Raw genomic sequence first — 114,072 nt, forward strand, 5'->3', positions numbered from 1 at the left:
TGCTTTTTATTGCTCATAAATTCAACTTTTCATTTGTAAGAGGGAAAATGTGTAATTTCTTCTCTCAAAAGTTGAGTAGTCTCACTTTAAAAGTTGCTTTTTACACTATTAGGCTACTACTGCAACAGAAACAATTGCTGGACGTCCCATCCAGCTGTAGTGATGTAATATTTTTTTATAACATGATTTAACCTCTTACTTACTAGACTATGATGCACAAACACACTCGCACACACCCATCTCCTGCCCTACTTAATCCAGCTCTCATCTCACAGCATCTGGTGAAGCTTTAATTCCTCCCAAGTGAAGACGGCTCTGCATTGATGGGAAGCAGCCACAGAGTGGCGCCTCTGACCTTTCAATACTTCACAACGGCTTCACATGCTGGATGGTTTCAAGTTGCAAACTTGGAGGCTTGGAAACACAGAAAATGTGTTTTCTGAGCTTCATGAGTTGAATAGTTTGCTTTTTTTAGTAGGCTACAAGTAGCTGTGAGATTACTGAAAATGCTGTCACAAAGTGTTGAGTCAGAAGGTGTGATACTTTGAAGAATAATGAGATTTATTCCCTTTATTCCTTACAAAAAATCATCCCTCCCCTCTAATGCCATTAGTGCTGACTGGATTCAACAGAGATGCTGCTGTGACAGATGGTTTTAAAGGCTTCCCTTTGCAGAAGACAAAGTCATCACTTGTAGCCAGTTGTCATGGTGACCAGGTGCAAACTCCCAAGGAAAAAAAATGCCTTCAGTCCAAATCCAACCCCACATTTTACGTTAGGTCAGGTGTGTGCGGCCTTCTTGTGTGTTACAGCCATCATAATACAAGAAACTGAACCAGAATGCAACCCTTGTTTCGTAAGTCAATGAGAAATAATTTGAGTTTATAAGTCAGATGTTTCTCACATGGAAAGTGGGAAAACGACAAGCAATTTTTAACTGAACATGTAATCATCATGTTGTTTTAGGTTTATTTGTCCTCTACTGTCAGTGACGTTTTGATGAAGTAGTTTACTTTACTTCTTTAATGCATAATCAGGATACTGTTCCATGAGGTTTTTGCCTATTTCCCTTTTTCAACTTCCTCTCCCTCAGAGGAGAATCTGTCAGAATTTGGATACAGTAAGCTCTTCATAGTGAGGGTATGAATGCATTTCATTCTTAGTTGCCAAATATGTTACTTTTACTTAACACAAGTCTTACCAAAGTTCACAACCTGTTAAGCAGGCTTGAAGGTAAATAAAATACACCCAGTCGAGTCAGACAGTTGTGGGCGGATATTTCATGTCACTGTTGGTGGGGACAATAAAAGACAATAAAAGACAGGTCTTAAAAAAGGTAGGCAGCGGACCACACCACTATGAGGCATATGAGGGCAGAGGTAACTGTCTGTGTACCAAAGACTAGACACTCACTAACAACAGTGGTTACATTTAATTGTTTTGATCAAAAATTATAGGGACAATTCAGAAGTCGCAGGATATTGGTAGGGACATGCCTTTGAATTAAAAAAAAAAGTACTGTAGTTCTTTGTTTTTTTTTATAATTCCCCACTCACTCTATCTCTTCTGAAATGAGATTCAGAAGGAATATCCTATTGATTGATTTGGTATAATATTGATTAATTACTTAATTTTGATATGGCTATTTAATATAGATAGCCTGCATCATGACAGGGCATGTAGCCTATACAATATCATACTTCACATATTCATTGAATCTACACCAAAAAAAACAACTAAGGCTGGATGAAAACACATGGTCTGTTGTTCACCTTTTGGACAGGTATGATGTAGGAGGATGTGGAGTACATCAGAGTAGGCCTACTGAGTGTATTTTGCCCTTTGAAGTGATTTTAGGGGTATTTGCTAAACTCTGAAATAATGTATTAGCCCATTAGAAATTACTATTAATACAAAGATGCTGATTTGGAAACCCCTCCATCTGCTGTTGTGCTCCTCTACAGAAGAGAGAGTAAGAAAGACCTGCATCCACCTGAACCCGTTTCTGTAGCCTGTATACTTTATATTAGGACTGCATGATTATCATATTATTAAATATATCATAGCCCAATTCTTGATATTATAATTGTGATTGTAATTTTGATTTATTAAAGCTGCTTTTGTGCTAAATTTTCAGTAGGCCCGTTCTTTTATTGGATGTGGACACAAATCACCCACTGGCAGCACAGATTATTGAAATAATTTAGTTTCAAGTCCTTATTTGTTACTGACAAAGCATAAAATATCAGTGACACATATTACTGATAACAATCCCCTGGTGAGTCATAAGATGATTTATGACCTCCTGTTCGCTATGTTCATCTAAATATAGGAGATTATTCACTAAAACCCAAGAGAGAAAAGGGGACCTGATTAAATGTGAGATATCCGTAAGCTTCCCGCTTGCAACTGCATGGAGAGAGAGAGGATGGAGAAGGGGAAAGGGAGGGGGCAATTTAACACCAAGGGAAAAGTTGATTGGACAACAAAAACCACAGTGTTATGACAGTAAGGGAGAGATGGGAAGAGAGGAAGAGAGAGCAGTGTGTAGATATATAGAGTAGCCTAAAGGTTAATTGGGCAGGTGAACAGGTGAGGAACACGAGAAGTAAGCGACTGGCTGCGAGAAAATTTGATCCGCGGACAGCTTGGAAACTCAAGCATCAGTCGGCGCATCCCCTCCGGTGTATATAAGACCGAGCCAGCTGTCACATAGCACCACAAAGCCTTATCTGCTGCTGATTTGGACTTGGACGGAGAGGAAACCGAGCCAACAGCGGTGAGTCCTACAGCTTCACGGGGAGAATACAGGTGTTCGCCAGGTGTGCTTTACCTGCCTGCTCTGTGAAGCTTGGAGGGAAGCGGAGCAAGCAGTGCCAACATATCCTCTTTTATGAAGTTTTTCTTTGTTGTTGTTGAGGTTTTTGACATGCTTTGCTTTGAATTCTTTATGAGTCTACAGAAGTATTTTTTCCGAAGGGTTAAGCCATTAATGACTTGGTAAAAGATGTTCTAGGCCAATAATAGGATTTGTTTTCAGCTCACCAGAAACGCAAACCAGTGCTGTAAGCTATTCTTTTAAGATGATTAATAACGTAAAATATAAAAACACGACTGCGATGGACTGGCCACCTTTCCAGGGTGTACCCCGCCTCTCGCCCAATGTAAACCGGGATTGGCTCCAGCCCCCCCGCCACCCTGTACGCAGGATAAGCGGTTGACGATGCATGGATGGATAAAAACACTATAAAAATATGACATAGGCTAATATTTGAACTCCTCAGGCTTTAAGGGACTTTACTAAAATGATTAGGGGGGTGCAGGGGGTGCAGAAAAGTTAGGTAGGATTTCTAATTTTCGCTCAAGGGAAGAGAGTCTTTATTTATTTGTTTGGATGCTTTAACTTTTACTGATAACAGATTTATCATGTTTTCATACATTCTGGAAATGGTGCTTCAGCAGGTTCACTCATTCAGTGGCTGAAATTGGCTCTGACATTTAGTTATTCCTTTTCCAAAATGGAGTGGATGTATTTTCACTACTTATTTTATATTTAATATAAAAATATATTAATAAAACTGTGGAGGGTTTTGCTTTTTTATAAAATAAAATATAAGCTTCACCCCCCTCCCCCTTCCCAACCCAGTACCTTTTGTACAGTCCCTAAGTGCCAATCAACAAGAGTAATTGAGAGGCTGCCAAAAGAGGTTGTAAAAGGCACATCAGGCATTGATATCATAGATTAATTCTTATGAATTAATGAAACAGAATACATGAAAACACTTATGCAACAAGCAGTATAGTTTCTGAAATTTTTCAAAATTACAATGCAATATTAAATTGTTTTTCCCTGACAACTAAAATTTGCCAAATAAATCACAACTGGAGTTTTGATGGGGTCATAATCCACAAAAAATTAATCCAGCATGACACAAAAATGGACCAGGAGTAAATCACAAGGCCTGAAGTAGTTGAAGGAAGTGTGTGACTGAGAGAGAGAGACAGACAGAGAGAGAGAGAGAGAGAGAGAGAGAGAGAGAATAATTTACAGAGCTTTTCTTTGACCCTACAGGACCAACATGTCACTCACCTCCATCCTTTCAGCTGAGGCCATTGAAAATGCTGTCAAGGACTGCCAAGGTAGCATCTCCGCAGACACACACACACACACACACACACACACACACACACACACACACAAACAAGCCCCTATTCATTTAAATGCCAGCAGAATATGCTGAATACATGACTCATTTAACCATGGATTCAGTATTGTGATAATACCTTCACAGGACCAATAGCTGTATCTTTAACTAACTAAATTCACACACCTAATTATGTTCAAATTCACAATAATCCGGATTTTCAGTTGAGGCATGTGTCTACTGAACTTAAAAGATAAAAACAGGGGTGGAAAATCTCCCAACTGCGCAGAAGCTTCATGCTGTTTTAATCTCTTCTCTTCTTCTTTTTAAAAATCTGTGTTGGTTACTGTATGTGTGTGTTATGTGTTTCCAGCTCCGGACTCATTCTGCTACAAAAAGTTCTTCCAGCTGTGTGGCCTGTCCTCAAAGACGCCCAAGGAAATCCAAGATGTCTTCCAGATCCTCGATGAGGACAATAGCGGCTTCATCGAGGAGTCTGAGCTCAAGTGTGTGAAACAGTGATAGATAGTTAGAATGTATGATCTGGAGTCTTAACAGTTGATGATGAACCTTAACACCTCCCTGGATATTGATCAGTATCTTATGTGTTCAGGTTCTTCACCCATAACCTTTGATATCTTCTCCCTCGTGTGCACCATTATCCTAACAGATTATTCTTATGTACTTTGATTTACTGTGAATACAGTAATGCACTTGAAACAATCGCATTTCTTCCTTCTTGCAAAAACACAAATAACATAATATATATAACATCATTTTCATATCAAATATTTGTAGTGAGTTTCAGAGCTATGTATACAGTTTGTGTGTATGTGTGTGTGTCTGACAGGGAGAGATTTAGTACAGTGGTATTATTGGGATGGCACCATTAAGTCCTCTCCGAATAATCCACTATGGGCAAAGTGTTATTATTGCGTTTGTGTTATATAATTCACCTTTGTGTTATTGTGTGGCAACAGCTGAGGGTCAACTCCAACCGTGCAATTTAGGAATTGGTGTGTTTTTAAATGTGTGACTGCATGCATCAGTCACCTAACCATAACAGCAAATGTTTGTGTGTGTGTGTGTGTGTGTGTGTGTGTGTGTGTGCGTGCATGTATAGGTACTTCCTGCAGCGGTTTGTCCCCGGGGCGCGGACATTGACTGAGGCAGAAACCAAGAGCTTCATCTCAGCAGCTGATGATGACAGTGATGGCAGAATTGGAGTAGAGGGTATCTGATTACTCAGATTGTATTTTTACAAACTCACGATGCATGCAGAAATTGTCTCATTGGCTGGACTAAATGTCAGTAGCCAGCCAGCTAACTTTATGCAGCTTAGGGCACTTTCAGTTCACTGAAAAAAATGCATTCTAGCTGTTTTAAGTTATTAGCCAGACCATTGGGTTGGTATTTGTGCTTTTGTATCTGCTCATCAAGGTTTCTACCTTGATTTCTACCTGCAGAGCAAAAGTAAAACCCAGTTTGTAGCCGTACTGTAGCAAAGTTGTGAGTTCTGTAGAAAAGCAAGCATGTTTGCTCAGTTAAAATCATGTTGCTATGAAGCTTTTCTCTTCAGACACTTGTACTTTGTTTTGGCCATTGAGTTTTAACGCACCCAACATTCTTTACACAGCTAGTCTTTTGTTAAACAAAAATGGATTCTTTACTTACAGAAAACAGAGGACTGACTATAGCAATAACAGGAAAACTTAAACATGTCTAACCATAAAATCTCAAACAGGCATCAGTTGACAAATTATTTGCATTAGTATTGCTCTTTATGTTGAGTTCAAGTACGTGTACATCCATGAGGGCAGATGAAGTTTTGTGCTAATGTCTGTGAACTGATTTAATCATCTTTTAGATTCATGCAGACACCTGGACAGTTGATCCCAGTTTGACCATTATCCAGTTACAAGCAATATCGGCCATCTTACATAGAAGGACAAAGGATTGTGTTTCTTTTTTATTTTCTCGTGGTCGGTCAATTAAAGGTTTAGAGTTGATCCCAGTGTCAATCATGCAAGTATCACTTCTGCATAAGGCTGAAAGGAGCTTGATTCTAGGATGTGGACTGGAAGGCAAAGGCAGCGGTGTGTGTTTACAATCACATTCAGTGTTATTTCTTGCAGATGATTCATGGCCATTTCAACATGATTTCCCCCCCTAGAATTCCAGATGATGGTCCTGTCCTGAGGTTTACAGATGAAAAGATCTCAAGTCTTCAGGTCTTCAGACCTCTCCTGACCTCTGGAGGCTCCTGATCCCATCTTCCATTCCCAGTGATTTCTTTTGTTTTCTACTAAATTCTCTGTGTGCTAAGTGTTTTTAAATGACAATTTGTCCATTTAAAGACTTAACAGACCTTTACTTTGTCTTTTCCATTGTGTTGGTCCTTGTTTTTCTTTTCTATGCACACCTCACCTCTGACAATCAATGAGATGAATAAAAATGTAAAAACATAGATCGCCTCCTTGTGCATATATTTCCTTAACAAATAAACAAATGCTATAAAAATGAATCCCCATATTTTATATTACAGCAAAAAAAATTATTTGTGTATGACAATAAAGCACAAGTGTACTGTATAAATACTAGCTGATTCCTCAAGAGTATAAACCACATGAATGAGAGCAGGTAATAAAAGTACCACAGGGTTATTTAACAGTGTTTCCTGAATATGACATAGCCAATGAAATGTTTTATTGCAAAATGTTGTATATTGTTTTTTTCCCCACTTGGAATTCATCATGCAATATTTGATTTTACCTGAAAGTAAAACAATTTTATAAATAATGATGTCTATCATATTTTAATATAATAATTCTTATTATTAATAATAATACAAACTAAATCCTCACTTCACTGGACACATACAAAAAAAGATCATATTTAGAGACAAACATCGGTGCAGACAATGTTAATGACAATGTAGCTCATGACCATACAGTAGTGTAGTAGTATTCAGAGATCATCGACTAAAATGTTTACCAGCAATTTGAATTTAGAATTTAGAAGTTTATATTTGTTTAGAAAGATATAAGATATAAAACATAAAGGGGATTGATGTGAAGGTAAATGGGTGGTATTATTCATACAAAAGACTAAATGTGGAGATTATAATAACAAATGACCAGGGCTTTCCAAAAATATATATAGTAGCAAATACATTTGACTTCCTATTGTCAGTGTTACTGTTTAACAAATACATCCAAACAGCAGTGTGCCATCGTTTGCAGATGGTCATCAAACGCCAGACCAAAGAAGTGTTAAGATGAAGTATGTGGGGGATTTGTTGAAATGTCTTTCTTAATCATAATCTCTTGTGTATAATGAGGACTAAACCTCTTTGCAAACAAGTGTATCTTAAAAAAAAAACAGACTGACACCCAATAAAGCTTAAACCAAATATTGTTGTGTGAACCCACAGGTTATTCATCAGTCCATGCTCCCTGAATGGACTGGGAACCTTTATGAGGCTGGAAATCGACTCTACCCGAACAGTCGAACTTGTAGCACCGCGCTGTCAAAAGCAGGAAGTTAAGAATGTGAAGTATAATGCTGCATCTCCTCTCATTGATCTCATTTCTTCATTCTTTATTTTTATTCACGCAATCTATCACCACAAGCAGCTCAAAGTGAAGGATTTATGCTCTGTAAGGTGAGTGTTTCCGTCGTGTTACTGTCACGGTTCACTGAGTTTTTCCCCCGCCTGATCTCTGCAAACAGAAACTCCACTGCTGCTAGCAGAGCCAGCTAGCTGCTCAGACTGGCTTAACGTTAGCTGAGCGCTGGTTTGGGAACCGTTCATGTGAGGTAGTTGTACTTGTTAACTTAGAAACACACAGGCACACAGTGTTTAATAAATTAAGTCATAATTTGAAAAAGCAGCTAGCTAGTGTGTGTCCGGGTTTTAGCTCAGCTCTCAGAGGCTTCACCGGTTGAACGACAGCAGCTACGTTGCTAAATTTACAGTAACTTAGCATATGTGAAACGTTAAACAATGGCAGTGACAGCATGCAATACATGTAGCAAACAAACCTACCTCCTAGATGTAGAGCTGACAATGACCGTTATTCAGTTAACTGAAGTAAAAACAAACATACTGAACTTTTTTTGCTTAACTTGAAAGTTAAAATGCTAACGTTAACTTACAGTTAAAACCTCGGTAACCTCCATAAAATGTGATTGTTATGGTTACCTGACACTGTAGTAAGTTGTTGAATTGCTCATATATCAATGCATTCAGAAATCCTGAAGAGTGTATTTTGCTTTTGGTACCATGGTACATTTTACTGCTAACAGTTTCCAGTTATGTACACCTAAGTTAGCTAAAACTACTGCTGTCTAACACAACAGCCTGCAATAAGAACTGCTGCCTTCATGAAGCTTATAATGTCCAGTTGTTGTTGAAACTCGCCATAGTTTGTAATGCAGGTGAGTTGTACCAGCACTCTTCCACTAACGTTACATTTATATGAATTAATGTAGTATTAGAAACATTTGTCAGTATCTGCAGTAGTTGTATATGGGTGCTCTAAATAAACTGGTAAATGTGTCTACAATCACTGACCACTTTATTAGGTACACCTGTTCAATTGCTTGTTAACACAAATAGCTCATCAGCCAATCACATGACAGCAACTCAAGAAATGTGATTTAAGTGAGAAAATATTCAGTGAGCGGCAGTTCGTGTGGACCAATATGCCTTATTGATGTCAGAGTGCCGAGGAGAATGGACAGACAGGTTCAAGATGACAGAAAAGCAACAGTAACTCAAATAACCACTCGTTACAACCAAGGTATGCAGAATACTATCTCCATACGCACAACACGTGGAACCTTGAAGCAGATGGGCAACAGCAGCAGAACAGTACACTGAGGCTACAATTTTCAGAGGCTCACCAAAATTGGACAATATAAGATTAGAAAAACGTTGCCTGGTTTGATGAGTCTCGATTTCAGCTGCAACATTCAGATGGTAGGATCAGAAATTGGCGTAAACAACATGAAAGCATGGATCAGGTTCAGGCTGCGGGTGGTGGTGTAATGGTGTGAGGGATATTTTCTGGCACCATAGTACCAACTGAGCATGTCCATCCCTTTATGACCACAGTGTACCCAGCTTCTGATGGCTACTTCCAGCTGGATAATGCACCCTGTCACAAAGCTCAAATCATCTCAAACTAGTTTCTTGAAGATGACAGTCACCAGATCTCAATCCAATAAAGCACCTTTGGGATGTGGTGGAACGGGAGCGTCGCATCATGGATGCGCAGTCGAGAAATCTGCAGCAATTGCGTGATGCTATCATGTCAATATGGACTAAAGTCTCTGTGGAGTGTTTCCAACACCTTGTTGAAAGTATGCCATGATGAATTAAGGCAGTTCTGAAGGCAACCCAGTACTAGCAAGGTGTACCTTTTTTATAAAGTGGCCAGTGCTCTGCTCGTGGTATTTGCCCATACCAGTAATGTGAGGTCTGTATAGCTTGCTGCAGCTGCATGGAATTATTTTTATGTTATATAACATGAGGCCAGGGGTTCATGTGGCACTAAAAGGCCCAACATGACTGAATGAATGCAACTACATTTCGACATTAACAAGGAAACTGGATTGGTCACATCACTGGCAGAACTTGATCTACCTAATAAGGTCAGTCTTGGGGAACATACTGATCTGGCAATTCAGACTGGTGCCTCCCTAATATAAATGCTGTACTTCCAACTTTTTCCCGACGCACATCAACTGTACTCGGTGTGTTTGAACGCTCCAGTTAGAAGAATAGAAGAATATCTAGATTTGTCATACTACAGTATTTGATGTGCTTGTCTTCATTCTGCAGGCACACGGCATGCTAACCAAACTGCCTTTGGAGCAAAGGCTATCCAGACACAGGTCACACTAATGCTGATGATTAGGTAAAGCATACTTGTTTGTGACGATGCAAAGCTGACATTGATGTAACGTGGGGGAAATCTAGAGGTCTTTCAGCTTTTATCTGTGAGCTTTCTCTTTGTGTTTGTTTCAGTCCCAGAATGGCATCAGGAATGCAAGAGAAACAGTACACACCATCTCTCCTCAATTTTTTCATTTACAACCCTACATTTGGACCACGGGAAGGAGAGGTGAGGTTGATTCCCAGATGAAGAAATGCTAAGCTTTTTGTTTAACAAGATTTTAATAGTGTGATTGCATTACTTATTCAATGTTTGGTTTTTTTTCCAGGAAGAGAAGAAGATTTTGTTTTACCACCCAAGTGATGTGGAGAAGAATGAGAAGATCCGAAACGTGGGCCTTTGTGAAGCCATTGTACAGTTCACCAGGTAAAGAGTTCAGTACTGTAATTAAAACAGAAGCAGAGTATAACTACAGCAGTATTTGTCCCATAAAATTTTGTTTTAGTGTATTTTGCCTTTTGGCATCTTTCTAAGGCATGAAGACAGTAAATTCATGGCTTAGTTTGATTAGCTGTGTTAAAGCAAACCAACAGAAAAGTTCCCTAAACCTGAAGCATAACAGAATAGGGAAATGTTGCAATAAGTCGCAAAATACACACTGATTCATATCTAATGGGGCTGATCATCTTGTTTGGCTGTGTCTCCTTTCTTTCTTCTGTCTTCCAGGACGTTCTGTCCAACAAAACCAGCAAAATCCCTGCACACACAGAAGAACCGGCAGTTTTTCTTTGAGCCTGAGGACAATTTCTGGATAGTCATGGTATCTTAAAGGCTTACATGCACATTACCTGTTCATTATTTTGCTTTGTTTGTCTAGCTTTGTTGACATTCTTTGGAATATAATTTTAGTTTCACCGCTGTGATCCGGGATTTTTACCCGCTGTTTGTATTTCTAATTCTCAGGTGGTTCGAAATCCAATGATCGAGAAACCAAACAAAGATGGTAAACCTCCCACAATAGAATATCAGGAAGAGGAAATGCTTGTGAGTACTGAGATATACTCATCAACATCTGTATTTCTTTCATTGAATATTCAGTCAGTTTAAAGTTTTACATACCATGCTTTCTTGCCTCTATAGGACACTGTGTATAGTGCAGTGGTAAGGCAATGCTACAGTATGTACAAGGTATGTTTTAGAATATATCATGCTTTTATCAACTTTCTTATGCATGTGTAAAGTGAACATATTTTACTGCATTAGGGGCTTATTCCGCTTCTTCTAAGAGACATAACATTTCATTCCTACAGTACCTCAAACTGCCAATAAAAGGAACAGTGTAATAGTGATTATTTTCCTTGTACTGTAGCTATTCAATGGCACGTTTGGCAGAGCGATGGAAGCCGGCGGAGTGGAGCTGCTAATTCAGAAGCTTGAAAAGTTCTTCTACAGGGTAAAAAGCTTTCCACATCGGTGCAGAAAATCTTTGGTTGCTAGGTCCGCAGTCATATCATACTTTTTTTTTTTTTTTTTTTTTTTTCCCTATCTAGATGTCTATCTTGTATTGACTTTGCGTTGACAGCAGGATTCATACTAATTCAATAATAGTGTAGTATAGAAATTCAGTCGAGCCTGAAGGTCAATGTTTGCACTGCATTTGTTTCTGTGTAAATACTCATGTTGCTATTGGGAACGCAGTTGGAAAGAAAGTCTGCGGTAATGCCTGACTTCTTAATAATGACCTGCTTACATAAACTGTCTTTGCCTCATGTTGCAGTCACCTTGCTGGAACGACAAACACTTATGCAAAAGTATAAAAAATTAATTTCTAATTAGGGAACACCCTTCTTCAGTTAACACGGGCTTCCCTCTCCAGCATGTAACCCAAAGACAAACAGAAAGAGAGAGCTTGTGGTGTGCGTATCAGAGGTTGAATGTCAGTGATGTAAGCGTCTCTATAGCTTTGAAGAGTTTCTTATTCCTCTGTCTTTATTGCGCTGTAAGCAAGCACTTGTATGCGGGTAAACTAACCCCTTTCTCCTTTTCCTTCTCCTGTGTCTCTGGGCTTTCTCCTGTTATTTTCACCGTGTGTGTTCATCCTGGGTGTCTCCAGTATCTGCAGACGCTCCACTTGCAGTCCTGCGACCTGCTGGATGTATTTGGAGGCATCAGCTTCTTCCCACTGGACAAGATGACCTACCTAAAGATCCAGTCCTTTGTCAACAGAGTGGAGGAGAGCCTGAGTCTGATCAAATACACAGCCTTCCTGTATAACGACCAGCTTATCTGGTACAGACTGCACACTTGTTGAAACTTTGCTGCCCCTAAAATCCACTTGTGGGTCTCTAATTTTATGTGTTAATGTACAGCCTCTAGTGGGCATAAAATATTACAAGCCTACACATCAAGGCATGCTGGGTAAACAGACGTGGCTTTAACACCGAGCCTGTAATCCTCTTTAAGGTTGATGTGCTCCCTGACATGTCGGTGTGTAAGCACAGGGGATTACATGATTGCCAATGACTTGAGAGCAGTTTGATCTCTCATTGTGAACTGTCAATGGACCAACAGAGAAGAGCTGTTTAATTATTGTCCAAATTAAGTAGTAATACTCTGGAGTACTCGTTGTAGTGCATTCACAAACACTGCTGAACAGTAATTACCACCAGGAGACACATTGTTTTCACATTCAGTCCATAATGCAAAGCGCATTGACAGCACACTGAAAAGTGCCGTGCACAGCCGTTCATTTTGGTTTTGCATTTGGCAGCGTTTATTGACTGTTGCATGGTGTGAAGGTATAATTTTGTCCCTGTGGTTGTGTCTGCAGGAGCGGACTGGAGCAAGATGACATGAGGATCCTTTACAAGTACCTGACCACCTCGCTGTTCCCCAGACACTCTGAACCGGAGGTCAGGAAGTGGGAGCTCACAAGGGGCCAATAAAATGAATAGTAATAATTAAGGAAGTCTAGTCAAGTCTGGGATCAAAAATATGGAGGATGTAATGAAAGAAACAAAGGAGTGTGTGCTCTCACTACTGTGCTCCTCCCTTATGACATACAGAATAAGAATGCAATGTGATATAAACAGTTTAAAGCATAAATGACTACTTGCCTGAATATGACTTGTGAATATTACTTTCAAAGCCATGTCTCTCTCACTTTCCCTCTCTTCTCCCCTTAGTTGGCTGGCAGGGACTCTCCTCTGAGGCCTGAGGTTGCAGGGAACCTGTTGCACTATGGGAGGTAAGTCCCTGATACCTTGTAACTATGTACCTGTGTATCCAGGTACGGAAACAAAACAATAGTTGACTGACAATGATGAGCTTTGCAGTCAAGCAAATTATAGAAGGAAGTAACTCCCTCGGCTAACGCTTTGTGCAGGGGTAGAGTATTGCTGCAGCCTCGGGAATAAAAGCCACTTTCCATTCACTTTAGATGTACATATGTAACTACAGAACGTTTGCTCAAGTGACAACTTGTGTCTGCATGTTGCTTGAAGTGACTAGTTTCTGAAGGGGAAGCGGAGCCGCTGCAGTAGTGCCAGTCTGATTCCTGGGGACCTGTCAAGGCACAGGAAACACAGCTTTACAACTCTAACTGGATGACACACTATAATATAAAGAATGTTTAATGAAGGCTAGAAAAAGAATTACAAATAGGTTCAATTTAAAATAAAAATGATTACAGATGCACTTGGAGATCCGCGCAGGCAGAGCGGCACAACGTAGACTCATGTGACACAAAGACATGCCTTCCAGTGCAAATGGTTCCACTTATTATTAAGTGGCATCCTTGGAATCCAGTGCATCAACAAACAGCACAATGAGTCCTTTGTTCAGTTTGTGGTGTTACCACAAATCGGTCACAAATGAGCGGTGAGCAGCTTCTGATCTGTTTTGGAACTGAGGGAATTAATTAATTAATCTATATTAGTTATTTTATGATTAAAGTGCAAATTCCCTGATTTGGTTTGGTTCAGTCCTTCCAACACTGCGGACCTGTTTTGGTAACCACCTGACCTTTCCTCTAGTGCCACCATCAGGCCAAACCTTCCCACTTGTGCAACACTTCGATCTATTGCATGGTTTCATAAAAAATGATAAAGAGCCTCCCCTGAGGATAAAATAAAGTTATTTTTTACTCAAAACTTAAATGATAATAAATTGAATATCTTTGGATTGTTGTTCAAACTAAATAAGACATTTGAACACAGCAGCTTTTTTCTTTTTTTTTTTTAAAGATCAAACAATCAAGTAATTGAGAAAATAATTGGCAGATGATTGAAAGTAATGGTTATTTGCAGCCCCAGATGAATTTGATGACCGCTCTCACAGCCATGCTCTCCCCTGGTCTCTCCAGGTATTTGACAGGACCCATCAATCTTAAAGATCCAGAGGCCAAAATCCGATTTCCAAAAATATTTGTTAGTGCAGAGGATGGCTATGAGGAACTGCATCTTATTGTTTATAAGGTAAGTTGGAGTAAATATTTTCTGCTATTTCGTGTCGGTCTACCGATTTCCTCACTCATTCATTCACATAAAGGGGGTTTTGTAATTTTCAGATGATTTTTATAATCGGACTGGGGGATTTGTTATGAACAGTAGATTTAGGATGAAATATTCCACTGCTCTATCAAACGATATGGTTTTTTTGGGATTAGACAGCTGAGTATTAAAATGATGAAGTACATCGCCACGGGGCTTATCATCACATTAATGTAATTTCTAACCTGTCTGACCTTGATTCTGCATTTAACCTGCACTGATCTGCTCCCCTCCAGGCGATGAGCGCTGCAGCTTGTTTTATGATCAGTGGTGAGTGTGCACCCAGTCACTCAAATAATGCTGTTAACTATAATTTCCCTTTTCCTGTTTCCTCAATATAAAGTTCTATTTTCTTATTTTCTATTATTTTGCTCATATAAAGCTAAAATATTCAAGTTCATGTCCCGTATCGGCTGACTTTCTTCTCTTTTCAGCCTCTGTGGAGCTGACGAGGGACTTCTGTGAACAGTTGGATGGCCTGGTGGGCCCTCAGCTCACTTTGCTGGCGTCTGACATATGTGAACAGTTCACCATTAACCGCAGGATATCAGGGTCAGTTGAGAATCCTCCGCTCTCCTAATTAAAAACTCACGACCACGTGTAGATGACTTGTTTTTGTTTTCGGCCATGCTAACTGGTGATGATCAGATTTTGCCAAAATATTTCTATCTTAAAGATGCTGTCTTTCAGTTCTCAGTGCTTTAAAATTGGTGTGTGTCATTCACCTGATAACACAAGACAAGATTTTAAGGCTTGAATATGATGAATTGAAGGATCCCACTGATGACCTTGCAGTGTAAGGCGTACTGCATACTGTGCTACAGTGTCAACAGGGCACTTGACGTAAAATGAGGCGTGACTACTTTACAGCTAGCATACTGTAATTGCGTGACAAAGAAGACATGTGATTGGACAAAATTTCAGCCTCATTTCACACTGCCAATTTTTAGCTCTGTGTTTAGTTAATCTTCAGGGGATAACCCCTTAAACTCAGAGCTAGGCCAGCAAGCCTTAGGCTAAAGTCTGAGTTAGCACACTTGGAATGTGCCATCTTTGTGAAAGCTTTCTTATCCCTGGGGCTAAATGGAGTGTGAAAAAACCTAATAGACTGACCAAAAGATCAAACCTTTAATTGATTTAATTTTTTTTAAATCAACACATTCATTGACTTTATAAAATAATTGTTAGTTGCAGCCCTACTGTGGATTACTCGATCTTTCACTCATCCATTCCAGAACAATATATTATCATGAGTTAGAGAGAGTGTAACATAAGAGCAAGAGAAGATATCAATGATATTCATCATTTGAACTCTGTGTCATCTTATCAGATAAACATTTATTTCCATAATGGTTTAGCGCAATAAGTCCTTGGTGATTACAGCAGCCGTGTCGTTATCAGTTTGCAGTCAATCCTTTGTATTAACTCTTCCTCTCCGACAGCGACACATGAGACTGTTAATACCACTGGATATCATCAGGGCACTACTTATGGGTAACTCGAGCAGCGTAATTTTAAAGACTAGCATCCTGACCCGCTGTCCTTTAACCCTAGCACTTAGCTTTAGATACGTCCTTGCCTGTAATCCAAGACTGTACTCCCTGGCCTGGACAATTTGATGGGCTCCTCTTTTAATCACCCTAGTGAAGAATCCACTGAATAAATAATGCCGTACCAAACTCGTCAGCTGGCATTCAGCATTCTGTGACACGATTTGTCCTGTTGGAACTGTAAATAATTAGATGCAGCATAGATAAAGATCAGCTGTATGACCTGTTTGAATACATACACACACTCTTCCAGAGATGCAATTACAGTACAATGGAGTAGGTTTAATTAATATGTACGGCTTGTTTTTAGGTGATTGTGATCATTCAAACTGATTTGGCCTACTGTATCTTTTATTCATGATGTGTGTTTACAGTACGGCCAGCCCCACAGAGACCCGAACTCTAACTTGACATTGTTGGTCTCTTATTGATTTATATAGGGGCCATAGCTCCAGCTTCAGTGATAAAACACAGAAGCAGCTTGTGTCTTTCCTTCAGATCTGGACAAAATTATGCTTGTAACTTCTTCTCTTTGTTCACAAGTAATGTAAAACAACTTTAAAGGATTAGCGGTCCCCAAAGTAACTGAAGATGTTTGTTACTTTCTGTTTAATCATCTTCGGCTGTGTCTGTTCTTCAATTCTGTGTCCATTCAGGCCAGACAAGGAGCCACAGTTTAAGTTCATCTACTTCAACCACATGAACCTGGCGGAGAAGAGCACCATCCACATGAGGAAGACCGCCAGTGTTTGCCTCACCTCTGTCCACCCTGACCTCATGAAGATCCTGGGAGACATCAACTGTGACTTTGCCAGGTACAGCAGAGAACGCTGGCTTTGTAAAAGTAAAGCTGTATTCATCTTTCCCAAATGCCTCCAGACTTTTGTTTAGGAATTTATATAGTTAAGGAAGCTTCAGCTTTCATGTCAACGTCAGTGAAGGGGCAATGCCATGAAGAGATTAAAACTACGTTCAGCTGTTGCTCATTTATATACATAGCTTTCACTATCTTTCAAAGCTGCCATGAGGGTGAAGTCATGTGAAAGTTCCATTTTCAGTCTGTGGCATATACAGTGGCATCGATATTCATAGCGTTTATTCCAGGATCAATATCAGTTCCTCTTTTTGTGCAGATGTTATTTTACCTTGTCTGCACACTCAAATTTACCCACATTGTTTAATTAAATGTCTTTTATGAAATTTCATGTGGGTGTTGTGGTCTATGTAAGTAAATACATAATCTTAGAAGTACAGTTGCCATCAAATACAAAGACCCTGCTGTAAATGTGATAGTTGCCCATAATGTCTTCCTATCCGTCTCGCAGGGTTGACGAAGATGAAGAAATCATCGTAAAGGCTATGACAGATTATTGGGTAGTCGGCAAGAAGTCAGACCAGAGAGAACTGTATGTGATCCTGAATCAGAAGAACGCCAATCTGATCGAAGTAAACGGTATGTAAATCTGTGTCATTACAGCCACAATAGACAATCTGCCTTAACGCTTAATCTCTACTTTGTCCTTAATGCCCTTTTTGTCTTTTCACCGCTACAGAGGAGGTTAAGAGGCTTTGTGCGACGCAGTTCAACAATATTTTCTTCTTAGACTGATGCAGCGGACAGACAGACTGTTTCACCACACTAAAAGCTGTCAGTGTTGCAGGGTATCATGACAGCAAGCAGCGTAATGCAATAATTGCATTGTAAAATAAGGAAAAAAATAATAAAAAGCTCTCTCACCAAGTTTTTTTTATTTAACCTATAAAAATTTTAATTTAATTAAGTGTAAATCCAGATTTTTACTGTACATGTACTTTATTTCCCTTCATGTTCTTTGTATATACTTTGGATTTTATTGACTGTTCATTTTTGATTTCTTTCACATTACAATTTGTTCATGCATTTTAGGTTATGAACACATCATGACAAATTCTCTGATTAATTTAAACTGACGTGCACAGAAAAGATTAAACCAGGTCCCTTTGATGATCCGTGATAGTTGTAAAATAAGATCATCATGTCAAAAGTATCATGGTTTGTAAACAACTGCGCTAATTAAATAAATAGAGTAATAATTTTACTTAGTGTACGAATGTCTTTTGTTGTGGTTGTTGAAGCTTTGGAGAAGTTTAATATGTTGTCACGAGGTGCGTCTCTCTCTGTGGCAGTTGTTAGTAGAGAGCATTTATGAAATAGTAGGAAAGCCTCTATTTACATGTAGCATTACTTGTTGACTAATTTTACGCCTTCTCCTGTTATGGGCTTTTTTTGAGGCAATTATGCATTTTTTAAGTGCTTCATTGGAATAATTTCGGCATCCAAAATAGGTCTTTTGGTGACTGAAAAAGGACAGTATATAATGTGTGGGACGCTGTGTGGCCTCAGCCAAAAGAAGTAATTAAGGATTAACCTTAAATGTTTTGAACTGGGGGCCCTGGAACAAATTGGTTTATAGATATTTACTGTTTTGATTGAATAATTTTGTGGGGGCCCAGAATTCTAACAGCACCACTCTGCTTCTTCTGTGTTTTTATGATGGATGATCTTTCAATAATAGTAATTCAGTAACATTACAGAGCAAATTGAACAGGCCAAATAATTTACATTTGTACAGTATGCCTTCCCCTTTTACAGAGTAAATTATAGACAGAAAGAACTGACTATGTATAGTGGCGGGGAAAAGTATGTGAAGCTTTTGGAATTACCTGGATTTCTGCATAAATTGATTTTGTTCTTTTTTTTTTTTTCTTGAATTTTACTGAACACACTGTAAACATCCACATGACTATGTACAATGCAGGCTGGGAAAAGTATGTGAACCCTTAATAACTGGTATTTTGGACTATTCCTTTTTACTCAACTGTTTCAGTTCAGCAAAATTCTTGTCTGGTGTGTATCGCTCCATTGAGGTCATACCACAGCATCACAGTCAGTTTGAGGTCAGGACTCTGACTGGGCCACTCCAGAAGGCGTATTCATGTACATGTTAAATTTATGCAAAAATCCAGGTAATTCCAAAGGGTTCACATACTTTTTCCTGTCACACTATATACAGGTGCATCTCAGAATATTGTGAAAAGGGTATTTTATTTCTGTAATTTAAGTAAAAAAGTGAAACTTTCTTATATTCTAGATTCATTACACATATGTGAAATATTTCCTTTTTTTTCAAATCTAATTGCAGCTCACAGCTCATGGAAGTCAAAAATCCATATCTCATAATATTAGAATATTAAAATAAAGGATGTATAATAAAGAAGTTTCAACCTTCTGAAAAGTTGAACAGTTCTGTAAAAGGTTAATTTATGCCGTCAGTGCTTGGTCAGGGCTCCTTTTGCACAAATTACTGCATCAGTGTGGCGTGGCATGGAGACAATCAGCCTGTGGCACTGCTGAGGTGTTATGGAGGCCCAGGTTGCTTTGATAGAGGCCTTCAGCTCGTGGACTGGAGAAACACATCTCAGACTGTGGAAACTTCACACTTCAAGCTACGTGGATTCTGTGCCTCTCCACTTGTCCTCCAGACTGTGACCTGGATTTCCAAGTAAATTAAATTCATAATTTCATCTAAAAAAAATATTTATATATATCATTTTATGTGAGGAATAGAAATCATGGCAAAAACAGTAACAAGTAGTAGTAGTAGTTATGAGCTTTTACAATTGCACTTCACACACCGACCAATGGGTGGAATAAAACTTTACAGTTGTTACCACAGAACAAAAAGCTGAAGAAGAAGGAAAATAACCAATCAGCGCTCACCGTTTCTGTGTGATCTGCAGCCAATCAGCGTTAGCTTAGATGATTTTCGAAAAAGTCACCCGCCATGATTGTTGTGTTTTTTTTAGGTTGGATCTAGTCCGTCCGTTGTGCACGCAGTAAGTTTATTTACTGGAAGAAGAGGAAGTTTTTTTTTCGGGAAACAACAAGGTAAGATGGATGTGTAATTATATGTAGTTACTAACACTTATCGTGTTGCTTCATGATCTGTCGGTGTGGTGGTGAGCTAACTAGCTTTAGCTAGTTTAAAGTTAGTTGAATCCCTTTAGTTAACTGTTAGCTTGTTTTGGTGTCCAACGTGTTTTTACATTTTGCAATTCAATTTATTGCAGTTTTAACGACAGCTAGTTAACGGTCAGTAGTAGAAGTCAAATTATGTTGGGCTTTGATAAACATAAATTAACGTATGCTGAACTTAAAAGTAGATATTGGACCACAGCTTTAAGCTCGGAAACGTTAAGTTTACGTTAAGTTATTGTGTAACGTTACATTGTACAGGTAACGTTTAAGTGTTCCTTCACACACATAAAATGTTTCAGAGCCCGGCCTCTTTTCATTCCTTCATTTTACTAAGGTTTGATAGATGTAACATTAGTGGCTTTCGATTCACTTAATTCACTTTAATTCACCAACGGAGACAAACATCCCAGGACTCAATCGACGAGGAAACAATCAAGTAGCGTTTAGACAGTTAACTAAACTTTTGTTATGTTTCATTTTATTTTCGAGAGGGTTCTGCTTGTTTCATATAGATATAAGTAGTAATTTATTTCCCATCAACGTAATAACGTTTGTGGAAAATTAATGAGGAAATGATATATAATGGCAATAATTAGTCTGATGCAGCCGGTTTTGTTTTAATGTTAGCTGACCACAGTACAAAACATGTGAATATATGTTTCCCATTACACCTTCAGTTTATGATTCCTCTCATTTTAACACAGTGTAATTTTTTGTGCCAATTGGCATGACTAATAGCACATCCAATTTGATGAACCTCTGATAACTATTCTTTTCCTATTCCCAACTACTTCAGATACCTGAACATGGAGTCTCGGTTTGCTCACCTGCGCCAGCGGGACACTAGTGCGTCAATGCTGAGGGTAAAAATGTCCCGTAGAAGGTCTCAGTCCCAGAAAGAGAACAGAGAACGGACTGTGAACACACGCAGGCAGCTGGATAAGCTCCCGGAGCTGGATATCTCTTCCCTGGATGCCTCCATCGCAATGGCTAACATGTCAACCATTCAGGAGAAGACGCAGAACAATGCAAAATTTGATAAAAGTAGGGCTTTATTTTCCATCACAGCTCAAACCTATTCGTCTGTTCACAAATCCAATGAGGCACCTGCAGCAATAACCCTCTATCTGAATGTCTTACATCTTTTTAAATGCATTTTAGAGGCTCGCACCCATTTCTACGTTCAGTGATCACCAGGCTACTCTGCCTTTTTATGACCATCATTCTTGCTAATTCATGCTTTATCTCACACCTGTTTCCACAGACAAGGCTGGAGAAGAGAGGTTAAAACAGCTTGCACGCTGGAAAGAGCGCAAGGCTCTTGAGAAGGAAAAGGAAAAGAGAGAAAGGGAGCGTAAAGGGGTATTTAAGACTGGCGTGTATCATCCAAGGGACACCCTTACCATTGTCTCCCTGCCTGCAGTCCCAGCTGCCTCAACCAGAGCTACGGAGGTGAGGGAGGACTCCACGGTAGACTCATTTACACTATTTACTGTACAGATATACCCCAGTGTTTTCATATGTTCTTATTGGATATGATAACACAAATCTTAACAGAGGTGTAGCTCTTTGTGGCTGGGTGCGGTTATAATGATGTATGACTCCAATAATCAGCATGTAATATTTGCTTGTCTTTTAGACACAAGTGAACACAGCTCCATCCCAGAGTACCAGAGTCACTCGTTCAATGAAACAGCAGCATCAAGTGCAGAGGGTACTACTTTCTCTAAGAAAACGTTCTTATATGTTCTCGCATTAACTTCCATAAAACTAAGCACTAAAATTCTCTGTTGCATTGCTTTTCTTTTGCCTAAATTTCTACAGCCTCTGAAGATGCAGGATCCAAATACTGTGGCAAAGAAAGGTAAATTAACTAAATGTCCCTTTTATTTGAAATGTATCTCGCTGTCTTCTGCAACCTGGTTTATTTTAGATCTGACTTCTCCTTTAGCTCAACCTGCTGTGGAAAGACCAACCAGGAGCCGTGTTGCTCCCGTCAAGCCTGCACCAGCTAAGAGCAAGACTAAAATGCCTGCAGGTAACTTAATAAAAGGAAGAACAATCCTCGCACATAGCTGGACCTTGAGACAGCTATCGTGTTGACTTTACCCCTATTGTATTTCCTTATTTGCATCTCAATCTGTGTCTTGTCATGCCATCCTGCCCTAGTGGAGCCTGTCGTACAAGCTTTGTCGACCAGAACAGCCAACAGGCCTCCTGTTACAGCAGCTCCTGTGGTGAAAGACAAACCTAAGGACAAGTCTGCAGGTACACATTGAGCCATGACCATTGTTTCAGCAATTTTGTAAAAAAAATAATAATAATAATTTATTCATAGATGCGTAAATACTGTAAAAGTAGTGGAGATGCTGACCGTCAAAGCTATCAGACAGGTACACTATTAGATTAACCCCACTCTTAATATTCTTAAATGCCTCACCTCACTCTCAGGTGTAAGAACCACAAGGAGCAGAGCATTAGTCCAAGCTGTGGCCCCGCTTTCTGAGACAGGAAGGAACTGTAAAGGTAATAAATGTTGACAAAGAGCTGTCCAGTTTTCCCACGTAAGAGACACTTGTTTTAATTTCTTACACTATTTCTTTTGTGTATCTTCCCCTGTAATATGCAGCACCTGTTAACACTGTCCAGCCTGCTGTGCCCAAGGTGAGCATTTCTGTCAGTTTTACAACAATGACTATTTTATTTTTTTAAACTTGCTGATCAGTTAGTTTGCCATTTCGATCCTGTGTAGGAGGCTGAGCCAAAGGAGTCTGAGTTGCATTATCCAGAGGAAAAACCTCATCCCCCCAGCTGTTCTGAAGAGGATGACATGGTGGTGGAACAAGCTCCAGCTGACTCTATCCCTGCTGTGGATCCCATTGAAGCGCCATCCTCTATCTCTTCTTTTGCTCCAGAGGGTTTTGTCTTTCAGGCTCCAACTGGCTTGTCGTCCTTCAAGTTCGAACCTCTCACTCCTCGCTCGGCAGACGTCTTCCTTACACCAAGGTCTGTTTGGTTTCACTCTTGTTTGTTTATAGTTTTTACTGAAGATATTTACGACAATATAACAATATTAAAGGTTTTGGGTGGTTTAAATAAGCCCACAATGGAATTTAAAGCAATAGGGAACCGGAGATTTTTGCCTTTAGAGCCTATTAGAAATTCTGTATAATTTTAAAACTTAAGTTGTTTCCTATCTCAATGCCACGTTGTCACTCTTCCTACCTAGCCCCAGCTTCATTCTTCCAGAGGCCCCCACGTTCAACCTTGAGCCTCAGGCTGAGCAAAGCAAACCCCTTCACTCTAAATCCCCTCGTACATCTCCCACAGTGGCCCCTCCGAATCCGGGCAGCCCCCTGGAATCGAAACATGATGTAACATACTTCAGGTGCCTTTTTTTTGGTCTGTTAACATTTTTCAGTTATTACAATTATTTCTTAGTTAATAAATGTTTTTTCTTGGTATATTATTTAAGATTGGAAATTGCCAATGAGACAGACAGACTGATAACTCTGTGTGGGCACTGGGAGCCTAAAGTGGAGGATGAATCCATTCCAGAAGAGAGTGAGTGTATTGTCTTTAATGTGACATCCTGAATATGTCACTAAATTTCATTTAGTGCTAGTGCAAGATGGGTGGTGTTCCTAATTGAGGGGAAATTACATTATTGTTAAACTGAACTATTATGATTCAGTATCTTTCTTGCTGTTGTGTGTTTAGTGAGAGACCGTATGCGTACAGCAGTCGGCCAAGCGAGGCTGTTGATGAAAGAGCGCTTTAAACAGTTCAGCGGTCTTGTGGACGACTGCGAGCTGTGCAGAGGAGAGAAGATCACCACCTGCACTGACCTGCAGGGGTTCTGGGACATGGTTTATTACCAGGTGCGTACCTCATATGAGAGGGACAATATATTGTTTCAGGCACCAAACACATGAGAAGGCTATATATTCTGTACTTTGCCATCTTTCAGGTGGAGGATGTCAACAAGAAGTTTGACGCTCTCAAAGAAGCAGAGAGCCGTGGCTGGGTGGAGGAGCACAAGCCACCACCGCGACAGAGGAAAGCAGTGAAGGTGAAGATTCTCTACAGTAGGGCTCGGGCGATACAGCGACATCAGGGATTACGGAAATATGTTCACTTATATAACGTGCATGGGGATGTCGCAAATGAAGTGCTGCAACTGGGCTAAGCAGGGATTCCCTGGGGAGTCAACCTGCAGCAAAAAACAAACAAACTTCCACCCATCTAAGGTTTGGGAGTATTTTTGACAGAGCACCAACAATTGGGAGCTATGTAAATAGGAAATGGCGTACACAGCAGTAATGTTGCTATGCACGAACACCTGAAGCGACCGAAACACTTAAAGCAAAATCTTCCCGCAGTGGTTTGTCAAGACAGCTGCAAGATGGCACTTCACATCCTGTTTACTTTTCATGCCACAAGCACGATATGTTAGGATTATCAACACAAGGAGTGAGTTTCTGTTAGTAGTGACTTTAAAATAGGTTTTCCATAAATCCATGTCATAACCATTTAAGTCATGTACTGAATCTCCAGTTCATGGAAATGGTTGACAAACAGTGATTAAATTCATCTTTGTCACAGTAATCCTGTTGAATTTGCCATCCAGTATTTTTCTAATCTGGCATCTGATAAATAGGATCTGTTATCATTAAAAGTAATGACATGGAAATTAGACTCAGTTTAAAATATGCCACTCTTATAATTCTAATGTGCTTTGCATATTATTGAAATAAGAATGAGATGAGCTGTTAATATTTATTTTGGATATATTCATTGTTATATTAATCTTTAAAATTATCCATAAATTAGTTTTTAGATTAATTAATACATAATAGTTAAGTGCTGCCTCACTTTGTAGTGCATTTTGAAACGGACTATATGATCACATGGCCTACCATTTTGCTTTTGTAATTTGGATAATAAGCACTTTTATATGCATTGTTCTTGTTTCTGATTCTGATACACAGACATTGTGCCTGTCCTTTCCATTTGACAGAAACCTTCCGCTGCACCTGCCAAACCAACAGGAGCCACAACAGCAGCCAAGTCTCGTCTGGCTGCTGTGAAGGCAGCCATGAAAGCCAGACAGCAGGCAGCAGAGAAAGCTGCAAAAGATGCAGGTAACATTGAGGACAACCCCAGCCCGAACTCTCGGGAACCACAACCCCAAACAGAAGTCCAACCGAATGACACGGTTGTCTTTGATGGAGGCTTCTTCCATGTGGAAAGCCCAGCCAAACCACCAGGTGAGAGGAAATAACTGCTTGCCAAAGAGTCATGCATCACTGATCACTTGTGTGTACTTGAACTAGGGATTGACCGATATGTTTTTTTTTTTTTTTTTCGGGCCAATACTGATTATTAGTAACTAGACCGATATTTGGAGTCGATACACATTTGCTGTAAAAATTTTAATCTTGGTGTCAGAATTTAGAATAACACAAACTCCAACACAAAACTTTGTTGAAAATAAGATTAAACTTAATTGTCATGTTTAATCTTTATAAATAGTAAATTAAATGAATTAGAGATCCATCACAAAGATGGACTTGTTAACTGAGTGACTGAGCCAGGGCAGGGCTTGATAATGGTGGCCCGATGGCCTGGGGCCAGTAAAACGTAATGTTGGGACAGTTGAACTAGCAACTTGCTGTGCAAAAACATTAGTATTTAAAATAAATAAAAAATTTAAACTCAACAACCTGCAGTTGTTTTGCAGCTCTTGGCGTGCACCGATGTCCAATGCAGAGTTGTTGTTACATGAGGAGAGGTTGTTATTTCTCTGATCTCAATCATGCGGCAACCTCTGGGTCGAAAGTGAAACTATGCAGACGGAAATTAAAGCTGCATTCTCTCTAACAGCCGGCAGGGGGCGAGTTCCATTAGAAATAATGATAAAATGTTGCTACTTCTCAGCTGATTTATTCCCTCAGTAAACACTTTTAAATGAGTTTATAGTCTCAGTCGCTAGTTTCAAGTCTTCTTCAACACAGCATGATGTTCATTTAGTATATTATGGTCCTATTTAGGGGAAAATGGACGATAATGCAGTGTATGCTTTTGGACGGGACTACCTTGTGATTGACAGGTCGCTGCCATGGCAACCTGTTCACCAGGATAGAGGACACTCGTGTCCGCTGCTGTACATTTTTCATAAATGGCTGTCAGTAGGAGAGTCTGTTAGTATGTTTTTGTTTTAAAAGTAAATTGTTTTGTTAACCTTATTTTTTTTTTATCATTTTAACTGTGATTTCATTTTTGTTTTTTATATCCAGAATGTATTTAATAAACGATTAAACACTTTCGTGAGAAGGTACAGTAAAAATTGGCTTCGGGCCAGTAGTTTCAAACCCGCTGGCCAAAAAAGTTTAATGTTTAGCCCTGCCTGCTGCCATTTATATTTATTTTATATCTTAGAATTTTATTGATACTATTTGGTTCTGTACTTTATCTATACTGTCGTTGTTTTTTTATTACTAAATAATTGCCTTTAAAAAAGAACACATTCAGAAAAGTTATCTAATTTTATATTTTATTATAACTAACTGTCAGAGCAGCAACAAAAGTAACAATATGAAATCAGTTTCACACTGGAAACAAATGGAACACAATAACAAGGTACGTAGCATCTCAGCTATACAGGCTACAGACAGATTTAGTTTGTTTCTAACTAGCTTTTAGCCGAGCTAGCACATGTACTTGTGTAAAACCAAAACACAGCTGCGGTGGAGCTTATTTAAAATATCACTTGGTGCACGTTCCTGCTCGTTGTACTGATGCAGTATCAGCCTTTTACTAGTACTGCTGTTTTTGCTGCACTTACTTCCAGTAACTGCGTAGTTATGGTGAACTTGTGTAAGCTACACTGCTAGCTCCGCTCGTGTCTGTGCCTGCGAAAACCTGGTGAGAGGGGAGAAGAGGGGCTGTAGCATGATGGCTCGCTCGTTCTATTGGCTACTGCTGCACAATAGTCTGTGTTGATAGGCTATTACTCGAGACTTGTAACCAATCAGCTAGTACTGTGGGTGGGACATTGTATCACCACTCTGTGGGCTCCAGCAGACAGAGAGAGGCGGCTGCATCAGAGCCAAAGGAGCACTTTTTTTTATTAATTAATTATAACCATGTCATACATATTGTTGTGTTGTGTCTGTAGGTTCAGTGCGGAGATCCATCCGTCTGAGTGCTGCTGTGCTGCACGAGGCCTCTCCCAGCTCAAACTATCTCTCACCTAGAAGGATCACTCGGCGATCTCTTGCAATGGCACAGACCCCCGTCCACACTCCTGCCCATCTTCGTCTTACCCTCATCCAAACCCCTGCACAAGCACCAAAGTCTCAGAATGGCACTCCTCATTCATCCCAGAACAGAAAGGACAATGTAAACGAGTCTCTTTGTTTTTCACCTGTAAAGGAAGTGCTTTCAGACAACACTCAGCCCGAGGGAAGCCCTGCACAGCAGTCAGAAACAGTCTCCCCACAGGGAAACGCTGTTCCTGAATGGAGCACACCCACACCTGGAAATTCACTTCCATCCATTTCTATAGTCGAGGAGCAAGATGAACCAGCTGAAGCCGTCGATGTTGACCTCCCTGTCTCGCCAAGACTTTCCCTTTCTCCACACAAAACCCCTATTCAAGCCTCCCCAGCCCCAGAGCCCTCATCTCGTCTGAGTTTCATGTTGTCACCATGTGTAACTCCCAGCCAGGCTGCCATCTCATTCCCTCTTGCTGTGCAGGGCCCAGTGGATGCCCAAGGGTCTGTGTGCCATACACCAGACAGCTCGGCTGTTGAGGTAAACACATTTTCAGGCGTCATGAGAGTCCTGTTTTTCAGCCTCATAGGATGTCATTAATTAAAAGCTGTGATCCAAACAGTTTTCTCTTGCCCACACAACAAACATGTTTTGTTGTAATTTCAGGAAATTCCTGGGTTGGACAAGCGTTACTTCCAGCCTTTACAGAGATGCAGCATGTCACCAAATGAAAAGGTTGCCATAGACACGCTCTCTCCTATGGCAGTGGATGTAGAAATGGAGAGTCCCAGAGGTCAATCTGAGGACCTGCTTGCTCAGGAAGAACCGGGTATGATTGATGCCTATAGGTACTGTGCATGCACACAATGAACACCTGTGCCCTGTTTCAGAAAGCAAGCTTAACAAACTCTGAGCTTATCCCTCAGCTCACAGTTGACTGAGCCTGAGGTGGGGAAACTCCTGAGTTTTCAGTTCCAGTAGGTTGGTTCGGTAGGTTCACAGCATCAGTTGCCAGAGTTACCGATCTAGGGTTTATCTGATCTCGCTCTCTGAAACAGAAAACCCAGAGTTTCCCTCATCTCAGGCTTAACATACTCACTAATTCTTCTGAAACAGGGCCTTGGGTTTTCTATCTTAGCAACGTTAGTGGATCTTAAAGCTGCAGTAAGCAAGGTTTCTAGATTAAAAATGAGCAAAACATAATTTTTATTGAAGGAATTTGAGTAATCGTTTTTGTTTTCTTGCATGCTGCAACTTTTAGAGACAGCTTTCTTCTGCCAGGTTTATTTTAAACTGATGTTACAAATTGCACTTTTTACTGTCTTTATTCACTGTTGCACTCACTTTTCACTCTCACCACAGCACTGCCAGCGGTGTCTTCGGTGTTAACTCTAAAGTCACCACAGGTCAAGGTTTTTCTCTTTTTTATTTGAAAAAACTTACAATTTTTTTCCCCAAATATTAAGTTTTAAATCCACATTGAACGATTAACTAGGTTCTTAACAGTTGCTTTCTTTTCTTTATCACAGCCTTATCATTACTGAATGGTCTATTTTTCTTTTGCATCGTTAGGCCCAGACAGCAGAGTCTGCCTTGCTTCTCTTCACTCCAGATCTGAAGGACCGGATCCGCCAGTCTGTCTGTCCAAGTGACCTTATGGTCTTCACCCCTCCCCTCTAATGTGTAGCAAAGAGATTTCCTTTTAAATTTTGTATTTTTATGTGTATTTTCTACTTTTATTACTCTCTTTGGGGGAAGAGGTATCTGACTGATTGTGATCATTTTTAGTTTAAATGGGAAAAAAAGTTTTGTCTAATTAAAGTTTTAGTTACTACAAGGTATTGACCTGCCCAGTACTCATTCATTCATTTATTTACATCAGATTACAAATTTGCAATGCACACAGTGCCTTTTGTTACTCACTGTATTTGAAAGCTCTAGGCATGTATATTTATTCATTTTTGACTGTATGGAAAGTTCAGGTACAGTTAGCTTCATCCTGTGTTCATCCGGTGGCTCTGCCGCCCACGTTACTGCATCTTTATCATTCACCAGCTTCCTGATGCCCCTTCAACCTGTAACACAATACAACACAACACTGAGCACTACACATGTCTATGGCACAATGAGTCGAGCTGCAATAAAGGTGGAGGGAAAGTAGTGGGCACCATCTGGTGGTTGTGTTTATGCTTAAGAAATGTGACGTGAATTCTGAATACAAACATTATAATCTTAATTGGTATTGGTTATGTTTATGCAATCAGGAAAAGCTTGAGATTTTTACGAAGAAGATACAAAGCAACTCATGTTCAGCTCCCACAAGAGTCAAATGTAGATTGTCAACCCATAATTGCATCTCAGATTTATTTTTTCCTCCCTATTTTTTTCGGTGAAAGTTGGTGCATAAAGATTTGAAGATTGTCTATAGGTGGAAACAAAATGAGTGTTGTACCTGATTAATTCTCACGAGTAATGATACAGTACATATAAACTACTACAATGAGCCAGTCATTGACTATGTAATACTGAAATCTTAGTTAGGATTTGCTAGAAGTGTACTACCTGGTCCTGCAGTGATGGTCTCTGAGCCTCCTGGTGGAGCTTTTCTTCCTTTATGTTTTTGGACACTAACTGGTTGTATTCAAAGGCCGGGAAGAAAAAGTGGGTGAAGAAGTGATGGATCGTCTGGATCCAAAGCTCCGATTTGTGCTCTTTGGCCTCCTTTCCTCCGGTTTGTGTGCCCTTTCCTTCACATCTGTGCTCTTGAGTGTGCCCTGGAAGAAGACTCGAAACTAAAAATGATTATTATTATTTTTAAGGGATTATGATTCTACTTAACAAACATCAGAAAGATGTGCATTTGCAATCCAAAATTTATATGCATGTGTGTAGACATCCTCTACATGGCTAGAAGCTTCTATATAGTCAGTGCAACTAATTGAATGTTCTTTCACTTCCTGGACATTTACAAGACTGCTAAAGTCCTTTTCCATGATTTATATACACATACACACGCTGTACAAGAACAGTACATACATATAATACATTATTTGAAAGAACCAGATAATTTAAACAAACCTGCAGACTGAGGTTTCACATTCTTTACATCTCGTTGACTATCCACATCCTGAGTAGTAGATGATTCTGCTGTGTCAAGGGATTTCCCTGTCTGTTATAAGATGTAAAAAAACAATTATATGTTACTAAAGATTTCAGCAACGTCACTTTGCCATGCTCACAGCATATTTCATTAATATCAACAGCAGGGGCTTGACAGTACGGATGTCAATACTGGACATTTGGATGTCTTTTAACTTTCTTAACAGATACTTATAACTCATGTTGGCTGTGAGATAATTGCAAAGGTCTGGTTGTTTTTTTTTGCAGAATTTCCAAGCTTTTCCTTATAGTATAAGTTTAGTAGTAACAGTATGCTGGAACAACTACACTCATCACATAGTGTGTCTGTAAGTTTCTCTCTGGCCTCCACCTCAGGTAGGTCCCTCCTGGCCTCAGCGTCAGGGCTGGACAGCAACTGGCCCTCCTCCTTGTGGCCTTCAGAAATTGGCTGACACTTCACCTCAGCAGACCCCACAAGTACCTCTAAAAACTCCAGGAACGTTATCTGCAGCAAAAAGAGTGGGATAACAACAAATAAGGGTAAGTCGATGAATGCTAATTTTTCAGTGGGCACTGAAAAATAATGACTGAGTCAACTGGTGTAAAGACTATACAAGACAGACCTCCAGATCCACACAGGAGGACAGACAGCTAGGGTCGCGGCTCTCTGCTGTGATGATCTTCAGTAATCTCGCTGCAGTCAGTTTATTATCCAGCAGATGGAGATCCTGGCAGGGATTACATAAACTAATCAACATATTGTTTTATCTCAAGCTGACAATGATATATTTACATGTACAGTATATGTTTGACATTAGTTTTAAATTGGTAGACTGTTTTTGCGATATGTTTCCTGGTGAGAGAGACCTGTGTAGATGAGAAGGACGCGAGTCATTTTTAAATGTATCAGATGGAATATTAAAAGGGTGTCATATGTACACTTCCAATTTAATGTTAATCTTGAACATCAGCCAAAAAAACAGTTAACCCCTTTGATGCAAGCTGAATGTGTGATAGTGTGATATTTCCAACTATTTAATGTATGATTGAATCGTTTCATCAAGTCATTTAAAATTGGGCACCCCTCTGATTATTTTGTAGCAACAAGCAACAGAAACGGCATCCATTTCTTATGTTAAGTGGGGAAAATAATAAAGAAGCGTGTAATGTGCACGTTCATGTTACAGTCTGTTGCACCTTGAACATCCACAGCAGCTGTCTGCAGGTCATGGTCTGGTCATCTCTTGGGGATGCCCTGACTTTGCAGAAAGCCTGATAGACTTCCCAGCACTTCTGTAAGTAGTTCACAACCACCACTGAACAGTCTGGCTGCCTAAACAGGAAGCCTGGATCAACACAGCTATAGTTAATGAGCACAGCTATTACTGGATTAATAAAGAGCAAAGAGTTTCTATAGGTGTCGTCTTATGCAAAAACAACAGACAAGCGAGAAACCTACAATGCACTCAATCTTAATAAATAAGTGGTTTTGCTATCCTAATTTCCCTGTTTGAGTCTTCTTATGCTTTAATAAATCAGTTTGAAGATTGCTTTGTCATCCAAAACATTTGTGTGCACATGAGCCTATAATATTTTACTGTTAGCACCTTTTACATTCTTAGAATTGGGAAGGATGTCGTCTGTCATCAGTTTGGAAAAGCAGGTAGCCAGAAGGTTCGTTTGTGACCTGTGAAAAGAGTCAACAAGTGATGTTTCTTAATTCAATTCAGGTATTCCCTTAAAAATGCTATTTTGATCTTAATATATAATTTCCTCCATAGCACAGAGAATAGCAGTTGACCAGGTATAATGTTTAACAACTTACCATAGCATTTTAGCATGCATTTAACATTTGCTAATCAGCACAGACTACAGCTGAGGCTCATTGGAATATCATTGTTAAAATTTGGGTCAGCCAACCCAATAGTTAAAAAAGAAAAATAGGGGCAGTACAATTCAACATTTGTAGTGTATATTATTTCACTCAAAACCACAAGAAACAACCTCATGGTGGTGCTAGAGAAAAAGTTTAATAAGAGCTACAAGCGTTTCATCTACTGGTGAATATCTGTTAGGAGTCATTCCTTACACCATGTCATTATGGTAGATGTGGTAGGCCAAAACCACTAGACAGCTGAGGAACCTACGAAGAAGCAGTGTAGTGAAAGGAGAGTGGATCTCTGCTGTAGTGGCGTCCTCTGAGACACACAGAGTAAAAACATTAAGCACAGTGTCCAAGCCTCCAAATGTACTGTAATTATGAGGCTTACGATGTCCTTTCCAGTATATGTGAGGTGGATTAATGTATGTAGGAGAGATTGTGAGGGCTAGTCCTTATCACCTCTGATAAAATGGTCTATCTGTGTCAGAGTGATGTGGTGATGGTGGATGTTACAGTCTTTGAGGAGGCGCCACAGCTGCAGGCGGGACAGCAGGAAGATGTTATCTGGGGAGGGGGCATTTCCAAGCCTGCTGTAGAAACTATAGACAGACCTCAGCTCTGAATATTGCCCCAGTACTGCAAAATCCACCTGTTACACATAAGCCACAGCATCAGGGCAGAAACAGGGCTGAAAATAAGGATGTGGGCAAAAGGTCACATGTTGACAATTTTACAGTGTGAAGTGAGACCTGACCTGTTTACGCTCAGTCTCACGATTTCTATCAGGGATTTTATCCAGAAGATGTTCAATGTTCAGAGTCACGTCTGGTGCTGAGATAGAGGATTCCCGACCTGACAGAGGAAATGCACCTGTAACAAGACACAAAATTCTACGCCACTGTACCTGATGATTTCCGAGTGTAACACTGTCACTTATCACCTTGATATGAAGCCAATATACTGTAGGTGTTTACCACACAGAGGAGTAGGAGCTCTACGTCCACTCAGGTTGTTTGTCATCATCTGATCATCCACAAACTGTCCTTCGAAAACATGCCCATCCTTGAAAGTGAATTTTCCCTGTGAACCATACAGCCACTCTTCCTTACATATGTGTGTATTGCAAGTGGGTTACTGAATCTGAGTCAAAAAAGTGTTAAAAGGTGTTTCCAAAGTTCCCCACAGAAAAATCCAAAGGGAAAAACACTACAAGCTCTTCAAGCATTTGCTACATCCAAGCAAGGAGTCTTCAATCTTTTTCCCTCTGGAGATTTGGGGTCAATTGTGTGAGGCAATATTGCATAATTTATTAACCTCCCCATGTTTTCTGTTGTTCCTCCATTCTCCTTCATAGATCGCACCACCAGCGTAGTAAAATGCTCCCTGTCCGTGCCTCTGACCCTGAACAAAATCCCCTATGTAGTGATTGCTCTGGAAATACTGGGACATATCCGCTCGCCTCAGGAGCCAGACGTGTGTGCCTTGTCCATGCTGCCAGAGAAGAGAACTCATGTGATTCACAACAAAAACATAAATCTGGTTTACCTTTTAAAGGAGGGTAAAAAGCTGTCCTGGAATTAGCACTATGTCTGACATAATAAAGGAACTGTGACATTTGGGCTCTGCTGCACAGGCTCTCTGGAAAAATGTGATGGATGTTTTATGTGTCAGTAATCTGGGAGAGGGCTAAGATGATACTACAGGATAACTTACTCTGTGTGTGCATGGTGTGCGGTCATACCTGGAGTCCATTCTGCCACATCCCATCATACTTCTGTCCCAGTTTTAGCCACCTCATCGTACCCTCTCCATGTCTAAGGTTGTTCTTCCACTCACCAGAGTAAATGTTACCAGACGGGTAGCTGTTAAGAAACTGATGTCACCTTTGAACGGTTCACATGTAACAGATTAGATCATATAGTCTCTACATACCGTCTCACTCCCCATCCCTCTCTGTTGTTCTTCACCCAATCGCCTTTGTACCAAGAGGTCTTTTCCTGGTTATAATACACTGTACCCTAACACAAAGACAACTAATTAAAAAAAAAAAAATGTAAAAAAAGAAGACTATACCTGATGTGAATTGGTGGATCATACCTTTCCGTGCCTCTTGCCCTGATCCCATTGGCCTCTGTATGAAACACCATTTGCACATTTGTAGGTTCCAGTCCCATGTCGTATACCATTGCACACTTCCCCCTGATAGGAGCTACCATCCGGCCAGGTGTAGGTGCCCTGGCCCATGGGAATGTTGCGCACAAATTGTCCCTGTTGGATTAAAAATTCAACTCAACTTTTTGGTGACAGCAGAACTCCTTATTTCATCATATTCTATTTTATTTCATCTCACTTAGTTTTGTATACAGGATGAATGTTTAGAAATGTTATGCACAGATTATTATTGTTATTGTTTATTATTTTTATTATTGGTAGTAGTATTGCATATTATTATTGTTGTCCTGGTGATGAACTATTTCCTGGGGTTTAATTATTTGCTTCAATGTCAAAATTAGATTAATCCATTTTCAGTAAGCTTATCAGTCGCTTTTACTGGACCCCCTCCAGGCTGTTTAGGCTTAAGCTTACGGACAAAGCTCTAAAGGGACTCTTTTTCACCTACTCTGGAAATGTTTCATGATTCAGTACTATGGCAAATGGTTCATAAACGTATAAAAATCACTACCCAGACCAATTTTGAGACTATGTTCTCAGTGATCCACAAATTACATCTCACTTTGGAGCCATGTACTTTATTCAGACCAGTATAATTATGGGAAAGCAAATTATAATGAGACCGGAGGAACCCAGCTGAGCCTCCTTTTCAGGAATGGTTCACAGAGTTGGCAAAAGTGGCATTATAGGAAAGAATTTCTTTCAGCTCTAAGGAGAGGACTGAGAAATATGTAGCGAAGTGGCGAGACTACTATGAATACCTTGTTTATGTGGACAGATCTTGAAGTAAAGCACTGCTCTACTATGTACATAATAGTCACATTCACATCCTTTTTGAGGATTAATCTGTTGTTTGTGGATTAGATTATGGTGCATATTAATATAGTAATATGACGTATGTCTTTTTTTGAAAATATATATCATTATTGTACCCTACCTCATATTTCAATCCGCCTGCCCTTGTAAAGACACCATGTCCATTCATAAGTCCCTTGGAAAACATGCCCTTCAGAAAAACAAAGCAGTAACTTTATTCTTACAAAACTGGAGCAAAGGACATTTACATACATTTCTGGTGTATTCTGGCAATTTTAGAACATATTTGTTGATGCATTTTAGAGTTATATCAAAATGTTTTTCTGTCTTTTTATTAAATAAGACTGATTGTGTTTAAAGAAATACATTAGAAACACAACTGTGTTTTCATTTAGTAAATAGACTAGTAATGTTAAATATCAGAAAGTAGCCTATGCATGTAAAATAAAATATATTGTCTTTCCCTATGGTTTGAAGATGTGGCGTTATATTTCCAACTCTACCTTGTACATATGTCCTCCTTCAAAACAAGCAGCTCCTTCCACAAGAAACCGGCCCTCACAGGTTTCCCCTTCATGTCTGTCAATGAGACACCAACTTTTACACTTCAGCTACAGCAAGTCACTGTGACGGCTCCGTGGAAATACATTCTCTAAAAATATTTAAAGTTATGAATGATTTACCTCTGTACAACTAAGCTAAGAAGTGTGGGGAGTTCATAAGAGCCATCATTGTCGGGCTGCTCAAGTCGGCCTTGGAGGTCCTCATCCGATAAAGTCTCCTTAAAACCGGCGGAGCAGCTCACTAACTTTCTTTTTTCGCTTACTTCCGCTGTATGCGGCAGCTCTGCGTTTCCGCACGTTTCCTCGTTTTCTATCATAGTTTTGTCCTTTTCTTTCCACCGGGTCAATTTGCACTGTTCACGAATCTAGTGCAAGTTAGGATCGGCTCCATGGTAACGGCAAAGGACGCTTACAACTACGGCAACCTTTATCAGTCAAAAAGGGCAAATCCGTGAACACACCATACAGTCTATGGTACACACCAGTGATTCAACAGATAACAGAAAGTGGCTAGACATGTTTCAATATATCGTGTTTATTTCCTCCAATAATGAGGTGTAAAAATACAAAAAAGATTATTTAGAGATGCAAAATACAAATAAAATCAGAACACAGCTAAACAGATTTAGAACATTTGAATCAGCATCTATAGTTTTGATTTAGTATTCTGTGTAGCAGCAAGGGTGATTTAACAAAAATAATGATAATGAGTGTTACGTAAGATTTTCCTTGACATGGTCAGTCCTGTGAGATGATGTCCAGGTTGGCAAGGTGTCTCATGGTGGGTCTGCCATGAGGACAGTTCCACGGATGCTCAATCTCCCCCATGTGAACCAGGAGCTTCTTCATCTCACTGACACTCAGAGCAGTGCCGACCATCACCTGACGATGGACAGGAGCAAAAAAACAGATAATGTGTCAGGATCATAGACTGTACATAAAAAGGTCAGGATAATTAACTCATGTTATTCAATTACTCTGACAAAACTGAAAAACCAAGTCCTATTTTGGCTCATCACAGTACATCAGATTATTACAAATCAAAAACACCTTCCATTAATACCAAAACAGGAAGTTTTAGATTTGTGGGTTTTTATTATTGGATCTCCCATGCAGCGTTTTTCTTCCATTAATTGTTGTACAGTATTACAATGAACTGGCAGAGGTTCAAAAGTTTCACAAATGTACATGTACTTATGATCTGTTTATTTTTAGTATTATCAGTATAAACTCACAGATTTTCTACAGGCTCGAGAGGCAAACATCTGCCTGACGCGGGATGGTCGACACATGACCCCTGGGCTGTCACTCAACATGAAGATCAGCTCTTCGATGTCGGATGGGCCAAATGTCCAGTTCTTACTGGTGGGCAGAGACACCAGCCTAACCCTCTCCATCACCTGAGCTGCAGTCACAATTAAAATAGTTGGTTTAGTATTTGTAATCCTAAAAGCAGGAAATAATTGATTTTGAACTTGAGATAAATTCAACAATCAACTCTATTTGACAGGTAAAATGTTCTTACCGTCCTCATCGACGAGAAATTCAAAGCCATTCTTTCTGAAAATCTCAATGTTCTCTATGAGTACATTTTCACTGACAGCAGTGAGGTGGAGCTTTTGAGGGCTGCAAACAGCAAACAAAAAACAACACAAAAATAGATCACTGACTAGTAAAAAAGGTAATTTTTTAAAAACACAAAGAAATATGTATGATCTGATTTAGATTCTTACACTATGAGTTTCTGTCCTTTGAGCACAGTGTGCTGCTGCAGCATCTCAAAGTTGTATTTCTCATCTGTGGCATGCTGGTCAATCATGAAAATGTCCGAGTTGAGTTTGGTGATAATGAAGCCCAGGTTAAACTGGCCGATGATCTCCATCTGTTTGAACATGTCTTTACTGTAGGGAAGACCATTTACCGTTACTGGAAAAAATTACACTCAAATATTGGCCAGTTAAGGAAGTTAAAGGAGGAAAATCATACTTGATCTCTTTCCTGAGCTCTTCCTCAGCACTTTGGTTTTCTCCAGGGTTAATCTTGGCCCTGAAACGTCGATAACGCAGATCCTCACTGGCCCCCTGTTTCCGCTGGTCCTGCAACCTCTTCACCTTCCCTGCCAGCTCTTGTAGAGAAAACTGGAGAGGCACCGTCCTCCTCTGCAGGCAGACTGCAGCGTCCACCGTCAAGGAGGATTTCTCAAAACAGTTTGAAAAAGTGTTGGATTTGTGTTCTGTAGGGAAACGTAGTTTCTCTGTCCTGGCCCTCTTGGCATCTGGGCTCAGAGTACAGTCCTGATTGGAAGAGCATGGCTCAGTCTGTAACTCTGGGTCCTCTGGAACAATGTGACTATTGTCTGATGTTTCTTCAAGTGTTTCATTTTTTACACTGGAGCTGTCAACAACCGGTTCAGCAGAACACTGAATATCTGGGGTTGCCAAGTCAGAAGTGGACACAGCACTGTCTTTTTCAGAGTCTGTTTCACTGCATAACGTCTTTCCGTACCTGAACCCATCAAGCACAGACTTTCCCACAGGGGAGCATTGAGCTAGATCTCTTGTGAGTTTCATAGGAGATTTTGCACTTGGGCTGCAGGTAGGAGTTTTGACAGTGCCCTTAAAAAAAGACTGCAGTGTTTTCTGTGTTGGGCCACGGTTTTCAGCTTTTGCCGTACTTGACTTGTTCCCAGAATTGGAGCTGTGATGACTTGAAAAAGCCACCTTTAGGTCGGCCAGGTTTACGGACGACTTTGGGCTCTGAGTCAGTGGTTCCATGTCCTCTCCAGGTTCTGGCATGTTCTCATTAGACGGGACAACCTGAAATATTTCTGATGCAGACGTTGTTTCTGTTTTTAGAGACAAGTGTCAGAAAAACAGTCAAAATGATTCTCTCAGTGATATTACTCTGCTATAATATCAATAAATACATCTTATGATCTGTTCTTACTGGTGCCGGGTATGGACATGTAGTTCAGGCTGATCTTATTGACTTCAACCTCATACATGTTGATGAGAGAGGTCTTTAGAATAGCCAGCAAGAGTTTCTCCTCCTGAAGGAAAATCTGACGTTTGTCTGGCGTTACGTTCACATCCACACACTCTGAAACACCACAAAAACGCTCATGTAGTACAGAAAGTCAGCAAGCAGTGTGGGTTTCACAAAGGAAATTTTCTTACCAGAGGCAACAGCTATATTCAAGGCAACAAATGGATATTGATGTCTGTTGTACATATGATACACTTCATTCACAAGTTTGGCCACCTGCAAATTAGGAATAACCAGAGATTAGGCTAGAAATCCTCACTGGTAATAACCTTTAATTAATCCCCCTATTTAGCATTAATTATTAGCATATAAACATTTAAAAAATGGTTTAGGACACACTATAATGTTGGTGAAAGAAGATATAAGTGTTTATTAATATATCTATCAACAACTATAACTCCTCCTGTGGGCTACCAAGTGGAGGCTGGTGTTTAAATGCATAATGAAGGACAATTACAGCAAAACATGGTTATAATAATATGGGATATAATATTCATGGGAGAAGTTTGGCCAATACTGTAGATCAATAAATCATATATCTGCTTACAACTAGATTAGAGTGTGTTATAAGCAATTATTAAATGTTTGTATATTTTTATAAATGCTAAATAGGGAGACTTAAACTTTAATGAATTACCTTAAGGGGATCACATGGCCGGTTGTTAATGAAAAAGAACTGCCTGTCTGTGGCACTTCTCCCAACACCGTGGTCTCCTCGTGACACAAACCCTGTGATGCTGCCAAGACAGATATTTACATTTCTTCTTTTCTTTTTTAAATACCTGCTGAGTTTGCAGTGAAGGCATACACAGTACTTCTATGTAGTGGTGTCACTCACGTAAAAAGCTGTTTGGGTAGATCTGCATCTTTGAGGCCATATTCTTCAATAACATTTTCTGTGGGGGACACTTGCTGAAAAGGCAGAAGACTCTGTAGCTGCAGAACACACAACAGACATTGAAATGTAATATTTAGCAAACCAAATAATAATAATTTGACAGAACAATTGGCATATTTAACTTCAACTGAGGAATTACAGTTCCTCTAGGGTTGGGGAAATTCTTCCACTGTTGGATTTCGACTTAAATACGAATTAAACTTATTAAATAAACTCAACAATGAAGATCAAGGAGGAAGACATGTTTCCTTCAGTTACAGATAACATCTTGGAGAATTGAGATCCACAGCAGTGATATGGTCACCTTCTGTAGACAACACAAAACAGTATAGTCAAGTAAAATGTGTAACAATGTTCCAACCTGTTTTGGTCCATATATGGCCCCTATGTTGTCTCTCATACACTGGCTGCCACTGGTGCTGAGTACTGTGCTGCGCTTTCCCTGCCCATTTTGGTTGGAGCAGGTAATACGCACTCCTGTAGAGATGATACAGTAGGACTGCAGGACATGTATCATTTTGGCATACTCCTGAAAATACAGAAAGATTAAATATTTGAGATTGAAGGACAATGACAGGTCCTTTAATTAGACTCTGATTGGCTCTAAACTAATCAATTCAAAAGATATGCATTACAAATTATATTATGTTCTGAGAAATAGGTTTTACATAAGATTTAGTAATTATTTATGTTAGGTTAAATATGTTACACATTTCTGTACGAGCATTCACAGTGGTGGATTTGTATGTTCTTGTCCCTTTGTACTGTGTTGCATTTCTGCTGACCATTTCCCACTGATTACTGAGTTTTTCCTATTGTCCTGGTATTCACAGGGTTCCAAGTGAATGATCGTTCATACTGAACATTTGTATTGAGACATAATACTGTTATAATACATTTGAAAGCATAGCTTGCTATCAAAGTCTTCAAGGTGGTGTGTTCATGAGCAGATGGGAAGCTTGATGCTGTCCTACATTTACATTCACCAAGGACATTTACAACCTATACTGTCAGAAAATCTAACTTTTAGAGCTCAAGTGATATAGGATTTTTAAGACCGATTCCCATTTTGATAGCTGAGGATTATAAAATCTGATATTTTTTCCCCCTTCTTTTCAGAAACACATAACATAAACTATGATTATTCCTAACAGTTATGAGACCTCATCAAAATAACATGCAGTTTAAAAATAAATTTTTTATTGTTATAAATAGTACTTTGAACAAATTAATGTGCAGTTTTGTGGTGATTTGGTTCCAGTGTGTTGCCAACAGGTATAGAGTGCCCTCTGGTGGACAAACTATGCAACGACAACACTCGTTACATGACTGAAGGAAACATACATAATACTGATCCTTCGATGACTGACCTTCTTAATATTGCGCTGGAACTCCTTGTGTCGAACAGGCAGCGTGTAGAAGAGCTGCTGCAGGCTGACTGTGGAGCCCTGCTGCCGGGGATGGGGTGACTGCTGCACTAGGTGACCTTTGTGGTCAAACACCAGCTTGGTCCCCACCTGGCAGGACTCATGGCATGTCACCACGCTCAGGTTACTGGCGAAGGGGGATGGAGGGAACTTTGGCTCATAGAAGTGACAGTAATATAAATGTATGTGCTGAATACATGTGGCTGTTGAAGTGTTTTACCTCAGAGCACATAATGAGCTGAGGGCTTCACCTCTGAAGCCAAATGTTTCCACATGGATGAGATCGGCGAAATCCCTTAGCTTTGACGTGTGATGTTTCAATGCTGTGAAACAGATGGAAGATGTTTCACTTAACCAAAAAGATTAGGTAGACTTTGACTAACAGGGTGGAGATTAAAAAAAGCTGACACGTACTCAGTCCTTCAAAGTTGGCCTCTTCTACCCCTTTGCCATTGTCTGACACTTCCACTAGTTCAGCTCCACACTCCTTCAGTCGGACATCTGGAACATGCAACAATGTGGTACTGAACTTAACAATGACAACCATTTATAGCAATCTTGTTTTCTTCAAATCATACTACGCAGTTGAATCCTTCACAGTACAGTGAGACCTTTGCTACAGTGGGCTTCTGTTCAAGTTTCAATTGTCATTTGGATTTTAAGCTAAACCAATATATCTCCTAATATACTGGACTGTAAAACTTGACATTGTGTCATTTGTCAACAAATACAGTACGATTATTTTGTCAGCATTCACAACTGTAGCTCTCATGTGTGACAGGGGGGCTATCAAAACCTCATCTGTAAACAGTAAAAAAAATGTGAGATACTGTGAGATACTCAACGCCTACCAATGTTGGTGGCCCCTGCATCAATGCTGTTTTCCACCAGCTCTTTGACAGCAGTGGCCAATGTCAGCACCACCTGTCCTGAGCAGATCTGATGCACTGAGTGCTTGTCAATGGCCTTGATGGCTCCGGCAGGTTCACAGCTGCAGAGAAGAAAAGCAGTACTCAGTGACCGTATAACTTCACCTTCTGCTAAAGATATATTGCAGTGACACATGTATATATGCACAGCTAGCTTGGGGGGGGGGAATCAAAGGTGTTATAGGCTCTTTAAACACAGTCTCAAACACAGGAGCACTTTCAGTGCAAGACTCATTCCCCCAAAATGCACCACAGAGCGCCACAGGAAGTCATTCCTGCCTGTGGCCATCAAACTTTATAACTCCTCCCTTTAAGTGTCTGACACTTAGTCAGTTATTAAACTAGACCTCATCACCTATTTTCTGTCCAATGTTACCTGTTTAATAATTAATGTGCAATATTCTCTGCTGCTATTTATTCACTTGTCCTTTTCGGTTCACCATAATAATTCTTAATAATTTAAATATTGTACATAGCCACACACCTTTATATTTGTCTTTATTTTTTATATTTATACTATTATATTTATATACTCTTTATCTATTTACCTTTGACAAGTGCAACTGTGACAAAAGAATTTCCCCTCGGGGATCAATAAAGTATTTCTGATTTCTGATTAAACCCTGGGTTCTCTCATCCATGAAGAATACATGAGGATTATGAGGTGACTTACTTATAAAGTTTGTAATAAATGTTGAACATTGTAGATTTGGATGATGTAAATACAATTTCTGTACGAGCATTCACAGTGGTGGATTTGTATGTTCTTGTCCCTTTGTACTGTGTTGCATTTCTGCTGACCATTTCCCACTGATTACTGAGTTTTTCCTATTGTCCTGGTATTCACAGGGTTCCAAGTGAATGATCGTTCATACTGAACATTTGTATTGAGACATAATACTGTTATAATACATTTGAAAGCATGGCTTGCTATCAAAGTCTTCAAGGTGGTGTGTTCATGAGCAGACGGGAAGCTTGATGCTGTCCTACATTTACATTCACCAAGGACATTTACAACCTATACTGTCAGAAAATCTAACTTTTAGAGCTCAAGTGATATAGGATTTTTAAGACCGATTCTCATTTTGATAGCTGAGGATTATAAAATCTGATATTTTTTCCCCCTTCTTTTCAGAAACACATAATATAAACTATGATTATTCCTAACAGTTATGAGACCTCATCAAAATAACATGACATAATGCAGTTTAAAAATAAAATTTAAAATTTAGACCTCATCACCTATTTTCTGTCCAATATTACCTGTTTAATAATTAATGTGCAATATTCTCTGCTGCTATTTATTCACTTTTCGGTTCACCATAATAATTCTTAATAATGTAAATATTGTACATAGCCACACACCTTTATATTATATAATGTGACTTACTTATAAAGTTTGTAATAAATGCTGAACATTGTAGATTTGGATGATGTAAAAACAAAACCAAATACAGGCAAGTAAAATAAAGATATAGTCTATGGATATAACGTTAACATTACTCTGATAACTTAGCTAACGTTACTTACCAAGCATCAGACATCTTGAAAGAGTGACAAGCTTCACGAGGAAGTCACTTGTGTCCTGACATTTTGATATGTGACTGGGAAGAGACACCTGCTAATTACTCGCCATTGTCAAATGCAGGTAGTTTGCTTTAACTAACTGTTAGCGATAACATATCATTGAAACCGTTTCACGACAGCATGTTGTAAACACAAAAGTGAAACGGACCGCGCGGACTGCGCACATTGTTCGCGAGCGTCACCTGTGCGCATAACTGCGCAGTTTGAGTAATACATTTAAAATGTTGAGTATGTAAAACAGCAACCTCACATAACAAACACAAACCACAACAGTGATAACAATGTCAAACAAATTACACCACGGTAAATAACTACGCATTATCGAAACTTTGCCTCAAACTTTTAGGCATTTCATCATCAAAACGGAATCCTTGACGTATTGGGATGTTAGGGCGCGTGTGCAATTAACCTCGTATTGTAAAAAACGAATAAATTGATTTTTGTTATAGAGTTCAATGTTATGAAGCTGTACTATTGTATTTATACTACCTATACTCATCTGAATTTTAAAGTGTAATTTTGAGTAAAACCTTTTTATATCAGTTAATCCTGTTGTAAGTCATTGTCACGTTAATTTTCAGACGGTCCCTACACGAGTTACTACTGCCTTGAATCATGGCCGTCGACTGACTGTACCCCGACCATATGGGACTCGCTAGAGAAAGCTCTCACTCTGCTGATACATATACGATGTAAACGTTTGGGAAGCTAGAATTTAACGAGTAGTTTGGGTGCGCCTTGATGCAGATATGAGGTAGCTGTTGTGAATTGGGCAGCGTTTTAAAGTAAGTTACTTAGTTTTGTCAAGTCATAATTTTTTTTACATACAAAAATGTACGGTTTAACATCCAACAGCGGACTCTTGCGGTCGGAGGAAAGTTCTGGAAGCAGCAGAGCCCTCTTGGTCCACCGCAACATTAAACCCATCAGGACACATGAGGTTGAGAGTAACTTTAGCCTGTTAAGTTTGGCAAGTGAAGAGGACGATGAAGTCCAGTTTGACAGTAAGCAGCTTTTCTTCTTGTGCTACACATGCTGGCTAGTGTTCCGTTAATTTACTGTGTGCTCAGCCGTATTAAGTAAACATTAGTGGCGGTTATCCCACATTACTTAACACACTGACCCCAGAATGAGAAGTCTAATCTGTTGAGTTGCTTTATTGCTTTTTTTTTTTTTTAAAGTGGCAGGGGCGTAGTTAAGTATTTATAGGCCATGTGAATACAACGTGACTGAGCCGTCCTTCCCCCTCCTCCTCAAGCTGTAGGGTTGTGATGCAGTCCATTTGACATGGAAAGTCGGCATTTACAAGTTCAAAGTCGGAAATTTCAAAGGGAACGCCCCTTTAAGTCTGAGAACCTAATGCTGCATTCCATTTACCTCGGAAGTCGGAGGTTGTAACTGGGAATGACCTCACACCCGAGTTGATGGCGTTCCAGTTAACACATCGGAAAACCTCGCTCGGCCAGCCATTGTTTAGAATAGCCAGGTTAGCTACTGATTCGCCGTTTGATTAAAAAAAATCATTGTAAGGTATTTACTCATACTAAACACTGTAGCGAAACGTCCGCAGACAGCAGTTGGACAGCACTTTTTGTACGAACATTTCTATGAGTCACAAGTATACAGAAGTGCTAATAAACAGTAACAACAGCTTTCACTAACTGTTGATAGCCATCTTGGATCACGAAGTCGGGGCAGTGCGGTTCTCCTGAGGGGGGAGTATTCTCTTTGAAATTTTGATTTCGTGAAATTCCGACTTCCCATGTCAAATGGAACGCACCATCACTGCCCCGATTTCGTCATCCAAGATGGCTGCTCTGAGTATAAACTCGATAACTGGAACGGCGTCAACTCGGAGGTGACGTCCGACTTCTGAGATAAATGGAACGCACCATTGAGTCCACCCTGCCATAGAGCTCAACAGTAACTGCCCACTTTTTTCACGGGTCTGGTTCCAGGAGTAAATTCACTTGACCCATTGGCTTTTCCAAAAATCCTTATTTAAGGAGTTTTAAGCCATGAACCAATCCAACCAACCACTATATAAATCATGATCATAAAATATTTGAATCAGAGCAATTAACAAAAAAAAAAACGAAAAATGGGGGAAAAGGCAAAGGGACAAGACTGTACATAATTTTTTCATAAACCATTGCGATGTATACTTTTTCCAAGGACTTTCAACTTAACGATAGTTTAGCACGCTTCTTCTTGAATTGAATCCTTCTCATAGTGTTTATATTGTTGATATTTTGTAGTTTGTGTTGTCATTGAAATGGTACAGTGCTTTATTCCGGACTCCAATCACCACTCAGGTGTCAAGGAGCGTATCACAGTCTCATAGCTGGTGGTGAGTCATCGGATGGTCGTGAAATTATGGCTCATAATCAAAATCCCGATGCAGAATATGAATGGGATTTTTACTTCCGGAACCTCACTGTTGAGCTCTACTAGAGGGTGACAGCTTCTGTCTTCCAATTCTTCTTATGCTATGGAGTTTAATGGCGGTTAGCATGTTGCAAGAAGGTGCCAACCCATTTCTTAAAATCAATCTTAAAGCAGACAGGAAGCCAGTGGACTAAGGCTAAAACTGGGGTTACGCTTTTTACTTCCAGTTTTTTTGTTATCTTGACCAACCGCACATCTCGCAGTTTTTATCCCACATACTTAGCGACCTCGTGTTGATCTTTGAAAATCCCATCTGTTTGTGTCACCCCGACTCGATACGCCTCGTCTGGCCTTTTCATCTGGCTGTCATCACTTGAAACACTGCCCTTCTTCCTTTTCTCATTCATAAATCCTCTCTTATCTGCTTCTGTCTCTCATACTGTCTGACACTTCCTGTCCTATTCCCTTTCCCACAAAAATACTCCTGTCCTGTCAAAACCCCATGATAAAGTAAAAAAAGGATTCCTGTCTCGTCCCAATCCCAGAAGAATGACCAGTGCCATTCAAATCAGGAAGGGGATGGACCAAAGCGTCCATTAATGAAGCATTGCATATCATTCCACAGAGAAGAGCTATGTGAACAGCTATAGAATAAATGGTCCAACGTTTCTATTTCCAGAGAGCAGAAGGAGCATTTTTCGTCTACAGAAGGGATAAATTTCTAAATAATCTCGTTACAGGGGTAACAATGGTGAAGAATTTTAAATGATATTTCTTTAACTTTATTTGTAATTAAAGATTGATGTGGGTTACTCCATGCTCTATTCCAATTAATATTTTCATACCGGGGGGTCCATTTGTACCTGCATGCAGGGATAGATTTTGCACATAAAAGGTTCTTAATTACTTTGTTGTTGACTTTTCTGTCTAGAAAAGATAGACCATTTATTGAAACACTACATGAGAAAAATACATTCATTTGATCCAAATCTTTCTCATCTCTAAGTAGGGTGATGATCCCATGGGGTATATCTCTGGTTACAACGTCAAATTCTTTTCTTGGATGATGGAAGTTAAATTTATGAGTGAAGTCTTCATTTGTTGAAATTTGAGTTATTTAACAGTTGGGCTACGAGTACAATGCCATGTTTAAACCAGTTTTGTATAAAGAGAGTCTTGTTTCTATGTCTGATGTTCCTGTTGTTCCAGATAAAAAATTTGTAAGGGGAGAAATTGTGTTTGTATAAAAGTGACCAACAAGTTAGAGCCTGTTTATGGAAGTTTGACAGTTTGATTGGCAGTCTGTTGATGGAGTATGGGCACTGAAGCAAGAATGTGATTTTACCAAGTTTTTCAAAGATAAAAGTTTGTGACAATGTTCCACAAACTGTTTGGATTTTTCAAAAATCTTTTAAACCAGTTGATTTTCAATATCTCATTTAAAAGTGAGAAGTCAATTACCGATAAAACCCCTTCCTCAATTTTATTGGTCAAGATGTTTTTTCTGATTTTATGGGGCTTCTCCCTCCATATAAAGTTATATAATAGTTTGTCTAGATTGGCACATTGTAATTTAGTTATTTTTATAGATGTAAATAAATATGCTGCTCGTGAGAGACCTTCTGCTTTAGAAAGAAGAACCCTGCCATATGTAGATATATCTCTTGTAAGCCAAGAATCAAACTTTTTATTAATAGAGTCGTACAGTCATTAACTTGTGATTATGACTGATTTTTACTCCAAGATAGGTTACTAAATTCTTTATATTTATCCCACATATTTGACCCGAGTGCTTATTTTTAAGAGAAAACAGCTCACATTTTGATAGATTTAGATTCAAACCTGAGCTTTCAGAGAATTTGTTCACAACCTTTAGTGCACTTCCTATTTGGGATTCATTTTTTAGAAACAGGGTTGTGTCGTCAGCCAGCTGTGATATTTTTATTTCTCTTTCGTTTAATGTAATTCCTTTGAATGAACTCTTGTGAATTAGGTCACAAAGAATTTGGGCTACAATCAAAAATAGAAGAGGAGATGTGGGGCAGCCTTGGCGGTTACCTTTCTTTATGTAAAATCTAGGTGAGGTTCCATTCGCCAATTTAATACAACTGTTTCCTCCCATGTACAGAGTTTTCACAGCATTAATAAAATTCTGATCAAAATTAAAAAACTTTAAGGTGTCAATAATAAATTTGTGGCTTACCGTGTCAAAAGCTTTTTGAAAGTCTAAGAATAAGATAAGGTGTTCATCATCTAGAAAGTCTTTGTATTCTATCAGATCCAGAACTAAGCGAATGTTATTGGCTATGTGACGGTCTTTCATGAAACCAGATTGGCATTCATCAATTAAAGTGTGTAATTTAGATTTGAGATGTTTTGCTAAGATAGATGCTAGAATCTTATAGTCATTATTTAGCAATGTAATGGGTCGCCAATTTTCAATTAATAGAGAGTCTTTGTGAGGTTTTGGAATAAGTGTTATGACGCCTTGCCTCAGAGAGGGAGGAAGTTCCCCTCTGTCAAGAGATTCTTTGAAGACAGCCAGAAGAAATTTACCTAATGACTCAGAGAAACATTTGTACATCTCAGAAGTCAGGCCATCACAGCCTGGTGATTTATTGTTCTTTAACTGAGTTATTCCCCAATTAATCTCCTCAATAGTTATGTCCTGACAGCAGATTTTATTATATTCTTCATCCACACAGTTAGGTGAGTTAATAAGGTTAAAGATTTCATTTGGATCTTTGAGATTATTATCTTTTGAGTAAAGTTGTTCATAGAAAGCACATATATAGTTTGATATTTCTTTACTGTCCTCACTAATCTTTTCCCCAATGTTAAGTTTTCTTATAGCATTGATTTCTTGTCTTCTTTTTTCCATGGTAAAGAAATATCTGCTGTTTTTCTCTCCCTGTTCCATCCAATTCCTACGTGACCTTATAAAAGCTCCTTTTGCTTTGTCTAGTTGATTTTGTAAGTCTAATAAGGCATTATTATCTTCTTGGCTCAGCTGTTCTTTTTCAGTATAATTTTCATTTTTAGTTCCTCATGAGATAGTAGAGAATTATTTAATTTCCAGTAACTGCTAGAGAGCCTCCCTCTTTGTTCCTTGCTGACTTGAATAGATAAAGAGATGGCCTTATGGTCTGTCAGAACAGCAGGGGAAACAGTGCATGACTCAACGGAGGGCTCTAACTCAGCCAAAATAAACCAGAAATCTATTCTGGACTGTAGGGTATGGTTTCTGTTGCTCCAAGTGTATGTTTTCAACAATGAATGTTTTTCCCTCCATATATCAGTGAGATCCAGTCTTTTTGTAAAGTCAATTAGTTTTTTTGAGTTTGGAGCTGGTTTTGGCGGGCACCTGTCTAATTGGTTATCCATAACCATATTAAAGTCACCGCCCAAAATGACCTTAGCTACAGGATATTTAGACATCAACTCATTTAAAACCGAGTCCAGCTCCTCCAATAGTTTCGAATTTTGAGAGAGTGAGCAGTACCCATAGATGTTGCCTAAAATAAAAAATGCATCTTCCAAACAGGTAATAGTAACAATCCAGTGACCATTGGTATCCCTAATGGTATTAACAACCTTTCCTTTAAATTTATGAGGGAGAATAGCAACCCCTGCTGAGTCGTTGGATCCGTGAGTCAACCAGATGTCCTCTCCCCATTGACTCTTTCATAACTTTTCGTCCTCTTTACATGAGTGAGTCTCTTGGATGAAAATAATATCAGCATCGTAGTCCTTACAAAAAATGAAGATGGCTTTTCTTTTAACAATGTTTCGTAGTCCTCTGGCATTATATCAAATAAAGATATTTCTACATATTTGGACAGTTCAATCCTGTTCTCTATTGCATGAAGAGAAACTGGTTAAAGGCCTCTAACACTGTCTAATTTTAGACACAAACTACCCTACACACACAACAACATTTGTGGATGACAAGACAGCAGTGTAATGAAACAGAGTGCAATGGATGCTGGTATAAATATATTTGTGCAGGTATATATGTATACCTGAGGTAGGTGGATATGATACAGAGATTACATACAATATGAACAGCTATTTTATTACAACTTTGATGAATAAATAGTAAACAGTATACAGAATACATATACAGAAAAATACCACAATAAGACCTAATATTTTTTTATATGCATAATATATGTCCAACCCTAATCAAGAAGCTTAAAAGGATACTCCAGCAATTTGATATTGCAAATTTATAAAGCAGGGGTACCTGTGCCAGACAGCTTAAAAGAATGTTCAAAATCGAAGCAATGGATACCAGGATATCCAGACTCTTCAACGTCAGTGGATTTTTAAACCTTTCTCATAATGCAACTTAATAGCACCTTTCATTAGACCCTCCCTTCCTGTTACATGCAGCCATCTTTCAAAATAGTTTATAACACAGATTTAGTGTCAATGTTTGAAAACTCAAGCCAACCTCAGTTATTTTCTCAGACTTTAGCAAGCTCCCTTCCAGAGCCTCAGAAGACTTATGTTTTCACCGGCTGAGTGGTAATCTCCATGACAAGTAAATGACAAGGTGGAGTGATCCTTTACCTCTTACCGTGTACTAATAGGTTTGCATGGGTCTTTTGACATCACTGGTAAGTCAAATCTTAGTCCACCAATAAATTTGTATTCGAAAACAAGTCAAGACCTGTCATTTCACACCCTACAGTTTGATGAAATGAGAGTGTCAGGCAACTTTTGAAACAGCCTCTTCTTTACATTCTGGCACAGTGACCAAGTGTCTCCGCTTGGTCATGTGTTTATAGCAGACATTCAGAGGAGGAGGCTGGTGTCCGCTGGAATAGGCAGATAAGCGTTACTGCTGTACACGCCCCCTCATGTATAAAGAAGATGAGCCCATTTTTTGCCTTGGAGGTGAACAGGATAATCATTAGTACCGCTCTGAGTGCTTAGTATTGGACCAAAAGTGTTTTAATACAGAAAAATGGACCTAGGAGACAAAAACATTGTTGAAATGATAGCAAGAGTAATTGAAGAAGGTAGGACTGTAGAGAAGAAATACTGTGGTTATATGTGTATTTGATTTTAGTGGGATTACAACAATGTCAAATATAAACTGTTGTTTTGTGCCACAACCTCCAGTTCTCAATTTCCTTTGGAGGTGGTGTTTCTTTGTAAAAATGATGCAAGAGTCATGCCCAAACAGTGAGTTCTTGCATTTTAATGTATTACTGTTTCTGCTTATTTTATTTTATTTTATTTTTTATTTCATATGCTCAGCTTCCGACATAGACAATAACCATGAGGTGTTGATGGCTGGTAAACATTACCCGTCCATCCATGAGTTCGCCTCAGCAATCCCCAACCACCTTCTCTTGGGCTCTCTACTAGAGCACCTGTGCTTCGTCTACGAGAGCAATCCAACACGCTCGCGTATGCTTTTTAAAGGTATGTAATGAGATGTTGTTTAGAAATTGTAAATATATGTTTATCATTATGATTGTCATTAATTTCAAATTGTCCCTCTGATAGTTATTGGCCAGCGTTTAGCCGCCATGAACCTCCTCTCACCTTTAGCCATAAGTGATGAGTTTAGCACCGTCAGACTCCAGCACAATCGGGCCTTCACTGAGCTGCTTCATGCTGCCAGCTCCTCGCTGTACCCACAGGTAACTGGACAAATCACCAGTAGGTGTCTTTGTAGTAGTTGGTATGTTGTCAGTTTTGATGTTGGGACTAGTTAAACTTTTTTAATGAATTATGTTAAGTGAGTATTTGCACTTGGTATACAGTAATAGACGTTGTCAATAAGAGTATTGATCAAAGCAGCAAACGCAGCTTACGGTTTTGTTAACAGAGAAGTGCTTCAACAGGTTACTAACTGATACAATATAGTGTGGTAACTGTCTTCATCTCATTTTTCAGGGCCAACAACTTCTCGGCACAAACACACACAATCCTGCTGTAAGGTAGGTTGAGTAGTTTATGATGTTGAGTTGCTTCAAAGATATCGTGTATATGTAAGTGTTGTATAAGAGATGTTTGTTTTTGGATTCGCACAGACCTAAGGAGGGACTTTTTCAAGCGCAGACGTCCCGGTATCTTAGTGAATTTGAAGAATTATGTCGACTTGGAAAAGGATCATATGGAAATGTTTTTAAGGTATTTTACTCCCTCATATTATTTTTTAACTTCTCTGAAGACAAACACAAGTTGAGTTGATCAACACAATGATGTTATCTTTGGCATTATCTTGTAGGTTATTAACAAACTGGATGGACAACATTATGCTGTGAAGAAGATTCTCATCAAAAAAGTGTCAAAGGATGACTGCATGAAGGTTGGTCCGTCAGTGTTTTATGAAAATTTTTATGCCCAAATGCAGATATATAATAGACTAATAATTACATAATTCTATTTTGCTTTAGGTACTCAGGGAAGTGAAAGTGTTGTCCAGCCTGCAGCATATTAATGTTGTGGGCTATCACACTGCGTGGATGGAACATGTTCAGCCTGCTGCATGTGAGTAGTTTAGTGAACAACAACACTGACTCTTCCTATCTTAACACGAGCTTTATGTGAAAAACGTCTTTGTTGCAGATCCTGAATCTCTCCTGCCTGCACTGGAATCACCTGGACAACAAGACAGGTAGGATCCAGCGTCAACTGATCTTATTAATTGTTATGGATATTTTTCATTGTATTTTCTTTTCATTGTACAATACAAATGATCATAGCATATTAATTGATAATGGAATTAATCAAAGGTGCTGCCATAGTATTATTTATTATGTTATTTATAAGGCTTATTGATACTTAACATTTTTACCTTCTGGTGGACTACTTGTATAAGGAAATAGCTTTAAAAGTTGGTAGGGTTACAAATTTTTGCTAAGAATGTATTATTAATACTATTATTTTTTGACAGGTAAAAAAAATCAAATACTATTTACACTATAGTATTTATCTCAGCTAATACTCATCATTTAATCTATCTTGACTCCTTCATTCCCAGTTCTTGTGACAGCCATGACGGCAGCAGCAGCAGCTCCTCGATTGTTTTCCAGAGCCTCAGTCAAGTACAGACAGATGCTGCTTCAAGTGCCAAAGTACCCCTAAGAGAGACCCAGCCCATCAAAGCTTTAGTTCCAACCCAAGAGAAGGACCAGGTGGTGTGTCCCAAGATGATGCATCGGATTCCCAAGAACTACATCCCCTGTGTGTTCCTGGGACAGCAAGGTCCCATGAAGAGCTCCAAATGTCCTGCCATGGGTTGGGAGAGTTCAGAACGGTCAGAGGAGGAGTCCAGCAGGAGTAGCATCGAACTGAACAACAACTCCTGCATCAACAGAGAATATCAGCCGTGGGCTGACAAACATACAGTAAAGCCTTCTAAAGAGGTAGTTGCTTAAAGAGGCTTTCAGTGATCAAACAAATGATTAGAAATATTCTGTTTTATAGCTTACTGAAAGTAAATCATGTGTTTTTTAAAATGTACACTTAGAAACAACGCAAGAATTTCAGTTATGTTTCGGCTGTATCGGCAGGTACACTTCCACCTGATGCTCTATATCCAGATGCAGCTGTGTGAGCGCTCACTAAAGGACTGGATCTCTGACAGGAACACCAAGCAGAGAGAAGAACAGACCTTAAGATGTAATTGTTGTTGTCATTTATTTCACACCTGTTCTGAGTTATAAAAGTATACTTGTGGTAAATAAATATATTTTTGTATTTTCAGGCCCTTATGGATGTGTTGATCCTGAACGCACACTCGGCCTGCTGAGAAAGATACTTGAAGGAGTAGCGTATATTCACTCCAGGGGAATCATTCACAGAGACCTGAAGGTAAGGTGCTTTGTTTGATCAGATGTGTTGTCTCTGTAGCTTATTGCAATTGCTTATTACAGTCAGATGCAGTTTGCATTGACACATGGCTGTTAAATGGCCATAGGAGCAATGTCAGATAAGTTATTAAAAGAGTCCTGTTCACTATCTGTCACAAAGGAAATGTGTAAATTCTCCCAGTAGTTGACTACAAAGGCATATAGTCTCTCAGGCAGTATTCTTCTCAACACTTGTGTCTTGTCTTGGACGTGTTTTAGATAAATGTCACGCTTGCAAATATCCTGAAGCCTCTTTGGCTGCTGAATGAGTTTTAGTAGCTGGTCTCTCTGTCTGAAGAAACATGGTAGTGTCAAGGTAGAGGGTAGGTGGCCTCTCTGGTTGTAGACTGTGAGTGGGGACGTCAGACTGAGGAGTTTCACCAGCAGAGAGCTGTTCCTTACATTAGACCTGTGGTTCAGGAACAGGAACAGACAGTTCTCCCCTGCGTTGCTCAGCTTATTGATATTGGCTCCGTAACTGAGCAGCAGGTCCACCAGCTGCTTGTTGCCCATGCTGCATGCCTCCTGTAAAGGTGTCATCCCAGCGTTGTTCACAGCGTCGGCCTCGGCCCCCTGCTGAAGCAGCTCAGAGATGCAGCTAACATTGTCCTCTAGGGTTTTAGTGGACTTCATAGCCATTGCCACAGCAGACAGGTGCAGAGGAGTGTTCCCAGAGTGCTTCACCCCCTTAAAAATAGTCAAGAATGTGCTTGAATTGAATGAAGGACAGATGTATAACCTAATGCACACATTTCAACAGGATAAAGAGCACTGAAAGGACAGTAAAGTGAGGGCAAAGGGGAGTCGCTGAGTGTCACTTATGCAAAAAAAAAAAATCTAAAATATTCCATTAGTGAATAGTATTTTCAACATTTTTTCATTTGTTTGGTCTACCCCAAAAGAGTAATTGCCTAGTTGATTTGAGACCTACGCTATAGGTGATTTGCCTGATATTAGATGGCAAACAGACTGGGCACATGAATTGGGTGTCCTTTTTTTATGCTGAATTGGTCAAAGTTTTTTATTCATTTTGTATTTTCTTTCTTTAGCCTGTCCAAGGTTAAGATTTTATATCTTCGTCATGACATACATTTGGACTTGGAGTAGCTATGACATGTTTATAATGACTGCAGTTGAAGGGTCTTTTGTATTTTATTGTGAACGTTTAAGCAAGAAAAATACAGGAAATGCAAAATACCAAAAAACAACAAAACTAAGGAACAACACCAACCATGTTGATATCTGCTCCCTCCTTGATCAAGGTGGCTATAATGTCCTTATGGAGGATCCCAGCTGCCATATGCAGGGGCGTCATCCCGCTGTCGTCCACAGCATTAACATCAGCACCATAGCTGGAGAGAATTTTGACAGCAGACAGAGCCCTGTAGCGTACTGATAGGTGGAGAGCTGTCTGGTGACTCTTCTCCTCCACCTACCAAAGGAACCACATCAAACACACCTTAGCCAAACATTTCGAAAGGAATTATAAAAATGGATTTGAGGATTTAAGAAATATTTTCATAGATTTTCATTGTTTCTGTTTTGATCTGCAAAATACTTTTCTCAGAAACCCAGTTTCACAGATAGGAGCTTAAATTAGTGGAAAAAGAGGCTAATACATTGATTGACGTTTCACCTTTGCATTGACGTTAACACCGTGCTCACAGAGGAGCTGTAGACAGGCCTCCGCCTGCCTACACAAGCCCATCACAGCAGTCTGGATCTTGGAACCTGGTTTGCTCAGGATGCTCGGCCAGCTGGTTATCACTAAGTGCAGAGTGGTTCGGCCAAGCTGGTCTCTGTGACAGAGGGTGAAATTGGTGCAGAAAGCTGTTAAAGGAAAGGAACCAGTGACAAATTAGACGGTTCTTTGTTTTAGGAAATTATTTTATTTTATTCCAGCTTTATGCCAGAGTTGTTTTTGTTAATTTTATGAGAGCTTTATACTGCAAGAAAAACAACCTCATGGAACACTGTAGTACTGATGGCCGAGATGGTTAGGTGTTAGTGTGTGTATATTTTTATACTTTGCCGCGTATATGTTTGTCCAGACCTCATTTCAGGGTCTGCCCCTGCTGACAGCAGGCTCTGCATGCTCTTTACTCTTCTGTAAGAGGCAGCCAGGTGAAGGGGAAGTATGGCAAGGCCCTAAGGCAAGATGGGACAAGACAGGACAAGACAAACTGAAAAACTGGAAAACCCAAATGTGTTGCAGTCTAACACTACAAGAAGTATATTCTTTTTTGCTATTTTCTTTTCTTTGCACAAATTGAATGATCACACTGGAGCATAAACATGTCACAATTGTGAGTAAACATTGAGCTTCTTGTTGTTATTGTCGATTTGAAGATATTACAACATATAAGATGCTATGTTTGTGCCAATGTGATGTATGTAAATTAAAACTTACATTTAACATGTTTAAATTCTCACAGGTCATTTAAAAAAAATTGTTGCAGTTACCTTCCAAAAAACGTCTTGTGCACCGTCTTGTATCTTGATGAGGAAGTTGCTCCCATACTTCCTTGACATGTCTTCTATACATCCCAAGTCTTCATCCATAATTGCAGTATAGAATTCATTGTTGTGAAACTTCATAAGGTTACCGCCGCTATCTTCGTGTTCCTTGCTCCCTAACATGACCAGGCATCGCAGCCTCACTGCTGTCTGTGCCATTTAGTCTTGTATGCAGCAGCTGAAAGCTGGTTCGTCTGGTTTGCAAGCGCACATTTCTCAGAAGGATGTTGTTCATTTGGCTGTCCGAGGAGGGAAAATCAAATGCGTATCAGCTACCTCTGTTTGCTGTGTGTGGTAGTTTCAATGGCTACTTCTGTTTTCTGTATTTGGTAGTTTCAGCATCTACTTCTGTTTTGTGTGTGTTTGGTGTTTTCAGTCAGTCTGATTTCATCATGTAGGTTTGAGAGTGTCAAAGTGTGATGTACCATAGTGTCACAACTGATAACTTCTTGCTGCAAGCGGGGCCAGTTATGGGGACTGGTGACACCCTTCTGAGTAATTTATACGTCGTTTCAGTGCTTGTGGTTCTTTCAAATTTTACAGAGAATTATAACTTTGTAAAAGCTTAAATGCCTACCAATCCATCTTTTAAAGTACAGGAAATAAAGCACAGTATTTACAAATTTGAATAGAATAGTTTATGTGATGTGAAGCACTGGATTTTTCTGAATCATCTGTACTTTTTACAATGGCTTCATCCAGCAGCTACACGACATGTAGGATGTATCTTCCCATCAGAGACATTATGGGGAAAATTTATGAGAAAAATAAGTGAAGATTTAAAATGTAATGTTAAATGGCCTGGAACCCTAAAATGTCTGTTCTTAATATGTTGTATAAAAACACTGTGATCTTGCACGCAAAAACCTTTTTGCATCTTTACACCTAGTGACATAAGGAACTAATTGTATTGTCTTTGTTTTTTCCACAGCCAAGGAACATTTTCCTCCATGGTCAGGACTGCCATGTTCGGATTGGGGACTTTGGTTTGGCCTGCAGGGATATAATACTGGATGGCCACAACAGCTCCACCTCTCTCAGCAGTGGTACCATATCTCTCAGTGTATTTTATTGACGCAGTACCTCACACAATCCCCAGTAGATGGCGCTATTTGCTTTAAAGTCACATTTCTGGTGTGTTTTGTAGCTTCCTCACATACTACAGGTGTTGGCACATTTGTATATGCTGCACAAGAACAGCTGAAGGGCTCCCATTATGATTCAAAGGTAAACACATTTATGGTATGACAACTAAATTATGATGAATTCAGACTGAAGTTTTAATGTAAAACGACAACAATTTCAAGCTACACTTAATCATTATTTGATTCATCTTCATCTTTGTCATCTTTTCTATCTTCTTCTATTTAACAACTGTCAATCTTAACTGTATGTGTGTTGTTTTTTCTCTCCCAGTCAGACATGTACAGCATCGGAGTGATGGCTCTGGAGCTGTTCCAGCCCTTTGGGACAGAGATGGAGCGGGTCCGGACCCTTGGAGACCTGAGGGAGGGGAAAATTCCAGACTCGTTCCGCCACAGATGGCCACTCCTCACTGAGTACATTGTGAAGCTGACGAGTAAAGAGCCCAGGGTTCGGCCCACGGCCAGCGAGCTTCTACAGAGCGAACTTTTCTGCAGGAAAGACATAGTATGTGGGATATATGGATATTTTAGCTTTAAAAATAATTAACTTTTTATGCTATAAAAGATTTTTTTTTATTTACAAAGTATGCAGCTGTCTGGAAACAAAGGTAAATTCCATTTAGGATTACTTATAATGTTATAACTCGGCATGTGTCACCAGAAAGCTGTGCCTGTTGGATCCAGGAAGGTTTGATCACACTTGCATCTGTAGTAAGGACCCTAATAGTAATTAGCAACTAATTTTAAGAATATGTTTTCCCCCTCAGGTGATCCATGGTTTGCAAATAAGGGTTGAAGAGCAGGAGAAAGAGATCATGCAGCTGAGGAGACAGATCAGTCGGCTTGAGAGCTCAAAAGTCACAGTAAATTTCTCTGAGTCGGACAAGACCTGAGCCTTAAAAATGTCGACACGCTACAGACTGTGAAAACGTCATTTTTTCAACCACTGCAGTACAATACTTAAGTGACTTGGTACAAGTGGTAGAGTGTGTGTAAAGCATTTGAGTGTGTCTTGTACACCTGGATGTAAGGGTGCAACTATTTATTCTCATTCAGCTGTTCAATAAAACCTACTTCTGCTATGTCTGGTGAGATTTCTGAGAAGCAATATGATTATTGGTCCTTTGAGATGTTACTTTTAAATTATTACAAAAAAAGGAAAAAGTGACCTTTAAGGAGAATTGACAATGTCTATTATGATTGTGTGCAGCCTCTTGATCCTGAGGAAGAAGCGTCCCATTGTCAGCAACTTAAAAAGAAATTTTGGACACAGTAAGCCAATTTTGATTTTATGGGGATATTTATTTCCTTGCATGGATGTTGGGAATGTTTTTGTTCTCTGGCCTGTACATGTGGGTGACAGAGGTTTAAAGGCTGAGTAACCACTGACAGGGAATGCACTCTGTTATATTTTGAGAACTGTCAATAGTTGAAATACTATGGGTGCTCTGTAATCTATTTATAAATGGGCATTTCAGCATAGATATAGTAATCTGTGCTGCCAGGTTAATCTGGTTTACAGCCAATGAATTATGCTGGAAACAATTTATATAAAAAATGTTTGACAATAAAACACATTGTGTTGTGGTTGTACTATTGTACACAAAGGTCAGAGGTGTGTACATGCGACGGATCTTCCCGAAACGTTCCTCACGGAGTAACCCGCCAAATGAGCCAATCAGAGCCCTCGTTTCATCGCAGGTACCCGGATGTACCCGTGGGGCAATTAGCTACGTCATTGTTCACCGCCGGACACCCGCTGGAAATAAGGAATGGATTTACAACCGATATTAACGTATTAATAACAGATTACAGGTGAGTGCGTTGTTGCTTTTACGACCGAGCGGCGCTTTAACTATGCAGCCGTGATCGTTAAGTGGCCCCGAGCCGCTGAGATTTGTTGTAGTAGCCTTACACCGGTTCTCTGTCATGTCGGAGTGAGCAGCGCAGTGAGCGCATTCAGCCGCCGGTGTCGAGCCCCTCCTTTCACAGCTAGCTACACGTCCCGTTACCCGGGCGTACGCATTGTAAAGGAAATCTATGTCGAAGTGGAAACAGTAAACCGCCCTTCGGCAGTTGTAGCAGATGGTTATATTACTCTCCGCCATGTTAGTCAGCTTCCACCGTGCCGCCTTAGCTAGTAGTGTTAGCATTAATACTGTCGCACGTAACGTTAGCTCCGGTCGGTAGCTAGTATGTCGCCGTTTCCATGGTGTCGGTGGCTTCAGGAGTCGCTTGCTCCTCATTAGTCTTTCTGTCCTTGTCTTTGTTGAGAAAGGTGAGCTTTTAATCGGCGCTTTGTGTCCCACAGTGGTTAACGGAGGTTTAGTGGGTGTTTTATTGAGGTTTAGCGGCGCTGCGTGTTAAAGGCCTAGCCGCCGTCTGTTAGCCGACGTGAAGCCGTCTGCCGGAGCTGGTGGGAGGGAACAGCTGTTGCAAACGTGCTTCCGACCAGGAAATGTCCTCAGTCGAGTTTTTGAAACTAGTAACGTTCACTTGGTAAATCATTTTCAAGTTAGTTGGTCGAATTGAATATATTCTAAATAGAAGTTAATACTTTGCTGTTTTTTTTCTGGCATTTGTTTTTTAGGGTGAACCTTGCAAGGTGCTCTTACATGTCTGTACAAGAGAGGAGGCGGAATGACTAATGTCCCTGATATTATTTAGTTTATAGCTTTTGTTAATAGACACGTTTGATAAGTGTGATCAGTCAGCCAAGACTTTTCTCCAACATCAAGCCATCGTGGTCTCTTGTTCAGTCATAAAAACACAATGCTGCGTGCAATAACATTCCACAAGAGTTCAGTACAGAGAGATTTCAAACTGCTGCCACTGAGTGTGGATACACATAAATAAGCTGCTATACAGTTGCTGGCACTTCAGTGACTGAGACATTAAATAAACACATGTTCTGTCCCTGATTATTGAAATATAGTGACTGTTTGCCACAAGTGATAGTGATAGATAAGTTAGAAACTGGCTATGACAGATATTATGATGTATTTGACACCACTTTGTAAGTGATTGTTTGTGATAAATAGTGGTGGCTATGGCATTTAGTGGTTGCAATCTACATGTACTGTAAGATATGGGGGAGATGGGCTGTGAGAATGACATGACGTGTATAAATTAGTGTGCGTTTGACTTGTCTAGATTCTAGGCAGAGAATTTAGAAACATTTTATTACTCTATATTTGAATACAGCTTCTCAAGAGATTTAAATTGTGTCTTGATATGCCACACACACAGATGTGTCTATATAAAGCAACAACAGAAATGGAAAAACACTACCTTGGATTAATCTGTTTTTTTTTTTTTTTGCCGCTCAAAGTTGTATACTTCTATGTTTCTGCCCCTCACACAGCAATGAACAATGACCATAGTTGACAGATCTTCAGAAAAGTCTGACCACAAGTCAGTCGGGTGTAAGCGATCTCCCTTCACCAGTGGTGACGTGGGGATGGACGGCAGCTGTTCCAGCAGCTGGGCAGTGGGAGCCACCATGCCCAGTGACTCTCCGAGGCTCAAGGCTTCAGGGGGCTGCCTGGGCCCAACGCCTGGAGCCGCAGTCTACAACAGTACCCCCTCCTCTGTGGACCGGCCTAAGGAGCAAGGTAGGAGCATGGGATTTTTTCAGCTGTGTCTTGCAAGCTGGGAGGAAACTAGTAAGGATGTTGGCTGGTTACATACATTTCACTGCGTGCAGATCCAGGATCAGTCAAGTTCTCTACCCTACCCTCCATTTATCCCTCACACAACACATGGATGAGTTTCCTGGCCTATGTTTTTAAGCAGTACAATTATGCATATGAGGCAAATACCTACAGTCAGTATTTTCCCGCCCATGTTGGAAATGCTGAAATAGTCTCGCATTCAAAACAAAATGTTTTTAAGGCATTACTATCTTAAGACAATAAAGTTGTTTTTACAAAATAAACCACATTGCTAATTTGCGTATTCTATTGTTGAATCTGCTATATTTCATTTAAGTAACATACTGTTGTAAGCCAATTGAGAACTGTTATCTGGTAATTTGATACATAGATAATACAAAGATGCACTAATGAAGCAAAATGTTTTGCTACTATTTAGGCATGAGTGTGACACAACTGGTTTTGTGGGTGTTGTGTTGCTACTTCAACTCTACTTTCATTCATACAGTTACATAACCAAGCCAATTTTGAATTGAGAGCATGATCAATCACTTGAGCATGTAATGCAGTTGTTGTCTGGACATAAAGAGAAGTAGCCAGACTTTAGCACAATCAAAAGAGAAAGCAAACTCTGGCGTAGTTTTTGTAGTTGTTTTTTTTTTTACTTCAGGTTATTTTACACTCTCACTCAGCTGTCTTAATCGCTTTATATTACTGATTAGACTGAAAGCTATGACTGTAAGGTCCTGATGTTCTTTTACTATGTGTCAGTATGTACTTACATAGGCAATGTAGCTTGTACTTGTTGATGTCCTGGACCTGGCAAATGCATTAATCTAATTTTAGTTCCGATGTTGGCTCTGTGTGTACAGTGATAAGCAGTGATGATGGCATTGACTTGCCCCAGAAGGTCCTCTTCCCTCCAGAGCGGCTCAACCTGAAGTGGACCCAGGTCCACCGCATTGGTGCGGGCTTGCAGAACATGGGAAACACTTGCTTCCTCAACTCAGCCCTACAGTGTCTCACCTACACCCCTCCATTTGCCAACTACATGCTGACACGTGAGCACTCCAAAACGTGTAAGTTGGTGTTTCATTGTGGTTCATTGCACCAAAAGAAGTTCTTATGTAATTGTACAGTCATGCAATAATTATCACATCAATCTTGGGAACTTTGGCAGTATCTATGAGCTGCTTTCTTGCCTGATTCATGTCTTACTCATCAATGCTCTGTCCATCTGTTCCTTCTACAGGTCACGAGCCGGGGTTCTGTATGATGTGCACCATGCAAAATCACATCATTCAGGTTTTTGCCAACTCTGGGAATGTTATAAAGCCCATTGGTGTGCTCAATGAGCTCAAAAGTAAGTGATACTTAAGTGTTTTAGTTATATAGTGTCTATAGAGCTAAAACACTGAAGTTGTACTCTTTCACAAAATGTTACCTGACATGAATGATGGGAGGTACTGTGAGGCTGTTTACTGTTTCAATTTTGGAGGGAAATTTTCTTGTAGGAGTTTGTAGTCTGCAGAACATTTAAGTGTGATATAATTTATCGCTTTCTTATCTGTCTTGTGTTTTTTCCCCACACAGGGATTGCAAAGCACTTCCGCTATGGAAGCCAGGAGGATGCCCATGAGTTCCTGCGATACACAGTGGATGCTATGCAAAAGTCCTGCTTACCTGGAACCAAGTAAGTTTCATCCATTTCCAAAACCATCATATGTTTACCTAGAAAGGTTGACCATATTTTCGGCTTTTATTAGATAATTAGTTACTTGAAAAGGAGAGAAAAAAAAAAAAAAAATATATATATATATATATATATATATATATATGCTCTATTTTTTATATTATGTGTTTTGCTGATCCACTGATCAGTCAGCAAAGGCCTTCCAGTCTAAATCTTGCATAAATGTTTATCTATATGTAGATGCACAAGTATTTATGCTTTTCTGCTGAAATTTGTGAAATCAGTGTAGAGCCATTGCCAAGTATGTCATGTACAAAAATGAAGCCTACATGCATGTTTAATAGATACACTGGGCTGACCATTGTGGTTCTCATTGGACTTTTAGAAAGGTGTTTTAGGAACCTCAAGTATCAAGTCGACTCTTATTCTGTAGTAACAGGTGACCTCTCAACTAATTACTCTTGCTCTAATTCCTCCTTTTCTCACTCCTGCTCTTTGGTCTGTAATATGTTGTGACTTGTCAGTGCAAGTAAAGTGACATTTTTTCTCTGTACCCATATAGCTAGAAATGTTTGTCTATTATGTCATTACCCTTATTGGTTGTTTTTCATCCTCATATTTATCTTTGTGACAGATTGGACAGGCAAACGCAGGCAACCACTTTCATTCATCAAGTTTTTGGCGGATATCTAAGGTCCAGAGGTAAGTTTTCATGGTTTCTTTGTTTCTTCAAAACATTGTGGTTGTTTTATTTTACAACTTTGCTAAACTTATAAACAAACTTCTTTTTCAGTTAAATGTTTAAACTGCAAAGCAGTCTCTGATACATTTGACCCTTTTCTGGATATTACTCTGGAAATTAAGGTAAGACACAGTTCATTGTGACGTGTGGGTCTCTTGTTTTACTCCAAATGTGTAACAAACCAATGAATTCAGATCTTAAGAACAGAACCAATAACCGATATTCTCTCCATGCAGACGGCTCCCAGTGTCTCCAAAGCTCTCGAGCAGTTTGTCAAACCCGAACAGCTGGATGGAGAAAACGCCTACAAGTGCACCAAGTGAGTTGTTTTGCAGATAAAAAAGAGCCAGAGTTTTAATTGATTGTTTATTTTTTTATACGTCAGCTGACTAACCTAATATGTGACCTCCACTGGCTACCCATGGCCTCCAGAATCAGATTCAAGTCACTAATGCTCGCATACAGAGTGACTACTGGGTCTGCACCTTCTACCTAAACTCTATAATATAAGTTTACGTTCCTTCTCGGCCGCTATGCTCCTCCAATGCCGCCTGGCTCTGCCATCCCTTCACACAAAGCAATCCCAGTCCCGGCTGTTCGCATCTGTGACACCACGATGGTGGAACGAGCTACCACACGCCATCAGAGCAGGGGCGTCCCTCTCTAACTTCAAGAAGCTCTTGAAAACTCATCCCTTCCGAGAACACTTCCTCTTATAACACCTCTAACTCCTAACATCTAACATGCACTTCCTGTGCTTTTCTTCTTCTATCCCCTACAGTTGACTTGTATTGATTGCTCTTTTTGTTAACTCTAACTTCTTTCACTAGGTATTTACCCCATTGATGCGATATGTGCCATTAGCGCTTTTATTTATTGCTGCGTTTATTAATATGTATTGTCAGTTGTAGATCTTGTGCTGTATTTTATGCTCTGTTAATGAATGTATGTTGTTCCTCAAATGTAAGTCGCTTTGGATAAAAGCATCTGCCAAATGAGTTAATGTAATGTAATATTTGTTTTTCTTAGGTGCAAAAAAATGGTCACAGCCTCAAAGAGATTTACCATCCACCGCAACTCCAATGTGCTCACCCTCTCACTCAAACGCTTTGCAAACTTTAGTGGAGGCAAAATCACAAAGGTACCATGATGTGTGGTCTACAATACCCAGAACCATTAAATAGCTATAGGACCGCACCCATAATTTGTTTTAAATGAATATTTAATTATAATTTAACATTAATCAGCTGTTTCTTGGTCATCAGGATGTGAAATATCCAGAGTATCTGGACCTGCGTCCCTTCATGTCTCAGTCCCAAGGGGACCCCCAGGTCTACGGGCTGTATGCTGTGCTGGTCCACTCTGGATTCAGCTGTCATGCTGGACACTACTTCTGCTATATTAAGGTACTGGCACTGCTATGGACCACTGTTCTAATCTATCAGGACACTGCGGTTGCAAGTACACATGCACACATTTGGTTCTCCAAAACTATCAACAACTCACTATTACAGTTTAGTTCCTACAACAACTCCTGCTTCTAACAGACAACGTCTTAACAAGAATGTAAACACAATATTATTATTCTGTTACAATATATATGATACCACATTTATATATGATGATATTTATACTTGACAGTCAAACTTGCTCAACCTTTATTATATTTAAAGGGTAAGTCTGGGATTTTGTAAACCTGGACCTTTTTGTTAAAGAGTAAGATGGCTGACTGACTCACATTTCCACAGTCATCTTCCTGCAGCAATCTACCTTTTGCGAGATTGTCAGACACTTATAATGAATAGAAGAGCAGTCTGAGCGTTTTTAGTTGATGTACTTTTGACGGGCGCAATTGCCCCAAGGATTACGTTGCAGCTTCCAGCGGAGGCAATCTATTGGACCAATTCCAAAACATTTTGTATGTGTTAGTCATTTAGAACCCAAAAAATATAAAAATGGAGGTTTAAAAATACCAGAATTACCCTTTAACACTTCAAAGCCAGTTCAGAAACTGAGAAAAAAAAAATTTTGAAATGGAAGATGTGTAACAATGATGATTCTGTTTAGCAAATATGTTAAAACCTGCCAAATGTTCTGTTGTGTCTCCCAGGCAAGCAATGGGCAGTGGTATCAGATGAACGACTCCTCCGTGTCTGTCAGTGACATCAGGTCTGTTCTCAACCAGCAGGCCTACGTCCTCTTCTACATAAAGTGAGTAAACCATTGTTTAAATTGATAGGCATTTTTTTATTTTGTAGAGAAAGTGTGGTTAATTTTGTGTCTATGCATGTATGCTGCAGGACCCCCTTGAAAATGAGATGATACATCTCAAGGGGTTATCCTGAAATAAATTCAAATTCAATTCAAAGTCTTTTTACTGTCTAAAAAACATTAAAAAATCTCAATCCTTAATATTAACATTGGTCATTTCAAATGTTTACTTTCTTTTGTGTCACTAGGTCCAGTGATGTGAAGAATGCAGGGGACTACAGCCACATGAGCCATAACCCAGGCATCCCTGGTCAGTCATCTCCACGTCCAGTGGTGATACCACGCATCAACACCACTGTCCACCACAACAACATTGGTTTCATAGGTCCCCAGCTGCCACCACACATGAATAAGGTACTGACAACATTTACATGTAAATACACTGAACAAAATTATAAACGCAACACTTTTGTTTTTGCCCCCATTCATCATGAGCTGAAGACTTTCTCTGTGTACACAAAAGGCGTATTTCTCTCAAATATTTTTCACAAATCTGTCAAGTCAGGTCAAGACCTCGACGAGGACGACGAGCATGCAGACGAGCTTCCCTGAGACGGTTCCAGACAGTTTGTACAGATATTCTTTGGTTATGCAAACCAATTGTTGCAGCAGCTGTCCAGGTGGCTGGTCTCAGACGATTTTGGAGACGATTATCTCAGCAAAGGAGAAGTGCTCACTAACACAGATTCTGACAGATTTGTGAACAATATTTGAGAGAAATAGGCCTTTTGTGTGCATAAAGAAAGTCATAGATCTTTCAGCTCATGATGAATGGGGGGCAAAAACAAAAGTGTTGCGTTTATAATTTTGTTCAGTGTACATATTTGAATGTTAGCAATTTAAGATATATATAGCCAGTGTTTGACCTGGACACTTAAATATGTTCTTGTGTCCTTTTTGTTTCCTCTTCAGAGCACTCTCCACGTTAATGGGAATGGATCTCTGAGGGACTATCCAACTAACTCCAAGCCCAGCACCAGCAGCAGTGTTGTGGGAAAACCTAGTCATGGACCAGCCTCATCCACTTCTTCCATATCTCACTCAATCAGCCGGCCCACAATGATCCCAGATCATGACAAACGGCAGAAGCTTTCATTCTTTATTGGACAAAGCAAACAGAACCGCCCGTCCTCGTCCTCTTACAGCCAGCCGTCCTCTGCCAGTAGCAGCTCCTCCTCCAGCTCTCTGTCATCCTCACAGTCTACCTCAGACGTCCACTCAGACATTCGCTTTGTTCCACGTCAGCTTCACCGCGTTAACGGCACGTCTTGTAGTAACGGGGATCACCGCACCGGAGGCAATGGAGCGTCATTCTTGGTGCCGTACGGCCAAGAGTCTTCAGAGGAATCGGACCAGGAGAACGGGGGCACTCTGGATAATGGCCGTTTAGCCAAGTCTCACCTTAATGGAAACAACAGAGCAGGAGAGGTCTTGGATAATTCTCTTAACGCCACCAACGGAGAGTCGGGAGTGCACCACAATGGTAACGGATTAAATGGATCAACCCATGGCGTCTCTAAATCCAGTCAAAATGGGCACCATTATGGACACCACAAAGTGAATGGACACAAAACTCCTGATAAAGTAAATTAAATGCTTTGTGTTTTGCTATCTCTTCATAAGATTGATAACTTAATAAACAGTAGTTTTGTGTCTGAATGAATAATCATGTCTTGTTTTCACTCCTCAGGTCTCTGGCAGTAGTCATAGCAGTTCATCCTCAGTGGCTTCTGTTGCTGCTAATGGGCTAGACAGCGACCATAGTGAAACAAGGTAAGATTAGCACTCAACAAGTTATTTCTCTGTCAGCCATGTATTAAGCTTTAAAAAATCTCTTTGAGTGCGAGTTAAAAGGAATAATATTAATTTGTTTCAAATTCTACTTTGTTGCATTGACATTTGTGTTTTTTCTCACATATTTACACCATGCACAGGCATTGCACCCCGAAAGTGTAATGTAAAGCAATATTTATATTCTAGTAAATTTTGTTTGTTTTTCCAGCAACGAGGCACACACTTCTGTCTCATCCCAGGCCAGTTCTTCTCAGAGCATCCATCCTGCTGCTAGTGAAAGCCTGCACCTCTCCACTCCTGACACAAGGGCTACAACTGTGTCTGAACCCCGGCCTCAGCTTACTGCCACCTCCACTCTTAGCTCTCCACCTTCAGCCACTGCTACAAAGACCCATTGTGTCACATCTAGAGAATCTGCTTCCTCTTGCCCCGCGGCCTTATCCATCCCGCCAGACTGCTCTCAAGGCACCAGTGGGGCCTCTGCAGCTCTACAGAATGTTAGTAAAAGTGGAGATAAAGCAATGGATCTACCACAGACCAATGATCCGTCAGCAGGGACTGAAAGACGTACAGATGTTAAGGAGCAACACCAGTCCAAGCCCAGTTCTAGAGGCAATGACGGACAAAATTCCCGTGACAAGGAGAGAGACAGACTGTACTCTGACTGGAGCAGAGACAAGGAGAGACACTACAGGGACAGGAGTCAGGAACGAGAAAGTGACAGTGACCGTCATCGGTACAGACGGGACTATCGAGATCATCAGCGCCCCTCATACAGGGATCGTTTACCTCCTCACGATCGTAACTACAGGGACGGGGAGTCTGAGCGTCGCTGGGTGCGACCTGTTCACCATCCCAGGGAGCGTGATCGTGACAGGTGCTCTCACCATTACCACTACTATCACTACCAGCGGTCCAGAGAGGACAGGGGCCGTGGGCGGAGGGGGCACAGTTATCTCTACCGTGACGAGTCTCGTAGTCGGTCTAGGTGGCAGGAGGAGAGTCGAGAATCCCGGGGGGTAAAGGACAAGAGCAACGGCAGGGAAAGGGACTATTACACGTCAAAGGAGGAGGCGTCCTCGCCTGCCACAGTGCCAGAAACCTCCACAAAGTCCAAGGGCTCGCCCTCTCGAGCTCGTCTCTCCACGTCTGAATCTGCTCCAAACAGGGAGGATCAGAATCACAAGAGGACTACTAACCCCCTGAGCAAGGACAGGGAGGACAGCTCTGAGGCCTGTCGCTCTAAAAAACACAAAAAGAGCAAGAAAAAGAAGAAGTCAAAGGACAAAGAGCGACACCGTGAGAGTGGGTGAGTAACACTATCTTTGCCTCCATGTTGCATGAAACAGCTTTGTGTAATATTTGTTTTGATAGTGATCTTCTATCTTCCATTGTAAACTTAATTGGATAATTCCATTCCCATTATTTTAGGGCTGGTCAAACGATTGGTCAATTAATCAATAAGTCAGTCGACAGAAAAATGATCTGCAACTATTTTAATTCATTGAAATAGCAATTTTTCAAGCAATAATCATGGAAAAATGCCAAATATTCTCTGGTTTCAGCCGCTTTGTCATAAAACAGTAAACTGAATATTTTGGGATTTGTATTTAGCTGACGACAAAGCCTCCAGTTAGATCTAGTCGTGGATTGAGATTAATCATTGTGTGTTTTCTGGCTTTGCCTAGAAGCTCCGATGTGGATTCAGACAGAGCCACTGAAACAAAAAAGAAGAAGAAAAAGAGGAGGCAGCGGGACAACGAAGCCGAGCAGCACAGCCCAAGAGCAGCTCGGAAGAACGGAAGCAGTGAGGAGAAGGAGAGCCGCAAGCGACATTACAATGACATCAAGGACACTAAACATGACAATGGTCTTTCGCTAGAAAAGCGCCGGCGCACAGACTATGCTGATGGCAGCAGTGACCGTCTGCTGCCCTCCCACCACACCTCGCCCACAAATGGTTCAACTCACCGCCATGTCAACGGATACACAGGTAAAGCATGTTTTTCACATTCAGAGTCCTCCTCAAATCATTAAAGTGCTGAAATAAATGCTGCGTTGGAGCTTGTCAATTTAGAGTGCTGATCCTGTTTTGTAGGAAACGGTTACAGTCAGACCAATAGCGACTCCCTCAGATTCTCCAGTGGCTTGAAACACTGACTCTGTGAGTGGGCGACCTTTTGATGATTATCACAGTATGCTTGAGTACAGTCAGTGCTTATAAACAGTAGGAACTATTATTGGCAAATGTTTTAGCTCATAGCTCGGCAAATAGATTATATGGAGGCCTCTTCTTTCTCATTTCAGACGAATCAACACCATTTTAACAACAGCAGAGGAATGACATCAACAACTTTTTGACATGGTGCTTCTTCACTGGGAATATATTGTATTTTTACCACAACTAAAGTGTTTTAAATGGTCAGAAACCTTTTTTTTATGCATTTATTTGTTTGCCGTTATTCTCCTAACTATGGTTAAAAGAAAAAAACTGTCACCTGTCACAGTTATGATGAAAAATATTAATATATACTTGTATGAACACAAACAAAGCCTGGAGCTTAAACATCTCAGCTGCTGCTCAGTGGAACTCAGGACTTGAAAACTTGTTAACACCCATCACGGATATCCACCTGCTTCAAATCAGAATGAAACAAAAGGGAAATGTGTTTGCCCAAGAGAAGAACTGTGAGGCTTTATTTGGGCCGCAAGTTTAAGATGTCACCATATCTACAGAGCCGCGGCATTTTTTTGTTTTTTTTGTTTTTTTTTATCCCACCAGGAGTGAACAAACCAATGGAGGGAGATATATTCTTGAATGAGACGGACGAGTGCAGTGGTGGGAGCAAGGCGTCGCTGACTGATACCTCCACATTAACCCTGGACAGACTTGAGGACATTTCCCAGCATTTTTAATTTGTTTGTTTGTTTCCATTTTGCTCTGGAGCCTAAGATTCACTCTCTAATTTTTAAACTTTTTCACAGATGTGGAGGTTTTTGTTTAGATCATGCCCCTCTCATCTCTCTCACTTTTCTTTTGTTTTAAACGTTAAAAAAAAAAAAAAAAGCATACAGAAATTTGTTATCATGGCTGTGGACCATTTGTGTTTGCTTTTTAATGAAAAATACAGTTTGACTTCTAGCATCATAAAAAAAATACTGTGAATTTAATTTTGAACTGTACTATCAGTTACTTTTATATGTAAAAAAATCCTGTATCAGGGTTATCAGTAGATGTTTTGTTGTTTTGCTTCGTTTTTAGAAATCCCCATGTTAATTTTGGACCATATTCTCTGGACTAAAGTCGCTAATGAGTATGGTTTGTTTTGTTTTTTGATTTTTAAACTTTAGGCAGAAGTTGAAAAACTGCTGTTACATCTTTAGTTTAGCATGTCAGAATTTATACATTGTATAAGGTAAAAGCCTTAAAATACATTTGTTAATGTCAGAAATTGTAATTTGTTCTTGGTCTTTTGACTTTGTTTACAAGCTGCATTGAAATGAATGAAAAATGCTGATTGAGATGATTGATGAGTTGCCAGGGATTTTTGAAAAGCTCCTGTCTGCCTTTGTGTTTTATTCTAGGAATGGGCCGATTGTATTCAAGCCTCTTGTTGAACAAACTTTCCACTATAGTCAAATTATGATGTAGATATATTGAGGATGGAAACTGATAGTACTTGCCTGTATTCAGGTTTTGTTAAATACACACACTTTTCTAGCTACACGAGTCAGCAGAATATTATTCACAGCACTGTTCCCATGTTTGAAATAACCAAAGACCTGGTAAGTTTAGCGAGTCTCCTCACTGAATTCACATGCTCACAAAAACTTGTTTTCTGATCAGCATGTATTTTTATTCAAAGTCTTCATCAAAGTATTCAGGAGCCGTTTCCCAAACTGAGATCAAGTCATGTTTAAAGTCCATCTACTAATGAAATATTAGGCTGCGAGTTGGCTTGATCTGTTTGGGAAAAACAGTCCCTCAGATTCCAGTCACCATTTACACAGTATTCAAGGGTATTTTGAACCCGTTTGTGTCCTCTACTGTCTTGTCAAACTCAGCATAGTGAGTTTTTCTTTCCTAGAAGGTCATGTATTATCTGCTCTTCAGTAATAACAGTGTGAGGAGGTTTCACTGCTCTGCAAAGAGCTGCACAAAGTCCCTCTTCCACTATTGTAAACTGTCAACTTAAAAAACTAAAAAGGTGAACGGGTATAGGCTATGGCCGTTATGATTTACATGCTACATAAACACAACAAAGAAAAAAACTAAACAGTATGTACATTATATACTATACATGCATAATGTAAATCGGGGGGGCTGCCTCTTGTTAAACAAATCAAGAAAATAAATACAAAAGAAATGAACTCGATCAGAGAGGTTGATCTTCAATCCATAAACTGAATGAAACTGTGGCCACTAAAAACGATCATTACACTCAATATATGAAAGGATTACATATTTATTTGCCTTCAAATGGGAAATAAGGGAGCGTACTGTAAATAAAAAAGGTTCATTGTCTAGAATAACTCTGTTTGCATATACAGAAACAGCCACTTGAGGGCTAATAATCAGACCAGCTGATGTATAAGCTTTAGGCTTTCTTCAGTTTCTGGATACTACTAAATAGTGTTGGTGTTTGCAGTTGTCAAAGGGCGTGTGAGGTGAACATATTAAAAATGTTGACTGGCATCTTGGCAGACTGCAGACAACCAACCAGGCGAGTCAGTCTGGATGAGAGGAGTGCCATATGATGAGGATGGATATTCAGGTTTCAAATCCTCACACCGCATGTGCAGTACAGTGGATTTAATTCCTTCTGTGTCCAGCAGAGGGCAGTGTCATCACAGCCACAGTATGATTCCAGTCGTGGCTGTTCCTCCAGAAAACTAGTCCTTTTTGTCCATTTGTTATCATCCAGTTTGATAAAGATTCTCCCTCTTCTCCATAAAGTCTCAGACAAATGACAAATGAGTGTTCAAAGTCTGTGCCGGATAAAGTAAAACCATCACATCAACCGAGAATTGAGGTGCAGACAATCTTCAGGTGGAAATAAACTTAATCCATTCCAGTTCGAAAAACCTCCCACCTGTGTTTGCTGCTTCTCTTCCAACCCTGAAAAAAACAAATGGGACTGTAACCCTGTAACACCCACACATATGTGGACTCTGCTGGTCACAGACATGGCAGCGATGCAGGTGGACGGTCATCATTTCTTATTAGCTATCCTCCGCTTCCTGGTGGCCAGCATGTCGTAGAAAGGATCCCTGCTGATGCTTGCTCTGTGGGAAGAGGACAGAAAGAAATGGATCACTGAACAGCTGTTCATAACAATGCTACACACACTATCAAGACTATTTTGCTGTCGGCAGGCTGATTTTTATTACCAGTCAAAGATGCTTGAATCTGTTGTTATGGAGAGAAGACAAACACAATTATGATCAATTTGTGATGTTTCAGGTATTTAACTTGACCTTAAGCTGTGTTGTCTCCCTCAGTCAGTGCATCTTACTCAAAACACATCATATCTTGCGTCTGCACTGCATTCTGGGGGATCTAGAAAGAAACCTACTTGCTTTGATTCTAAGTGATCAACACCAAAACCTGACATTAACAGATTTGTTACACCTCTGAAACCTGCTCTTCAATCAGACTCTACTGGCTATGCTAAAAAATAGCTAAGATTCTCATTATTTATGTTGTCCACACAAAAAAAACAACACAAAGAGCTGTTTCAGTCACCAAACATGGTAGCAAACAGTGCAATTAAACACCCAGGAGACATGAAACAACGTTAGCATTCATTTAGATTTGTGTCTCTGGCCGTTTCCTTTTAGCTCCGTTTTGGTCTCCACCAACTCCTGGGGGAAATATCTGGCTCTTCAGCTGCTAAATGCTCCGCTGTGTTCACCAGCTAGTTAATTAACTTTGCCTGCCATTTTGTGTTAAGAAAGTAGCGTACAGTGGGTTTGGCCGAGTTTTTTTTGTTCTGACACTATGAGAGCTGTCCGACTAAACAGTCAAATTGAGAGCTGTAAAAGTATTTTCAGCAAAATGCACTTTAAGTATCAAAAGTAAATGTACTCATTATGCAGTAAAATGGTCCCTCTTAGTACGTGAGATAAATATGTTTTTGCATTAATATTACTGCTACATTATGTACATGTTGCCTGTTACTGCTGTAGTTGTTTTTTCCCTTTTCTTTACATATTATATACTGTTGGGTAGTTTAATCTACAGCAACATTGTCGCTGTCCTGTGAGAACCATGTAAAAAGTCCACTTTTCTTATGAAAAGAAAAAAAGCTGTTTTCAGCTTTGTGACTCTTTGTCTCCAGCTAATCCAAGAGAGGTTTTTAATGGTTTATTATCTTAAGAAGTGGGAAATTAACCCATAAAGAAACACTTAATCCTTCAGTTTCTTCCCTGATGTTTTCACTGGACAGAAAGGGTATGAGATTTAGTGTGGCAGAAGTATAAAGATGCATAAAATGGAAATATTCAAGTACAGGTACCTAGAATTTGTACAGTATTTAAGTAAATGTGCTTCGTTACTTTTCCACCACTGCTGACACACACACACTGAGGATGGGCATAACGCTGAGTAACCCGATGTTTTCCCAGCAGCAGAACAATCAACACGCTGACACCGCCAGTCTTATACGTGCATATGTGCACACAGAACAGTTACCACAAGAGCAGTTTCCAGCCTTGCAGATGAGTCAGGTGGCAGCATGTGGATATACTGTGCGCGTGTTTACATGTGTGTGCAAATCTGCTGACCACAGGACAGTCTGCCGCCGCCCTGGCAGCTGAGTCAAGTGAGTGTGTGTTTGAAGCAGCACAACTCCATCCTGCCGAGCCCCATCTGTGACTTTCGTTGTTCCAAGGAAGGGAGAGACATCGTGATGGACTATCAGAGTTTACACTAAAAGCACTCTGAGGCCTAAAAAGAGCAGTGTGAAACGTGTAATACAGTAGACTAAATCTCCCAAAATGAGAAAAACGACCATCTCTCTCTTCTTTCCAGTCACTTTGAATTGAAGCAGCCTCACCCAAGCAAGATTTCCAGTAACTTAGCCGAATCACCCATCACTTTCATTAATGGATACACATATGTCAATGCTAAGTGGTTTTTCTAATATTATTAGAGCATGAAAGGGTTGTTTAACATGATTTCTGCTCTGATATTGATCATAAATGTCAGTGAAGCTGTGGCTGAGTGGATGATGTCCAGCGAGCTGATCAATTACCCACTGGGTCCAATTTACTGCTGCACCTCCACGCTCCTGCCTGGTTAAACAAGGCAGCATTTGGAAACGACAAATGTAAGAAATGCGTGAAAGCCTTTAAAAACACTTCTAAGAGCGCAGTGAGGCATAGTGCCTGGGTGTGTGTGTGTGTGTGTGTGTTTTTCTTTGCTTGCTGAGCCTAATCAAAGGGAAGTGAGCTTATCCAGCAGAGCAGACGTCACCTCTGAGTGTTATCTGTGTAGAAGTGTGAGAAACGGAGTCACGTTTAGTCACCAGCGTGTGTGTTTTTGTGCTGGTCTGCACATTTACGATTAAGCTCACAGCTCTGTGTGTGTGTGTGTGTGTGTGTGTGTGTGTGTGTGTGTGTGTGTGTGTGTGTGTGTGTGTGTGTGTGTGTGTGTGTGTGTGTCTCAAGGTCAGACATGAGAACGTGCCACATGGGAGAAGCCCCGGCGTTGGCTAAGTGGCCTCTCAGTGTAAATGGATCCACACTAACACGCCTTCTCTTACTTGATGGATTTGATCCACTCCTCCTTCTCCTCCGGCGTGGGGGCCGATATCCTGTACACTACGTGGTTGCCCTCGACCACCCGCCCATCCGCCTCGGTCTTGCAGGCCTTGATCACCTGACCTTTGTGGTTGGGGTTGTAGAGCTCGAAGCAGTTCTGAGGAGGCAACCAAGTGATGTGAACAACAGTTTATGTTGTTTGTATGAAATTAAAAAGAGATCGACATGGATTTAGAGGGTCAAGACAGTGTCTGGAGTTGCTCCTTACAGGTTTCCTGGGCTCGTCCACCTCTCTGATACTGAGGTTTTCCAGAGGTATAATCCCACGAGGCTCTTTATCCTGGAAACACACAAACAAAGACAACACTCAGTCAGTCTCTTTACCACTATCTAAGATGAGGGATCAGGACAAGGACTAAATCAGTGTGTAACAAGGGCGAGATGACACACAACGAAGAAACGATCCAGCCTAGATAATATCACACACTCGAGTCACTGAAGAAAGTGGCCGAATTGTGTTTCATTGTGTCCTTAAGTGAATAGATCATCAAATCAGTTGTGATAAAACACTTTAGATGTGACATGCAGCACGCTGCATTATATTGAGCCTGACAGCATCAAAGTTTTTATTCATCCTGGTCACGTAGGGGGCAGCCCCCGAGGGAGACATAACCCTACACTCTCCATCCTCCAGCGACTGCTATGTGTCTGCAGGGCCAGATGTGAGGGGTGTGTGTGTGCGTGTGTGTGTGAGTGTTGGAGAGGACCTTGAGGAACAGCCCCGTGTCTTACTTGTCATCTTCCTACTAATGAGGGGGCACAGTGGGGAGAGGAAATGCCCTGGGACGGCCGCTCACAGCTGGTTGTGTGTGTGCGCCTTTTTGAGTGTGTGTGCCCTCGCTGCAGTGTGCATATGTGTGTGTTGAGGGTTCTCAGAAATTGGGTGCTGGGGTGAAGCGTGGGATGTCAGGCAGAGGGTTGGGGGAGGCACTTGGCTTGCGGCTTAGCCGGGACAGATGTGTGCCGTAGACTTTGCAGATGTTTCCCATGATGCCTCATGTTAATTGCTGGAGTGAGGTTCATTTAGGTCAAAGGGGCTGCATCTGTTAAAGAGGCAGTGCTGGAAGGCAAAGACCTTTGTCTTTAACTCTGTGTGTGTGTGTGTGTGTGTGTGTGTGTGTGTGTGTGTGTGTGTGTGTGTGTGTGTGTGTGTGTGTGTGTGTGTGTGTGTGTGTGTGTGAGAGACAGAGAGATAGGGATTATGTGTTCGGTTTAATTTTCCACTTTAATTACAATCCTGTGGCACTTTATCCATCCTTACTATATTTATTTACGCATAAGCAGTTTCACTTAGATTACCAATGCTTGATTAAATATTTTAAAATGTGATACTTTATTTATTGAGATTCTTAAAGGATCATTTAGACATTTTGGAAAATGTGTACATTTGCTTTTTTTGCTGAGAATGATAGCAAATTTGCTTTTAGATGAGCAGATTGATCCCACTCTCATGTCTGAACGCATGTCCGTCAGTGACTTTTTTAGTCTTGTCACCGTGAGTTGGCCAGGCAACCAGTGGATACTACAGGAAGTCACCGCGCCAGTAAATAGTCTGACTCATAACCCCCAGTAAAACCACAAATTGTTGGGGGGGGGGGGGAGTTTCACTTGGAGTTTTGTACACAAACAACATAAAACATGTTAGAACTTCAGTCTATGTGCGAAGCTAACCGTCTCCTGGCAGCAGCTTCATATTTAGGGTACAGATTTGAGAGTGGTACTACTCTCATCTGAAAAAAACTAATTTGCTATAATGCCAAACTGTTCCTTTAAGATCCTCTCCATTCAAATGTGTATTTTCCTGTTGGTAATCTGCAAAAAGATAAATATTTGTGTAATATGCATTCTGGGAAACAACAATGATCCCAGATTGAGTTTCAAAATAACTGTCATGTGCGTATGCTACAATCCGTTTTGCCACACATAAGTGACATCAATCTGCCTACTTACTGTTGTGTATTCAAAGTAATAGAGGCAGTTGTCGGTCAGAATAAACCACCGCCTCTTCCACGTCTTCACCCTGCCGCCTGCAGAGAGAAACACACAGCATTTGAGTTCAAACTGTAGAGGTGACAGTGTTTTTGCTTGTGCATGTAGAGGCTAACCTGCAGGAGACCTCAGCTCCACGTGCTACATCTGGTTCTGATCATCAGATCTCTGCATTATTAGGCTCAATCAGAGGCTGGATACTCCCTCCAGCACCCCCTCCCAGTCTCGAGAGATTGATGCCTGAGGGCTCTGCAGGCGAGCGAAGTGGAAGGTGGGTGGGATCGGGGGGAGCTTGTGAAAACTGTTCGTTGACATGCATACATCACATACATCATGTGATAACTAAAGCAGCGGTGGTCAGAGCAGTTAGAGCGATGAATTTTAGGAGCTTGACTTCTGCTAAGTCTCTACTGATATAAACAATAATTGATGATTCACGATTGGTGCAAAGCGGGTGTCGGATTTGGATAATGTAAATACAATGTAAACACTTTGTGAACAAAACCCTTCCATTTTTATTTTACAATTACACATTTGAATACAGGGATAATAGTAAGGACATCTCCTTAGAGACACAATCTCTCCATCTGCCTAAATCATCTGATAAAATTGGATTAGTGGATTTTCGGTTGATGACACCATCAGTGATGCAATGAGCAATTTACCTATGTAATCAAAAAAACATAATGTGGCTGATGTCAATGTACAGTCTGCAATATGTGCACCATAATAACATGCTTGCTGACTTTACAGAATGAGCACAAGGCAGTCGTTATTGATGTAATCAATATGTAATGTTCACTTGACCCAGATTTTCATTCTATACAGCTAGCAAGAGAAAAATCCTACATCTACATTATGTATGAGAAATGTTGACTTTCAGATGCATCCACTGAATTTTACTCACTCAAATTGAATAAACATGTTAAATATACTATATTATACTACAGTGGGGTAAATACAAAAAGTTTTGCTCTGCTACTGTCTACCATATGGCAGTCTAGATATCTGTTTATCCCCCTCAACCATATGTTTCATTTCACCCTAAAAACCTGACATTTATTATGCATTTCTGCTGTAGGACTTCCCATGTTTGCATGTTTCTAATGCAGATTTATCATTCACTTGTTTGTTTATGGACACTCCGAAGAGGGAGTGTAAAGGTTTACTGTGCACAAGTGTAAGGGAGTTAAAGTCTTGCATTATTTGTATTATTGAACGGGATAAAAATGTTTCCCACGAGTGTAATTTTGTCAAATTGTTATTTGTTGAATTTGAAGTCCTCACGTGCAGAACAGCCACAATTCGGCACACTGTTTAAATAATAATTTTATGACATGCTGTTCACACTGGATGATGATGGATTCAGGCAAAGCAACGTGTTAATAGTGTAATGTAATAGCTTAGGGAGCTTCACAGCCTCATAGCAGTGCAGCAATATGTCATACTGAAGTACCTGCCAGCAGCTAAAATAAATCATCTCTCATTAAGCATGGACCCCTCTGATGGGCATCAAATTAGTGTGGAATTCACTAATGGGAAAAACTGGACCTAAGATGATGTGTCAAGTGCAGCTGCTGGGATAGAGAGCAAAAGAGAAACAGAGAGGGATCTGTACAGGAAGAGGAGAATCAGAAGTGGGGTACTGAGGCCTCTAGGACTGGAACAGAGAGAGAAGAATGAAAATAGGAGAGGGTCTCCTTTATATCACTGCATGACCAGCCACGCAGAGGTAGGTACGCATTCCCACAGCACAGACTCAAGCAGCCCATTCACTAAAGCTGGAACTGTTGACTGTGTGTACTAGCAGATAGCTACACAGGAGCTACACAGGAGCAGTATGACACATAAGGCCGCCTCTAACGGTACAGAGCATGAGGTGACTCATTCAGCTGACCCCTGGGTGTTTGTTTCAGGGAGTCCACGAGGGAGCAATAATGTCAGAATAATGCACATTAGCATTAACCTGCATGCAGCCGTTTCATTATGAAGAATTTGATTTAGTCATCTGGTTGACTTGCTATGTTAAGCAAATAGATGGGGACCAATAGGGAAGCAGCATATGTTAATTAGTGAGACTTAGAGGTGGTAGCAGGCATATTTTGGTACCTCTGGGCAGAGCCACGCTAGCTGCGATTGTGTTAAGATAACTGGCTGCTAGCAGTACATTTATATTTAGTGTACAGATATGACAGTGGTATAAATCTTCTTAACTAACTCTCAACAAAAAAGCAAATAAGCATGTTTCCCAAAGATTTGCACTATTGCTTTAAGCAAGCACAGTTTAAATCTGCTGTCTTGACCAACATGGAAGTGATCTCAAAGGTGAAAGCACCCATAATGTCCAATATAATTGTCCACTGCATTGTAAAACTACATGCACACAACTACAGCAAATATAGTACGACAGAGTAAAATAAAGTAATGTTAACCTTATTTTTCACTTCCAAATAAGGGGATTAAATAATTTCTATGAATGTGGACTTGTTTAAAACTCGCCTGATAACTAACTTATACTTATAATAACTAATTGTACAGTTAAACAGGCTTCCCATTTATCTGCTAAAAGCACTCCACTTATTTGCTTATGTCTCTGACATACATGTCTTTTCCTTCTTTATCCTGTAATCATGGTATATTTTTGTGAAAACAGTCAGGATAATAAAGGGCATGTGGCGAGTGGCACTGTGGTTTGATGAGGTGAACAATTATCCTTTATGCTAAAAATGGATGCTCTACTTGTACCAACTGAGACGAGCCCTCCGTGTCATCCAGCCTCTTTCAGAGCCAAAAGAGGAATGCAGCCGATCCCCATGCAGAATGAGAGAAATCACTGACCTCCAACTCGCCTTGCCTTTGAATGAAATAACCCATAGTCTCCCACTGCTGTTCTCATTTGCTCAATAACAGCTCTGATACAATAAGTCAATTAAATGAGATGGCTAGCTCGTTCAGGGGCCCGGTGTGCTAAGGAGATAATGGCAGCAAATGCCAGTGTAAGGGCACTCTGTGACATAGTAGGAGGATGGAGGAAGGAGTGTTACCTACCTCCTAATACAGAGATTTAAGAAGGAACGGCCATCACAGAACAGAATGAAAGAACAGAAAAAAATGTGAAAGGGTGAAAGGTTAGAGAGAGGGAGCGAGGAACAAAAAACACAGGAGGATTTTTAAAGACTCAAAAAGCACAAAAATCACCATGCCAGAGAGACAAACAGGAGAGGTTACGAGATGAAGGACGAAGACAGAAAAGACACTTTGCAGTTGCAACCTTATCTAGCACCATGATGAAGGTGGACAGTTTTCGGCAAAAATGGGGCTGCTTTGGCAGAAATCATGAGTTAACAACAGGCTGTAGTGTAATTTTATGTTGCTACTAACATTTTATGTCTGGCGAGGCAGATGTTTTCCATATTTTAATAGGTTATCTCTGACTTAGTAAACACTAGGGATGGGTATCGCTACTCGATACCTTTATGGTATCAACCAAAACAGCCCAGTATGGAGTAGAATCAAAACGTCTCCAGTCAAACCATTACACCAATCCAATTACTTTTTGTAACCAGATGGCGTCAAAAATTACTATTTGTATTGTTTTGCTTGCAGCCAAACACTTAAGCGACACACCGAAAGAAAGAGAAGAGCAAGCCTTTTTTTTCTTACGTGTCTGCACCATAGGCTGTATAAAAAAGGCCTGTACATGCCAAGTCCATGCAGATTTTAACAGTCTTCGCTGCCGTCTCAGGCATGTTCGTCACTGTTGCAAGATTATCACCACAAGTTTGGCTTTCCATTGGTTTCATCTTCTGGTATCATTTAACACTTCTCTGTACATTTTTATTTGCTATTCACATCACTTGTCAGTGATCGATCACTTCACTCCATGACATCAATTAAAGCTTTTGTGGCGCAGCAGCGATCAGCTGATTTTACTGACGGAGCCTCCGACTGCATCTGCGGCTGCATCTGCGGCTGAGTCAGGTGTAGTTGGTTTGATCGGCTGGATGTGGAGCCTCTCTTTTCCTCCATTTGTGAGTCTTTAGTCTAGTTTAGTGACTTAAGAGACTCCTTTCTCGTTTTATAACCAACTTGTGACTGTCATTTTTGGGGGACGTTTGCCACTCACAAAAACAATTTTCCGTTTTTTACTTTCAACACACGTATCATATATATACACACATATATATATATATATATACACACACATATATATATATATATATATACACACACATATATATATATATATATATATATATATATATATATATATACACATATACACATGTTTAACAAATTAAGTAACACAATCAGCTATTTTTAGCCATTGTTGCCCAAAAGCTGTCAATGGCCGCCTGGAAGCCCATTATAAAGAAGTTACACACAAACAACACAAACACTCATCACCAGGGAAATGAAAGACACTGATCGTCAAACTGATGCTGACATAAATCAACATAATCAAGGTTACTTTTATGACTGTACACAATACACATACCGAGCTTTAAGAGCCAGCCTTCTCTGTCGGGGTTGAAGAATGTGTGCGTCAGATCATTCCCATCATCCTCTGGGATTTTGAAGGGCTCATTTTTGATGCTGTCGTAAAGGTTCTGCAGATGGGAGAGAAACTATTAATCAAAAAGGGAAACGGCAGAGGAAATGCATCATCCGTATGGAGGAGGTGTGACAGAATGGTCACAGAGCTCAATCATCTCACACACACACGCACACACACACACTAGAGATAAATCCTCACCCTGAGAAGCTCCTCCGGCAGATCTCCACCTTCATTGATGCCCCTGTTCATGGAGATAAAGCGCTCCACAGGGGGCTTGTCTCTGACGTTAGGGTTATGTAGGCTGGTGTTCAGCATGATGATAGCGAATGACAGCACGTAGCAGGTATCTGAGAGCAGCAAGGGAATGAAATGGGTTACAAAGGAGTACGTCCTGCTATAGAGACCCCATTAATTCCTGGTATTATTTTGTATCTAGATATCTATAGGTCTACAATATTGATCACATACAGAGTTCATGTTACTACCAGGTCCAAATGAGAGTAGCACAAATTACTCATACAATGCAGAGCACTGCGTAGAGGGAACAAGTAATAACAGACAGTGACATAAGCTGCCCACAAAGACCAAAAATAGTCACCTTTACCATAATTCCCATAGTTACTGTATAACTGTATAGTGACACTGCCTTTTCTTACAAGATTTATAAATATCAAAACACATACCAAATCATTACAGCCCAGTTTCTCAGACAAGTTTATATTTTCCTTTTATTTGTCATTTTCTATGGTGGACATTTTGTACATTAGACAGGGAGCCAAATTGCTTTTAGCATGTGTGGTGTGACATTTTCATATATTATTATTCGTATATATTACACATTTTTGGTAATTCATTTAAAGCTATTTTCTCTGTGGCTGATGGGGCAGGAAAGAGGCAGAAAGAGAAAGTACTATGGTTAGTATGAGTAAGAGAAAAGGGGGGGGGGCTTAGTTTCTCTACTGTGTGTTAATGTTCAGACACACACGCGCCAGTGGCTGGCTGGCGGTAAATGAATCATTCATTCCCCACTGTCTGCCTCCTCTGACTGACACACTTTGGTGCTGGCTGTCCTGCGCTGCATAGTGTCTGCATGATGACACACATTCTCTATAAAAAATAGAGGAGCTTTGCATACAGTGTGTACTATGGGGGAAAGAGGTGCTGGTAGCTGGGAGAGGAATGTCAGTGCAAGCAAAATATTGATGAGCATGATGAAACACAGAGAGAAAAGGTAAAAAGGTAACAGATCCCTCATAAGTTTATGTTTTTTGCACAGACTGTCCATGATACTTTACGGGGCCACTGAAAAAGAAGCACACTTTATTCACCAAACTCTCTTACACTTAGAGTTCAGAGAAATGTGCAATATATGGGTATGAAAGTCTGAACAGTGACAAGGTCAAAATCAGTAGCAATCTGAAAGATTTACAAGTCGGGAGGCTGTCATCATGCATATTGTTGCTGTCTGAAGAACACACTAAGAAAACTTCTGTGTGGCTTTGCCACCATACGTTAATATAGCATTTGAATTTGCAAAATCCATACCTGAGGAGGGAATCCGTCAACTCCCTATGGGACCACACGCACCCTCAACAATCTTGTACACAAAAGGTTGCTCTAAAACTTCTTTAATTATTTACTGACTGTTGTAGCTGTAGGCTTTGTTTATCACAAGGCCATGTACAGTATCACTCAGCCAGGTTGAGTCTTCCTGAATAATGGATGTGCCTTGTTTGTTGCTGGTTGTTTACTCTGATCTCATCTGCTGCTGTGATCTGTAGTTACTGTAATCTGGTTAATCCTCATTGAGCTTTAGTTACAGTAGCTTTTGTGCTTAATGATTGAAATGCATTAAAAAACAAGCCATTAGGCGTGTACTCACTTTTTTTACAAGTGGTTTAGACATTAATGGCTGTGTGATGTTATTTTGAGGGGACAGCAAATTTACACGCCGTTATACAAGCTGTACACTCACTACTTTACATTGTAGCAAAGTGTTGTCAAATGAAAAGATATAATCAAATATTTACAAAAATGTGAGGGGTATAATCACTTTTGTGAGATAATGTTTTTGTTTTTTTTACTTTGCTTGCTACATACTTTTTGGTGTAAAACTAATGATTGACACCATGGCAAAGGTGGATGTGCACATTTAAGGTTATATATCACATGATCTCCAACAAGTAACTGATGTTTAAGGTGACGTGGGAATCTAGCATTTAGTGATAGATTGATTGATTAATATATTTTATTTCGAACATGTAAAAAAATAAGAGAAGCATTTCTGTATATGATTTTTTCCATGTAACCAGTTAAATCCAGCTCCTAATATATCTAATTTTTGCTTAGTGTCTGGGCCCCTATTTACAAGCTTCAGATAGCTTACCAAGGCGGCTCTTTTCACATATCTGCATTATTTCTTATAATTGTAGGGTTTTTGTGAATAAACTAAATTGATTGATAGATTGAAATAACATCCAGTTTAAAATAACCTAAAATGAACTCATTTGGAAGAAGAAGGTTGGGGTTGATGAAGGGGCGTTCGATCTCATCTAACACGCCTATGAGGGTACATAAGGTTGAGAACCACTGGTTTACACGACAGTAGCCTGCTTTGTGCCTGACCTGTCGACTGGAAGACTCCGGGATTGCACTGACAGTATCGCGAGGCAAATGCCTCCATCATACGGTCAATCTTCTGGGCTTCACCTGGCAAACGGAAACTCCACAGGAACTGCCTACAATTACAGGGATGGGAATTTTAGTTGTGATGCCACAGGGAGTCCGTGTGCACATGACATAGCTGTTGTAATTATCATAACTTTTTTCTGCTCAATTTTTGGGTTAATCATCCTGCTGACCGTAGAGCTTGGACAAGGTTGAGGTCTGCAAACTCATGCAGCTCCACAAAAGCCTGCAGCACCTTGATGTTGAAGTCATCCCTGGTGAAAAAACAAGTTCAACATTATTCTATCTCTAAGCCATTCCTTTTTTCAACAAGAAAACCATCTAGGAGATATCAAAACAACTCAGAGAAGGTTTAAGATCACTCTGAACACAATGTGAATCCAGAAGACGGGCTGGGGAAAACCATATTTACTTCATGAAAGCATTTCTCAACCTGAATTCCTGTTTTTCAGCATTCCTGTCATGTTTGTGCCCTTATTCATACCGGACGCTGAGTCTGGAAGCAATTTAAACAGCTGGCCAATACTGAGTGTTTCTCCACCCTGAAGGCGATGGGGGGGGGGGGTAGTGTGTTTGACTGATGAAAAACAGTTAAACCCAAACCCACACAGGCTCCTTTTTGTCAGGGGTTTGTCTGGCCATCAGAGGGGTTTTAGTCAACAGCTGCTTTCAGGCTGCGGCCACAGCTTCTCTGATCATGTTTGTTGGACATCAGGGTCCGGGATCCTGATCCTGTATGGCCTTTGTTTCGTGTATTGTTCAAATGAAACCAGGAATTTTCAGACTTAGCGTCTGGTGTTTTTTGTGGAAAGATGCTGTGGAAAGGTTAAGAAGAGTACACAGAGTGTCGGCTTACAAGAAACAAACAACAAACTGGTATTGCAATAACATTCTTGGATTATTTGGACAATGACTTGGCTTTTCTCCAGTGACTGTATTGTTCCCTATACTGGTGTCTGCAGCCAAATGAAATTAATCCAGTCCTGTGAGGGTTATATGTAAGATTACTGCTATAGGTACATGTATTACAAATAAACTTGAATGTGGCCTGCTGTTTATTAAAAGGAAATAAAAATTGCATATATACGTGGCTCAGTGTGATAACACTGTGTCTACTGTACATGACGAACAAAGATGAAATATACAGGAACAATAAAAAGGTCTAGGAGCAAAATTTAGAAGTTAATCATCCACTCAGCCAGCATCCATCTCCCACCATCTTTCCTCCTTCTGGCAATTTTTCTCTGCCAATGTCTCTTTCTCCTTTTTAATGTGTGTCCCTCTCTGTTTCCCCCCTGTTTACCCCTCTATTCATCTCCCTCTCTGCTCAGCATGTAATGATGGGTTCCTGCTCCTTGCATAAGCTCAATTAGTGATAATTACTGAGTGTAAACCCTCAGCCTGTGTTTAGTGTGACTTCTTCAGGGTAGGTGGCCGCATTGATGATCCTCTATGAATAAAGCCTGTTGCCAACAGGAGGAGTCCACAGAGTCACCCAACCTCCAGCCTTATTCACAGTGTGTGTTTCATTGTTTCTTACGCTTACTCTTATCTTTACTCAGCTGTACTCATGTAAGATAATCAAGTTGATGTGAAGAGTTTAATTAAAGAAATTCTGTATTTTAACTTTTGCTAAACAAGAACTTTTTAACTTGCCAGGAGACACAATTTTACTTGGCTTATTCATACTTGAGAAAATAGCAAACAACCAAAATTGGCTTCAGTTGTGTCAGTGTGTGGAGTACTGTCAAAGCATACCACATGGCTGGACTATGACAAGCCACCCACTCAAAGATTCATTGCAGGGGAGGGGTCAATCATGTTCTCCCGCTTTAATTCTAAATCCAGACCATAATTTCCTTCTCTAATTACAAAGGGAGCACAAATTTCATGTAAGGAGGACTTTCTCCTGCCAGTGACGTGCTCTGTCTCACCTCTCGCCCAAGTAGTCCCCGATGACGGTCTTGTTGAGGCCCTCGCCTTTGTAGAGGAACTGGGCTATGTCTTCAGGAGTGTGCTGGAGGAGGTCGTTCTCCAGCAAGAACTGGATTCCCTGGAGAGGAACAGGAGAAAACAGGATGGCTGTTCATCTCAAATGAGGATGGATAATGGAAAATGACAGGGTTTAATGGCTGAGAACGGATCGTCCTTCACCCCAGCTCTGAAAATCACTCATTTCAAGGCTACAGAGACACTGGAGACTGTGGTGGTCTTACCTTCTTTGGATCCATGTTGAATTTCTTCCTGCCCATGGCGATCTGTTTGTTTCTCTGGGACGTTTTACTGCAACACAGAAACATAAATGCAGAGATTTAAATAGGTTACCACTTACCCAAAACAACACTGAAAATAACTGATAGTCAAACAATATACTTTTTATTTATAGTCGCAACTGAGAATATTATTTCCTGCCACATCTGTTCCACCCATTAAATGTATTTGTGTACCTGCTTGAGTCTAATCTGAAAATCATATGCAAACAGACAAACTCAAAAAAGTCTACGTGCGTGCATCTGTGTGTAACGCAGGTGATAAAGTGACAGATGAGAGGACAAAGCGACCATGAGCTCAGTGATAAACAGCACAAACTGTTCATGTATGGAGAACAGGCCTGACTGATTTATACTGGGCACATATGCTGCACATTGACTGTCATTGTTTGTTTAATGCAGCTGTTGCTGTTCAGCCAGGCTCTTGTATACAGTATATCATCTACACTGTTAACACTCTTTATCTATACAAACCATGTAAATGATGACATCTTTTCCAAAGCTCTTATTCAGGCGTCAAAATAAAAACACCTTTGTAATCCAACTGCCTTTGATGTCTCTGACCAAACATGCAAATCCCAAACTAAGATAGAGGCAATGAGTCAACTAAGATCTGTAATTCTGGTGCTGGCTATTTCTGACTGAACGTAAAAAACATTATTAGTGTTATTTAGGGCTGTAAAGACATGTTCTGCTGTACTTTTTATGGGAATTTGGGGATTTTAGTGACTTGAAGATCAGTTTATAATCTACAAATACTAAATGTACAACTCGTGGTTGATTTTTATTTTTTTAGGTTTCAGTATTTTCCCCACAATACATATTTTGCTGCAGAAGGCTCGAAAACAGACTTTAGACTTTCATGTAGAGAAACCTCAGGACACACTAACACATTTAAATGAATAGCAAAATATCACTGAACTAAAATGTATAAATAATTTGCAATTCAATTCAATTCAATTTTATTTATATAGCGTCAAATCACAACAACAGTTATATCTGAGCGCTTAAGTTAAATGCCTTAATATCCAAATGACCAGAACACTGCAAAGACTGTCATTGCTTTGGCCCTGTTGTTAAAAGGTTTCTAGTTAAATGAGTCATGATATCCACTCAGTGGCCACTTTATAAGGTACAATCTAATCCAATTCAATACAACAGCTCTGCCTAAATTCTAATATGATATTCATTTTATAGAGGTGTTGGTTCAATTACATGTTTTAGCATTTGAGTCACAGTTGGTGTTGTACTGGCCTTGTTGAATTGACATATCTCCAATCAAACGTCAACAAAGATCTTATGCACAAACTACATTGGCGCAGTGGAAGGTGTGACAAAGCATCTTGACTTCAGCGACTTACCTTTCTCCAACGCACGTCAGCTGCTCGATCTCTGTCATGACCTCCGCTATCTCAAACTTCAACCTCTGGGAGAAAAGAGCGAGTCATGTTGCAGTCGGTTTCAGGATAAAGAACAGGTAAAAGCTTGAAAAGGACAGAGGCTGCACTGTGCGCAGTGGAAAATTCATCACTTTTTGTGAGCAAACTGGGTGTGCAAAGATGTACTGTAGCTCTATTTGCATTTCTTACAGCATGCAAATAGAGCTAAAGTGCTGCAGTAGATAGGCAAAGGTTATGACTAAAGTCCCTACAAAGATCACAGTTAAAGACATTTATCAGAAAAAGACAAAACACTGCTAATGACCAGTGGCTTCATGTGTGTCCTGTACATACTGTATATGCTCATATGGGTAAACACGCACCTCAATATCATCGAGCAGCTCTCTCTTCCTGCGTCGGATGTTTGACAATTCATCCCTCTCCTCCAGGGACAGATCCTCAGGAACTGAAACACATGACGGAGAAAACACAGCAGACCTTAACTCTTATCTGTACACTGCTGACATCACTATACCCACTCAGCTCGCTGCAGATGAGAGAAAACAGAAGTGAGCACTAAACCCAATCTAGTCCCTTCAATTCTTAAGGAGTTCACCACCAGAGATGGAAAATCGAACAATTCCTCCTCAACTAAGTGACAGGGCTGCTTCATCGACTGTTTCGCCTTGTTCAGCCGGAGCAACACATATCAAGAGCCTACATGTTCGTCTTAATTAACTTGAGAAAGAGAGAAAGCAAAGGGTCTTAATTATTCCACTTGAAAGTGTTATGCGCCTTCCCTCCTTCTCCTCTTGGCTCAGGGGGAAATTCTATTAATAAAACCAATCCAGATTAAGTTTTCTTTCATTAAAAGTGAATTTGGTAATTTAACACGGCCTACGACCCTGACTCCCAGGCTGTGAGGGTTTCAGAGCTCCGGGCAAAAGTAAGCAAGAGGGGAGGATGACTTGCTTTCTGGTTGGTGTTTCCTACCCGCTGTTCTTCAATCCTCAATCTTGTTTTTCAATATTTTATCCTTCTCCTTTCTCTCTGCTTCATTCTACCCCCCCCCCCCACACACACACACTTGTCACACTTATGTCTCAATATTCTTCATCTCTCTGAAGCACAGCGAGCCCATGTGCGATCTTGCTTCATTACGCCAGCTTAGAGGCAGAAAACACAAATCGCTCAACGGGAAAATATCACAGCCACAGCTTTGTGCCTACATGTTGTTAAAGGAGAAATACAAAAAGATATCACTTGTTATTTTCCCTCGCAGGCGGGAAGCTGCGCCAATTAAAGTAAAACAAGGTCACTGGGCTCAAGAGGAAGTATTCACCCCACTTTTAATTCACTAGCTTGTAACAGAGCCAAGTGTTGTTTTAGATGGTATTCACATTAACGCTGGGATAAAAGCGCTTCCTAACCTAGTTATGTAATCCTGAAGCACCGTGATGAGGGCCAGGTAAACAGCAGGAGAAAAAGCTGAGGGATTTCCTTTGTGGGCCGTGTTTTTAGTAGACGAGAGAGGGGCAAATGAATGCACAATGACTGAAAGTATGAAAATAAAGATGTTAATTAGCATTGCTAACCTCCGGCAAGCTCACAGCGCTTATGTAATACAACTGTGAGCGCTATGAATGTGGCTCTAAAGCCAATTAGTGTTCTTAAAAAGTTGCAGTGCTGTTTTACACACACTTCTTCAATCTTCTATGAGGAATGCTTTTAAAACTGGCCTACAGGCAATAACATTGGGGAGGAGCAAGCATCTGCCCACCTGTCCTACAGGATATCTCAAACACAGCTAACGTGGGGTAAAGTTAAAACTTGAAGCAATAGTTCTACATTTTCTTTCTTGCAGAGTTTGATAATGAGATTGATACCACCCTCAAATCTGTCTGGAGAATATATTGCTACAACCTGTAGCATGTTAGGATGTTAGCAATGGGCAAACAGCTAGCCTAGCACTGTCTGAAGGTGAAAATAAATCTTACCAGCACCTCTAAAGCTTTTAATTTAACATGTCATATCTTTGTTTGATTAAAGTTGCTGGCTAGCTGTTTCCCCTTGTTTCCAGCCTTTATGCTAAGCTAAGCTAAGCTAATCAGCTGCTGACTGGTGCTTCATATCTATTGGACAGAAATGAGAGTGGTATCAATCATCTCTTTGACAAGAAAGATATTAAGAGAATTTCCCAAAATGTGGAACTATTCCTTTAAACCTGCAGGGCTTAGGTCAATTAAAATGTCAAAATGTTTGACTCAGATACAACCAGTCACATTTTGACAAAGTCTGGGCGGTTGACACATTTTACCTCTGTGTTTTGCTGGTTACAAAAAAAAAAACAGATGAAAAGTGATTGGCCTGAGGAGACGCTGTAATTAAAGGTCAACATTTCAAACTTCTAAAGGTTGCATTACACATCTTGGTACTAAATGGCCCAAGGTTTATTACGCACATCATTTTTCAATTCTGTTGTGACAGGCATCACACACAAACCAGACTATGTATCATCAGGTCAAAAGTAAAAATGTTCCTATACTTAAATTTGTGACCAATAACTGCAGTCAAACAAACTATCAAGTTCAAGTTTATTTATATAGCACATTTAAAAACAACACTAGCTGACCAAAGTGCTTTCCACAATAGACAAAAAATATACATGACAAACCAACAACAAAACAACAAAAGTAGAAAAAGTAAAACGTAAAATCTAAAATAAATGTATCAACAATATATCTCAAATGTAAATATCTGTATCTATAAATTTTCCTTGTCTTCTATGATAGCAAACTTCTACCAAATACTCGTACAAAACAAGCAATTTGAATAGGTTAATCTGTGACAGGCATTTTATATTTTCCTGACATAGACCAAAACATTAATGATTGAAATGAGCAGCAGATTAATCAGTAATAGGAAAGAATCATTAGTTGCAGCTAATATTAGGATTCTTCTTTGTCTTTTTGAATATGTTGCTCAGAGGAAGATCATGTGTAAGCAGCACACAGCTCCATAGTTTTCCATTTGCCTGAGGCTGTGCATTAGCTAATGGAAATATCCACTGGCTGCAACAATGCGCAAGATTACAATCTTGATTCATTACAAATGTAATGAAAAGCAGAGGATGCTCCCTTTAATAAAAAGCCTACCAACATTAATGGCAAAGCATTTCCATTATCCTCCAATCCAGGTCTCTCTTACTGGATATACTGTAATATGTATCCTTTACAAACCACACGTTTGATAATAGAGGGGACTATAAAATCAGTGCTAACGTTTCTGTTCCAGTGGATAATCTTGTTTAGTGGTGGGGGTCGCTTCAACAGAGGTGGTCCGCCAATTACATTATTAACACACTTTCCCCTGTGACCTTCTATGACTCATTCAGGAAAGTGTCTTCAGCAAACACAGAGGGAGTCGAGGGGCCAATGCTGGTCATTACCTCCATATTGGCTCAAACAACACAGCCACGCTTGAATGATAATATACTAAAATCAATCACGGTGTGAGTCATTGCTTCATCGTAAACAATAGACCTTGGGAGGGTCAGATCATCCAGTAGCAGGAGGTAGCTGTAGCTGGTGAGGCACTGATTTGAATCGGTGCGTGAGCTAAATGTGCAGGAAACTAGACGTGAAGCCCAATTTAACCTCTGACTTCTAAAAGAAATCTGCTAAATGAAAGCTCATATATCCGCTGCGTTGATAGGGTCCAAAGGGTTTAAACTCCAACATGTGCACCGCAGAGCAAGAGGCTCCAGTAATTTCCCCCCCTAAAAACAAAATCCCTCAAAATCTACTTTTAGGAGTAAATCCCCTGCTGCTCTTCACACCCAACTGTCCCCGGCCACCCACTGAAACCAGAGGCTTTGATGGTATTTGCAGGGATGCTTTGGCATGCACAAATTTCAGGTTTATAACTTTCACAGTGTTTTTTTGGGGTCACATATCAATATATGTGTAAGCCATATCAGTGGACAAAGAAAAAAACTAAACAATTCAAGGCCTTGAGGATTGATTCAAGGACTTCCCTAAAACCAGTTTTCATATCAGTTACGTAGGAAAAGCAACAAGGCACTCAGAGCACATGGAGCTCAGAGTGAAAATCCCACGTTCACTTAACACTGGCTGCAGTCCCAGTTTTCACGGACTCGTGTGAGTGAGAGGGGATTTGTGCAGATCCACTGGCTTTAAACTGGTGACTTTAACTGCAGTAATGTCTTTTAAAGTGGGTGAGCTTTAAAAAAAAAAAAAGGAAAAAAAAAGGATAACCCTGTTACTATGGTTGGCCCTGCAGCTCACTGGGACACCTGCAAGGAAGCTGGAAGGCAAGGGAAACTTCCTCTGGATCCAGACTCTAATCTAAAACCCTCCTCTCCCAATCCCTCTCACTGTAGACGATGACATGCTCTGCGTTAAAGCCTGGGTCATACATACAGACAGACAGACATGTGGATAGGAACTGCACATTAGCACATGCACACCAAGGCCAGCTGGCACTAATCCCACACACTCGCCCTCCAGGCTACTCTGTAAGCCCAACACGGGTCCGTTAGAGAGGAAGAGTGATGTCTAACAGTCTATACACAGATGTTGCCGCCGACCAGCCGCTGCCTGCCTTTAACCTACTTTGTCTCAGTGATGGGGGATACAATAATGTGGCAGTGTGTTTAGCAGCAGATAGTCTGGAGTAGCTGTTGCAGTGGCACTTTGGCGCTGAGCCACAAAGCAGGAATGCTGGGTGGTCAGCAAAGAGGCCAATGTGAGGAAAAGGAGGTCATGATACAGAGGGTGAAAGGTCATGCACACAGGAGTCTACATGCACATGCAAATAAACGCCTGCTGGCATGTAGCAGTAGAGATGAACTGAAACTAAAACTTCAGGGTTCTTCCAAAAACAAGAAAACCTCATTCAAAATCCCACTGACATTTGTAGTAATACAAGACTTTAGGCCTGGAACACAACTGCAACAGTAAGTTGCATGGTTCACTCCGTATCTCTAGAAAAGGATAATCTTTTTTTATGTGATGTTTTTTCAATATGTACGTGTACTCAGTGTAGACATATTAGGCAGCAGAGAGTACAGCGGAAAATGGCATTAATAGAGTATTGGTGAAAATTAGATATAGAAGAAATCATGCTGCCGCACATTTCATGGGAGCTTACTGGTTGTTTAACTTTCAATTAATTGCTGTTAAACTTAGCAGGTGCTGTAGTAGATTATCATTTGTCTTAGAATAAGTAAGTAAACCCAATGACCGATGAAAGAAGCGCTGAATGAGAGATTACACTGTAACAGAACAGAGGCTAGACCGGACGTGACGTCAAGACCTCAGCTCTCTATAAAGAGTATGTATTATTTAATGAGAAAAACAACTAAATCTTTTCATTTCATTCTAGTGTCCTTTTAAAATTTAATCTAAAAAAATGTTCATCTGCAAGTCTCTTTTTTATGCTAGTTCAGCCATGATGAAAATGTAAAAACACTTGATTCAAAGGGTTTCACAGCACAAAGAGAAAGAACAAAAGAAAGAAGAAAGGACGGACCTTCAGCAATCAATTAAAACAGAAAATGCTGTGTACTATGCTGAAACTGAATCATTATAGTGCTAAATTAATTAGGAATGGGGAAGAAACAAAAGTCACATTTATTTCTGTCAAAACATCACAGATTATTCCTACACAAGCAGCACATTTTGTCTTAACAAGCAAATTACTTTCTTTCAGATTGTATGAATTCCTGATAAATACCCTCATTTGTGTTGTGTGTGGCATCTGTGCCTGAGAAATAATGCATTATTACAGTACGCCGTCCCAGCCGTTACGTGAGAAGAGAGATTTGGGGAACTACTATGGCTGGTAGTTTTTAACTACCGCTGGGGTCAGGGGGAGAATCTGGGGCTCAGGGAGCTGAAGAGCCCTCACACTGATTGCTCTTGTTAATCTGCAGTTTTGGGGAGGAAACCCCTGCTGTGAGTGCATTTGTGCAAGTGTGGGGCTGCATAGGAGGTGGTCTGCACACGATGTCCTCCTTATATCACACATCTGCTCAGCATCAGCACTATATAAATATTGGATTTGATGGCCACCGCCAGTAGAATCTAAGGGGTTTCCACTGCCATATGCTGGCGGCCAAAGTAACCATAATCTGATGATTTGATCGCCCTGAGAATGAATTAGATGGATGCTGTTTCTCCTGGCATCTGAGTAGGATGAGGGGCTTTCACAGGGAGAGTGCAGTCCAAATAGCTCCCTCTTCGCTCAGTGCAACAGATCTCAGATGACCATCCAGGTTTTAGCCAGAATTTAGAGGGAAGCTGTAAAAGCATCTATGTTAATATCTTTCACTCTTTCAAGGGGCTAGAATGTCTAAAATTCTACAAAAAGGGGCTGAATACTGGTGTTACATAGAGTTAAAGCCTCTTCACTACTATCTATGTCTACTTCACATTGTTTCCAAACACTCTGGAATCTATACTATAATATGTAATTGTTTATATGCTGCATTCAAGCAGTGTCAACACAATGGGAAGAATGGCTAGGTAGCTAACTGCTAGCTTTATAGTCACACCAGTTAGCTGCTTTTTGCAGCCACAGCGTGTTGCATATTTGGAGTGGTTCATTAACAAGTGAAATCAGACACTTACTATGAGAGACTGCTTACATATACATATATGTTTATGTTTTAAGTGTTAAATGCCAAAAAGTTCACCAACAGTTTGTTGTAGGTCTTTTCACCAAGTGGGAGACAGCATTGCTGTTAGAAATTCCTAATATCTCCAACTCTGAACTACAGTGGAGGCTGACGTGAGTGTTTTTTCCAACTTGGTTGCTCGTAATTATCATATACCACATGAAAGGAACACAACATTTGCCACACTAGCATTGTGGATTTGAGAATGGGATTTCGTATAAATATTTTGATCTATAGGCCTACTTTGGTTCATGACTAAATACCAGGAAAATGTTTTATTCATCAACCTCAACTATGTGTTTTATGCTAATTAGCAAATATTAGCATGCTAACTCGCTAATTTAAGATGGTGAACAGGGTAAACATTATACTTGCTAAATCAGTTAGCATTGTCCATAAGCATGTTATAGCTTGCTGACTTTAGCATTTACCTCTACGCGCTGCTGTGCGTAAGTGTACCTCATATTGCTAGCATGGCTGTAGACCGTTTCAGCATTTCCTTGCTTTTATTATTGTAAAATCTAAGCTTCACAGGGTCAAATCTAACTCAGGAATAATCTTGGTCTTAACAAACAAGGCAGGAAGTCATGGGACGTGTTAATAAATGTTGAAAGGCGACATATCCTGACAGGCACTGCTGTAGCTTCCTGCGGGTGTCAGGTGATTGACGGGGAGCAGAATGAATATAACGCTTTATCTGATATGAGCACACTCGTCTCCATGGTTGTGATTGATATCTAGCTTGGGAGCAATTTTGAAATCCGTAGTGGGTGCTTTTCATTCTGTACAAAACAATGAATGAGAGGAAATATGTTTTATATCTGCAATTATGTTGACTGTGAGCAGACAGGAAGCAGCAGGGAGAGGGTCAACCTGAATGATTAGCACCAACATCAAACCTTTCAGTGTGCAGCTCTGTTGAACAGGACGTGTAGCTCTATGAAGGCATCCAGCCTGCTTGGAGGTTCAGTATGTTTCTGTGAAGCATGTGCGCCTGCCTGCAAAAACACTGACTTTGGCAGACCTGCGTGATCCTATATGCAATGAGACCCAAGCTACCTTTGATCAAAACAACATAAACCACACCCAATTAGTGTCAATTAGTCTCTCTTGGTCATGACACTAAGTCCACCACAGTTCCTCATAGATGGATCATGTTAAATCAACCTGACCCATGGCTACCTGCTGGATCAAAGACTTTCCAATAAAAAGCAGCTCTGTCCTCACCCAGTCTGTTTGAAACAGAACACAAGACAAAACATACACTTGATCATAAGTGCAGGAAATGAAAAAGTGCCAGGGCGCATTATTATGTTGAGAATGAGCAGGGCGTTGGTGTGGTTCTCCATTTCTAGTGAGCAAGAAGCCAAGAAACACACATCTACCCTCTAGCCTCTCTGAACACCCCCCCCCCATCCTGTCTGTATGGTCAGCTGGACCCTGTTTTTCTTAACCCTCCTTCCACTGAAATTAGGTGTGGATTACTAGAACACAGTACATCTCTGCTGCCCTTAATGCCAGTCTGTGTTCCTCCCTGACTCCCGCTCATTTAATTTGCCATTCCTTTTGTCTCCCATCTGCTCTGTGTCTCGCACTTCAAGGGCTCTCGACAGCTCCAAGCTATAATTCCAGGCAAAGACTACCTCTATTCACAACAGCAGAAATGTTGCCTTACTGACAAACCGCTACAATGTCTTGTCTCCCACCCACCCACACACACACACTACCATGGAGATGGGAACATGTCGGGAAGACTCCCCAGTCACTCTCCTAATCAGGTCCATATGTAGTCTTCTCTCTCTCAACACTTAAATAGTGCAGCTTGTTACAAGCTTAGTCCCCGCACATCACACAGCAGCACAGTTTGTGTCTGTGTGTTTGTGTATTTGTCTTGTTGCATGTGGTATAATGTACTGTGTGTTTAATCTTCTAATGTTGTGCCGCAAAACCCATAATCTTGGCAGTCAAAATGAATTTCTGTTCTCTCCAAATCTCCCCTTAAGCCTTTAAACAACACAGCCAGCCTGCTGGGTCAACCAATGAGATTGTAAAGAGTACATTTTAGCAAATTTCTTGGCGTCTGTGTCGACACACATAAGAGACTAAACCGTTGCAGACATTCATTTCGGGCTACTGTGGTGCTGCAGGAAATTTGTAAGTGGTGAATTCAATCCATGTTTTTATACCCAAGGGGGAATACTTTCTGCAGCTAGGTGAATTAAACAGATAAACAGATAAAATAAAAGCAAAGAGTTTTACACACGTATTACACTACACACTTACAATACACTTATTTGCTTTCTTGCTAAATGTTGGATGAGAAGATCGATACCACTCCGAAGTCCACACGTTAATGAAGCCGGTAAACTTGGCTTAGCACAAAGAGTGGAAACTTCTCTGTCAAACGTTACTACATCTGCTTAGTCTGTCACAGTCAAGCTTTAGCTAGCTTTTTGTTACCTTTGGACAGAGCCAGTCTAAGCCAGACATGTAAGTAATCTTCTCATCTAACTCACAGCATGAAAGTGAACTTTACATAACTTGCTACAAATGTCATGGTTTGTTTTTCAAACCACATAATTTCCTTAAGATAGACAGGTCTCTTGTTGGTTTCCCCAACTTTTGTAAAAAGTTAATATTGGAGGGAAAATTCTCAATACTGGAAAAACATATTACAACATCCCTATATGTAACTCAACAGTAATATGGAAGGAAGGAGTTCACGTCTCTGTGATGCCTTTACTTTTCATTCTTGAAAAGAACTTCACTTGGATTAATCAACTATTAACCCCTTGATGCCTGAATTTATTTACAATAAAAAATAAATTAGGTATGATGCAAATTAGCGACAACAGGCATAAACGAAAAACCAGTGCTTGCAAAAGGTTCCCAGGTACGTATTGAATATGCGCAAACAGGCATTGGGGGAATACATATGCTATCTCAACTGCAGTCTGACAGGAAGAGGTTTGATGCGTTAAGGGATTAATTTTTCTTGATTAATCAATTCAGTGTTTGGTTTATTTGATGTCAAAAAAGCACATCATGTGTTCGCAGGGCCTAGAAGTCATAGAACAGTAATACAACCAGATAAATATTTCTCCAAAATAGAAAAAAAGTCATCATTTCAGAGCTAATCTATTTTTCTATAATCAGGTTTTAACATGCAGCACGTTACAGATACAGGTGTCTGACCGCTGTCGAGCTATTGAGCGCCAACCACTCACAATAAGCCGGCCTGCCTCCCAGGGAGAAATATAGTTGGAAAGCAGCCACAGCTAGCCTTAAGTGACTGTCTGATGTCCACCCACACACTAACCCTACAGCCACAACAAAGACTGTACCCTGATCACACCAACTTCCCCTTCTTACCAACTAATCCCCCCACAGAACTACAGTGCTAGATGCAAAAAAAAAAATCACACATACACTATGTTGATTCAGGTTTTCTAAAAGCCACCTTAGCTTGGGTTTCATGCCTGCTGGGGGGAACGTGATATGAAATAAGCGCATACAACCAGATGTCCATTAACTTTGAGGAGATGATTACCAAAAATGCAGAGAAGAAAGGCATTTTTCTTTCTCAGGGAGATATTTCATTGCATGAGGAGACCAACCAGTATGACTCTGCCATGTGTGCACCATTAAAAAGCCCGTACAGACAAAACAGAGGTGCTGCAGTCAGATACGATATGTTATTTCAGTGCACGCTCACACATTCAGCCAAAGACAGTAGTATTGAAGGAAAATCCCACGGTCAGTGTTGATTGACACAGTCGGGTTATCACGACACTTACACGGGAAATATGGCCAAGGGAACCTCACAGGATGCCATAAACAAACATTTTAGCACAGTTTGTGGCACGTGTACTTACAAACACAAGACATGTTTTGTTTAGGAGCCTCAATCGTCATATCTCTTTATTCAGATACAGGAAATGTTTAGTGAGTAACTCCCAAAACAACCCATACTCAGCCCTTACTAATCCCTTGACTGAAACATCTCAGAGCTGCTATAAAGAGAAAATACAAGACAGCCGAGTGTTAAAATTCATGGCCTCCATCCAGCGGTTCTGTGAACTGCATTCTGGCCAATTTCGGCTTCTGTGTTCTTTTCACTTCTCCACTCAGCTATACAATGATGCTAAAAACAGATACATGAGTAATAAAAAAACACTTTTAGAGCCTGTTGCTGATTCTCATCCATTTTAAGGCCCTGTCTTCTCTGTGGCATGTAAATTGAGAAGCGCCTCTAAATAGGGAGCGCAGTAAACATGTACTAATGAATCCCATGCTACAGCCGAGTCCTTCAAATAATGCACATTGACACAGTTTATAGATTCAGGGTGTAGCTAGGTTTAGCTGAGAAATATGGGCCCTGTGTGCAGGTTAGTCTCGCCTTGTTCCAACACCACCGTTATTCCACCAATGATGTCCCTTTGACATTAAACTAAACAGAAATGAAATTTTTGTGTTTTGCAATAGATGATTATACACCGATGGACACAAGATAATAAGATGGAAAAGTCATGCTTATTTTAAAGGGACCTTGAAGCAGGAATACATACACACACACACCTCTGATTCCAACATGTTGTACTTTATTAGTCTGCTCTTGATGAAGGTGTAACTTTGACTTCAGCTGCTGTAAGTGACTGGTGGAGCCAAATTTAGCACTAAGCACTTGGGCTGTGATACCGGCATTATGAAGGTGTGCATGTGAACAATGTTAAGTGATGTGCGCGAGACAACGAGAGGCAGTTAGAGTGTGAGCGAGCGAACGAGAATATTCATGGTAAGTTATTTGAATAACTCACGTACACTGAAAAGGTCTGAGCATGTTTCCAGTTTGATCACAGACTGCGTGCCTCTGCTGATCTCTGACATCCTGTCACATGATTCAGAGTCATCCCCCCCTTGGATCATGAAAATGCTCAGTCAATTTCATGATCATTTTCCCATTAGACTTTGATATTTCTTGTGTACAATTTATGCCCAAAGTTGGAACTGTAGAGGAAATGTCAGGGGGTCACCAAAAAACCCTGGGGACATCCTCTGGGGACCATATACACAGCAAAGCTTATGGAAATTCCCCAAAATCGAATGAAAATGTAAGATTATATAAATACAGGAATAGTTAGAAAGGAGTAGGCTCACTAGATCATAGCCCCTGTACGCACAAGCATGAATTAAGATGAATGAAATAGGTCAAACATTCTCACTTCCATTCAAATTCAGAGAAAAGCTTCTTGGTTTATATTCAGACTGTTGAGACATGAGAATAAGGTGGAAGGGGAAAATGTGGAAGTCCAGATGAGGGTCTCTCTTTATTATCCAGCATGTGGTCTCTCCTGGCTCTGCTAATCTCTCACAGTTTAACTGACAAACGTATCAGACTTTAGCCATTTGTTTACACTACACTCCCTTCAAGGCCTTCTGTCTGCATGGCGGTTTGGATTATCTGCTCAGGAGCATAATGCATGCGTGGTTTCAGCATCATATAATAACTGATGTGGGACTCCAAGCTGCAGCCACCTTGTGAGCAGTAATCCGAGTAAGACATGCAGCCGCACAGGTTTAATTCATTCAGCTTTGTCACTTATTACCACTTGTTCAGTTTATTTGTACCTTCTATGACTGTTTTAATCATCACTAATTGGTAATTATAGCTTGTCTGTATCACCTTATTATGCTTAACCTCCACCTACAGTATCACTATAGTTAGCTCAATAATTGTATTATTGTATATACATTGTTTTCCACAATTTGCAGCTTTTGTGGTAAACTAGCAACCTAATCATAATTTACAGTGGGCTCATCTCCTACAGTGGTATCACTATACAACTCAAATACCCCTATCGGTACTTGTTCTTCTTTTCTTCTCTTTTTTTTTTTGCAAAAGGATGTAGATCCTGCTAGGTCTATCCTCCATATGGAAGGCTGCCAGTCAGATATCTTAGCCAATCTATTCCCACCAGTTTAGGGGCTTCAAACGGCGCAAGCAGATAGTGAGAGGCAACTTCAAAGCCTTAGGACATCAAACAGATGGAAAAGGTGCATGCATGATTTTTAAAAATTGCAGTGTTTTTTTTTTAACCATGACTTCAGCGTTTCTAAACATGTTTCTGTGCAGCAGCAGCCAGACTCGTTCCCACCTGTGAGGATACCAACGGAGTCGCACTGTTTTTTCTGAGAAATGCACATTTATTGTCAGATGTTAAATCATGACAACCGACACTGGTTGTTAATCTAGATAGGTCTGCAAAAAAAGAGGACAAAAACACACACAACATCTTGGTTCTGAAACACCTCCGTGTCCCCTGGCTCACACACATCCATCCATGCCGTACATCCTTCCCTGCACACGGGCTGAATGGGGAGAGAGGAAACAGCCTTACCGTGATTGTCTTCATCCATATTGATTGTAGCAGAGGTAGCAGGGTAGTCCGGCAGAAGGTGTGTCCGGCCGGAACCTCGCGGAAAACGTATTTTTCCCGAGTGTCTTTCAACGGGATTGTCTTTGCTTTCCTCGCTGACAGACAGCCGAAGCCGGTGTGTTGACAGACGGTTGGGTGAAGTGGACACGGGCGCAGATGTCAGCGGCGAAATTAATAGGAAAAGAGAGAGAGAAAGAAGCCGCAGCCTGGGTGTAAATTAAAGGCAGGTCCTTTAGTTGTAGAAGGGATTTTTCAGAGATGTTTGACCGCGATGTGACACAGCGGTGGCGGTTCTCCCTCTCTGCTCCATCCCCAGCTGCTGCTCCGTCTGCGTTCACACCATTAGCTACAGTGCAACCACGGCGACGTCATCAAGCCCCGCCCCTGCTAACAGCACCCCCACACCTACACACACACACACACACACACACACGCGAGTAATTTGTAATTGTACAAAGTAAACCTAATTTCCCATAAAACACACTGAGGGCATGTCCTCCTTGTTCTTAATATTGTGCTATGACCCTGAAAGATAATGTGATAACGTTTTTGGGGGACAAAATGCAGAGAACTAAAGGGAAGGGAAGTTTTTTGGGGGCCATACTTACATATTTTCTACCATATTTAACATTAAGTGCTGAATTCAGTTACATCAGAGTTCAGATTCAGATTAATTCTTAATTGTCCTAGATGGAGCAAATTCGTTTTTCACATGGATAATATACACTTATAGGCATACACATTGTAGGCCACACATATCTACACAGGAGTGTATGAATTTGGCTGTTATTTTAACGCTCTTCTATCTCTCGGTACAAAACTTTTCCCAAGGCGTGCTTTTTTTGTAGATTAGCTGTCTGTATCAAGTCCAGTAGGGCAGTAGGCATAAACTGTGCATTTATGCTGTAAATAAATGCACAGTTTTACCATTTAATCTAATCAAGTTCTTTGGAAGTTGAACATAAAAGCGAAAGTTAATTATTAGCCTGTCTATTTTCTATTTGAGCCAGATACCTGGGTTAAAGCGGGTGTTGATTTACAGCTTGTCTGACCATTCATGTTGCTATCCCTCACTAGTTGTGTTATTATAATTGGTAGTTGGTATGTGGCAGGCCAAAGTCCAACTGAGAAGCACCAGGATCTGAACAAAGTCACATCCTTTCATTTTTACACTGTGTTCTCTAAATTGTTCATTTTTAACATAAAGGGGATTACTCTGAACCTTTGCACACAATAGTGCTTCTTTAAATTACTTCATTTATCACTTCTCCAAATCTTATATGGCAAGAAAGCATAGTTGACCTCTACGGGCTGAACCTCTAACCTCTGCCTACCTGATGCAGTGAGCTGCAGCCAACGCTTTGTGAAGTCTCCATTTGAGTATTCATACACAATGAAGTTTTTACTGTTTGTCATCTGTAAATTGAAAGCCCCTCTCCTGCCTGTCAACCTCAACCATGAACAGTGATAGAATCAGAATCAGAAGGAGCTTTATTGCCTTTATTGTGTAGATATAAATATATAAACTGACAACATAAAAATATACAACAACAAAGATCAACAATCAACAACAAATATGTGCGACATGCCAGGTCACGAGATGAAACAGTATTTACATGTGCAGAGACATTTGTATTGTTTGCAAGGGGGGAGTGTCAGTAGTGGACCTGGGCCTTGTTAATGAGGCTAGTTGCAGACGGGAAGAAACTGTTTTTGTGGCGAGAGGTTTTGGTCCTGATGGACCACAGCCTCCTGCCAGAGGGGAGAGTCTGAAACAGTTTGTGTCCGGGGTGGGAGGAGTCAGCTGCAATCTTTCCTGGTCGCCTCAGAGTCCTTGAGGCGTACAGGTCCAGAAGAGAAGGAAGAGTGCAGCCAATCACTTCTCTCCAGAGCGAATGATACGCTGCAGCCTGCCCTTGTCCCTGGCAGTGGCAGCAGCGTACCAGATGGTGATGGAGGAGGTGAGGATGGACTCAATGATGGCGGTGTAGAAATGCACCATCATTCTCTTTGACAGGCTGAACTTCTTCAGCTGCCGCAGGAAGTACATCCTCTGCTGGGCCTTCTTGGTGAGAGAGGTGATATTCAGCTCCCACATGAGGTCCTGGGAGATGATGGTGTCCAGGAAGCGGAAGGAGTCCACAGTGGTGACTGGGGAGTCACACAGGATGATGGGGGAGGGTGGGGCTGGGCTCTTTCTGAAGTCCACGACCATCTCCACTGTCTTCTGAGCATTGAGCTCCAGACTGTTCTGGCTGCACCAGGTCACCAGATGGTCCATCTCCCACCTGTGGGCGGACTCATCCGCACCTGAGATGAGCCCAATGAGGGTGGTGTTGTCCGCAAACTTTGGGAGCTTGACAGACTGGTGACTGGAGATGCAGCTGTTGGTGTACAGGGAGAAGAGAAGGGGGGAAAGAACGCAGCCTTGAGGGGAACCGGTGCTGATGGTCCTGGAATCAGAGACATGTTTTCCCACCTTCACGCGCTGCTTCCTGTCCGTCAGGAAGTCAGTGATCCACCTGCAGGTGGAGTCAGGCACGCTCAGCTATCAGATATCAAACCAGTGAGGATACAGCTATACGTGGACAAGATAAAAGAAGCCTAACCAGACTGTGTGACAAGTCAAGAGTCAGTACTCTCTGAGTTGTTCAGCAAAGCAAATTGTCAACTGCACCAGCAAACTGCAGCCAAGAAGCAGATCCATCTGCAACTTTAGACTTCCAGCCTGTGTTAAGTTACTCTTTAAGGTCAGAAGACAGGGTACTTAACTTCAATCAGGGGTTAAAACCTCTTAATCAATAATGTGAAGGTCAACTGATAAGCATAGGAAACACGCCTTTGGTTTGATAACAGATCAGATTGAAGCTACTCACTCCATGTATGCACTTTATATTGTCTCACTTTGTTTAACATTGTTGATTTACACAATTGAATTTGATTATTTGCTTGATTTTGATCCACACATTTGGTGAACTGCTTCAAAAAGTTTCCATAAAAACACCTTCTGTTAACCTCTAACAATCTATGCTGAACTATCTTCTCTGATCCTGAGCTCATACATCCGCCCCACTTTTCCTTAATAGCGATGCAGGCACAAGGAAACCTTTTGAAGGACACTTCCTGTCTGTCCCTGCCCATGTGAACTCATGACTCTCTGAGGCTTTTCCAGGGAAGATCCCGGCCACACCAGCAGCGATGTACTGCAGGGAGGAACATGGAGGGAGGACCCAGCATGCGGCTCAGTGTTCAGGAAGGGAGTTGTGCTGAGGACTCATTGTGCAGAACTACAAGGGGACAATGGAAGAAAGTTACAGAAAAGGACATGATGTGATTGACCTGCTCTCCTCCACCCTTACTGTATTATCAATTCTGATCAGACCTGTGTCATTTTACTCCCAACAATATCTAAAAGGGTAACATTAGTATTTAATGCAGGACATTCCTTCATTGTTGGTGTACTTTATTATTGTACAAATTTGCAAATGAATCAATTTAGAAGTCTGGGGTTCGAGGCAGTTGCCTACTTTGCCTAGTTAGTAATCCAGCCTTCAATGTGGGTGGTTTCCTTATCAAAAGTGTTGTTATTTTGTTGTTCTTTCTATTAATCTAATCATGTGAGCAGAACATGCATTAACCTATTCACCTACCTGTTCACCCATTATCCCACAATGTTGGCTTTTATCTGTTCTACAATCTCCTCTGGAGGGTTGAACTTTTAATGTATTAATTTCTCATTTGGTTTGTTGCTGTCCTCTGTGTGGAGCACAATATAATTTCTAATGTAAAAATCCCATTTCAGTGTTTTACTAACATAACATTTAGCCAACTGAGAAGTTATGGTTTCGGTTTGGCAAGTTCTACATGCGCATAGAAAAGAGAATGAGAGCCAACTCAGCCAACATAGCTACAGAATGAACCACCTAAGCCCTGTTTTTTCACTTTTAACAGTGTAGTTTGTTCATTTTTTGGTTTGAATCTTTTGACATTTATTAATTCATTTTTACAGCAAGAAGCCAATGTTAACATGTACGTGTATGCTTGACCTTAAGCACGCAGACCCAGTTTGATTGTTACAGTGAATTATGTAGTGAGAGTTTTGCTTTGCTTGCGTACTTTTGCTCATGCAAAGTGTGAACTGTTAAGCCACGGAAACTGAAACGCTGCTCCCACCCTTAGTTTCCCTTCTGTGGCACATTCTCACTACACCTCTGCTACTTTGTAAGTCCACCTGCTGGCAGTACGACCATGCTGACATAACTGATGCACGTAGCCATTGTTTCATACTCCAGGAATGACCTCAGTGTTACTGGAATGAGTAATGCACTTAAAAATACACATACAGTTGACATGACAGTGTTGAAGTAAAGCAGATTACTGCATATGCTATGCTTTTTACATATCATGGTTGGTGTGTTCAGTTCATCAGCATGTAATGGCCAAAGCTGACATGGTTTAATTACCTTTAGATATTGATTAGTTCAGTCTTCTGATCTGATCACATGTTACTGATACAAATGCTGTCTCTCTGCAGTAGAGGGACATAAAGATGACGCTCTCCTGCATTTCCTCAAAAATGATTCTCACTTCAAGGTTCTGGATGACAGTATCCTATAAAACCTCTCTTTCCTAAAATAGAAAATTAATAGTCTCACATGTTTTTCCCCCAAAAAAGCCCCAGGCATAAACAAATACTGACTCCACGGCATTGGTGGTTATAATTAATTTGTGGCCTGTTCCCATAAATTCCTCGTCACACACCCTCAGAGCCTCCACTGCAGCCTGGAACCAAAGAGCGTTGGTTTCATCTGTACAGAGATGAAACCCACTTGAGGAAGAAGCTGATTGGACACATGACGTCTTCCTTGCCATATCCATTTTTTTTTTCAAAATGTTCTGTCCCTGACAGATACGCTAAAAGTAAAGGGGGTCTTAGAAGTGAACGCCGTCAGTTTTGGGAATAATCCTGTGTGAAGTGCAGATATCCAGACAAGAACAGGAAGAGTCTCCATTTCCAGCTTCGGTAGAGCCAAAAGGGTGGAGCTCTCTCCATCCTACAATTTAATTATTTCCCTCGAATTGCTGAAACACTAGAGTTAATTCATCTGCTGATCACAGTATGCACAGTGTTCAGGAATAGGAAATGCGCAATATGATTAGGAACATTTGGAAAGCGTTTGTCTCCCAAAGGAACCAAAACATGTGCCGGCAAATATCTTGTGAGAGTCAAATTGAGGATATCTCATCTCAAACATGAAATGAATTTGGAATAGACACTTAAAGAACAGAAGATGAGAGAGTCAGCCTTTGCTTGGCTCAGCTGCTTTGATTCATTTTTTGACCCATAAATTTGAACTCAGTCTGACATCATTTTGCTGGCAATAAAATGTGTTTATTTTTCCCTACTTACAAGCCAGCAGAAAAAAAGCATTGCATGGATGGACTCCATATTTCACTGGAAGCGGGTTCCTACAAGGCAGCATGTGTCAGGGACATTAAAACATAACAACCAAAGAGTGGATGGACTGACCCCTGAGCCCTGGTCAGTGGACATGGACGTCTGATTACAGCTCTGAGGAGCACATATACTCTCTGTATGCATGCATGTGAGAACTACAGAGCTATGCTGATGTGTCAGTTGGCTAATATGTCTTTTTTAAAACCGTAATAATCAAGTGTATAATCAGGTGAAGATATGCTTTTACTTATTTTTACAGTAACCCTCTGCACAGAATCCTGCTTCAGTTAATCATGCTGTAGCACAGTTTGATATAACGAAAAACAGTATTTGTCAAGTACTTTGAACTATTTTGTCATTTGATGGGGCATGTTAATCATCCCCTTGCAAGTCAATAAATGTAGACAATATAATGTCCATCCATCCATCAATATTATGTCATGGTGAGATTTTGTAGTTTCAGCACTGTCAGTAGATGCCATAGACCAGAATGCAATGCAGCAGCAAGACATGCACTTTTTTGACAGTGGTAGAAGAAGTACAGGTCATGGATTTCATTTGATGCATTAATGTGAACATCCTTTTAATGATACAGCATGTAAAGATTGGACTAATTTCAGCTACTTCATACACTCCTAGATCTTAATTTCAAAACATCTTAACCTATCTTAACCTACAATACATCATCTCAATTGTTGATTATATTTTATATATCTGAATATGCAAACTATAGTAAGTTATTAAATAAATGGTGGAGTTAAAAAACACTGTATTTGCCTATAAGGTGTAGCGGAGTAGAACTAAAAAGCAGCAGAATATGGAAATACTCAGGTCAAAACTCTACTCAAGTTCTGCAGTAGTCTATTTCCCTTTCCCCATGGATAAGTGGCCAGATGTAGACAATCAAATGTAATGGTGAGATTTTTGCAGTTTCACTGCAGTGTAGAGTCAGTTTCTCTGGAAACAGCAGCCTACATAGACCAGAAGGCAATACAGAAATGAGACAATGAGTCTCACATTCTCTTCACTGGGAAAAACATCTTGCTGTTATCACACTTAAGACTACACCCCCACAGCAAGTGCATGCAACAAGTTCTACTCTCTGGTGGTGGTGATAGGGAAATCTGGACAGTGGGAGAGACCACAAACCTTGAAGGAGAGTGGGTACACCAAAAAAAAAAACAGATCAAAAGTGGAATCTCAAAGAACAAAAACTGCCATTTAGTACAAGCGGAGACACTCAGTGTGGAAGACTTTTCTTTCTGTCCCCCAAACAGGCTCATCCACAAAGAATGTCGTGCCCTGAACTTTTGTTGCACTCGTCAAGGAAATGACCCTGTGCTGCGTGGAACCGGATTCATCCAGTGTATCTCTTGCCGGCAGTTGTATGGCAGTGATGTTGTAAGCAAGTAATCTGCTTCATGACCCATGCTGTTATAATGAGGTAAATGTTGAGCCATTTCAGTCATCTGTTTTAGAGTCTGATTTATTTAGAATGAGACATGCTGATTATTCAATCTCTACTCAGCCCTCAAATATGTTTATTTGGCATGTAGTGAAATATCAGTTCCATGTAAGAGAGACCCTACGTAAATAATATCAACATGCTGCATTTATCTGGACTGTGTTTTGCAATCAGGGCTGAGCCAACTAAACTTTGAGGACTTCTCATGTGTTACCGAGGTGAGTCCACTACTAACAATATCAGGGTTCTTTTGAAAATATAACCCATTTGTGTTTGAGCCTGTCGAGTTTCAGAGGAATTTCTTAATCCTGTGAAAACCATCTGTAATAGTCCCACACACATTCCTGCTAATACAAACACACAAGTAATGTGACACACTTCCTTTCTCGAAATGGTTGAGAGAGTGAAGAAGGCGATGTGGCGAATGGCGAAGAACAGGAGAGGAGCTGGAGAAGAAGAAACACACACAGAAGAAGAGGGAGGACAAAGGAAACACAAGGGACATCTTTCCAACCAAAAACAAAGTGCTGCCATTTGGCTGTTGTTTGACCCTTGGTGGCTGGAAACATCCTAACACATCCATTGCAGCAGCATGTGGCTCACCAAACAGCTCTACTACATGTGATCAAATCTGATTGCAAAAAATGACTCATGTCATCAGAAAGTAAATCGCTCTTACGAATAGATGGGACAGGACACAAGTAATCACACAGAAGTCCTCTTTCGTGTGATGACTACAGCCCTGCGTGTGCTGCATCTTGCTTCTCCTGCAGGGTGAGGACTCCTTCAAAAGTGTGGTTTATTTTTAGGGAGCTTCACATCCGCTGCCACTGGCTAATAAGCAAGCTGAGCAGAGCTGCCTGAAACCAACCTGAAGTAAATTGAACATTGGTCAAAGCTCAACATGAGGTTGGATGAGAGGTTTGAGGAAGCTTGCAGGGATTGTCTAGAGGCAGTTCACAGCTTTCAAAGAATAAAAGGGAATTCATTTGGTGGAATTTGTTGTGTTGTGTTGTTGTTGTTGTGCAGTTGTACGTGCAGATTTAGCACAGGAGTATGGGGTATTTATGTGCATTTATGAGCATATATGTGTAAAACGCTGTCATGGGTGGTAAAATGTTGCAGCTGGGACTTAAAACACTATTTTGAAAGTCTATTATCAGATCAGAAATGCACATTTGCAGTGCCCTAATCAGAATTGCTTCCTCAGATAAATTCTCAGAAAAAAATCCATCAGATGTCATGGTTTGCTGAATGACTCATTGCAACGCCAGTTATCTACAGGATCTTATCACAGCAGTACATAGACATTGATCATATGGGAACTACATAGCAGCAGCCCAAATGCTGAAGCCTCAGCTGGGTGCAGCCATCTGCTTTATGCACTCAGATGAAATGATACCAAAAAAAAAGGATGGAATATCTTGATAATGCTCTCATTCTTTAGCTTTCACTCCATTAAGAATGTTGACTCACTCCATATGATGGCAGACATCCTGTGGACTCTGTTATGCTACCATTACAGAGCACATTCTGGCATTTAAGAGTTGATTGCCTGCAGACTGCCAATCTGACTCCTATGCAAATGAGAGACCATGACATGGGTCATTAAATCTTGGTGATTATTTAGAGAACTAATGGTTGAACATAATGATCCACTGAAATGACTCTCTGAACTGCAGTTTGAAGGAAGATGCGTGTGGACTGATGGCGACAAGGAAGCAGGAGGAGAGATGAGAGTGACAGTGCACAACAAAGCCTCACCAACAAAGTTCTCTTTAGTAGCAGTTCTGGCTTGTTAAAGCCTCTATCCTCCCACCTCTGCTGTTGAGCTCTTGTACCAATCCTTCTTTCAAAGCCAGTTGTTACAGCACGATAAGACGAAACACTCCCAGTGACAGACCTCCTACATTTCTCTTCAAATTGGGGTGTTCAGGGCATAACAATTCGTAGTGCTCAAGTCTAGTAAAGCAAAACCACATGTAAAAGAAGACTAAAATAATTGACATTAGTGGAAATAGGCTTTTTCACTTTCTTGCCAAGCGTTAGATGACATGATTGATACCACTCTCATGTTTGTATGCTAAATATGAAGATATAAGCAGTAACCCTTTTGCTTAGCTTAGCATAAAGACTTGAAACAGCTAGCCTGGTTCTGTCCAAAGGTAACAAATTCAGCTTATCAGCACCATGATCAGCACCTGTAAAGTCACTAATTTCACATGTTATATCTTAATATTACGTGTAAAAAAAAACTGAGCCAGGTTTCCATCTTTATGCTAAGCTACTATAATCAACTACTAGCTCTTCTTTACTCAGATATGACAGTTGTGTTTAGCTTCTCATCTGACTCTTGGCAAGAAAGTGAATAAGAGCATTTCCCAAAATATTGAACTGTTCCTTTAAATTTGAAATAATTTAAAGGTGGGGTATGTGATTCTAATCCAATACACGTCTGTCTCTTTGTAAAATTCAGCAAATATCTCCTCATGGTCCGCTAGCTGTACGTTCTGTGTGTGCGCTGAAAATAAATCTGTTATTTGTGCCCAGCCCTGGCTCTGTAAATGGAAAACAAACTAAGTGGCTCAGACCAAGCCACATAACACTATTCCAGCCTTGACTTGTGTGTAAGGTAACCTTAAGTTATCTGCCCTGTGAGATTTGGCTTAGGCCTACACTGTAGTTCGCCAAGATATGCTGTTGTTGTGGTGTTAGTAGCAGGAGTGTTGTGAGTGTCGCTGTCAGAAGCAGGTATTCTGGCTCTGGGATCGTCTTGTCCTCTCTGCATGTTTGCATCGCAGCAGCAACTTTAGCCTCAGTTTGCTAACCCACAACTCAGCTAATGTTAGCCATACCTGCTGTGTTCACTCAATATCATACTATTTGTCATGGTACTGGATTTCTCCGGAATCGCATACCCCACTTTTACTTTGCATATTTTGGTTACATTGCGTTGAAATACAGCCTGGAAACTGCACTAGTCAAAATGTGATAATATCTTGCAGTGATGTGTTGTGCAGTAGGCTCATAAATGCTGCTAATTTGAACGCAACCATTGAATGCAGTCTGATACGACAAACATTTTTGAAAAGCCCAGTGTCTGAGAAACTCATTCAAGGCATACTAAATTCTAAAATGTGTCTTTTTTTCTGGAGCTGTGTGAATACTGCCTTCGAGCAGATTTTCCCTTTAATGTCTTTTCTCAGTTTGACATCCTAATGTCCCACAGTGTGTCTCCATGGTGTTTTACAGCCTCCCTGATGTGCAGCGACAGGCCTGTTTATCCTTCATTAATCTCTCTCCTCTGCTTTTACCCCCCCACTTAATGGTGACGTTTATCCTATTAATGTGTTGTTGGCTGGAAAAATCCCCCAATAACATAATCTAGAGTTAAGGTTACTAATGGTGGTGTCTCCACTGTGTGTGTATGTGTGTGTGTGTGTGTGTGTGTGTGCAGAGTTGATGCTGTACTGGTTGCTATGGACCCCAGACTGTAGTTTTACAGTAAAACTATGCTGCCCTCTCCTGTTCACATGCAAAACTGGAGAGTGATTATATTTGCAGTATTACATGTGCAAGGAAGTATTCAGATCTTCACTTAAGTAAAAGTAGCATACCACAGTGTGCAATTATTCCATTAAAAGTAAAAGTCCTGTGTTCAAAAATGTACCCACGTTAAAGTACAAGCAAAATATACATACGGCTCTTATGAGAGATTATAAAATTGGATTTTTAAAACTCATATAAAATATTTAAAGATTAGCACCACCTCAAACAACTACAACAGTAAATTTACATGCATGTGTGACAATATGATAGTGTAACTGTCACACTCAATTAATAACATTTAATAATAATAATAATAATAAGCTTTATTTATATAGCACTTATAAAACAAGTACAAAGTGCTTCACAACAAATCACACATAAAATACAAAAACAAATAACCACGTGGGTAAAAGATACAGGGGGATAAAATACAGAATATAAGAACAAGGATCACAATAAAGTATAACAAATATGTTCAGTAGGAGGTAAGAAAGATAAGACAAGCAAACAAAGTGATAAGAACGGTAGTGCAGGAATAGTAAAACGAGTGGCAGCTCAGATAAAATCTGGATATGCTTTCCGGTAAAAGTCTGTTTTTAGAAGAGATTTGAAAGAGGAAGCCGACCCTGCCAGCCTAATTTCCTCAGGCAAGTCATTCCAGAGCCTGGGGGCCCTGACAGCAAACGCTCGGTCACCTTTTGTTCTTAGTCTGGCTCCAGGAACAGACAGGAGGCCCTTGCCAGAAGATCTTAGGCCACGGGAGGGCTCATACGGAGTTAAAATGTCTAAAATATATCAGGAGCCAAGCCGTGAATAGCCTTAAAAGTAATGAGTAAAATCTTAAAATCAATCCTAAAACAAACAGGGAGCCAGTGCAATGATGCTAAAACGGGTGATATGATCATATTTTCTTGTCCTAGTTAGGAGCCGAGCAGCTGAGTTCTGTACGGTCTGTAATCTATTTAGGGTTTTCTGATTAAGGCAAGTGAAGAGGCTGTTGCAATAATCAATGCGTGAGGAGATAAAAGCATGTATAACAGTTTCTGCATCTGTAACATTTAAAATAGGCCTTATTTTTGTGATATTTCTAAGGTGGTAAAAGCTGGACTGGACCAGTTTAGAAACATGATGCTCAAAGCATAACTTATTATCGAATAGCACGCCAAGATTTCTTGCAACAGGCTTCACGTGTTGTAGCAGGTAGCCAGAAGAGAGCAGACATGTTGGGGACCTATAACCAGGATTTCTGTTTTATTGGAGTTCAGTTTTAGGAAATTATTCGACATCCAATGTTTTATGTCGTTAAGACAGTCCTGTAATGAACTCAGCATACTAAGGTCGGTGGGCTGTACAGGTAGGTATAACTGTGTATCATCCGCATAACAATGGAAGGAGATACCATGTCTGCGTATGATATCACCCAGAGGGAGCATATATATAGAAAACAAAATAGGTCCAAGGATTGACCCCTGAGGCACACCGTAGTTGGTGCTAGAGAAAGAAGATTTAAAATTATTTATTGAGACACAAAACTTCCTGTTGTATGTAAGTATGAGGCAAACCAGTTCAGAGCAGTACCAGATACCCCCACCCAGTGCCTCAGTCTGTTTAACAGGACGCCATGATCAATGGTGTCAAAGGCCGCACTTAAATCCAGCAGAACCAGTATTGAACATTTGCCCGCATCAGCGTTCATTAGGAGATCATTAGTAACTTTCAAGAGTGCTGTCTCAGTACTGTGATGTTTACGTAAGCCAGACTGGAACTTTTCAAAGATACAATTATTTTCCATTAC

At 40.3% G+C, this 114,072-nt stretch overlaps 9 protein-coding genes and 1 long non-coding RNA gene across 21 annotated transcripts; 6 read left to right on the plus strand and 4 right to left on the minus strand.

Annotated features, from left to right (window-relative positions):
* The first annotated feature begins 2,521 nt into the window (after positions 1-2,521).
* pvalb9 (parvalbumin 9) lies at positions 2,522-6,612 on the plus strand. Its single transcript, XM_038734930.1, has 5 exons — positions 2,522-2,779; positions 4,073-4,140; positions 4,519-4,651; positions 5,269-5,378; positions 6,319-6,612. The coding sequence occupies exons 2-5, from the start codon at positions 4,080-4,082 to the stop codon at positions 6,342-6,344; spliced, it is 330 nt and encodes a 109-aa protein (XP_038590858.1). The 5' UTR covers positions 2,522-2,779; positions 4,073-4,079; the 3' UTR covers positions 6,345-6,612.
* A 1,041-nt stretch (positions 6,613-7,653) lies between these two features.
* Positions 7,654-18,226, plus strand: ccz1 (CCZ1 homolog, vacuolar protein trafficking and biogenesis associated). The gene is made up of 17 exons (XM_038734929.1): positions 7,654-7,809; positions 9,994-10,069; positions 10,180-10,276; positions 10,377-10,474; positions 10,775-10,868; positions 11,012-11,092; positions 11,189-11,236; positions 11,418-11,501; positions 12,162-12,337; positions 12,879-12,960; positions 13,234-13,295; positions 14,412-14,523; positions 14,835-14,868; positions 15,033-15,150; positions 16,805-16,963; positions 17,474-17,601; positions 17,702-18,226. Exons 2-17 carry the CDS (start codon positions 10,056-10,058, stop codon positions 17,755-17,757), a joined length of 1,443 nt encoding a protein of 480 aa, XP_038590857.1. The 5' UTR covers positions 7,654-7,809; positions 9,994-10,055; the 3' UTR covers positions 17,758-18,226.
* A 1,716-nt stretch (positions 18,227-19,942) lies between these two features.
* dlgap5 (discs, large (Drosophila) homolog-associated protein 5) lies at positions 19,943-29,285 on the plus strand. Of its 2 annotated transcripts, XM_038734936.1 has the most exons (19): positions 19,943-20,076; positions 20,963-21,210; positions 21,431-21,618; positions 21,806-21,880; positions 21,991-22,030; positions 22,118-22,204; positions 22,336-22,434; positions 22,618-22,692; positions 22,796-22,830; positions 22,919-23,172; positions 23,396-23,554; positions 23,642-23,730; positions 23,887-24,047; positions 24,137-24,238; positions 25,187-25,436; positions 27,347-27,984; positions 28,111-28,273; positions 28,807-28,850; positions 29,017-29,285. In XM_038734936.1, the coding sequence occupies exons 2-19, from the start codon at positions 20,973-20,975 to the stop codon at positions 29,122-29,124; spliced, it is 2,805 nt and encodes a 934-aa protein (XP_038590864.1). In that variant the 5' UTR covers positions 19,943-20,076; positions 20,963-20,972; the 3' UTR covers positions 29,125-29,285. The 2 variants fall into 2 exon arrangements, with proteins under 2 accessions (XP_038590864.1, XP_038590865.1); XM_038734937.1 differs by lacking the exon at positions 28,807-28,850 and having other exon boundaries at positions 19,944-20,076.
* A 95-nt stretch (positions 29,286-29,380) lies between these two features.
* rsph10b (radial spoke head 10 homolog B) lies at positions 29,381-36,443 on the minus strand. 2 transcript variants are annotated; one of them, XM_038734941.1, is made up of 18 exons: positions 36,118-36,443; positions 35,938-36,013; positions 35,556-35,624; positions 34,544-34,714; positions 34,379-34,464; positions 34,188-34,308; positions 33,761-33,937; positions 33,421-33,526; positions 33,201-33,316; positions 32,906-33,095; positions 32,654-32,762; positions 32,172-32,251; positions 31,762-31,910; positions 31,188-31,292; positions 30,935-31,069; positions 30,523-30,613; positions 30,007-30,218; positions 29,381-29,519 (listed from the first exon to the last, which is right to left on the minus strand). In XM_038734941.1, exons 1-18 carry the CDS (start codon positions 36,312-36,314, stop codon positions 29,493-29,495), a joined length of 2,217 nt encoding a protein of 738 aa, XP_038590869.1. In that variant the 5' UTR covers positions 36,315-36,443; the 3' UTR covers positions 29,381-29,492. The 2 variants fall into 2 exon arrangements, with proteins under 2 accessions (XP_038590869.1, XP_038590868.1); XM_038734940.1 differs by having other exon boundaries at positions 30,007-30,236.
* A 73-nt stretch (positions 36,444-36,516) lies between these two features.
* pms2 (PMS1 homolog 2, mismatch repair system component) lies at positions 36,517-44,051 on the minus strand. Of its 2 annotated transcripts, none has more exons than XM_038734939.1 (15): positions 43,827-44,051; positions 42,219-42,358; positions 41,782-41,868; positions 41,588-41,690; positions 41,311-41,494; positions 40,302-40,469; positions 39,881-39,978; positions 39,680-39,779; positions 39,174-39,258; positions 38,944-39,096; positions 37,984-38,824; positions 37,731-37,898; positions 37,523-37,623; positions 37,233-37,402; positions 36,517-36,879 (listed from the first exon to the last, which is right to left on the minus strand). In XM_038734939.1, exons 1-15 carry the CDS (start codon positions 43,838-43,840, stop codon positions 36,736-36,738), a joined length of 2,556 nt encoding a protein of 851 aa, XP_038590867.1. In that variant the 5' UTR covers positions 43,841-44,051; the 3' UTR covers positions 36,517-36,735. The 2 variants fall into 2 exon arrangements, with proteins under 2 accessions (XP_038590867.1, XP_038590866.1); XM_038734938.1 differs by having other exon boundaries at positions 37,984-38,842; positions 43,827-44,050.
* A 431-nt stretch (positions 44,052-44,482) lies between these two features.
* eif2ak1 (eukaryotic translation initiation factor 2-alpha kinase 1) lies at positions 44,483-58,889 on the plus strand. Of its 6 annotated transcripts, XM_038734947.1 has the most exons (17): positions 44,485-44,668; positions 44,739-44,887; positions 48,265-48,350; positions 51,540-51,707; positions 51,792-51,928; positions 52,185-52,228; positions 52,322-52,421; positions 52,519-52,599; positions 52,688-52,781; positions 52,860-52,908; positions 53,275-53,659; positions 53,807-53,915; positions 54,001-54,107; positions 57,594-57,708; positions 57,810-57,889; positions 58,079-58,312; positions 58,575-58,889. In XM_038734947.1, exons 4-17 carry the CDS (start codon positions 51,572-51,574, stop codon positions 58,698-58,700), a joined length of 1,797 nt encoding a protein of 598 aa, XP_038590875.1. In that variant the 5' UTR covers positions 44,485-44,668; positions 44,739-44,887; positions 48,265-48,350; positions 51,540-51,571; the 3' UTR covers positions 58,701-58,889. The 6 variants fall into 6 exon arrangements, with proteins under 6 accessions (XP_038590872.1, XP_038590870.1, XP_038590875.1 ...); XM_038734944.1 differs by lacking the exon at positions 48,265-48,350 and having other exon boundaries at positions 44,483-44,637; XM_038734946.1 differs by lacking the exon at positions 48,265-48,350.
* On the minus strand, positions 52,517-57,803 carry LOC119915417 (ankyrin repeat domain-containing protein 61-like). Its single transcript, XM_038734949.1, has 5 exons — positions 56,609-57,803; positions 56,199-56,293; positions 55,782-55,944; positions 55,377-55,577; positions 52,517-54,832 (listed from the first exon to the last, which is right to left on the minus strand). Exons 1-5 carry the CDS (start codon positions 56,819-56,821, stop codon positions 54,200-54,202), a joined length of 1,305 nt encoding a protein of 434 aa, XP_038590877.1. The 5' UTR covers positions 56,822-57,803; the 3' UTR covers positions 52,517-54,199.
* Positions 58,890-58,945: 56 nt separating the features above from the next.
* usp42 (ubiquitin specific peptidase 42) lies at positions 58,946-71,487 on the plus strand. Of its 4 annotated transcripts, none has more exons than XM_038734932.1 (18): positions 58,946-59,079; positions 61,172-61,421; positions 62,333-62,539; positions 62,713-62,823; positions 63,054-63,153; positions 63,788-63,855; positions 63,947-64,017; positions 64,132-64,214; positions 64,925-65,036; positions 65,161-65,301; positions 66,006-66,106; positions 66,355-66,520; positions 67,079-67,750; positions 67,857-67,939; positions 68,169-69,269; positions 69,649-69,953; positions 70,059-70,124; positions 70,268-71,487. In XM_038734932.1, exons 2-17 carry the CDS (start codon positions 61,181-61,183, stop codon positions 70,118-70,120), a joined length of 3,624 nt encoding a protein of 1,207 aa, XP_038590860.1. In that variant the 5' UTR covers positions 58,946-59,079; positions 61,172-61,180; the 3' UTR covers positions 70,121-70,124; positions 70,268-71,487. The 4 variants fall into 4 exon arrangements, with proteins under 4 accessions (XP_038590860.1, XP_038590863.1, XP_038590859.1 ...); XM_038734935.1 differs by lacking the exon at positions 58,946-59,079 and adding an exon at positions 59,122-59,622 and having other exon boundaries at positions 69,652-69,953; XM_038734931.1 differs by lacking the exon at positions 58,946-59,079 and adding an exon at positions 59,123-59,622.
* Positions 71,488-71,803: 316 nt separating this feature from the next.
* LOC119915418 (cytohesin-3-like) lies at positions 71,804-102,139 on the minus strand. The gene is made up of 13 exons (XM_038734950.1): positions 101,767-102,139; positions 89,052-89,134; positions 88,651-88,715; positions 87,236-87,302; positions 86,954-87,072; positions 85,193-85,273; positions 84,957-85,069; positions 82,530-82,678; positions 82,272-82,383; positions 77,735-77,811; positions 75,993-76,064; positions 75,727-75,881; positions 71,804-73,246 (listed from the first exon to the last, which is right to left on the minus strand). Exons 1-13 carry the CDS (start codon positions 101,783-101,785, stop codon positions 73,174-73,176), a joined length of 1,185 nt encoding a protein of 394 aa, XP_038590878.1. The 5' UTR covers positions 101,786-102,139; the 3' UTR covers positions 71,804-73,173.
* A 6,298-nt stretch (positions 102,140-108,437) lies between these two features.
* Positions 108,438-109,726, plus strand: LOC119915419. The gene is made up of 2 exons (XR_005446943.1): positions 108,438-108,707; positions 108,903-109,726. It is a non-coding gene; the product is annotated as an uncharacterized LOC119915419 (long non-coding RNA).
* Positions 109,727-114,072: the final 4,346 nt, after the last annotated feature.

The sequence above is a fragment of the Micropterus salmoides genome, unplaced genomic scaffold, assembly GCF_014851395.1.
Source record: "Micropterus salmoides isolate LMB-PRFRI ecotype aquatic unplaced genomic scaffold, ASM1485139v1 Ms_hic_scaffold_21, whole genome shotgun sequence".
NCBI classification, from domain to species: domain Eukaryota; kingdom Metazoa; phylum Chordata; class Actinopteri; order Centrarchiformes; family Centrarchidae; genus Micropterus; species Micropterus salmoides.

Coding starts and splice junctions, on each gene's coding strand:
- pvalb9 (XM_038734930.1), top strand. CDS start 4,080: ATGTCACTCACCTCCATCCTTTCAGCTGAGGCCATTGAAAATGCTGTC. Junction 4,141..4,518: donor TGCTGTCAAGGACTGCCAAG/GTAGCATCTCCG, acceptor ATGTGTTTCCAG/CTCCGGACTCATTCTGCTAC. Junction 4,652..5,268: donor ATCGAGGAGTCTGAGCTCAA/GTGTGTGAAACA, acceptor GTGCATGTATAG/GTACTTCCTGCAGCGGTTTG.
- ccz1 (XM_038734929.1), top strand. Junction 10,869..11,011: donor ACAATTTCTGGATAGTCATG/GTATCTTAAAGG, acceptor TCTAATTCTCAG/GTGGTTCGAAATCCAATGAT. Junction 15,151..16,804: donor ATTAACCGCAGGATATCAGG/GTCAGTTGAGAA, acceptor GTGTCCATTCAG/GCCAGACAAGGAGCCACAGT.
- dlgap5 (XM_038734936.1), top strand. CDS start 20,973: ATGGAGTCTCGGTTTGCTCACCTGCGCCAGCGGGACACTAGTGCGTCA. Junction 25,437..27,346: donor AAGCCCAGCCAAACCACCAG/GTGAGAGGAAAT, acceptor TTGTGTCTGTAG/GTTCAGTGCGGAGATCCATC. Junction 27,985..28,110: donor CAGACAGCTCGGCTGTTGAG/GTAAACACATTT, acceptor TTGTAATTTCAG/GAAATTCCTGGGTTGGACAA.
- rsph10b (XM_038734940.1), bottom strand. CDS start 36,314: ATGATAGAAAACGAGGAAACGTGCGGAAACGCAGAGCTGCCGCATACA. Junction 36,014..36,117: donor CTTAGCTTAGTTGTACAGAG/GTAAATCATTCA, acceptor TCTCATTGACAG/ACATGAAGGGGAAACCTGTG. Junction 33,096..33,200: donor GTGAGACTGAGCGTAAACAG/GTCAGGTCTCAC, acceptor TATGTGTAACAG/GTGGATTTTGCAGTACTGGG.
- pms2 (XM_038734938.1), bottom strand. Junction 39,259..39,679: donor GGCCATGTGATCCCCTTAAG/GTAATTCATTAA, acceptor CCTAATTTGCAG/GTGGCCAAACTTGTGAATGA. Junction 37,403..37,522: donor ATTTCTCGTCGATGAGGACG/GTAAGAACATTT, acceptor TTGTGACTGCAG/CTCAGGTGATGGAGAGGGTT.
- eif2ak1 (XM_038734942.1), top strand. CDS start 44,716: ATGTACGGTTTAACATCCAACAGCGGACTCTTGCGGTCGGAGGAAAGT. Junction 53,660..53,806: donor CAGTAAAGCCTTCTAAAGAG/GTAGTTGCTTAA, acceptor CTGTATCGGCAG/GTACACTTCCACCTGATGCT. Junction 57,890..58,078: donor GCTCCCATTATGATTCAAAG/GTAAACACATTT, acceptor TTTCTCTCCCAG/TCAGACATGTACAGCATCGG.
- LOC119915417 (XM_038734949.1), bottom strand. CDS start 56,821: ATGGCACAGACAGCAGTGAGGCTGCGATGCCTGGTCATGTTAGGGAGC. Junction 55,578..55,781: donor GTGTTAACGTCAATGCAAAG/GTGAAACGTCAA, acceptor TTCCTTTGGTAG/GTGGAGGAGAAGAGTCACCA. Junction 54,833..55,376: donor AGGGAGCAGATATCAACATG/GTTGGTGTTGTT, acceptor ACTATTTTTAAG/GGGGTGAAGCACTCTGGGAA.
- usp42 (XM_038734932.1), top strand. CDS start 61,181: ATGACCATAGTTGACAGATCTTCAGAAAAGTCTGACCACAAGTCAGTC. Junction 67,751..67,856: donor GACACAAAACTCCTGATAAA/GTAAATTAAATG, acceptor TTCACTCCTCAG/GTCTCTGGCAGTAGTCATAG. Junction 69,270..69,648: donor GAGCGACACCGTGAGAGTGG/GTGAGTAACACT, acceptor GGCTTTGCCTAG/AAGCTCCGATGTGGATTCAG.
- LOC119915418 (XM_038734950.1), bottom strand. Junction 88,716..89,051: donor AGCTGCTCGATGATATTGAG/GTGCGTGTTTAC, acceptor CTTTTCTCCCAG/AGGTTGAAGTTTGAGATAGC. Junction 87,303..88,650: donor CTGACGTGCGTTGGAGAAAG/GTAAGTCGCTGA, acceptor TCTGTGTTGCAG/TAAAACGTCCCAGAGAAACA.